Source organism: Oryctolagus cuniculus, chromosome 12 (assembly GCF_964237555.1).
Source record: "Oryctolagus cuniculus chromosome 12, mOryCun1.1, whole genome shotgun sequence".
NCBI lineage: Eukaryota > Metazoa > Chordata > Mammalia > Lagomorpha > Leporidae > Oryctolagus > Oryctolagus cuniculus.
In genome coordinates, this window is record NC_091443.1 from 50,712,649 (window position 1) to 50,850,531 (window position 137,883).

Here is a 137,883-nt window from a genome sequence, read left to right on the forward strand (position 1 = left end):
AATGTTTTAAAGACTAAATTACACTGTCTAGAGGTGCATAAATAGGCAGTAAAAATACAGCTATTTCTCTTTTCAAAAGTCAGGAACCAGATGGATTCAGAAAAGTAAGGGAAGGATCATCACAAAAGTCAGGTTAGGGGTTACTTTCTGTGAGGGTTCAAGGATGTGACCACAAAGCACACTGGCTTCTGAGTCCTGCCTATAGTGTATCTCTTTTTGTTGTTTTTTTTAAGGATGTATTTATTTATTATTTAAAGATTGATTTATTTTTATTTGAAATGCAGTTACAGAATGGGGGGGGGGGGGTGGAGAGGTCTTCCAACCAATGGTTCACTCCCCAGGTGGCCTCAATGGATAGAGCCACACCAGTCCGAAGCCAGGAGCCAAGAGTTTCTTCCTGGTCTCCCACGTGGGTGCAGGGGCCCAAGGACTTGGGCCATCTTCTACTGCTTTCCCAGGCCATAGCAGAGAACTGGATCAAAAGGAAGGCAGCTGGGACTTGAACCGGCACCATATGGGATGCTGGCACTGCAGGCAGCAGCTTTGCCCACTATACCACAGTGCTGGCCCCTCTTTTTGTTTTTTAAGATTTATTTTATTTATTCAAAAGGCAAAGTGATAGGGGTGGGGGAAGAGAGAGGGAAAGATAGAGAGAGGTCGTCCATCTGCAAGTTCACTCCCCAAATGGCAGAAACAGTGATGCGCCAGGCCGAAGCAAGAAGCCAGGAACTTCATTCAGGTTTCTGTCGCTCCCTTGCCCGCAAAGGAACGACACTGCTCCCAGCTGATCGGTCTTCAGTAGACTTTTATTTAAACAGGATAGAAAGAGAAACCCTCGAGTAAGGGGAGCTCCGAAAGAAAGGGGAAGCTCCCGTTACTATTTCACGAACGGCTTATATAGTATATCATTGCAGAAGCATGTAATGCAAGCTTAGTCCATGCTACAGTCCATGCGGCGGCGCTCCAATCGGGTGCCTGATCACGCACAGTCCATGCGCTCCTTGTCCAACCATAAAGGTGATCACGTGTCTTCATCCAATCAAGCTCCTGGTCACGTAGCAGGCAACTTGGGTGCTAACAACAAGCTTCCACCTGGTGTTTTCTCAGCCTTGGTCAGTGGGAAAAGAGGTACGGGAAGCCCCAAGGCCATAGTTGTTTTGACTCTAGCCTGGGGTTATGAAACGGCCCGATATCACAGCTCAACAGAAACCATAAACATCCACACAGCAGTAACTATTGCCAATGGTCAGCAAGCTAAGCCTTAGCATGTGGGCCCATGGCCGGCTCATGGGTCCCCACAGTTTCCTACATGGTGGCAGGGCCCATGCACTTGGCCATTTTCTGCTGCTTTCCCAGGTCATCATCAGTGAGCTGGGTTAAAAGTAGAGCAGCTGGGACTCAAACCAGCAGCCCAATATGAGATGCCAGCATTGCCGGTGGGGAAGGTGCTTAAACCACTGTGTCATAGCACCAGCCCATATTTTTTGTTTCTTGTCCTCAGTGATAATACTCAAGCAAATGCTCCAAAGTCATTCATCACCCTATACATGTAAGCTATAAATTCTCCCAACTATGAAATCTATTCCACAATTTAAAAAACAAAAATCAAGCCAAGAGGTAGACATAACATCTAATTCCATAGGTGAATGAATGGATAGAGAAAACATGGTATATACATGTAATGGAATATTATCTGGCCTTGAAAAGAAGGAAATCCTATTGTGCACTATAACATGGATGAACCTTGATGAAATATGCTAGGCTAAATGAGTAAATCATCCAAAAATTACTGCATAATTCCACTTGTATGAGGTATCTAAAGTTGTCAACACCTCAGAAACAGAAAACAGAATGGTGGTGCAAGAGGCTAGGGGAAGAGGAAAAAAATAAGTACTTTTTTTTTATTCAATGGGTGCAGAGTTTCCACTTGCAATATGACAAAGTTCTAGAGATCTGTTGTACCAGATCTTGTATATAGCTAATATCACTGTACACTCAAACATGGTTAAGATGATCAATTTTTCAGGGGACCAGAGCCATGGCTCACTTGGTTAACCCTCTGCCTGCCGTGCTGGCATCCCATATGGGCACCGAGTTCTAGTCCTGTTTGCTCCTCTTCCAGTCCAGCTCTCTGCTGTGGCCCGGGAGGGCAGTTAAGGATGGCGCAAGTGCTTGGCCCCTGCACCTGCATGGGAGACCAGGAGGAAGCACCTGGCTCCTGGCTTCGGAACGACATAGCACCGGCCGTAGCGGCCATTTGGGGGGTGAACCAATGGAAGAAAGACCTTTCTCTCTGTCTCTCTGTCAAATAAATAAAAATAAATAAAAAATAAAAAAATTAAATGATCAATTTTATGTTATGAGTTTTCATCTACAAATGAAAAAAAAAATTAACCTGTAACCAAAACTGCCCTCTCTTATGACAGACAAATGGAAAGAGAAGAAAATATGCCATAAGGCTGGTCTCCTGACCCCTGGGCTCAGGGGCTGGCTGACTCCTTTCCCGGCAAATGCAGATCAAATGAGCTTCATGCAGGCATGTGAAAAGGACAGTTGCTGCCAATACAGACTTCCTCCCACTGCCCACCAGATAGGAGAAGATTGCCATTGATAGACTTGATTAGAAGATGCACAGAACTGTCTGTTGCTGGCCTTGTTGATACTGGTAGCTGATACGGGGACTGGTAGACTCACAAGGTTTGGAGAGAAGCATTTTACATGGAAGAGGCTTTACTCAAACCTATGGGAAAATATGGGTAAGGACCACCAAGCATGAGTCTTAACACAGTGAACGGAGGTGGGCCAGAGCAGGGAATATCACACAGCCAGCTGTTCTCTGGTCTCTGGTCTGCACTGAGCCTGCCACAGACGTGAAAACACAAAACAAGGTGCTTCTCCTCACCTCAAGGGGCTTCTCCCTTTTTCTAGGAGATAAAGGAATCTACCTCTCTTTCATCTTTTACTTCCCTGACTGCTTTGTTCACAGAACCTTGTAATACCAGCACAATTCTAAAAAGAGGCAGACTATTTCAGGCATAAAGAAGACAGCCTAGAAGTTATAGGACTAAAGACTAAACAACAATGGACAGAAGAAACAAAGAAAAACTTCGTAGTAAAGCTGGAAAAGAGAACTACAAATGGTCTCCAGCTAAAGTACAGAAGAGACAAATTATCCAGTCCCTATCCTTGGAAATACAAATCTCCTTGGGGCAGTCAAGTTTACACATGAAACAAGAATAGGAGTCTGGTATTCAGCTTAAGTTTCAAAATAAATTATATAGACACAATCTAGGATTTCTGGAAAGGAAATTCTTGTTGCATCCTGTAAGAGTTTAAGATGTACAATCATGGGGGAACCAGCATTGTGGCATAGAGTTAAATTGCCGCCTGCAACACCAGCACCCCATATGGGCACTGGTTCGAGTCCTGGCCTCTCCACTTCCAGTCCAGCTCCCTTCTAATGCATGTGAGAAAGCAGTGGAAGATAGCCCAAGTCCGTGGGCCCCTGCACCTATGTAGGAGACCCAGATGAAATTTCTGGCTCCTGACTCCACTGGTTCACTCCCCACATGGCTGCAACAGCCACAGCTGGCCAGGCTGAAGCCAGAAGCTTGGAGCTCCATCCAGGTTTCCCACATAGGTGGCAGGGGTCCAAGCAATTGAGCCATCTTTGCTTGCCTTCCTAGGCTCATTAGCAGCAAACTGGATCAGAAGTGGAGCAGCCAAGACTCTAACCAGAATTCATATGAGAGGCCGGTGCTGCAGCTCACTTGGCTAACCCTCCATCCGCAGCGCCGGCAGCCCCGGTTCTAGTCCTGGTTGGGGCACTGGATTCTGTCCCGGTTGCTCCTCTACCAGTCCAGCTCTCTGCTGTGGCCCGGGAAGGCAGTGGAGGATGGCCCAGGGGCCCAGGTCCTTGGGCCCTGCACCCACAAGGGAGACCAGGAGGAAGCACCTGGCTCCTGGCTTCGGATCAGCACAGCGCGCCGGCCGTAGCAGCCACTTGGGGAGTGAACCAATGGAAGGAAGACCTTTCTCTCTGTCTCTCTCTCACTGTCTAACTCTGCCTGTCAAAAAAAAAAAAAAAAAAAAAAAAAAAAAAAAGAATTCATATGGGATGCCACAATCATGTCACCTGCCCTGAGAGTCTTCTTAACATGATAATTATTGCCTAATTTATTATACTTTATACAACCTATTTACAAGGAGGTAGATGATTGTTATTTGTCATCATGTTGATCAAAATCATTTCCCTATATTTTCTTTTTTTTTAAGATTTATCTTATTTATTTGAAAGGCAGAGTTACAGAGAGGCAGAGGCAGAGAGATAGAGACAGAGAGGGAGAAAGGTCTTCTATCTGCTGGTTCACTCCCCAGGTGGAGAGCCAAAGCTGAGCTGATCTGAAGCCAGGAGCTTCCCCCAGGTCTCCCATGTGGGTGCAGGGGCCCAAGGCCTGGGCCATCTTCTACTGCTTTCCCAGGCCACAGCAGAGAGCTGAATCAGAAGTGGAGCAGCCAGGACTTAAACCGGTGCCCATATGCAATGTCAGCACAACAGGTGGTGGCTTTACCCACTATGCCACAGCACTGACCCCTCCCTGTGTTTTCTACCCCTGGGTTTGCCTTCTGGACCCTAAGGGACAAGACTGCTTCCCCTCATGAAATTTGAGTCTCCTCACCTGGTTTTTCTTCTTATTCTCCAGTTTATCCAGTGCCTCTCACTCTGCAGAAGCCCTGTGCAGAACGTACTATACACAGCCAGCATCCCTCCAAAGGGTGAGAATTCTGGGAATTTTAGAGGTGAGATCACAGTGTGGTGTAGACAAGCTTCAGACCCATACAGATTGCAGCCCCAGTTCTTCATCGACTGTGGATCTGGTATGCACCTCTCCCTAGGCCTACAGACAGGATGTCAGCTCACTTCTCCCCGTGCAAAGAAGCAAGATAAAAAGAGAGACAGAGAAAGAGGCAGACAAGTAACTGCAAATAGAAGCCACATTTTTCTTGCAATACAATATTGAAAGTGGCATCCTATCACTTTCTACATGTCCTATCAATTAGAAGAGAGTTAGTAAAGGTAGCCATACTCAGTGAGGGAGAATACATAAGATTGGAAACACTAGCAGATTGGCATCATAGAGGACCAAGTTAGGGGCTGCCCGTCACAATATTAGATGCAAAAATAGCTAAAGTTTTAGAAAATAAATTTAACAACATCATGGGTTAACAAACATGATTAAGTAATGGATATCATAGACAGCCATTTGTGCACCACTATAGTCCTCCTCAATCAAATGTCATCCAAAAGGACCACTTGGGGGCTTTATCTCTTTTATAGGGATAGGAGGAACCAGATGGAGCAACTTGTCCATGACTTAAGAAGGAATATCTGGCATGCCCCACAATCACTGAATCCTTAGGTATTTTATCTAATAGTGTTTCTTATTCTTTGAGAAGAATGAGTCACAAAATTTTGTGGGATTTATTTCTCATTGTCTGGTATGCACACATCTTATAAAAGTGTCTAGGACCTCCTGCATCCCAGATCCAATAAACATATCATCACTGTAAGGTACCAGTACGGTGTCTTGTGAAGTGAACAGACGATCAGGTCCCCTGCCAGAATTGTTGATAGAATCCCAAGTGAAGGCATAATCCTGCTTCCCCAGATCAATGGCTGCAGGAAGATAGACTCATTTGCTCCGGCAAGAAAACTACACCACCAAGAGCAGTTTCAATGAGAGTCCCCATCAGGGGAAATTTACAATAATCCACAATAATTCTCCAAGAGTCAGCTATCTTCTGCACAGACCAAATAGGTGAGCCGAGTGTGAATGTGGTGGGAATCGTCACTCTTGGACCATTCAGTAATTTGTCAGGCATACTCATTTCTCAATCTCTCCATGAATATAACATTGCTCTGGATTTACTGTCATGGTGAATAAAGGGGGTTATGGTGGTTTCCACATGGCCTTCAACGCCATATAGCTTTCAGTCTGCAAATCAGTCAACCACCTTGGAGATTATGCTCATTGCTGAACATTTCTCTTCTACCTCTTCTGAATCTAGAGAGATATGGACCCACCAGGCCCTTTATGCATTAGGCAAAACTGTGTTGATCATCTCCATTAGCCCCTCCTCAGACTGGTGATACAGAGATATTTTGGGTCTTCAGGGATTACTATCCATTGAGAACCAGAAAACAAACCTTGAATACTTCTCATTTTTTTCTCTAATTCATAGTTACTCTTGAAGATAGTCACATGTGACTTTGGACATGCAAGGAGGAAGATAAACAGGTCACATTTTTGGCAAGAGCACTCAGTCCCAAGGAGCTCTGGGTCAGTGATGTGGTTTGAGTCTAAGAACTAGTTGAGATGCCTTGTAATATGCAAGATTTGTATTAGAACACTTGTGCTTATACGAATAAACTAAAATATGATAGGCTTCCCTATGAAGACACTGTGATCAACTGCCAAAATCAGAGACCTCTATTTGTCAAATTATTTTAATTCTTCCCTCAACTCTTATACCCATTATTGTAACCAAGCCTACCTGTCTCTGGCATGCTGGCCTTCTCTACCCTGGAATCCCATAATCACCTTGGAATCCAGGGACCCCAGTTCTATGGCAGCAGTTCCCATAGCCATTCTGGGCCTGCAGTGAATACCCACCAGAGAATTTGCAGCTGCCAGTGCTTCTTCCCTAATGCAATTCTTTTTTTTTTTTTTTTTTTTTTTTTTTTTTTTTTTTTTACAGGCAGAGTGGACAGTGAGAGAGAGAGACAGAGAGAAAGGTCTTCCTTTGCCGTTGGTTCACCCTCCAATGGCCGCCGCGGCCGGCGCGCTGCGGCCGGCGCACCGCACTGATCCGATGGCAGGAGCCAGGAGCCAGGTGCTTTTCCTGGTCTCCCATGGGGTGCAGGGCCCAAGCACCTGGGCCATCCTCCACTGCACTCCCTGGCCACAGCAGAGAGCTGGCCTGGAAGAGGGGCAACCGGGACAGAATCCGGCGCCCCGACCGGGACTAGAACCCGGTGTGCCGGCGCCGCTAGGCGGAGGATTAGCCTAGTGAGCTGCGGCGCCGGCCCCCTAATGCAATTCTCACAGCTGTCCTTGTACCTCCTAGCACACACCTGTGGATGAGTAAGCCAATCTCATGTAATAAATTCATCTTTTGCTAGAGTATACAAGAGAAGATCTGGCATCTCAACCTCATAGACTATCGGCCACTGTTGGGTCCATATTTCAATCTAAGCAAGCAGTCAATTAGAGCCACTTCAGTCTGCTTGAGCTAACGGACTGACATTAGACTCTCTACTTGGTGCATTCCATCAACAAAGTCAGCCTGGCCAACATTATCTTCCCTCTACCTACCTCATCACCCTAAAGATCCATTCCCAACTGCATTGCTCTTGATATAACTTAGCAAACATCCATCATTTGAGTGTGTGTTGCAATTCTGTACGTGTCACATGTATGTATGTGTCACACTTACATCTGGGGTCTGCTGAAATTTGCACCTATAGATCTATAAGTGATAAAAGACAGCTGAGGGACAGGATTAGGACCTGTGGAGAGGCAACTACTTTAGGGATTCCTATCACAGGTTCTTCAGGCAAGGAGTACATAAGCTCTTCCGACAAGAGAATATGAGCTGCTTTTACTGGCAAAGAAGGATTTGATGATCTTAGATCCCAGTTGCATCGGAATCTGCCCAAATAAATTTCCATCCCCACTTTCAGAGTCCTATTCTTTCCCAATCAATGCTTTGAATTCATGTAAGAGACCCTGCTAAGTGGAAAATTAAAAATGGATTGAAAGCCACCCTTAGGATGAGAGCTTCATTTGTTTGTCAGAAATCTCAGAACGGAACTTATAGGAATTTCTTTTATGGCAGTGATAGAAGATTCAGATCATAAATTTGGAATTGAATACTCCAAAGTTCTTCATTTTCTTTCCCTAAGTTTCTTAGTGTGCATAGAAGCTATCAACCAACCTGGTTATGCTACTTATTTCCACTAATATGTTCTATGGCAGCAAATATTCAAACACCCAAAGCCTGTATTTGATTACAGATTATACAGTGATCATTTAAGCAACTGCTTAGCTTTTGCATACTGTAAATGATTATTTACAGTGTAAAACTGATACCCTTTACATTAAAAACAGAGCCACTGATGGTTTTAAATACATTCAGATTAGAAAACCAAGAGGGGGGGCCGGCACTGTGGCGCAGTGGGTTAAAGCCCTGGCCTGAAGCGCCGGCTTCCCATATGGGCACAGGTTCTAGTCCCAGCTGCTCCTCTTCCGATCCGGCTCTCTGCTATGGCCTGGGAAAGCAGTAGAGGATGGCCCAAGTCCTTGGGCCCCTGCACCCACGTGGGAGACCTGGAAGAAGTTTCTGGCTCCTGGCTTTGGATAGGCTCAGCTCCAGCCATTGCAGCCATCTGGGGAGTGAACCAGCGGATGGAAGACCACACTCTCTGTCTCTACATCTCTCTGTAACTCTTTCAAATAAAAATAAATCTTAAAAAAAAAAAGAAAGAAAACCAAGAGCGATAATCCAGGCCAATCTAGAGAATTAAGATTAGATTTCCCTGGTCCCAATCCCAGAACTAGTATTTCTGCTATTTAAGATTAAACTGGGAAGCATAATTAGAATGAATAATGTAAAGTAAATGAATAACTTGGTAGATGCTTTGGTACAACAGCTATAATCACCACTTGAGATACTCACATCCCATATCAGAGTGCCTGAGACTGAGTCTCGCCTCTGCTTCCAGTCCAGGTTCCTGCTAATGCACCTCAGAGGCAGCACATGATAGCCCAAGTACTTGAGTTCCTGCCACCATGTGGGACACCTGGATAGAGCTCCAGAATCCTGGCTTTGATCTGGCCTAGCACCGGCTGTTGCAGGCATTTGGGGAATGAACCAGTAGATGGAAGATCTCTCCTAACATACCTTCATTTTTCAAATAAACAAATATTTTCTTAAAAAATAAAAGAATTATTATAAGTACCGTATCTTATAAAAATGTGGCAACTAATGCAGAAATCCTCTCTAGATCTGTGTTGTTGTTGTTGTTGTTGATGATGATGATGATTTGTTTTACAGTCCAGAAAAGCAGAGTGATATAAGGAAACATCTTGTGTTGTAGTCCATGGTTCCATCCCTAGTTCTCATGGTTAAAGGCTATGGTACATTGTCAAGTGATACAAATTCTCCCAGCCTCAGTTTCCTCATCTACAAAATGTAAGCAATAATAATTCTCAGCGTTGATGTGAGGATGAATGAGAAAAAACACAAACCTGAAATATATCATATGTTATTTTTATCTGATGTAACTTTATTACCCTTTAGCATCCAGTGTTTCAATTTTTGTATTTTTTTAATATAAACAACAGATTTTCGTGCATTTCATAGGCACAATTCTAAGGAGATACCAAATGTCATTTTTTAAAAAGATTTCTTTATTTGAAAGTCAGAGTTTACACAGAGAGAGAAGGAGAGGCAGAGAGAGAGGGAGAAGTCTTCTATCTGCTGGTTCACTCCTCAGTTGGCCACAATGGCTGGAGTTGCACTGATCCGAAGCCAGGAGCCAGGAGTTTCTTCCGGGTCTCCTACGTGGATACAGGGGCCCAAGGACTTGGGCCATCTTCTACTGCTTTCCCAGGCCATAGCAGAGAGCTGGATGGGAAGTGGAGCAGCCAGGACTCGAACCGGCGCCCATATGGGATGATGGCACTACAGGCGGCGGTTTTGCCTGCTACACTACAGCACTGGCCCCCAGATGCACAATACTTGATATTTAGCTTCTTTACAAGAGGGATGAATCTTATAATCAATAGCAAGTTATTGTTTAATTGAGGGTACTTTTTTCTTCCTTGGTGGCACATAAAATGAAGAACCTAAAGTAATACTTGAATAATGACAGTGCAAGTATCATTTCGTTCTCAAACTAAAAGTGACTTTCAATACACAAGTGAAAAAACCCAACCTCCCTAGAAAACACAAATGTTATCCTTTATAAATTACATTTCTTCCTTCATTTGTTGGACCAAATCATTATGCCCCTCCCTTTTTACTCAGATTAAATGAATAAAAAAAAAAAAACTACAAGTTTCAGAGTCTGACAACATTAACTTTGGATTTTGCTGCTATGTGACATTCTCAGTGTCCATAGAGTGCTCCATGATTGCATACAACAATATTTACCCAAAAGGACTGTTAACAAAGATCAATGAGAGGATGTATGTGAAGTCTTATTAGTGTAAAAGATATTGTAAATACTCAATAAATTCTTGCTTTTTCCTTCCTTCTGTCAATTCTACATTCTATTCATTATCTGGATTGAAGAAAAGGCTGATCTAGTTTGCCAACACCAACTACAGTCTGCAGGCTAAATTACCTGCCATCTGTTTTGAAAACACTGTTGTCTTGAAACGCAGCCACATCCATTTGTTTTCATAACCTCTATGACTACCTTTGTGCTAAAACAGCAAAGTTGAGTGATTTCCCAACAACAGTATGGTCCTTAAAGCCAGGAATGCTACCAGAGATCATCAATATAAAAGTTTGCTGATCCCTGTTTGAGATTCCCACAGCACCTAAAACTCTCCTCTCCATTTGTGTAATTATTCAGCCTCTACATCTAGAGCTGTTTTGGGTGAGAAAGGTGCATGCCTCATCCTAGGAACCAGGTCTCTTGAGATCTGACCACAGCTTCAACACCAGCAGAGTCATAAGAACTTCTGGGGGCCGGCTCTGTGGTGCAGTAAGTTAATCCTTCACCTTTGATGCCTTCACCTTTGATCCTATATGGGTGCCCATTCTAGTCTCGGCTGTTCCTCTTCCAGTTCAGCTCTCTGCTATGGCCTGGGGAAGCAGTGGAAGATGGCCCAAGCACTTGGGCCCCTGCACCTGTATGGGAGACCCAGAAGAGGCTCCTGGCTCCTGGCTCCTGGCTCCTGGCTCCTGGCTTCAGATCAGCCCAGCTCCATCTACTGCAGCCATTTGGGGAGTGAACCAACCAATGGAAGACCTTTCTCTCTGTCTCTCCCTTTCACTGTCTATGACTGTACCTCTCAAATAAATAAAATCTTCAAAAAAAAAAAAAAGAATTTCTGATAGGAAGATAGCCAATCCAGTGCAAAAGACAAAAACATAACTTGGTATACTCTGTGGTTTCCAGCCCTCCCCCACTCCTCTGCCTCTGGGGTTATAAAGCAGGGGCAGGGAGAGAGTGATCAAAGCAGTTTGCCATGGGCAGCATCGCTGGGAAAATGCAGGCTGTGCTCCTTTTGTTGGTCTTTCTCGTGCCTCCTGAAGCTGCAGCTGGTGAGTCTATGGGATAACTCCCTCTCCTATGGTCCTCAGCCACTCTTCCAAACGCACCAACCTAAGTCAAAGACAGGGCCTCCTTGCAAGTGTTCCAGGGGAAATCTGTGCCTGGAAGAGTTAGGCTCTCTCCTGCAGCTAACAACAGTTTCCCTGGGACAAAAAGTCGTGGGTGGAGAAAGAACCAGAAAGCTGGCTTTGGAAGTTCTGTTTAACCTGCTTTCTTCAATATACTCACAATCCCTATTCAAGGCCCTTCTCTGGTCTTATTGTTGTTTGGAGGCAGTTAGCATGAGGATGTTAAAGCAGTCTTAGTGAGGTAACAGCTCAGAATTAGGATGGTTGTTGTGTTCTGAGAAGATACAGATTGGCAGGATGAATTATAATAGGGAAAGTCCAAAAATAAGGATGAGGCTCAAATGGAGACCCTCAGCTTTCGTCCCCCTATTCCCTTGTCCAGTGCTATGTTGTTATAAGACTCTGTTTGAAGACCCAGCATTCTCTCTTCCAGAGGAGATTATCGGTGGCACTGAATCCAAGCCACACTCCCGCCCCTACATGGCCCATCTGAAAATCATCACCAAGCAGGGCACTTTTGCCTACTGTGGTGGGTTTCTCATAAGCAGAGAATTTGTGATGACAGCTGCTCATTGTAAAGGAAGGTAAGAAACCTTTGATATACCTCCTTTTCATGGAGGGAACTTGTTATAACCAGAATTACACCCAACTCTGATGTCTCTGATGCGATCTGCCCACCTCTAGCAATGTATACTGGGATGACCTGGGACATTTTGTTTGTCGTCTCCATCCCCAGAGGACAGAACTTTATGCAGGGCAGCTCAGGTCAAGGCAGGCCACTTCTGTCTTGGGCAACAAGAGTTCTCTCCGTCCCATGTGTCTGCCAGGGCCTTTCCCTTTCTGAAACAGCTGTGATGGGGAGAGGGTGTGAGGAGGCCTCTGTCCTGAGTAAGGTCCTCACATGATCCTGTCTCAGGAATGGGAGGGGGTGTGCCTGGTGTCCCTTCTCCAGATGAGTCCTTCTGAGATCCGTACCTTTTCCTGTCTCTCTCCCCTGTCAATAGGCACATTACTGTCACTCTTGGAGCTCATGACGTGGTGAAGAAAGAATCCACATGGCAGAAGATAGATGTTGTCAAACAATTCGTTCACCCCAATTACAACTCTTACACCAAACTCAACGACATCATGTTACTGAAGGTGTCACTGTCTATCTTGCACTTTTCAGTTCTCCCTTCCTTAGCCCCTCAACTGCCCGTACCTTTCTTTTTCTCTTCCAACCCATTTTTTCAGCCCTCCAAACCTGCCATCCCACTAGGGAGAAACTGCTGGCCCTGCCCACAACACCTCAATCAGACAACACCCCACACTCACCGCCCACCCTGGAACTGGTCATCAATACTCACTCTCTCTCTCTCTCTGCTCACAGTTACGATGGCCCGCCATGCTGACCTTCGCTGTGGGGACAGTTCCCCTGCCTTCCCGGAGAACCTTTAGCCTGCCTGGAACAATATGCCAGGCAGCTGGCTGGGGACAAACAGGAGTGACAGATCCACTGTCCAATACCCTAAGGGAGGTGAATCTGAGACTCATGGATGACGAGGTCTGCAACCACTTCCTATTTTATGACCATGGACTCCAAATGTGTGTGGGAGATCCCAGGATGGCAGGATCTGCATTCAAGGTGACCGCATATCCCCACATAGGGGGACGGCATCCTTGGGAAGGGTTGGGGTCAAAAAGTTCCCTAACACAGGGACTGGTGTCTGTGTGGGTTCCTAGGACTATGGAAACTGGAGTCTTCCTAGATTCTGTCATCCCCACACCCCCAAGTCCTGCCTCTAACTTTCCCACCTAGTCCGCCATACAGGGCTCCAGGAGAAAAAGGAAGAAGGGGAAGAGAGGCAGGATGTAGAGCTGTGGGCCCAGGTGAGAGAAGGACAGGGAGAGAAGTAAACCCCTACCTTAGAACTTCATGAAGAGCCAGGAGTTCTGACCTGCCTCTAACTTTCTTGGGGCTAACCAGGGCCAGACAGATCAAGGATGGGGTGACAGTAGGGAGGGCACAATCTCTGTTCACAATTTGCTTTCTCTGATCCACAGGGGGATTCTGGAGGCCCACTTCTGTGTGCGGGGGTAGCCCAAGGTATTGTGTCTTATACAAATCAAAATGCACAGCCTACTGTCATCTTCACCCAAATCTTCTCATATATGCCCTGGATTAAAAAAGTGCTAAAGGGGCAAGTAGCTACAGAAGCCTGGCCAGCCTGAGGGAGATTCCCCGAGCCAGGGCTCACTGTGCATATTCTCTGGATGGCATGGTGCAGCCCGAGCCCAGGGAGGTTCTCAGAGGCACACAATCCTCAGCTGATTGCTCCCCAGTGACCCTCAATAAAGATGCAGCCTCCAGCCTTTGTGTGACTCCCCTCTGTGCTCACTTCCCCTGAGCTGCTCCACTCCCCTCATCCTTATCCTACCCTCTGCCTCGAACAAAGATTGTACTGGGCTCCTTTCTTGACAGATTGATAATCTGGTCACTGGCCGGCACCGCAGCTCACTTGACTAATCCTCCACCTTGCGGTGCCGGCACACCGGGTTCTAGTCCTGGTTGGGGCGCTGGATTCTGTCCCGGTTGCTCCTCTTCCAGTCCAGCTCTCTGCTGTGGCCTGGGAGTGCAGTGGAGGATGGCCCAAGTGCTTGGGCCCTGCACCCGCATGGGAGACCAGGAGGAGGCACCTGGCTCCTGGCTTCGGATCGGCACAGCGTGCCAGCCGTAGCGGCCATTTGGGGGGTGAACCAATGGAGGGAAGACCTTTCTCTCTGTCTCTCTCTCTCACTGTCTAACTCTGCCTGTCAAAAAAAAATAATAATAATCTGGTCACTAGTTTGCCTGTGTACTGTTTGATGTTATAGATTATTAAAGAAAATATTTAGAATTTAATACTCAGCCTAGGAGCCAGCTTTGTGGCATGGTGGGTTAAGCCTCACTACAATGCCAGCATTCCATATGAATGCCAGTTTGAGTCCCAGCTGCTCCACTTCTGATCCAGCTCCCTGCTGACGCACCTGGAAAAGCAGCTGAATATGGCCCAAGAACTTGAGGCCCTGAAACCCACATGGGAGATCCAGATGGCGTTTCAGGTTTCTGGCCCAGCCCTGGCCACTGCAGCCATTTAGGGAATGAACCAGTGAATGAAAGATTGTGCTCTCTCTCCCCACCACCCTCCTAACTCTGCCTTACAAATAAACAAAATAATTAAAAAAAAAAAAAAAAACAGAGTAGGGGCTGGCACTGTGGCATAGCAGGTAAAGCTACCACCTGTTGCTGCTAAGGCCCTGTCACCTCTTCACCCCAGACTCTAAGGACAATGTGCACATGGGGCAGCCCCTCTTCCCAAGACGTTGGGCAACTGGGCATGTGGAGAGGGTCATCAGCCCCCCTGACTTGCCAGCATCGCATATGGGCACTGGTTCAAGACCCGGCTGCTGCACTTCTGATCCAGCTCTCTGCTATGGCCTGGGAAAGCAGTAGAAGATGGCCCAAAGTACTTGGGAACCTGCACCCGGCTAGGGGACCTGGAAGAAGCTCCTGGCTCCTGGCTTCAGATCAGCCCAGCTCCAGCCACTGTGGCCATTTGGGAAGTGAACCAGTGGATGGAAGATCTCTTTCTCTCTGCCTCCGCCTCTCTGTAACTCTGCCTTTCAAATAAATAAATAAATCTTTTAAAAAATCCAGAGTAATATTGGCATGGATTTACTTTGCCCTTCCTCCTTCTGCTTCTTTTCCCAGTCTCCCAAACCCGAACCTCAGTCCCTGTGATCTGTCTGTGCACCATAGCAAACTTCCACAACTGTTTTCACAAGGGTCCCAGGAGAGAGATCCCCACCTCAGTGTAAGCCTAGCCCAGAACCACATCAGAGCCACCCAAATCCAACTGTCATCTTCCTCAGAGATGCCGCACTGTCTCCCAGTCCTCCCAGTCCAGGAATTCCTGACTCAAGGCAAGCTCTGCAAAATTTGCTTCTCTGCACGTACAGCAGCACCCTGAGTCCCCACAGCCACCAGCACCTGAGCAGGCTCGGCACCCTCACAGCTCTACGTCCTGGTACCAGGGAAGTGGGGCACAAACTCCGGGTGATTTTCTGGAGACTGCAGCTAAGGCAACCCACATAGGTGCCACGGGGGTCACTAGGAGGCCCAAAAACACAGACACGGCCCTGTGTCCACTCTACTGTGAGAAACTGCTGCTCCTCCTGGCCCCAGGACAGGACCCGGCACCTCCACCTTCCCCACTGCCTGTCAAGCCCACAGATCGGGGCTCCTGGCTTTGACACGGAACAAAACAGATATAAACTAAAGTACGTACAATATACAAGACCTGTTAAAAAAAAAAGTATTAGAACAAAAGCACATGCCCAGAAAAACAAAGCCTACAACTAACTCAAAAATAGAAAAACTTACATCAGGCAGGATTTAAAAGCATTTTTTTCTTAACTCCAGTTTTAAATTTGTGTAATGAAATAAAGTTTGTAAAATTTGAAACAATGAGCACAGACACTGAGCGTGTTTCCTTAGGGGACCTGAACACACACAGAGTTGCTGCCCTGTCACCTCTTCACCCCAGACTCTAAGGACAATGTGCACACGGGGCAGCCCCTCTTCCCAAGACGCTGGGCAACTGGGCATGTGGAGAGGGTCATCAGCCCCCCTGACTTGCCTGGCCCACAGAAAGTAGCAGATGGTGGAGATACCTGGGAGCTGGGCTGAGCCTACAGGCTGAGTAGGAATCCAAGGGCTTCCAGTGTGGCTACCACTGCAGACCAAACAGCCTCACATGGGTCCCTGGTCAAGAAAGAGCAGCTGGTGGTGGCCAGGCCACCCCAACAAAGATAAGAACTTCAGGGTAGATGTGAGACTTGGCAGTTAAGGTGTCACTTTGGACACCCCCATCCCAAATGGGAGTGCCTCGGTTTGAGTTCTGACCCTACTCTTGATTCTGGCTTCACGGTAATGTACATCCTGGGAGACACGGAGATGGCTCAAGTAGTTGGGTCCCTGCCACCCATGGGGAAGACCTGAGTTGAGTTCCTGGCTCTGTTTCAGCCTGGGTGGGGTATCTGGGGAGTGAATCAGCAAATGAGATCTCTCTCACGTGCTCTATCTCTCAGATAATTTTTTTCAAATGAGAGCATCATCAGCACTACAGTGTTAGCTCTGAGATGTGGTGGCAGACAGCAAGAATGATAAGAGCATCACCGCATCACGAGCTCAGCGGAAGAAATGGTGCAGATAAGAGAAATCTGTCCAGCTGCACGAAGGCTCTCGATGCACTGAGCCCTGGGGCCACCCTCCCTGCCACCAAGATGCCCACAAGGAAGATGCCAAGAGGACTCGGTGGAAGGGGCAGTAAAAGAACCCATGTAGAGATCGGAGAGGTTGTCCGCTAAACCTGTTCTCACAAAACTGCAAATAAGGCCAATAAAGGCAGCAGGAAAGGATAAATTTTCAGGGGAAAAAATGTAAACCAAAGGGAAAAGAGGCCAAAGTAGTGACCAAGAAACTAAAGAAGTTTTAGCTGCAGAAAATGGAGAAACTAAGAACAAGAGCCCAGCTTCTGGCAAAGCAGAAGGGAAGGCAAGTCTGACCCACACCACACTCCACATCTCATCAACACTCCCTGTATCCCTTCTTGTACAACCCACAGGAATAGTTTTACCAAGTACTTTGCAAATGAAAGTTTTTTAGTGGCTCCAGCAACATTTTTAAGAGGGAAAGATTCCCACCTCATGCCATTTTTTTAATGTATAAATGATTTTTTTAAGATTTATTTGAAAGGCAGAGTTACAGAGAGGCAGAGGCAGAGGCAGAGAGAGAGAGAGAGATCCTCCATGCACTGGTTCACTCTCCAGATGGCCGCAACGGCCGAAGCTGCACCAATCCAAAGCCAGGAGCCAGGAGCCTTTTCCGGGTCTCCCACACGGGTGCAGTGGCCCAAAGCCTTCAGCCATCTTATACTGTTTTCCCAGGCCACAGCAGAGAGCTGAATCAGAAGTGGAACAGTCAGGACTCAAACTGGTGCCCATATGGGATGCTGGCACTGCAGGCAGCGACTTTACCCACTAGGCCACAGCGCTGGCCTCTAGTCTGTATTTTTTAACTGGAGAGTTGAGGCCATTTATATTCAAAATGACTATTGATAAAAAAGGACTTTGCCCTGCCATTTTTCCATAAAAATATTCCTATTTTTTACTTTGGATTTCCTTTGTACTTTTACTCTTCCTTTACCTTATTTCATAGTGATGACCACGTTTCTGTTTCTGTGTGCAGCACATCCTTAGGCATCTTTTTTTTTTTTAAGATTTATTTATTTATTTATTTATTTGAAAGTCAGAGCTATACAGAGAGAGAAGGAGCAGGAGAGAGAGAGAGAGAGAGAGATCTTCCATCCGCTGATTCACTCCCCAGTTGGCTGTAAAGGCCAGAGCTGGGCCAATCCAGAGCCAGGAGCTTCTTCCAGGTCTCCCATGTGACTTGGGCCATCTTCTTCTGCTTTCCCGGTCCACAGTAGAGAGCTGGATGGGAAGAAGAGCAGCTGGGACTCGAACCAGCACCTTTATGGGATGCCAGCACTGCAGGCGGCAGCTTTACCCACTATGCCACAGCGCCAGCTCCCCAAAACATCTTTTTGCAAAGCTGGACAGTGGTGGCAAATTCTTTCAATTTTTGTTTGCTGTGGAAGGTCTTTATTTCACCTTCATTCATAAATGAGAGCTTTGCAGGGTATAGTATTCTGGGTTGACGGTTCTTTTCTCTTAAGGCATGGAGTATATCTCACCATTCTCTCCTAGCCTATAGGGTTTCTGATGAGAAGTCCACTGTGAGTCTAACTGGAGATCCTCTGAGAGTAATCTGGTGTTCCTCTGTGCACATTTCAGAATCCTTTCTTATATTTTACTGTGGAAACTTTGATTACAATGTGTCGTGGCAAAGATCTTTCTGGTCATGTCTATTAGGAGTCCTATGTGCTTCTTGTATTTGGATATCCCTTTCTTTCTCCAAATTAGGGAAATTCTCTGTTTTAGTTCACTAAAAAGGCCTTCTAATCCTTTCTCTCTTTCCACGCCTTCAGGAACTCCTAGTACCCATATGGTGGGTCATCTGATAGTATCCTGCAGATTCCCAACAGTGTTTCTCAGTTTTCTCATTTCTTCTTGTTTTTTGTCTGATTGTATAATTTCCTGTGATCGCTCTTCTAAGTTGGATATTCTTTCCTCTGCTTCACCGATTCTGTTGTTGGGGCTTTCCAGTGCATTCTTTATTTGCTCTATTGAATTCTTCATTTCCAAGATTTCATTTTGCTTTCTCTTTAAGATCTCATTTTTGTGGGAGAAATTTTGTTTCATGTCATGCATGGATTTCAATAGTTCATGCATTTGCTTTTGATTACTTTTTTTTTTTTTTGACAGGCAGAGTTAGACAGTGAGAGAGAGAGACAGAGAGAAAGAGAGAAAGGTCTTCCTTCCGTTGGTTCACCCCTCAACTGGCCACTACGGCCAGCTCACTGCGCCAATCCGAAGCCAGGAGCCAGGTGCTTCCTCCTGGTCTCCCATGTGGGTGCAGGGCCCAAACACTTGGGCCATCCTCAACTGCACTCCCGGGCCACAGCAGAGAGCTGGACTGGAAGAGGGGCAACCAGGACAGAACCCAGTGCCCTGACCGGGACTAGAACCCGGGGTGCAGGTGCCGCAGGCGGAGGATTAGCCTAGTGAGCCGTGGCGCTGGCCTCTGATTACTTCTAAGTAATCCTATGATCAATTTTTTGAATTCCATTTCTGGCATTTCTTCAATCTTATCATCTTCACAATCTAGTACTGAAGTGTTGTATTTTTGGGGGGGCATCATGTTATCTTCCCTATTCTTGTTTCTTGAATTGGTATGTTTGTTATTCAGCATTTGTGGAGATATTTGTTGGTTTCTTCTTTAGTTTTGTTTTTTTTGTTTTGTTTTGTTTTGTTTTGTTTTGTTTTTGCTGTGGTGGCTTTTATCTTTGGACTATGTATGGATCAGTGAAGTGTCAACTTTCAGGTAATACCTAGAGCCATGTGGTGGATGTGGCCAGGGAGCTCCATTCAGTGCTCTAGGGTGAAGGGAGTGCTAAGGTGATACCCAGCTTAGATGTGGTAAGTCTCTTTTTTTTTAATCAGAGGGGAGATTTTTCTGCTCTGTTGGTGCAGACTCGGCTCATTTCCTCTCCTCAAGGAGACTACTGCCTGGGCGCTAGTCCCAGTGTGTTTAATATTCACCCACACTTCCACAAGGACCATACAAAGGATCTGTCAGTCCTCAGTGTAAGCAGATTCCCCAGCAGTATCCCTCACCATGGAATCCGGGAGCCCAGAGTGTGGAGAGCCTTCCACAGCGACTGCCCGAAGTCCCAGCCAAGCCTGAGTCTTCCCACACAGCCTCGGTGTTTTCATAGTCCTGGCACTCAAGCCTCCCATAGTCACGAGCACCCAGCCCCCCGTCAGTTCTCCCCACCAGACTCAGGAGTCCACTGGGCTTGTTGCTAGGCATGGACACAAGCTGGCAAAGCTGTTACATATGTCCAAAATGGCACTCAGTCTCTACCGGCCATCACAGGACACCACCGCAGGATGATCGGGGAGAGTGAAGCGTGCCCCCCCTTTGTTCCCCTCCAATTTGGCAGGTCCACCATCCCCCACAGGGCTCCAAGCCAGACTCCCTGCAGCCTTTCCTGCAGCTCCATTGCCAGTGGCGTGGGCCTCTGCAGTCTGGTCCCACCTCTCTCCAAAGCTGGTGAAGAGGCTCTCCGCTGCCGGAGTCCCAATTTGTGCGTGTCCACACCCTCCATGTAGGTCCTCTGTGTTTCTCTAATTTGCATGGAGTTTCCTCTGCCATTTTCTCCCTAACCCTCCCCTGAGACTGCCCATAGTTTTAGAAACTATTATAAATTATTAAAAATTCTTCCTTATACATAATGAACAACAGCTTGTCAAAACAGTATATAATTATTCCTGGAGGCAATCTAGTCATAAACAACATCCAAACTACACCATGGGACTGTCCAACAAAAACACCACTGCCCCTTTTTTGGCCTAGACATTGTAGGCAGCATCAGACATCAACACCCCTCTACCACTCATCCTCACTGGAACGATTCTACATGATGCACATATGCTATTCAAGTCCTTCTCTTCTAAATCAAATTGTACACTCACCCATCTCACTAGGTGTCTAGGTTACAGGACTGTACCCTAAATGCAAGAGAAGTTGGAAAAGTTCTATGTTAGGAAATCAAGAACCACAATTGGGAATTCCTCTAACACAGGAAGAGTGTGTAAGAGAGACTGAAGAGCCATGTACACGACAAATGTCCATTATCATTCAGCACTTAGCTGCCCAACATCAACATGTACTCTTTTTCCAAACTTAAATTTCCTAAAAACAAATATTCTGCCACTGGACATAACTCTATCATTTATACACAGGAAACTGGGACTTGACTAACCAGAATTGAAATAACCCAGCCTTTGCTAGTGTTGTGGCATAGGAGGTAAAGCCCTGCCTGCAATGCCAGCATCCCAAATGGGAACTGATTCAGGTCCCAGCTGTTCCACTTCCCATCCAGCTCCCTGCGAATAGCTGGGAAAAGCAACAGAAGATGGTCCAAATGCTTGGGCCCCTGCTACCGACATGGGATACCCAGGTGGAACTCTTGGCTTTAGCCTGGCCCAGCCCTGGCCATTGTAGCCATTTGGGGAATGAATCAGCAGATGGAAAATTCTCTCTGTTTCTCCACCCCCTTCCATCTCTAACTTTCAAATACATATTTCAAAAAAATGAAATAATCCAGTCTCATCCATGACTGCCTGTGGGGAGCAACCCAGACTAGACTGAGTTACTGGAATTAAGACTTATTCTATGCATCTGCTCTCCCACAATATGGCGCTGGGAGAGAAGTAAACAGCTTCCGCACAGCTGCCTCCAGTTCAACTAATAAACTGTAGGACTTGCTCCTGATTGGAGGAGAGCAGCGTACTCGGCGTGTGGGCAGCCGAGTTGGGATTGGTGGAAGAGGACTATAAAGGAGGAGAGAGACGGCATGCACCAGGAACATCTATGGGGAACATCTAAGGGGAACATCTAGCTGAAGGAACACCCGTGCAGCCCCCCAGAAAGCCGGCCGGCGGTGTGCCGCTCCCCTGCGGAAGTGGGGAATGTGGCCAGGGGGAACTGCCCTTCCACGGAGGTGGAAGGGATAGTAGCCAACCCGGGAAGAACCAGCAGCAAACCCGGGGAGGGCCGAGCAGACGAAAGAACAGCACAGGGTCCTGTGTCGTTCCTCCACGAAGAGGGGGAGCGACAACTGCCTGCAGCTCTAAATACAGCATCTCTAAGTGATGTCCATTTTACAACTAACTCAGTCACACTCTTACCTTGATAGTCTCTGAACTGTAGACTAAACCATAAAGTTTACCACCAATGCACTGCATGTCAGATAGCAGAAGGAGGGGACACGTGAGAGAGAAGAAGGGAATCTGTTAAAATACACAAATACACACAGGACCCAACAAGGAAGGAAATGTGTGCAGATGGTAAGGTCCTCATTTCTGTAATTGGTTCCCTAATGGGACCTATGCCCTTCCCTCACCTCAGCCAGGCAGGTGAGACAAAACCTGAGTCTTGGTGGATTGAACCTTGGTGCTGTGATGCGATCACTCCCTCTCTCTCCAATTCTCATGAGTGAAAAACAGAAACCCTGAATTAGTTTAAGCCTCTGCTATTTTGTTTTGGCTGATGCAGGACCATAGGACAAGACCTCCAGCTAGAGATGGAGATACATTCTGGGTTGGCAAAATGCTCCAGGAAAGGTTGCTATTTTGAAAATATAATTGCCAATGAAAAATCTCAATTTCAGATAAACAACATTTTTTCAGTATAATAACACCTCATTCAATATTTAGGGCATACACTAAAAATTATTTATTGTTCATTTGATATACAAAATACTGGGCATTCTGCTTTTTACCTGGCAATCCTAGAGAATGCATAAAGTCATTTTGGACTTCCTATGATGTCCAGGTGTGAGAAGGCATTAGGGGACGGAATGTGCATAAGTGTTATTCTAGAAAGGCTCAGAGATGTGACAGGGCTTAGGATGTTAAGCCACGCGACACCAAGGACCCAGCCAATATATGCTAAGGAATCAACCACCCCTGTCACAAGCCCAAGCTGAGAGCAAGGGTGTGGTGCAATGTGTATGTCCCCTGAGCGTCCTCATCTCTGAATGAAATGACTTGTAAATCCTCAAGGGAATGACATGCCACCACATGTCACGCTCTGCCCTGGGCTCTCCACTTCGTGCTTGAAATCCAGCACTGATGGCTAAGAGCTGTGTGACTGTGGTCACATTGATGTGTCTGAGTCTCAAGTCTGCATGTGCAGCCTGACGGGAACGATACTGCGCAAGGTCTTTGTGAAAAACAGACTAAAAATCAAACCCTGAGGCTGGGAGTATTACATTTCAGCAAACTCAAGCTTGATTCCTAACATGAATGGGAGACACCAGCCCACCCACTAGAAAAATCCTCCTTCTCCCTCTGTACTTCCTCTCCCTGTCGGTCATTGATATTCCTCTAATGCTCTTTGGTGGAAGAGCACAAAGGGTCCTTACTTGGAATCACAAAAAAAAAAAATCTAATTCTGAACCATAAGCCTTGACAGTTGGATCTATCTGATAAAAATACCTACTTGTGGGATTACTATGAAGATAATGCTATCAAACATCTGTGACAACAAACGATATCCACAGCTGTTAGAAAATGCCATCTGCCTTTGTGTTGATGTGTGTAAAGCCCTGCCCTGAGGTCTGATCCCTTTGGCACCAACTTTCCTTGGGTTTCTCTCTTCTGCCAATGAGCAATCTGGTTCAGAGGAAGAAGGAGATCCAGACCAGTGTTCTGCAAAATTGCAGATAGACATCTTTAACTGGGTGCTGGTCAGGTTTTAACAGGTAGTGGAATAGAAGGAAAACTAACAGAAAGCATTGTACATGATTAGGATAAGTACTGTCTCCTGAAACTTTTTATTCATCTACATGTGCATGTTTTGTGCTCATGTATGCATATGTGTGTGTGCACATTGGGTTTTTTTTTTAATTCTTCATGTTCTGATTTTTTTTCCTCAAAGAAACCTTTTATGTAATGAGTGCAAATTTCATAAGTACAACTTGAGGAATATAGTGATTCTTCCCATCATATCCGCCCTTCCACCCCACCTCCTCCTCCCACTCCCATTCCCAGTCCCATTCTCCATTAAGATTCATTTTCAATTAACTTTGTACACAGAAGACCAACTCTATACTAAGTAAAGATTTCAACAGTTTGCACACACACACAAAAAAAAACTGTTTGAGAACAAGTTTTACAATTAATTCTCATAGTACAACTCATTGAGAATAGAAGTCCTGCATGGGAAGTAAGTGCACAGTGACGCCTGTTGTTAATTTAACAATTAACACTCTTATGTATGATGTCAGTAATCATTTGAGGCTCTTGACATGAGCTGCCAAGGCTACAGAAGCCTTTTGAATCCACAAAGTCCTTCAATATTTAGACAAGGCCATAAGCAAAGTGGAGGTTCTCTCCTCCCTTCAGAGAAAAGTATCTCCTTCTTTGACGCCCACTTCTTTCCACTGGGGTCTCTCTCACAGAGATCCTCATGTAGGACATTTTTCTGCCACAGTGTCTTGGCTTTCCATGCCTGAAAGTGCATTGGGTCTTTATCTCATACTGTGAGCCACAACCTTAGAAGTACATGGGGCCAGTATCATGACATAGCCAGTAAAGTTGCCACCTGCAATGCTGGCATCCAATACAGGTGTTGATTCATGTCCTGGCTGCTCTACTTCCAATCCAGCTCCCTGCTAATGGCCTAGGAAAAGCAGCGGAAGATGGCCCAAGTGCTTGAAACCTTGCTATCCACATGGGGGCCCAGATGAAGTTACTGGCTCCTGGCTTCGGCCTGGCCATTGCAGTCATGTGGGGAGTGAACCAGCGGATGGAAGAGCTCGCGCTCTCTCTCTCTCTCCATAACTCTTTCAAATAAATAAATAAATCTTCAGGGGAAAAAAAGTACACGTGCTTCTGAATGCTCACTGTAAAGACCCCCAATGGGCTTTTAAATCAGCTCCCCCCTAGGAAAGACAGGATCCCTCCATTTCCTGCTCTCCACTCCAAATAAGGCACCAGGGTGTAGAGGCTTCATCCTAGGAATCAGGACACTGGAGTTAGGGCCTCAGTTTCACCTCTAGCAAGACAGAGGGTAATTCTCGGGGAACTTCTAGCCAGAACATAGAGTAGAATGAGAGAAGGCAACCTAGCTGAGTAGTCTGTAGTTACCAGTCTGCTCCGCCCCTGTCTGCTGGGGCAATAAAACCCCAAACTGGAAAACACAGCCAGTGCCTGCCGGGCAGCCTCCCTGAGAAGATGTCCTTTCTCTCCCTGTGTCTGCTGCTCTTGCTCCTGGGCTCCAGAACCGAAGCTGGTGAGTATCGGGTCCTCCCCCTGCAACCTGCAGGAGCCGCTAATGAAACCAAGCTGTTCTGTGCGAGTAGAGCTGGCTCTGACACAGGGCCCCGGGAGCTGTCTTCAGGTATCCCAGAGTGACGTTTCCATTGGGATATACTCACCTCCTAATCTGTAGCCTAGGTGAATTCCCAGAAATAAAGCGTTCCACATGGACTGCAGGAAATCCCGGAGCCAGTGGGAGGAAAAAGGGTATCCTTGGGGAAACAGGAAGGGGCCCCTCAGCTTCTGAGCTTCAGGCATTCACGCTCCGCTGTGATTTGGCCATTCTGTGTCACCGCGCCTGGGCTGTGGGACTCGAACAGCTTGTCCTGCACAGAGAGGAGGGTTGTGGGGGAGAGGGCATCTGAGAGGGAAATATCTGAAAAGCACCAAAAGCAGAGTCAGCTGTTGCCGCCAGAGGAAAGAATGAGAATGTGCGTGGGAGGTTGTGGGTGGTGAACACAGATCCAGGAGACCTAAGGGGACGCGGGGCAGAAGAGAGGGCAAGGATGTGCTGCAAGGGATGCCTGGCACAACTTCAGGGTAAACAGTGCCCCCTCTGGAGAGAGTGGTGATGTCTACGATCAGGCCTTGGGGTTCTCTGTTCTAGGGGAGATCATCAGAGGCACAGAGAGCAAGCCACACTCCTGCCCCTACATGGCCCTCCTGGAAATCACCACTTCCCAGAACCCTGTGCGGTGGCTTCCTGATAAGACGGAACTTCGTGCTGACAGCCACTCACTGCGCAGGAAGGTGAGACAACAGAGTCCTGTTTTCCTCTCTGTCATAAACAACCAGGGTATCAACGTGGCACGCGCCTGAGGAGGGGGCCTGAAGAGGGGCTCCTGGACCCGCAGCAACTTTCCTGGGAGAGAAGACCCCTGGGCTTAGATAAGTTGGCCTCCCAATTGGAGAGGCACCCTGAGCCTCAATCATGGTGCTCAGCTCCCCTCCAGGGGAACAAGAGGTCTCCCCCAGGGTCCCACCTGGAAAACTAGCTCCCCTCCCCCCACCCCAACACATAAGACATGAGGCTCACTTTCCAGGACCCCGGCAACTCTGAGCTGCACCATCCATGCCCTTTCCAGCAACACTAGCCTGGCATACTCGGGATCTACAACCCATCCTTTCTGTGGGAGACAGAGGACAGGGTCCCCAGGGACACCACCACATCCCCTCTCCTCTGATATCTCTGGCTCCAGAGAGCTGGCCCCCACACAGGGCTCCCTGAATTAGGAAACCTCAGCCTTGGCCCCTCCGGGGCCTGGTCATCCTCGTTGCAACCCCCAGGGGTCCTGGAAATTGTGTCTCCTCCCTGAGTCCCCAGACAGCATGGGTGGTCCTGGAGGGGGAATGGGTGGAGTCCAGTGATGGACTCCAGCTCCCTTTACTCGGAAGCGGCACATTCCCAGATGACATCCCAAGCTGTCACCCTGTCCTTCCTTCTTCCTCACAACAGCTCTATAAAAGTCACCCTGGAAGCCCATAACCAGAGAGAGAAAGAAGGCACGTGGCAGAAGCTGGAGGTTGTAAAGCAATTTCCTCATCCAAAATACGCTGACTTTTTTATTCGCCATGACGTCATGTTGCTGAAGGTGACATCTTCTCCTGTCTGCTTCCTGTCCTCTTAGGCTTCTCCTCCAGGTCCCCACTGCCTGCCTCTCAACTGTTACCTCTCCCCTGAAGCCCTGCGCCCTGGCCCTCCCTGCTTGCCTCCAGCTGCCGCGGTGCCCAATTCTGGCACCGACAGCCCCTCATTCCCCTCACAGTTGAAGGAGAAAGCCAACCTGACCCTGACCGTGGGGACGCTCCCCCTCCTGCCCCAGTCCAACTTTATCCCACCAGGGAGGATGTGCCGGGCAGCTGGCTGGGGAAAAACAAGTGTGAAAGAGTCACACTCAAATGTTCTACAAGAGGTGAAGCTGAGACTCCTGGATCCGCCGGCCTGCCAGCACTTCCCAGATTTTAACCACAATCTCCAGCTCTGCATGGGCAAACAATGTGTTCAAGGTGATCGTCTGCCTAGGGTTCTTCTCCATGATCCCCTTGACAGGGACCAGAGTTCTCGCGGAAGGAGATGGCATCAGAAGAGCGTTAGCCAGGGACAGGTCTGGGCTCACAGGAATTGTCCACTTTCCTCTGGCCCAGGCCAGGGTGCCCATCCATCCCTGTCTGCTGCACAGGGCACATGGAGTAATACAAGGAAGGGATATGAGAACTAGATATACAACCCCAGGAGCAGCCCAGACCCCTGATTCCAGGCCTTACGGGGTCCAAGCCGGGACCTACAGGCAGGAGTGGTAGACTTCCCTGGCTCACCTGTGTTCATATTCTCTCTCTCTCTCTCCTCAACCCCAACAGGGAGACTCTGGGGCCCTCTTCTGTGTGCTGGGGTGGCCCAGGGCATTGCATCCTATGCACACAAGAATGCAATGCCCCCATCTGTCTTCACCCGAATTTCCTACTACTGGCCCTGGATCAACAAGGTCCTGAAGGAGAATTAACTCTGGAGCCTGGGTCAGCCTGAGTGGGAATCTGGAACTGCGCCCGTGCTGGTTCTCTGTGCTCCTCACCTCCGCTCTCCTCTGGTTCCTGCTAGAGTCCTGCAACACCCCTGAGCCTCCAGAAGGCTTCTGCAGGTCACAGAACTCTCAGTAAAGCTCAGTGAAGACTCAGCTTCCAGGCCTGAGTATGTGTCTCCTCTCTTCTTCTAAGCATGGTGACCTGACACCCAGCCCAAGCAACTAGAAGATTTGGAAGAGGAGTGGGTAAACGTGGGTGTGGGTATGTATGAGACTCAGAAAGAGACATAACAGAGACTACGACAAAGATAGAGTCAGAGCGGAAGCAATGAAAGAAAACCAGGGGTGGGGTGGGCATTAGGCCACAGGATGAGATGCTCGCATCCCATATTGGCGTGCCTGGGTTTGATACTCAGCTTCAGTTCCTGATCCAACTTCCTGCTAATGCGAAACCCGGGAGGTGGCAGACAACAGCTCCAAAAATTAGGTTCCTATCACCCATGTGGGACACCTGAATTGAGTTTCCAGTTCCTGGCTTCAGCGTGACCCCACCCTGGCCATTGTGGGCATTGGAGAAGTAAAGCAGCAGATGGGTGCACTTTGTGTGCTTCTCTGTGTCTCTATCACTCTGTCTCTCTGCCTCTTGAGTAAGTGAGTGAGTGAGTGAGTAAATAAATAAATAAATAAATAGGTTTTTTTTTTTTTTGACAGGCAGAGTGGACAGTGAGAGAGAGAGACAGAGAGAAAGGTCTTCCTTTGCCTTTGGTTCACCCTCCAATGGCCACCGCTGCAGCCGGCGCACCGCACTGATCCGATGGCAGGAGCCAGGATCCAGGTGCTTTTCCTGGTCTCCCATGCAGGTGCAGGGCCCAAGCACCTGGGCCATCCTCCACTGCACTCCCTGGCCATAGCAGAGAGCTGGCCTGGAAGAGGGGCAACCGGGACAGAATCCGGCCTATTGAGCCACGGCGCCGGCTTAATAAATAGGTTTTTTAAAACTAAAGAAGGCCGGTGCCGCGGCTCACTAGGCTAATCCTCCGCCTAGCGGCGCCGGCACACCAGGTTCTAGTCCCGGTTGGGGCGCCGGATTCTGTCCCGGTTGCCCCTCTTCCAGGCCAGCTCTCTGCTGTGGCCAGGGAGTGCAGTGGAGGATGGCCCAGGTGCTTGGGCCCTGCACCCCATGGGAGACCAGGAAAAGCACCTGGCTCCTGGCTCCTGCCATCGGATCAGCGCGGTGTGCTGGCCGCAGCGCGCCGGCCGCAGCGGCCATTGGAGGGTGAACCAACGGCAAAGGAAGACCTTTCTCTCTGTCTCTCTCTCTCACCGTCCACTCTGCCTGTTAAAAAAAAAAAGAAAAACTAAAGGAGCAGAGGGCCAGCATTGTGGTATAGCAGGTTGGGACACCACCTATGATGCCAGCAGCCCATAGGGGCACCAGTTCATGTCTTGGCTGCTCCACTTCCAATCCAGTTCCACGTTAATGTGCCTGGGAAGGCAGCAGAAGGTGACCCAAGTCCTTGGAGCCTTGTTACCCATGTGAGAAACCCAGATGGAGTTCCAGCCTCCTGGTTTCAGCCTGGCTAGACTTGGCTAGCCATTTGGGGAGTGAACCAGCAGACAAAAGATCTCTTTCTGTTTCTCCCTGTCTCTGTAACTCTGCCTTTCAAATAAAATAAATAAATCTTTAAAAACAAAATTACAGGGGCAGACTTTGACATGGTGATAAGATGCCACTTGGGCTGTCCACATCCCACGTTGGAAGGCCTGGAGTCCCATCCTGCTTCAAATCCAGCTTCCTATTCATGTGCACCCTGGGAGCTTACTGCTAATGTGCGCGCTGGGAGGCAGCAAGAGACAGCCCAAGTACTTAGGTCCCTACCACCCACAGGAGAGATCCAGATTAGGCTCTTGGCTCCTGATATCAGCCTGCCCCCGCTCCACCTCTTGCAGGTACTGAGAAGTGAATGTAAGGATGGAAGATCTCAATCTCTTTCTCTCTCTCTCCCGCCCACCTCCTTCAAATGAAATAAAAAGTAAAAAATTTTAATTTTTTTTTTAATTTTTTTTTTGACAGGCAGAGTGGACAGTGAGAGAGAGAGACAGAGAGAAAGGTCTTCCTTTGCCGTTGGTTCACCCTCCAATGGCCGCCGCGGCTGGCGCGCTGCGGCAGGCGCACCACGCTGATCCGATGGCAGGAGCCAGGTACTTATCCTGGTCTCCCATGCAGGTGCAGGGCCCAAGCACTTGGGCCATCCTCCACTGCACTCCCTGGCCACAGCAGAGAGCTGGCCTGGAAGAGGGGCAACCGGGACAGAATCCGGCGCCCCAACCGGAACTAGAACTCAGTGTGCCGGCGCCGCAAGGCAGAAGATTAACCTACTGAGCCAAGGCGCCGGCCAAAAGTAAATAATTTTAAATTAGAAAAGAAAGTCCAAAGAAAAAAAGAAAAGAAAGGATTTCCCTGGAGACTGAAGATCCATACTTGCATTTTAAACAAGAAATGACACCAGACCCTTCCTTACCTTAATCATCAGCCCTGCATCAGTTCAGACTTACCTTTAGTAATATCAAGAATAACTAAGGACATTTTGAATTGCAAATCAGATATAGGATATTTAGAGATCCCTGCCTCTCCTCTCCTAGAAGCTGGAGTCCACACACCTCTTCCCACAATGTGACAAGCTGTGGTTGCTGAAATGTCTCCAGGAATTACTAAACATCCCTGAGGGCTGGGGAAGGAGGGAATCACCCTTATTTGAAGACCAGTGGTAAAGTATATCGCATGAAGAAGGCAGGTGGTGCCACACAAGGCCCTCCACATAGCCAACCTTGACAAGAGGAGATAAACCATCTGTGAGGCTTCAATCTGAGATGCAAAAGAGACATGACCCAGCGATGGCTGTCGCAGGCATTTGGGGAAGGTACCAGTGGATGGAAGATCTCCCTTCTCCACCCATCTTCCAAATAAATAAATTTTTTTAAAAAAAAGGAAGCTTCTACATAACCAAAGAAGCAATCAACAGAATGAAGAAACAACCTCTATCCCATAAAGATTTTATATGCAAAATGCATAAGGAACTCAAACTCGACAGCAAGAAGAACCTGATTTTAATCATAGGCAAAGGGCCACTGGCATTGAGCATGGAGAGGGTTCCCTCCAACTAGACTGCAGCCTTTGTTTACCTGCTCCAAAGTAAGTATCCATGAGGCCCCTGGGAAGCAAAAGTAAGGCAGTGCAAGAGCCAGCAACCTACGGTGACCCAAAGGGACATGGAGGGGCTGCTCTCCAAGGATAGGGCCTCAGGGGTCGCCCCTCAACCTCACCCCAGCAGCCAACAGAGGCCTCTCCCTAGACCCTCTACCAGGCAAAGAGGAAGTGGAGTTGAGGAGAGGAGAAACCTAGTCCAAGGGCTTACATTATGCTTCTGTTTCTTTTTCCTTTCCTTCCCCACGGGATGAAGCCCCAGGGCCCTCTTGTTTTCTCCCGGGTCCCCACTTCCCAGCAGAGCCACTTCATGCAGTGTTGGGATCAGAGCTCTGCGCCTTCTCATCCCCACCTAGCTCGCCCACCACCAGCCCCACGACAGGCATGGAGGTCTTACACATCCCTGCAGAGCCAGGCCTGTCTTCCATGGCTCTTCGGAAGCAAGGGCTCCCCTGGAATCCCTGGATCTCCTATCCACCCTACCGTTGCAAATGACACAGGGACAGCTGGCGTGCCCTCTTAAAGTCATGGCTTGGCGTTCCTTCTGAATCCTGCCCCATACCACTCCCAAGTCCCAGAATCTGGCCATGCTCCATCCGTAGCCACCTGCCTAGCCCTTCTCGTCACCACCCTGCTTTGCCCTGGTATCAACCCAGAACCCAGCTCAGCTGCAAGACGCCAGCATGTCCTCCTCCAACCTGCTTGTCCCCTCTGCCAACTCTTGTCCCTCCCCTTCTAAACCCTCCTGGACTTGAGCAGGTTCTTCCTCCACTCGGGGCTCCCAGAGCCCGCAGGGATTGCACTAGGACCTCTCTCCTGTCCCAGGCCCTGGCTGAACAGGGACCAGACCTCTAAGGCAGGAAGGGCCTCTGCTGGAAAACGACTCAACCTTTCACATCTGCCCAGCGCCACGTGGAACGAGAACCGCCTGACAAGGGAATCAGTGGCAGCAGCTCTTAACCTGACTTGGGGACAAGGCTCCCTCTGCTGGCCACCTGGAGTATGGCACCTTGTGAATAAAAAGGTTCCTGGTGTCTGCGCTGGCAGTGTCCCAACCACAGGGACACAAAAGCCAACATCACAAGCTCAGGATTTGTCCTGTCACAGCTCATGGTCTTTGAGAGTTCTGCATGATGTTAATATCCCAGAAGGAGCACAGCCTATCTAAAAATCTGTCTGAAAAAGAAAACTGTATCAACCTTGTTCTGAGGAAACTGTAGGATGAGGTCTATCCCTGATGTGGAAATAGTGCAAAGGTCACATATTTTATCTCATTTAATCCTAGAATCACAGGATGATTCATGCTAAAATTTATCCTGAAAATTAGTATTGCATGGTGGTTAAGCTCATCACCTCTGGACGATCCACCCAGCGTTATAATATAATATCTACGTGACCTTGGGGAAAATACTTGCTTCTTTGTGCCTTCATTTCTCCATGTCTCACTCAGCTGTTTTCAGCGCTTTATAAATACTTGCTTAAAATGCATAAGGGCCCCAGATAGTTAGCTATCCTTGCCATCACCTAGTCCAAAACCCTAACTACGAGTAGGACATGAAGAGGTAAAAGGGATCCTATGGTCACACAAAGTTTCTGGCACTTAAACAAGAACCCTTCCTCTATGTCTAATTCTCTTAGGAACTGGAAAACTCATTTAAGGGAGCTTAGTTAACACCTGCCACCCTAACCAAATGCTTAGATTCTCCCATTGCATCCTCACTAAGTGATCACCAAGCCTAGATGACTCCTCCACTCTCAGACTACTCAGATGATGAGAAAGTTCTTGAGAGGCTGATGTCATGGTGCAAGGGGTAAAGCCACTGCCTGCAACCCCTGCATCCCATTTGGGCGCCGGTTCAAGTTCAGGCTGCTCCACTTCCAATCCAGCTCCCTGCTAATGTGCCTGGGAAAGCAGAAGATGGCCCAAGTGCTTGGGCTCCTGCCCCAACATTGTAGACCTGGAAGAAGTTCCCGGCTCCTGGTTTTAGATCAGCCCAGCTCTGGCCATTGTGGTCATTTAAGGAATAAGCCAGTGGATGGAAGATCTCTCTGTGCCTCTCCCTCTCTCTCTCTATTACTCTGCCTTTCAAATAAATAAATCTAAGAAAGAAAGAGTTCTTGAACAAAAATCTGCATCCAGGTCTTTTCTGATGAGAGTCTACATCTGCCTGCTTTGTTCATACAGAATTAAGTTTAACTCCAAGGCCAAGACTACCCTCCAAATGTTTAAAGACAGCTAAGGGTCCTCTCTGTCTCTGCCTGGTAGCTATCATTCCTCCAACCACCCCACTTAACTAGACATGCCCCTAAAGTTCAGGGCTGATGCCTTCCTGAGAAAGATTCCCTGCCTGTCCCACTGGGATGAGACACCATGTACATGAATGGGAGGAAGAGCCCCACCCTGACCCCCAGAAAGGAGGCTTTGGTGAGGCTACTGGAGGTCTGGGGAAATCCAAGGACACAGCTTAGGACAGGGTCACTCCCCTGTGAGATCCAGGATTTAGGCGTAGCTGATAAGAGGGTTTGGTGATGTCTGAGATTTGCTTTAAAATAATTAGCAGATTGAGGGGGAGCAATAGCTGGCATGAGGAAGGGAATGTTGTGTAAATAAAGCTAAACTGACCATGTATTGATTAAGGTTGAAGCCAGGTAATACATACATTGAGTTTACTAGACAATCATCTCTACTTTGCATATGTTTGAAAATGTTTGTAATAAAACCCTTTTAAACATTTCTGATGGACTATCTACTAAAAGATGACCCCTTCCTCTCTCCTGGAAATAAGACTCTTCCCTTGTGTAAGACAGGATGAGGAGAAGCTTCTGAAACCCCTTCCTCTCCTACATGGAGCCACTGCCCTGCCTCAGCTCCAAGCATAGCATAACGCTGAGGCTAAAAAATATGGGTGTGGACCATACTTCAACCACGTGACAATGAGTGCACCTGTTTAGGAGACTGCAGGTGATGGGGTATCTTAAAATTAACTTAAAACAACTACACTGAATTTTTTTTATAACAGACATGATCGAACATCAAACACAAAGGAACAAGGGGTTCTTCCTGGGGAAACTTCTGGGGTTCTGGAATATAAATGGAGAGATGGCACACATGCCAGATAAACCTTCTCAAAAGATTGCAGAACCAGGTCCCCAGGACAAAGAGCAGGAGAGACCGTGACTCCCCAGACCCAGTGTTGAGGGAAGTTCTCTGGGAGCTACCGTAAGGCGGCCTGGAAGCTGACACTACCAAGTCCTGCTATTCAGGGCCCAATGCCCGGATTCAGCCTGTGGCAGCGGCCCCCACACAAGACAGACAGAGCCTCCAGCTGTAGAGATTTGATTCTGAGATGCTGGGGTTGCTCCCGCTGCTCCGCCTCTGGCTGGTGCTGAGACCCAAATGTGGGGAATTATGTGCGCTCCACCCTTCAGCTCAAGAGGTTAAACACAGGGTCAGCATTGTGGCATAGCGGGTTAAGCCACCATCTGTGATGTCACCAGCCTATATGGGCACCAGTTTGATTCTCTGCTGCTCCATTTCTGATCCACCTCCCTGCTTATGTGCCTGGGAAAGCAGTGGAAGATGGCTCAAGTGCTTGGGCCCCTGCACCCACATGGGAGAACCAGAAGAAGCTCATGGCTCCTGGCTTGGACCTGGCCCAGCCCTGGCCAATGTGGCTATTTGGGGGTGAACCAGCAGATGGAAAATTCTCTCTCTCTCTCTCTCTCCTACTTTGAATTTCTAATAAATAAATCTTAGAGAAAGAGAGAGAGTTAACGCAACCCAAAGGGAGAGGATGTCCCAGGCCTGTCCTGCACAGCACTGACCAAGGCACAGCAGTGCACATAATAAAAGGAATTCATGAGAAGATGAGGTTCTAAGCAGGCTTGTGTATTCCTCTTCCCCCTGTAAACTATCCCATGACTGACTTCCCTCACACAAACCGTCGGAGGCTGCCCTTCCACGCAGCAGCTCTCTGTCTGCCAGGCTGCAGGGAGGCAGAGAGAAAGCTCGCAGACATCCGTCCAGGTTCTGTGATCCGTGGCTGGAGCCATTATTTACTGGGTCTCTGGTTTTGATTAAATCACGCGAGGCTTCTGTCCTTACTCAACCTTTCAGTGTTTTCAACTGATTTGGGTAGTTTATGTGTTTGGGGTTTGGGCTTGGGCTTTTGTTTCCAGGCTTTAAGATGATCAAATGCAGCTGCTCCTCTGAAGAGGCGTTGGCTGCATTGCTTTGGGCCCACTTCCTTATCAATGAGCGCATCATCAGGCGTGGGTAGGCAGGAAGCTCCGAGCACTCGTTTCCATGATGATTTTCCTGGTGAGACTCTCCTCTGAGCCTCATCCAGCACATGACCTTATCATCTTTGCTGAGCCTCCTGGCTTGGAAATGTGCGTGGAGACTGACACATGCTTTCCATTACAGCTCCACCTCGGGACCATGAGACAATCACATTGCCTTGCTCTTTGGCCTTTATCCCCAAAGGGCCTTTCTGTCGGGTCCCAGCAAACCACCATGCAAGATACCTTAGGAAAGTCCAATGGAGGGACTCTTGGCAAAGGGGGCAGGGGTAGATGGTGCACCCCAGAGCTTGCAAGAGTGAGAAGCCATCTCTGCCAATTCAGCACGAAGGGGTCCGGGAAGGGGCAGTCACTGGAACTGGGAAGGAAGAGGTACAGCTCTGCCTCCGCTAGCTCAGCTGTCGCTACCCGACAGGAGCCGAGGGCCGTGGTAGAGAAAGGAGCACAAGCAATGGCTGACAAGAGTGTGTGAAGAAATTCCACCACCTTGCTCTTCTCCTGCCAGCGCTCCTACTGGCAACTCTCCCTGCAAGCCACAGGACAGGGTGGCTGCTGAAGCAGCTCACAAAAGGTGGGGCCCAGAGCAGGGTGGAGAGCTGATGTGAAGTCCAGTCTTAGTTCATATTTTGAGACTATAACAGAATGCTTGATGCTAGGTAATTTATAAAGGAAAGAGGTTTATTTGGCTCACGATCTCTGGTGGCTGAAAAAATTTTTTTTAAGATTTATTTATTTACTTGAAATGTAGAGTTATAGAGAGGCAGAGGCAGAGGCAGAGGCAGAGGGAGAGGTCTTCCATCTGCTGGTTCACTCCCCAGATGGCCACAACAGCCAGAGCTGAACTGATCCAAAGCCAGGAGCCCAAAGCCTCTTCTGGGTCTCCCAAGTGAGTGCAGGGGCCCAAGGACCTGGGCCATGCTCCAATGCTTTCCAAAGCCACAGCAGAGAGCTGGACTGGAAGTAGAGCAGCCGGGACTTGAACCGGCACCCTCACGGGATGCCAGCACTGCAGGCAGCGGCCCTACCTGCTTCACCACAATGCCAACCTCGGCTGAAAATTCTAAAAGCCTTACATGACCATCTGCCTGTCTCAATATGGCCCCAGAAGCAAAAAGAGAACTGGCCAGGTGCAGAAGGGCCAAGAACACACAGTGGCCTCACTTTACAGCAACTCACTCATAAGAACTAAGCCAGCTCCTGGCTTTAGCGACATCTTTTTGGAGACCTCCATGCCATGAGAGCCAAGTGGAAGAAGATGTGAATGTGCAGACTGAAGAGCAAAAGAAAAAAGATGAGACAGAGGTCCAAGTAAACTGCTGGCTGTGTACTTGTGATGGCCTAAGGAGCAGAAGAAAGAAGTGCTGGACACCAGGACGCTGGTACAAGGTGCTGGACTGCTTGCTACTATCTCCAATTTGTCTCAAAAGACCTGAAATGTCCATCACCAGTGGAACGTTGAAACCACCTATGAGACCCACTTTGCTGACACCAAAACAGTCCCTGACGGCCCTCTGTGCTGGGCCTGTGGCATTCTGGACTAGTTCCGTTCTCAACTGTGGCCAAGTGTAACACATGTACAATAAATCATCTCTTCTGCTGTCTTAGCCAAAGAATCAAAAAAAGAAAAAACCTAATCCAGTCACATGAGACCTACCCCACTCCCAAGAGATGCGTACTAATCCCTTCCAAGGTTGGTGCCCTTCTACACCCAGTGACAGTTATAACATGCAAAGGCTGCAACACTACCATAACCAAGACACAGAGAGAAGGTCCAGGTTACTCCTCTGAATAACATAAACCAACAGGAGTGTTTGCCAAGGAGTTGGGATGGGGGTGGGAGTAAAAAAGGATGCCAGAGGAGGAAGGTAATGATGGTTAATAATGGCCTTGGGGCCAGCATCATGGCATAGAGGGTTAAGCCACTGCCTGCAGAGCTGGCATCCCATATGGGCATGAGTTCAAGTCCCAACTGTTTCACTTCCAATCCAGCTCCCTGCTGATGCACCAGGGAAAGCAGAGGAAGAGGCCCCAAGTGGTGGGAGACACAGAAGAAGCTCCTGGCTTCAGCCTGGCCCAGCCCCAGCCATTGCAGTCATCTGGGGAGCAAACCAGAGGATGGAACACATCTCTTTCTCTCTCTCTCTCTCTCTTTTTTTTAAGATTTATTATTGACTTGAAATTCATAGTTGCACAGAGAGAGAAGGAGAGGCAGAGAGAGAGAGAGGTCTTCCATCCACTGGTTCACTCCCCAGATGGCCACAACAGCCAGAACTGCACTGATCTGAAGCTAGGAGCCAGGAGCTTCTTTTGGGTCTTCCATACGGGTACAGGGGCCCAAGGACTTGGGCTATCCTCTACTGCTTTCCCAGGCCATAGCAAGAACTGGATCGAAAGTGGAGCAGCTGGGATTCGAACCAGTGCCCATTTAGGATGCCGGCACTGCATCCTAAATGCATGGATTTACCTGCTATGCCACAGCACCAGCCCCTCCCCCTGTAACTCTTTAAACTCTTTAAAACAAAAATAAATAAATCTTTAAAAACATTAATAACGACCTAGGACCAACCACACCATCCCTATAAAGGTATGTTTTCAGTTAAGTTCTACAATGGGCGGGGGCAAGGGGCGGGAGAACTTTACCCAATCAGTTAAAGACCTTGAAAACAAACACTGAGGTTTCCTGAAATAGAAATCTCTTCAAGCCTGCAACCCAGAAATGCTGTGTGAGTCGCCAGCCTGCTGCCCTGAGGAATTCAGGCTCAAAATTGCAACATCAACCTGAATTTCCAAATTTCCAACCTATCAGCTTACCCTACAGATTTCAGACTTGCTAGTTTCTACAACAGTGTGAACCAACTCCTTAAGATACCTCTCCCCCTCCCCCATGCAACAGAAAAGAAGAGAAGAGAAGAGAAGAGAAGAGAAGAGAAGAGAAGAGAAGAGAAAAGAAAAGAAAAGAAAAGAAAAGAAAAGAAAAGAAAAGAAAAGAAAAGAAAAAGAAAAGAGAGAGAATGAGGGAAGCAAGGAAGGATGGATGGATGGAAGGGAGAGAGAATTGATAGATAAACAACCCAGTTTCAGACCTCTTTGGGTGGGACAGTGCCAAGGTGTATTCCATACTATATCCCAAAAATCCAGGTGAGATACATCCCCAATTGCCCATGGAAGTAATCTGCTCAGTAACACACTATGTATTTTCTCTCCTTCTTGTTTTACTTCTTCACTCCTCTGTTAACATTTCCAGGAATCACATCACAATTAAACAACCTTCACCCAGATCCTTGTATTAGGATCTGTTTCTGGGGAAACCCAATCTAAAATACTCCAGAACATCAAGATTTGTTTTAAAATACTGTCATTAGTACAGGTGGTGTTGAGGCAAAGGCAATCAACTAGAGCAATGGGACAAACAGTCTAGAAACATTTGGTTTATGGCAAAGGAGGAACTGCAGAGGATTGGAAAAAGAGAGTCACTGATATCGAGTATTGAATATTGCTGGGCCAAGTCAATATTCATGAGGGAAAGTGAAAAATTTGACCCCTATTTCACAGACACACAAACATCAATTTCAAGTGATCTACACATGAAAGGTGAAACTGCAAAACTTCTAAACTATGTGCTAGGAAAAGATCTTTATCATCTTGGAGCTTAGAAAAAAAATTTTCAAGCACATAACAAGCACTAACCTTAAAGAAAGTTTCTCAACTTTTTTTTTCCACAGGCAGAGTGGATAGTGAGAGAGAGAGACAGAGAGAAAGGTCTTCCTTTTGCCGTTGGTTCACCCTCCAATGGCTGCCGCGGCCAGCGCACTGTGGCGGGCGCACCATGCTGATCCGAAGACAGGAGCCAGGTGCTTCTCCTGGTCTCCCATGGGGTGCAGGGCCCAAGCACTTGGGCCAGCCTCCACTGCCTTCCCGGGCCACAGCAGAGAGCTGGCCTGGAAGAGGGGCAACCGGGACAGAATCCGGCGCCCCGACCGGGACTAGAACCCGGTGTGCCGGCGCCGCTAGGTGGAGGATTAGCCTAGTGAGCCACGGCGCCGGCCCTCAACTTCTATTTATATTTTGAATCAAATAATTTTATTTGTGGGGAGCTGTCCTAGGCACTGTAGGATATTCAGCAGCCCCCTGGCCTCTTTCCCACCAGAGAGTCCGCTGCTCCCCATCCCCAGTTTTGGCAACCAAAAAATGTCTCCAAGCTATTGTCAAATGTCCCCTAGGGTCATGGTTGCCAGATTTAGGGGGAGGAAGAAAAAATAGGATTCCCAGTTAAATCAGAAAATTAGATAAACAACTACAAGAAAAAATACATCAATAGAGGTAGAGACACAGAATAATATGTCCCAAATGTTGGCTGAAAAATCCTTATATTAGCTTTTTTCACTATTTATCTGTATTTATATTTAACTCTGTGTTCTATATTTTATATGATAAAATCACCCCATCATTTAGATCCATTGCCATGGAGAAAAATTGACTTAATAAATTGAAATATCACAAGGACTTCTAATCATCAAAACATGTCTTTGAGAGGATGAAAACATAGCGATAAAAGGAGAAAGGAACAACAAAGGGCTTACATGTATAACCCACAAAATTATACCTATCAATCAATAAGAAAAATCAGACAACTCAATAGCAACACAAATAAGATGTGAACAAAAGTTAATAAAATAAGATAGCGAAATGGCCAATAAACACAGAAAAATTACCCAATGTCATCGGCACTACAAACTGCTCTAAAGTTTGGAATATAGTATCTGTTCACGATTCTGTGATTTAGGGATTCAGAAAGGACACAGAAGGGACACCTGGTCTCTGCTGCAGTCTGGTGCCTTACGTTGGAGGACTCAAAGGCTGGGGCGACTCACCAAGGGCATCTTCATTCAAACACCTGGCAGTTGTTGCTGACCATTGACGAGGACCTCACCTGGGCGACCAGCAGGAACACCAGTGCATGTCCTCTCCATGACCTTTCTTCGTGGTTGGTTCTGACTTCCTCCTAGCATGGTGGAAGGGTGCTAAGAGTGAGCATCCCAAAATAATAAGGTGAATCTGTGTGACATTTTTATGACCAATCCCAGAGGCCATACCGCTTGAGGCAATCATAAATACCCATTCGGGATCAGGAAAGGGACATACATCCATCACTTGATGGGGAGTAGGAAGGCTCCAGAGTAGCATGTGAAACTGAGACACTGGTGCAGCCATCTTGGGAAAATGCAATCTGTCCAAAAAGCTGTGAATCCCTCCTCACATTCTGCATCCTCTCCTTTCTTCCCGATTTCCAGAGTTCTGCCTCTTCTTACAGTTCTAACGTCCCAGCTATTAATTTCAGGTGATGATGGTGATGGTGATGAGGATGCCTGGCATTTATCAAATTTATGTACTATGAACTGCTCTCAGAAAGTTAAATGTTTTAACCTATTAGTCTTCATAGCAACCCTCTGAGGCACTGTTACTACTGTTATCCTCATTTTACAGATAAGAAAACTAAGGTACAGAGAGGCTAACAAATGTTCCTAAAAATCATACAACTGTTGGGGCCGGCACTGTGGTGCAGTAAGTTAATCCTCCACCTGCAGCACCGGCATCCCATGTGGGTGCACTCTTACCACCTTTCTTCCATTTAGTCAGTAAATACCAATTAAGCATCTACAAAATGAAGGCACTCTTCAAAATTCAGGGCTAAAGCAGCAAACAAGGCAAATCAAACCCCTGCCACTGTGGAGAATACATTCTGGTGAGGGGAGACAGGCAGCAAACAAGTACATGTGTATGCTCAAGCTGACTTACCTCAAACGGTAGAGTTAGAAACATACCAGGGGATTCCAATTCAATCCCATCAAGGTGGCATGTACCAATGCCATCTCACTAGTCCCAGTGATCAATTTCTGTTCACAATTGATCATAATGATAGGACTAAGAACCAAAGGGATAACATAAACAAGAATAGTGTCTGCAAATACTAGCTGATAGAATAAAAAAGGGAGAGAATGATCCAACATGGGAAGTGAGATACACAGCAGACTCGTGGAATGGCAGATGTCCTAAAAAACACTCTGGCCTCAGAATCAGCCCTTAAGGCATGCGGATCCAGCTGAAATGCCCATGAGAGTATTTCAGGCATGGAAAGCCAAGACACTCTGGGGAAAAAAAAAAAAAAAAAAAAAAAAAAAAAAACCTAAATGAAAGATCTCCGCGAGTGAGATCCCAGTGGAAAGAATGGGTCATCAAAGAAGGAGGTACCTTTCTCTGAAGGGAGGAGAGAACTTCTACTTTGACCATGGCCTTGTCTAAATATGATCAGAGTCAGGGCCGGCGCCGCGGCTCACTAGGCTAATCCTCCGCCTAGCAGCGCCGGCACACAGGGTTCTAGTCCCGGTCGGGGCGCCGGATTCTGTCCCAGTTGCCCCTCTTCCAGGCCAGCTCTCTGCTGTGGCCAGGGAGTACAGTGGAGGATGACCCAAGTGCTTGGGCCCTGCACCCCATGGGAGACAAGGAAAAGCACCTGGCTCCTGGCTCCTGCCATCGGATCAGCACGGTGCGCCGGCCGCAGCGCGCCAGCCACGGCGGCCATTGGAGGGTGAACCAACGGCAAAGGAAGACCTTTCTCTCTGTCTCTCTCTCTCACTGTCCACTCTGCCTGTCAAAAAAATAAATAAATAAATATGATCAGAGTCAATGAACTCAGGGGGCTTCCATAGCCTTGGCAGCTCATGACAAGAGCCTAGGGTGTCGCTCCCCGTCTTCGTGGGGGAACGACACTGAATCCTGCCTAGGCTTCATATCCGAGTCACAGCACCATTATGTCGCTCCCCCTCTTCGTGGAGGAGCAACACAGGACCCTGTGCTGTTCTTTCGTCTGCTCGGCCCTCCCCGGGTTTGCTGCTGGTTCTTCCCGGGTTGGCTACTATCCCTTCCACCTCCGTGGAAGGGCAGTTCCCCCTGGCCACATTCCCCACTTCCGCAGGGGAGCGGCACACTGCCGGCCGGCTCTCTCGGGGGCTGCACAGGTGTTCCCTCAGATAGATGTTCCCCTTAGATGTTCCCCATAGATGTTCCTGGTGCATGCCGTCTCTCTCCTCCTTTATAGTCCTCTTCCACCAATCCCAACTTGGCTGCCCACACGCCGAGTACGCTGCTCTCCTCCAATCAGGAGCAAGTCCTACAGTTTATTGGTTGAACTGGAGGCAGCTGTGTAGAAGCTGTTTTCTTCTCTCCCAGCGCCATATTGTGGGAGAGCAGGTGCATAGAATAAGTCTCAATTCCAGTAACAGTCTAGTCCGAGCTGCTCCCCACAGATCCCCCTTTCTTTTTATTTTTTGGCATTGATACGCACCTGTCTTCGGTGCCCCGTGGCACTCACTCTGCTCTGCTTGCTAGAGTTGCCACAGGTTCTTACAAGTCCTATCAATCAGGCAAACCGAATCCGGGTCCTCTCTTCGCCATATTGTGAGGAGGTTTTTAGGCGCTGATGCGTGCCTGTGTTCGGTGCCCCGCAGCGCATGCTCTGCTCTGCCTGCAGGGGCTTACAAGCCCTAACAATCAGGCAAACCGAATCCAAGCCTTCTCATTGCCATATTGTGGGGGAGACTTATTAGTGTTGGTTCGTGCCTATCTTCGGTGACCTGCAGCTCGTAAATTGCTAGCCGCCCGCAGGTGCTCATCGCCTCACTTAATCAGGCAGACCGAATCCAAGCTTTCTAATTGCAGTATTGTGGGGAGGCCTTTCTGATGTTAATTCGTGCCTGTCTTCGGTGACCTGCGGCGCATAAGCTGCTAGCCGCCGCAGGTGCTCATCACCTCACTAATCGGGCAGACCGAATCCAAGCTTTCTCATTGCCATGTTGAGGGGAGGCCTTTCTATTTCTCTATTTCTCTATCTCCGGGCATTCCTATTTCTCCCATTTTACTTCTATCTTCCAGCATTCCTATTTCTCTCATTTTACTTCTAAACTTCTGTTTCTCTTATCCCTGCGGCTTTCCGGCGGCGCTCGCCCCGAGGCTGCTTCTCGGCACCTCGCCCCAAGGCAGCTTCACGGCTCTGCGCGGCTTCCCGGCGCCTCGCCCCGCCGGCGGGTTCCCGGCTCTGCGCGCACGCTCCGCGGTCTCCACGCACTTCGTGCCCGCACCACGGCCTCGCGCCAGCCCCGCGTTCCCTATCTATTCACGCCCCGTGCTCTCTCTGCACGCGGCGGCTTCCGCGAATGTTTCCGCCACCACCGGCATTCAGTCCAAGTTCCCCGGACTAACCTGGCGACTTTCAACCTGGCGGCCCACGTCTCTGCCTCTGGTTCCAGATCTTCGCCTCTTGCTCCCCGGGGTGACTTGAAGAATTCCAAGGTGGCTTATATCTCCGCCTCGGCCTGCACTCGCGGCTTCATCCTCCCTAACATTTTTCTCTACCCGGTATGTTTCCTTAAGTTTTCTTCCAACAATATTCCTCCCTCATTTCTCCTGGCCTCTCCCCACAGTCCGTATCCAAGTCTAAGTTTCTTATAGGTTTCACTTTCACTTTCAACCTGCAGTCCGTATGAGTCTAAGTTTCTTCTTGCTTTCACTTTAAATCCTAACTTCTTTCCCACAGTCCGTATCCGAGTCTCTGCCTAGGCTTTCAATAGCTTCTTCCGGCACCTAGGCTCTTTGCTAGTCTCTCTCTCCGGTATTTTCCTGCTTCTTCCCTTTTCTTCCCTCTTAGGTTTCCTATCCGTCCTAGGTTTCCTATCCGAGTCACGGCACCACTATGTCGCTCCCCGTCTTCGTGGGGGAACGACACTGAATCCTGCCTAGGCTTCATATCCGAGTCACAGCACCATTATGTCGCTCCCCCTCTTCGTGGAGGAGCAACACAGGACCCTGTGCTGTTCTTTCGTCTGCTCGGCCCTCCCCGGGTTTGCTGCTGGTTCTTCCCGGGTTGGCTACTATCCCTTCCACCTCCGTGGAAGGGCAGTTCCCCCTGGCCACATTCCCCACTTCCGCAGGGGAGCGGCACACCGCCGGCCGGCTCTCTCGGGGGCTGCACAGGTGTTCCCTCAGATAGATGTTCCCCTTAGATGTTCCCCATAGATGTTCCTGGTGCATGCCGTCTCTCTCCTCCTTTATAGTCCTCTTCCACCAATCCCAACTTGGCTGCCCACACGCCGAGTACGCTGCTCTCCTCCAATCAGGAGCAAGTCCTACAGTTTATTGGTTGAACTGGAGGCAGCTGTGTAGAAGCTGTTTTCTTCTCTCCCAGCGCCATATTGTGGGAGAGCAGGTGCATAGAATAAGTCTCAATTCCAGTAACAGTCTAGTCCGAGCTGCTCCCCACATAGGGTGATTACTGATGCCATAAACAAGAGTGTCAATTTGTTAAGTCAACAACAGGAGTCACTGTGCACTTACTCCTCATGTAGGATCTCTGTCTTTAATGTGCTGTACATTGTGATTTAATGCTATAACTAGTACTCAAACAGTATTTTATACTTTGTGTTTCTGTGTGGGAGCAAACTGTTGAAATCTTTACTTAATGGATGCTAAACTGATCTTCTGTATATAAAGAGAATCGAAAATGAATCTTGATGTGAATGGAAGGGGAGAGGGAGTGGGAAAGGGGAGGGTTGTGGGTGGGAGGGACGTTATGGGGGGGAAGCCATTGTAATCCATAAGCTGTACTTTGGAAATTTATATTCATTAAATAAAAGTTAAAAAATAAAAAAAAAACAAGTACATGTGTAACACATTAGATAATAATAAGTGGTATGAATCATAAAGCAGGATGTAGGACAAAAGTGATAGGAAGATCTAGAGGTGAAGAAAAAATCGGTTTTAAATATGCTTGTAAAATAACACTGAAGAAGACAGACATTTCATTAGAGACCTGAAGGAAGTGCAATCTGGGAGACACATCATTTGGAGGCATGGCATTTCATTTTTTATTTTTTTAAGATTTGTTTATTTTATTTGAAAGTCAGAGTTACAGAGGGAGAGGCAGAAAGAGAGAGAGAGACAGAGAGAGAAAGATCTTCCATCTGCTGGTTCACTCTCTAGATGGCTACAATGGCCAGGACTGAGCCAGGCTGAACCCAGGAGCCAGGAGCTTCACCCAGGTGGGTGCAGGGTACCAAGTACTTGGGCCATCCTCTGCTGCTCTTCCCAGGCCATTATCAGGGAGCCAGATCAGAAGTGGAGCAGCCTGGACAAGAACTGGCACCCATACGGGATGCTGGTGTCATAGGAGGCAGGTTTACCTTCTGCACCACAACACCAGCCCCAGGAATGGTATTTCAAGTAGGGGAAAAGCATTCAGGTTTTGTGGGGCTCAACTTAGGCCCGTGTGGCTTCAACAGGATGGGCTGCAGGGAGAGTGATAGGCGGTGAGGTTATAGAGGCAGATGAGGACCAGATCACCAAGGGTCTGGAAAGTCATGGTAAGGTCTTTGGCTTTTACTCTGAAACCAGAACCTGTTGGAAGACTTTAAGCAGAAAAGAGACCTGATATAAATTTTATAACACCAATTCTGTTGTCTCTATTCTCTCAAATAGAGAATGAATTGTAACAGAGCAAGAAGTAAAGCAGGAAAACTAGTAGGGAGCCTCCTGGGATAATCCTGGCAAAGGATGACATTAGCTTAAGTTAAGTGGTCACTGTGGTAGAGGTGGTGAGAAGTCTTATTATGGATTTATTGCATTTACTGACTTATATCTTAAAGATATAGCCAACAGCACCTGCAGTGGATCACCTCTGTATCAGGTCTCCCTTGGTCCCTTCCCCAGGGCCTAGCCTTCCTCTACCCACCTTCCACTCATACGGGGCTGAGAAGACCACAGAACAGGGCCACTGCCATCAGCAAGGCCAGGGTGTGTGTGTGTGTGTGTGTGTGTGTGTGTGTGTGTTTGGGGGGAGAGGGGAGTTGGTTCTTCATAAATAATTTCAGAATTCTAGGACCAGGGGAAACCAGACCCAGGAAAAGTTTCCAGATGGTCATTTACAGCCCAGAAACAGAACAACCAGAACAGGGTCAAGAGTGTGCAACCTACAGTCCTTCCACTGAGTGGGCAGTAAATGAAACTGATGGGCTAGTGAGGCCCCTGGTGGGGCATGAAACGTTGCTGTGTTCAACATTTAGTTGCCCTCAGGTCCAACCTATACAAAACAATCTCTCTCACTCACACTCACACTCTCTCTCTCACACACACACACACACACTCTTCCAGTGCTGACAAAGCACATAGGAGGGCAATTCTTGGGTCATTTCTCATTCGCTGACTCAGAAACTAAAAGCAGAAACATCCCAAGGGCATTTGGTCCCCACAGCAGGTCCCAGCCAAGAGCAGCAGAAAGAGATGCTGTAGGCTCAGAAGATGCCAGCTCCTGAGTTAGGCCCCACAGGGAAGAGGTAAGGGCAGATAGTGGAGGGTGGCATCTGGAAGTCTTCATGGAGGGAGAGAAGTGAGAACAGGTGCAGCCCTGGAGAACAGACAGCATCTCCACAGAGGGCAAGGCGCAGGGGATGCAGCTTTTATTGCCACAGTCCCTGAAGTCAAAACAATCTCTTTTGAACAAAAAAAAAAAAAAAAGATTTATTTTGGGGCCAGCATTGTGGCATAGTAGGTTAAGCCTCTGCCCACAATACCAGCATCCCATATGGGCACCGGTTCGAGTCCCAGCTGCTCCACTTCCAATCCAGCTCCCTGTTAATGAGCCTGGGAAAGCAGCAGAAGACAGTCCAAGTCCTTGGACGCCTGCACCCACATGGGAGACCTGGATGGAGTTCCTGGCTCCTAGCTCTGGCCTGGCCCAGCCCCAATCATTGTGGCCATTCAGGTAGTGGATGGGAGAGCTCTATCTCTTCCTCTATTAATTCTGCCCTTCAAATAAATAAATAAATCTTTACCCACAAAACCTGGATTTTATAAGGAAGTGCAAAGATGGGCCTAGGAAAAGGCTCAGAAACCTAACTACAGTTTGGCCAAGCAGAGAATCTTTGTCATAGCAACAATTCTAAGGCGCACTTTAGTTTTTGGTCTCTGGAGACTTCCTTTAGTTGTCTGGCTAACTCCACAATGCATTTAAATGGAAATGTGTTCATGTATATCCAGCTTATCCAGGAATTTTGCACTGGGCATTTTAGGATATAATATACTACTGCAGTGTTCCTCCCATGTGTTTTTGTAAGATAACTGAGGTTCAACATGTAGAACAGTTTAGAGAGGAAAAACACAAAAAATTAAGGAGATTCTACTATTACAGGAACTTCAGAACATCTGAATGAGGATGAGGATGCTGAGAAAAAAATAAATAGGTGGATCTGAGAGATATTTAATAAGTAAAATAAACAGGATTTCAGACCCCCCAAAAATGATAAATAGTAGGACGTTTTTACAGGAGTTAGGAGCTCGGAGAATTCTGAGTTGCCGCGTAGATTTGGGAAATCTTCTGTAAAACACTGTTAACTAAATTCAAAACACAGATAACTGGGGCAAAGTGCAGTGTGGGAAGAAAAGAAGCTCTCAGAAATACCAGCATTTTAAAAACCTAGAGGTAAAGGTGTACGGTCAGCAGTTAAGACGCTGCTTGGGGCACCTGCACCCCACAGAAGAGTGTCTGGTTCAAGTCTTCCTGCTAATGCACACCCTGGGAAGCAGCAGGTGATGACTCAAGCACTTGGGTCCCTGCCACCCACAGGGGGAAACCTGACATTGAGTTCCTGCCTCCTGGCTTTGGCCTGGCCCAGTCCAGCCCTGGCTGCTGCAGGCATCCAGGGAGTGAACCATGGAATGGGGCATCTCTTTACATAGATCTCTAACAAAATAAAATAAATAAATAAATAAAAATTTCTTGAAAAGAACTTAGAGGCCCAACAAGCAACAGACTGAGAAAAAGCTAAGAGGAAGACCCGGAAGAGTATGAGACTTTCACTGAAACCAAGAGATGAGCATTTCCAACCCGAGTCAACAGGCAGCAAGTACCTGGTGATATGAGAAGTCAAGAAAAACGACTTAAAACTAGGCATCAGATATGATGTTTGCTCTTGGCGGGAGGGGGTATCAGAAATTGGGGGTGGGGGCCGGCGCCGCGGCTCACTAAGCTAATCCTCCGCCTAGCGGCGCCGGCACACCAGGTTCTAGTCCCGGTCGGGGCGCCGGATTCTGTCCCGGTTGCCCCTCTTCCAGGCCAGCCCTCTGCTGTGGCCAGGGAGTGCAGTGGAGGATGGCCCAGGTGCTTGGGCCCTGCACCCCATGGGAGACCAGGGAAAGCACCTGGCTCCTGGCTCCTGCCATCGGATCAGCGCGGTGCGCCGGCCGCAGCGCGCCGGCCGCGCCGGCCATTGGAGGGTGAACCAATGGCAAAGGAAGACCTTTCTCTCTGTCTCTCTCTCTCACTGTCCACTCTGCCTGTCAAAAAAAAAAAAAAAAAAAAAAAAGAAATTGGGGGTGGGGAGAATGGGGTGGAGGTGGTAAGGGGGTGAACCAGTAAGTAGAAAATAGAAACTTAATTTTTTTAATGACATTTACCTGACGTCAGCACTGTGGCACAGAAAGTTAAGCCTCTGCCTGCAGTGTTGTCGAAGTCCTGGCTGCTCCACTTCCTATCCAGCTCTCCGCTATGGCCTGGGAAAGCAGCAGAAGATGGCCCAAGTCCTTGGGCCCCTGCACCCTCGTAGATAGACCTGGAAGAAGCTTCCGGCTCCTGGCTCCCGGCTCCCGCCCCAGCCTTTGGCCATTTGAGGAGTGAACTCGTGGATGGAAATTTCCTGTCTCTCCCTCTCCCCTTCTCTCTGTACCTTTGCCTTTCAAAAATAAATAAGACATGTAGCTATGAAAGTAAAGAGAAAGAGAACATTAGCTGGAGCTCGGAGGACTGGAGGAGTTATTTCAAGGTTAGAACAACTCTGGCCTCTAAATGCCGACAGGAAGGACCGGAGCTAAAGAGCAGATAAAACAGGCTCCCTAGAAGGAAATTCACAGTATCGGAGAACTGAGTTGCTGGGGTTACTGACCCATTAAACAGAAAGGTCTTCCAGAATCCTGCAGTATAGAAAGCGGCGGGTTTTAAGGCAAGGATTGTGTTGGAGCTTTTTGGTTTGTGGTTTCATGTGTGGTTTTTGTTTTTCTTTCCCCGCCTTGCACCAGAATCTTCCCTCTTCAGCAGCTTTCCCCTATCCCCGTCCACGGTCTAATTATCCCGCCGCGTCCGCCACAGTGCCACCCTCACCTTCCAATGACAGACACAACTTATCTTTAGAAGTTCTTCCGGGTCACCGGGAAGAGCCACGCCCAATCTCGAGAGGTCCGCTTAAATGGACCGCGCTCCCCGAAATACGCATGCGCAAAGCTGTCTTGGCCGCCGTCAGAGAGACAAACCCCGTACGCTTTAAACCTTGCGCAGGCGCACTAGGTCGAGGTCGCTATGCGAGTGCTCGTGGGTGAGGGAGAGCTGAGGGGGGCGGGCAGCAAGTTTAGCCAGAGATCGGGGGCTCGGGGTCGTTGCCGACAGAGCAATGTCTCGCGCTCTGGCAATCCGACCTTTGCCCCCTGGCCCGAGGAGCCGAATCTCCCCTCGGCCCCATGACCTCTGCCAGCCGGGCCCCGCGGGGAGGGCGAGGGGAGGAAGGGAACGGTCCAGTTGGCTGGCGCCCGAGGTCGGGGCCACCAGCGGGGCGGAGAGTACACTGTTCGCATTTTCCGATCAGGTGGCGGGACGGGCTTCATCGGGACAGCCCTATTCCAGCTGCTAAGAGCCCGGGGCCACGAAGTGACGCTGGTCTCCCGACAGCGGGGTCCCGGCCGGATCACCTGGGTATGTCGGTGCCCTGGGAGCCGGGGCGGCGGGCCGAGGTCGGCGGGGCGGGGCCGGGGGCACTGTGTGCTTTCCCCGACAGGATGCGCTCGCCCAGTCGGGGCTGCCCAGCTGCGACGCCGTGGTCAACCTGGCCGGAGCGAACATCCTCAACCCTCTCCGAAGGTCAGCGCAGGCGCTGAAGCAGATGTCCTTCAGAGCAAAGGGGGAGAAGGGGCCGACTCTGAGAAGAACCCGTGAGCTGTGGATGTAGCCAGATCCCTCACCCCCACGCCCCCACGCCCCCCTGCACCTGCTCCCAACGGGCCGGTTGACTTGGGTCCCCACATGTAACCCAGCGTGCCCAGCACAGATAGGCCTACATGTAACCCAGCGTGCCCAGCACAGATAGGCCTTTTCCTCTACGGGACGCAGACCCTTGCTCTTAAGCCACAGCGCAGGCTTTCACTAGTAATGGGTCTGCGGCGGCCCGAGGAAGACGGGTTGGGCTCTGTGCATGTACTGGTATTCAGTAGCTTTTCATCTCCCTTGTTTCTCCTGCAGGTGGAACGAAGCCTTCCAGGAAGAGGTTCTCAGCAGCCGCCTGGAGACCACGAAGATACTGGCTAAAGCCATCAGCGAGGCCCCACAGCGCCCCCAGGCCTGGGTCTTAGTCACAGGTGTAGGTATGCCCCCAAACACCACCCCCTTATGTTGGCAGGAAGGGGCCTGCAGACTGAGAGGCAGCTCCGGCCCTTCGCCAGCTGTCTGCAGGCACAGAAACTTGCTCCACCTTTGATGCGTATCATGTGTACTTGCAATGCGAAATGGAGACCGTCAGAGGAAGGAGTGGTGGCACCGCTCCCAGTGCCAGGGAAAAGCCCCCCGAATCTCACATCCCTTGCTTCTCACACCAGTATTTTTAGAAACAGTTCTTGATTGTTGTGTGTCACATTTGGGACCAAACCATTGCAAACAATTGTAACTTACATACCAGCCACTATTCTTAGTGTGTTATATGTATTGCATCTTTTATTCCTCACAACATCCCTATGAGGTAGTTACTATTATTCCCATTTTTAAAATGCCAAAAAAAAAAAAAAATTCCATACAGAGAGATTAAGTATCTTGCTTAAAGTCACAGTTACTAAATGGTGGAGCTGAGACTAAACCGAGGCAGTACCGCATCCCCAAGGTTCTAACTCTTACACCCTAGCAGCTTTCAGCTTAGCTCTGCAACCAAAAGCAAGTAAGAATCCCCCCAGGACAGAAACAGGTCAGGTCATGGGGAAGCGCAGGGGGACATGGCCACGGCTCTGTCCTCCCATGGGGAGATCTAAGGGCCAAAGAGGGCGAGACCAAGGGGAGCCAGGGCACCCAGGACAAACTAGTGCTATTCCACCAACAGCTTACTACCGGCCCAGCCAGACTGCAGAGTATGACGAGGACAGCCCAGGAGGGGATTTTGACTTTTTCTCCAAGCTCGTAGCCAAGTGGGAAGCTGCAGCCAGGCTTCCTGGAAACTCTACACGCCAGGTGGTGGTGCGCTCTGGTGAGAAGCAGGGGTCTGGGTATCAGACGAGGCTGGGATTGCTCCTCTGGGGGAACGGTGGAGCCAGGGGGTTGAAGTTACAGAGAAAACGCCAGCACTTCTGGCCAGCCTGCAGATGGGGGGGGGGGGGGAGTCCCAAAGAGCTACACCCTTCAACTGTTAGAGCTGAATCCACCCGGGGAGTGAGGACAGGGAAACAGACTCAGGGGGAAGCAGTAGCGCTCCTTCGAGGCTGAGGGGCCTCCTCACCATCTCTTGCCTGCTCCAGGAGTTGTGCTGGGCCGTGGTGGTGGCGCCATCGGCCACATGCTGCTGCCCTTCCGCCTGGGCCTGGGGGGCCCCATTGGCTCAGGCCATCAGTTCTTCCCCTGGATACACATTGGGGACCTGGCAGGAATTGTGGCCTATGCCCTGGAAGCAGACCACGTGCAGGGAATCCTGAATGGAGTAGCCCCAGCCTCTACCACGACCAATGCGGAGTTTGCCCAGGCCTTGGGCACTGCCCTGGGCCGCCCAGCCTTCATCCCTCTCCCCAGTATTGTGGTGCAAGCTATCTTTGGGCGAGAACGTGCCATTATGCTACTGGAGGGTCAGAAGGTGGTCCCACGGCGGACACTGGCTGCTGGCTACCAGTATTCCTTCCCAGAGCTCGGGGCTGCCTTGAAGGAAGTCGTAGCCTAAGTGGGAGGGCTCATGGCAGGGGCTGGAGGACCTGTCCCTGAACAAAGGTTTCCTGGTTACATAATCCACCTGGGCTCAGTATGCTACAGACCCAGTACTCCTCTACTTGAGATCTGAAACCGTCTGGATTTTAGGGACTCCTGTTCCCCTTCCTTTGCCATTGTTCCATCTTGTGTAACTAAGAGACTGTCCCTTACCCCCTTCAACTCCTAGTAAAATTCCCATGTTTGGTTTGTCCCCATGCCCCACTGCCGGCCCAGTTCTATATGCTAGAATGCTCTGTGGTTTTGGCAATAAAGATAAATGATCTCACCAGCATCGACTCATCTCTGGTCAAGGTCTCTCCTGGAATTTACTTCAAGGAATGTCATCCTAGATGACTCTCCCCTACATGGAATTTTGAAAGTTCCAACAGGTGACACCTCTCACCCTTTCTTTCTTGGTCCCTCTGCTGCCAAAAGAGCTGGTTACAAATTTAGGGCATGAGAGTATGAAAAAGGGAGCAACTCGAAGACAAGAGAAAGGATGACCCATTTCCAGTGAGTTCTATTGTCACCCTGCACACCTGTTCACAGATTCTCATTAGGATGCCAGCAGAGGAAAGGCAAGACCCAGTTGTGTCAGCCTTCAGTCTGTGTCATCAAATGGCAGTGAATTAATAAAGCAGTCACACGTTGGTCCCAGTTTATCAAGCTGCAGCAGAAAAAAAGCAATATCTCTGCATGCAAGAAGCTTAAGGCATGTCGTATCTGGTTGCAGCCACTCAGTCAACCCGGGCCCTTAGCATAAAAGGGAAGATATTTCTGGCCTATTGTATATCCAGTATCATTCAAAGTAAAAAGGGCAAGAAACCAATAATGAACTATAAGCTTAACCTTCTGGGGGGAAAAAAAATCCCAAGTATTCATCTAGGACTCTTTTTATCTACCTATGATTGTGATATCTGCTATAACATAACCAAAAGTACTTGCCCATCCCCGCACCCAGTTCCAGACCATATCAACCAAACTCTTCCTAAGGATCGTGGGTGGTCTGGATAGCTGTTGCCTCCAGCGCACCTGGTCTTGTCTACAGCACACCTGCCCCCACCCCCGGTTAATATGGTCCAGTGTAAATCAACAGGGCAGGGTGAAGACGGTAGGACCCAGGGACCCTCCCCCTCCTCATTCAGCTCCTCCCGCAACATCCAGCTCCCAGTGCCACTCAGAGGAAGGCAGAAGTCAGAACCCGGAAAGGATGTTGTCCAGGGACTCGCTGCAATGCCCAGGTGTAACCCGGGGTCAGGGCACCTGGCCTTCTTTATCTGGCCTTGCACACTAGGAAACTGACCAGCTTGTATCGTTCCTTAGGGGAACAATTGGTCTCAAAAATAGGAGTAATGGAAAAGCATATTTTAGGCTGCATTAAAGGACTACTGGTTAGTACTACCTATACAGGAGACGTGCTACCTTGGGAGGTAGAAAATTCCCCAGCCCGGGATTTCAGGCTGGACTCAGGGCAACCATGGATAGGAATCAGGTGGCAAGAGCCTGTCTTGATTACAAAGGCAGACTTGGTCTGCCGGCTGGTGAGCTACCTTCCAACTCTTAATTCTTTAGTTTCCATATCCCAGGTTGCTGGTCCATCTAGATACAACCTCTGTGAGCCCTCCTATCCCTTACACACAAAGCAGAAGTGTGCCTTGCTTTGTCCGTCTGCTGTAGAGAAAATGTTAGGGCCAGGTGACATTGACATTGTCGTGGCAGAGCCTGGTTTCATCAGTTTGCCAAGTGTTCTCACACTTCAGCAAGTGCATCTAACCAGGGACTCTGACACATCTGTTCATGTGTAAACAAACATTTGAATGCAACAGGAGAGCTGCCATTATAGGAACCCTGAGAGTATTCTGGTAATGCAAACAGTCACCCCTAATTTACCTATTTTGTAAATATGGATTTTGGAGGTTGCCCCAAAGGGACGCAGCCATTGTAGGGCATATTACTGAGGATGCAGTATTAAAATCTAGGGCATAGGCCCTAGCGACAGAGGCCCACGTATCTCTGAAAGTGAGGTTTGGTTAGGGAGCCTGTGCGGCCACAGGCAGACACACCTGAGACTTGGTCCGAGTACTCTCCTCTGAGGAGCTTTCCTCTGTTCCCATGTCTCCTCCCAATGGTCACCTTCCACCTGACTCATAGGCAGAAGTGAAGGCCAAGCAGCTCAGTCACAGTCACAGACATGCACAGCTGAGACCAGAGGCCAGGTCTCCCTCTGCCTTCTTCACCAGCTCCCTGCACCCTAACCCAGGGGACCCCATAGCCCTCCCGAGACCAGCCAACAGCCAGGAGCCCAGCGAGACCTGGAAAGCCTGCCCTCTCTGGCCATGCAGAGCCGCAGCCGGGAGGAAACAAGGTTCTGCTTCCTTGCTACCTCCCGCCCACCACAGTCTCTGCCCTAACAGCCTGGGCTGTGTCTGGAGGACTTACCCTTTCCAGCAGCCCCAGCTCTCTACAGAAACCCTGTGCTAAGGCAAAGCTGAGAAGTTAAGGCTGAGCAGAATTTCTTGAGCGCTGGCTGAGGTGCCGACACAAGGTGAGACCTGGACACTCTATGCACCTGTCCCGGATGTGCCCCAGGCAAGAGCATTCCCTGCACCGAATGCCCAAGCAACCAACTCAGAATGAGTCTTGGTCAGTCTGAGCAGCGGTGGGTCTCTCACGGAAGGAGGTGGAGCTGGGGGTTGGGGGAAGTGAGAGCTGGCGGGGCAGCAGCCACTCGGACAGGGGAGGCTCAGAAGTTGAGACTGAGCAGGGCCTCAGACAGTTGGTTGATGTCCCGGCAGTACGGCTCCCGCTGCAGGATGAAGTCCACCTTGTGGTCCTGACCCAGAAACACCTCCAGCAGCTGGCGTCGGAGCCGCTCCGTCTCCCGGGTCTTCCGAATGCCGCTGCTGCCTTGTTCCTCTTCTTTTCCCTGTTGCTTATTATTGTGTCCTGCGACGCCCTTGGGAGGATGCTGCGCCTTAGAAGACCCCTGTGTCCTGGGAGGAAGCAGAAAAAGAAGAGTTTATGAGCAATCCAGAGGGAACGTCCGCGTTGGCCCATCTGCCCTTCTCACTTGCCCTGCCTATTCCTGGTCTGGGGAGCAAGCCTGAAGTTCCCCAAGAAGACCACTAGGCGGCAGTATCAACCCACTTCTAGAGGGAGACAGAACATTCTTTGGAACCAAGAAGGTGAACTCTGCCTTACTCTCTGGTTCGCCTAAATTGATCACCTTCTCAGTGGTCTAGCAGAGGGCAGGCTGAGTACTTCTGCCTATCCTTACAAGCAACTATCTCCCAAGTAACTCCCACTGGTCAGGGGAAACATGAAGCAGGGGTCTCCCTCCCACCCAGGGTCTCCAGGAAGCCAGCAAAGGCCACTGCCAAGACAAACTACTGCAGAATGAAGCTGGCCCCAACTGAAGTCGTGCCTTCGCCCAACCTCCAGGCCCCCAGAGGGCGGGCCAGGGCTAGAGGCTTCCTGCAGGAAGGCTGGGCATTACCTGGCTGGCTTCTTCAGGAACTCATCCAAGGTGGGCCCGTTTCGCCCCAGCGGGTCATCGGGGACCATGAAGAGGTTCCCCACGAAGGTGAAGGGCAACAGGCTAGGTGGGGGAAAGAGAATGCATTGTCACGGAACGGCTCCAGCCCACTGCCCAGGCAGCTAAGTCCACCACCACCAGAAGCTGCTGGCTACCACTCCTCAAGGCAACTTCCAGAGTTCTCACCCGGTGGCCAGAGCAGAGCTGGCTTTAGAGAAAAGTCTGAGTCCGTGCCCTATCCTCAAAGGAGGGCTCCCTCACCGCTCTCTGATGATTGCCATCCACTTGTCGGACTCCTCCGCCAGGTCCCGGAACTGGTCATTGGACACAATGATGCCGTCGGTCTCCTCAGCCAGCTTCACCATGAACCTGTCTCAAAAGCCACGGCAACCGTTCTGGGACGCCCCAAAGTGCCAACCCAACCAGCCCTTCTGACTCGCAAGACCCACTGTGGGGTGACGGAGACCTGCACCCCTCCTCGCCTTGATCCAGCTACGGGTAACCGGATGCAGATGCCAGGGTTAGAGAGGGAACGAAGAGGGATCTAAGGAGGTCTCCCAGTAGCCCCCATGGGCTCCGGGCAACCCCTTCCCCAGCACTCTGTGCCGCGTTAGTAAGGGACGGTGGACCTGGCTCTGCGTTGCAGCCCACTGCACCCATCGCCCAACTGATCCAGTGTGTTCTCTGGGAAGCCTCCACTCGGCCCCTTTCTTTGGCAGTCCCACCATTACCGCCTTACCGGTTCACATGCTGTGACTGTGATACGTGAAGCCTCCTTCCGTTCACCACCCCCCAGTCTCTCCTGCTTCCCCAAGCAAGCAGGCACTTTCTCTGCCACAACTCTCCCACACTTGCTCTTTATCTACCAAATAAAACCCACATGCCCAAGCCCAGCATCTAAAGCCCCCAAAAAACCCAGATCCAAGCCACCCCTTCTGCCTTCTCTCTCAGTACCACCTAATGCACTCCCAATTCCTGCCCCAGTCAGTGATCAGATGGCACCCTGCTCTCCCAACATGCCCTGTACCAGACTGGCTGCCACTTCTCAAATGATTTCCTCCACGTGGAAGGCGCTTCCCAAACCTTGCTGATGAACAGAATCAGCAGGGAACTTTCCAGAAATAGATGCCTGGGCCCCACTTCAGTAATTCTGATTGCACGGAATCAGGGGGTGGTGAATGGTGGTCTTTTAACTCGTTTAGATACCGAGAGATCAGCCCGTCCCACATCCTTCAGTCAACAGAAAACTCAAAACCTCTCCCGCCCCACAAAACCCCAGCCAGAAGGGGGCTCCCTTTCCTCTGCATTCAGAAGTGTTTGATTTAGTTTCTTTGGCCCTGTGAAGTCAAGAGTCAGATCTTAACACCCAGCACTAAGCAGGCAGCACTATGTGAAAGACAGTGTGGGGGCCAACGCTATGGCGTAGTGGGTAAAGCCACCACCTGTTTTGCCGGCTTCCCATATGGGCGCCAGTTCAAGTCCTGGCTGCTCCTCTTCCAATCCAGCTCTCTCTGCTCTGGCCTGGGAAAGCAGTGGAAGATGGCCCAAGTGCTTGGGCCCCTGCACCTGCGTGGGAGACCCAGAAGAAGCTCCTGGCTCCGGATTGGCACAGCTCCGGAGAGTCATTGCAGCCAATTGGGGTGTGAACCAGCAAATGGAAGACCTCTCTTTCTCTCTCTCCCTCTCTCTCTGCCTCTCCTTCTCTCTCTATGTAACTCTTTCAAATAAATGAATAAATCTTTAAAAAGAAAAAGAAAGACAATGTAGTACACCCAATCCTTAAAACCAGGATTAGGTGTGCCAGGTTCTGGTTTTCAGTTTCTGTCTGGGAAACTGAGTTTGTTTCAGTAGGCCTACACCTGCACTCCAATTTCACTGTCACTAGGCAAACTCCCAACTCATATTGTATCTTCTGCCCACCACATCCTACACAACTGCCCAGACACATGCCTTTAAAAAATTCACTAAAACAATCAAAAAAATTTTTAATTTTAAATAAAATTCGCTAAAACCAACTCCATCTTCTGTTTCATTGCTAGTGTGGAAAGAAGGTTCCACACACTGGATAACCTGTGAAATGTAAGCATTCAGCTGAATGCCACTGTGAAGGACTACAAGGCAAATGTTTGAAAAGTCAAAGCACAAAATCACAATGGCTTGGAAGCCAATGTTTTATTTTCTTTTTTTTATTTTTTATTTTTTTTTTTTTTTTTATTTTTAGACAGGCAGAGTGGACAGTGAGAGAGAGAGACAGAGAGAGAAAGGTCTTCCCTTGCCGTTGGTTCACCCTCCAATGGCCGCCGCGGCCAGCGCGCTGCGGCCGGCACACCGCGCTGATCCGATGGCAGGAGCCAGGAGCCAGGTGCTTTTCCTGGTCTCCCATGGGGTGCAGGGCCCAAGCACCTGGGCCATCCTCCACTGCACTCCCTGGCCACAGCAGAGGGCTGGACTGGAAGAGGGGCAACCGGGACAGAATCCGGCGCCCCGACCGGGACTAGAACCCGGTGTGCCGGCGCCGCTAGGCGGAGGATTAGCCTAGTGAGCCGCGGCGCCGGCCTGGAAGCCAATGTTTTAAAACTAAATAATATCCTAAAGAATAAAGTTGCTATAAAAAATTTTAATTGGCTAATTAGCTTTTCAAATCTGCCCAGGTTCCACAGCATGTATGCACACTGTGTCCAGGGTGTATTTTTTGTTTAAATCATCAAGCAGCCTCAGTGTCTATTTCTCCTTTCTCAGAACAGCTGACCACTCTGTCTTCTGTTTCTGCTTGTACAATAGGAATAACAACCTCCACCACACTTAACTGAGTCCATACAAAGTTAAGAGGAAATGGGGCTAATGCTGTGGCATAACAAGTAAAGCCTCTGCCTTGCAATGCACACAGGCATAGGTTCGAGTCCCAGCTGATTCACTGCCAATCCAGTTCTCTGCTAATGCACCTGGGAAAGCAGTGGAGGATGGCCCAAGTCCTTGGACCCCTGTACCCACATGGGAGACCCAGAAGAAGCTCCTGGCTCCTGGCTTCAGACTGGCCAAGCTCTATGTGTTGCAGCCATTTGGGGAGTGAACCAGCAGGTGAAAGACCTTTCTTTCTCTCTTTCTAGCTCTACCTTTCAAATAAATAATTTTTTTTTTTAATTTTTTTTTTGACAGGCAGAGTGGACAGGAAGAGAGAGAGACAGAGAGAAAGGTCTTCCTTTGCCCTTGGTTCACCCTCCAATGGCCGCCGCGGCCAGCGCGCTGCAGCCGGCGAACCGCGCTGATCCGATGGCAGGAGCCAGGTACTTCTCCTGGTCTCCCATGGGGTGCAGGGCCCAAGCACTTGGGCCATCCTCCACTGCACTCCCGGGCCACAGCAGAGAGCTGGCCTGGAAGAGAGGCAACCGGGACAGAATCCGGCGCCCCGACCAGGACTAGAACCCGGTGTGCCAGCGCCGCAAGGCGGAGGATTAGCCTAGTGAGCCGCGGTGCCGGCCCAAATAATTAAATCTTTAAGAAACAAAAAAGTCCAGAGGGAACATCGCTGTGCTGTTGTCTAGCACCCTGAATGAGGCAATTCCAGGCCTCATTTTCATTTGCTATTCACAGAGGGTGAATGGATGAGGAGGACCTGAGACAAGGAGGCTGGTTAATCCACTAAGAGATAAGACCGTAGTCAAAGCCGGAGTAGTGCAATTTGGGGCTCAAATTCAGATCTTCCCATCCAAGGCAGAGCTCCTTCTGCCTCACCATATACTGCACAGTCCTACTGCATTTCTGCATTGTACTTGTTCCTTTGACTGCATACTCTGGTTTTTGTCAGAATGCTGGGGGAGCTTCCCCTCAGGTTTGGAAATCGGGTTATAAGAAGGCACCTGTCAGCCATTCATGTCACCAGTCTTCCCACCTTTCCATCAAACCAGCATTATCTGGACAGACCACCACCATAAAAGCACGAGGTGTCATTTAGCTTGATGAGAATGAAGAATGAGTGGTGACCAGGAAACCTACCTGTCTACACTCTATGCAGGGCAAGTCCTCCCAGTCAAGAGCACACAGGGCATCTCATCTCACATGGAGGAACAGCTGGCCCCTTCCCCACAACACAGGCTTGGAGGCCCCCCAGTGGGGAGCTGCTCTCCCACCCTCAGTCTCCGGTGGGCTCCCTGAACCCCAGGAGGGGAGCAAGTACCTGTCATCGTAGGAGGAGATCCTCTTGCCATCCATGACTCGCGAAGGGGTGAGCGAGAGCAGGCTGAGGGAGTACAACTTTTGCAGGAAGTGACTCTCTACAGAAAGAGAGGAATACACAGGCAGCTCAAGGCGCGGACAGAGCCCACGCCAGGACGCGGGTGGCCGGGGCCGCACTCACCTCTGACCTTGGAATCCCTACTGAAGCGCCACTGAGGCACAAAGACGGTTATGTCCCGGTGACCACGGTCCCAGAAGTACTGCACGGCAATGGCAATGCCCCGGCTGGAGAAGTGGTGCTGGAGCCCATGCCTGCAGCGGGAAGGGTCAGTGCTCTGGACACCCTCAGCCTGTGTCCCCAAGGCGGGCAGAGAGGCCTGCCTCAATCCCCTCCCCAGGACCCTCGCCCTTCCCCCCATACTCACACCATGGCCACGTTGCTGCCATCGATGACAATGTGGCGGAGGCCTGGCTGGCCAGGCACGTTGGCCAGGCACAGGTTGAAGGGATCCTGCAAGGCCTCCTGGAAACGCTGCGTGCCGGTCACCAAGTTGCCACCTCGGGCACCTCGCTTCCACGGGGAGCCCCGGCCCCGAGCCCCAGCCTGCGGCTTGTCTGCCCGGTCGCCCCGGTCGCCGCGGTCGCCCCGGTCCCCACAGTGCCAGCGGGGCTCAGGGGCGGGTGGAGGGCTAGGCACTCTTGGAGGCGAGGCGCTCCCGTTGTGGAGCCGCTGGAGGAGGGAGGCTCCCCGTTGCGCCGCCCGTTGACAGGGGCCGTGGGCACCAGGAGGCTCACCTTGGACGCTGAGCCCTCCTCTCTCCTGGGGCACTCCCTCCTTCCCCGGGGCCTTGCCTTTCAGGGGTCCCTCCTCCCCGGTCCTTCCACCTGCTGTCTGTGTCCTGAAAGCTACTTCTCTCTCCCAGGCCTCTCCCCCAGGCAGCTCCTTCCACCTCAACTCCATCTCCCTGGGACCACCCAGTCTGCCCACCTCCTTCAGCATAGCATGACCCTCTTCCCTTGCCATCCTGCAATCTCCTTGCCCCATAGACCCCATGTCTAGGGAGCCTCTGGCTTCCCCTGGGGGAGCTCTGAGCTCCCTGGGGTTCCCCTCCCAGGACGGGGGCACCTGCAGCCCACGCCCCCTGGACACCTCCTGCACCAGACTCAACAGCTCCTCCTGGACAGCCAGGGGCAGCTGCAGCAGGGCGGCCCTGTGGTCATCCGGCCAGGACTGCAGCAGGGCGGAGAAGTTGCTTGTCACTCCAGCTCCGGGCGAAAGCCCGGGCCGGAAGTCGCAGCTCAGCCTCTCCACTAGCTCCTCCACCCGGCTCTGAGCCATGACAAAGGCTTCAGTCAGGCCACCGACCACCAGCAAGCCAGGCGCCCGAGGCACTAGGTGGGCACAGGTGCTCCAGGCCAGGCAGTCCAGGAAGAGGCCCCGGGCTCCCAGGAAGATGCAGTGCAGTTGAGGTGGGTAGTGGATTTCCTCCTGCAACTCCGGGCTACACAGCCCCTTCAGGTACTCCTGTGGGAAAGGCCAGACAGAAGAGGCTGCTAGAATCCTCAATGACTTCAGGCCAAGACTCTCCCCTGAGCTCCTGGTGTGAAGCCTGGAGTTATCCAGAGGGACACTGCTATTATCCCCATCTTACAGATCAAGAAACTGAGGCTAAAACTCCAGCCTGACTCCAGAGGAAGCCATGAGGCCACACCTCCACCCCGCAGTGAATTCCCTGGTGGGGGCCCCACTAGGTCAGCTGCGTTCTCTCTACCATCCCAGAGGGCACACAGTGACTCATTCCCAAGTCATGACAGAACCTGGACTGCCCCCGGCAGAAACGAAACCAAAACTACAAACAGAGGCGGGGAGTCCTGCAAAGCCCAGGTGCACCGAGGCTGTAGGCACCTCCCCAGGCCCCTCCTCCACCGGGGAAGGAGCCCGGGGCCCTGGAGCGACCCGCGGAGAGGAGGCGTCACCTTGGCTCGGCTCACGTTCTCCTTGGGGCCCTCAAGCTGCAGCCAGATGTGAGGGTTCTCGGGACAGTCCTTAGGGAGGACGCTCATCCCCACGCCGAAGATGCGTTCCACGCAGAGCTGCTGCTCCCGCACCCGGTCCTCTGCCGCCGCAGACACCGCAAAGCGGTCAGGGGACTGGGCACCAGCCCCCCAGGTGGGCATGGCTGCTGCGCCCGGCCCTGGAAGGGGAGAAGGCGGCTCAGAGTCTCACCGTCCCCTCGCCCGCACCAACCATCAACAGGTCGCGCATTAGTCACGACTTCGGTAAACAGCCCCAGGAGGTAGCAGGAGTCCATCTCCCGGACAGGGAGGCAACGGCAGCGTCCTCTCCTAGGGGACGTCACCCGGACCCAGCTGCCTAAGCGACCCCGAGCAGGGAGGGAGGCGCTCCGGCGGGCCGGGGGCTGGTTCTCCTCCGGGGCCCAAGTGGCTTCTTAAAAATGAAGCCCGCTGCCCTCCGGGCCCCGGGCTGGCCACTTCCAAGGCTTCGGCCACGCCCCCCGCGCCCCGCCACCGCCCCTCCCCCAGCCTCCGCGGCCCCCTCCGTCGCGCCACGCGCCCCGCCGGGGGCCCAGGGGCTGGGCCCGACCCGCCCACAGCCTCTGCGGCCGCGCTCCCCGCCCCGGCCCCCGGCTCCGTGCTCCCGGGCACCTACCTCCTCGGCCGCCTGCTTCGGCCTCGGGTGCCGCTGGCGCCTCTCGGTGCCCTCCGGGCCCCCGGCTGCGCCCGCGCCCCCAGCCCAGGGGACAAGGGCAGGGGGCCGGAATCTGGGCGGGCCTTCCCGGGCTGCTCACCCAACGGGGACCTCTCTCCGCCACATCTCAAAATTGTTTTTTTCAGTCACTTCCTGGCCTGGGGCGGAGTCAGCGCGGCTCCTCCCGGGGCTGGGCCTGCAGCGGGCCTGGCCCGCGGCCGGACTGAGCGCTCCCGCCCCCCGCCCCACCCCCCACGCCCTCGGGGATCCGCCCGCGCCCGCCGACCGGTTCGCTCCCCGGCCTATCGGGGTTCCTGGGGTTCCCGCCACGCTCTGCGCAGTTGTTTCTCGGGAAGAAGGAACCCCTGGTGGAAAGCTGGTCCTTGAGGCTGTGTTAAACCAGAGAGGGAAAGTGACTGATCCAAGGTCACCAGATAGTGACGCTCTTGGCCCAAGTGCTTTGCCACCAAAAACAGCCGTGGTTTTGGAAAAGATAAATGGAAAGATGCCGCCGTGGGGGATGTTGAAGAGAGGAGGGGTGAGGAGGATGGGGGTGGGGGCTGGAGGAGCTTCCACCCTGCTCTCCACCGCCCGGGTCCAGCCTCCTGCTGACCTCTCCAGAGGGGCTGCCTTGGAGCTCCGGGTTGGCTGCAGGCCTCCCGCCCTGGCATCGTCCCTCCTCTCCCTCCCAGGGCCCAACTGCTGTCACTTTATGCTTTGCCAAGGAGGAGGGGACTGCAGTGACAGCAGGAGTAGCAGAGTGGGAGGCAGGACAGCGCGTGGGACATAGAGCAGTATGGGAGGGAGGTACCAAGGCCAGGTGGTGGTGAGACCTGGAGAGAGGGCAGAGTGGGAGCAGAAAGGAGCAGGAAGAGGTAGGAGACAGGGGGCTTAGGGGTGGCAGAACCACTCAGCTATGTCAAGAGGAAAGCGACACCAGCTCCCAGGTGCCCTGCACAGATCCAGGCTGTGCTTGGCCCTAGTGCTTCTGGTCCTGGGGGCCGTGTGGGCCCAGGAGGGTTCTGAGCCTGTTCTGCTGGAGGGGGAATGCCTGGTGGTCTGTGAGCCTGGCCGAGCTGCAGCAGGGGGGCCTGGAGGTGCAGCCCTGGGAGAGGCACCCCCTGGACGAGTGGCATTCGCTGCGGTCCGGAGCCACCACCACGAGCCAGCTGGGGAGACTGGAAATGGCACCACTGGGGCCATCTACTTTGACCAGGTAATCCCCTAACCCTGTCCTGAGGATCTGGAAAGACCCAGCAAAGACCTGGAATCAACTGCCCAAGCCCGCTTTGCTGTGCCTTGAATGCTAACAGCCCCTAGTTCCTCCCTTCCCTGCCTTACACACCCCCTCCTCGCCCCTCGACACTGTTGCTTTGGAATCTGTACCTTCCTCTCACTCCTACTTGTTACCCCTCCTTTGCCTCCCTCACTGTCCCAGAGCCCCACTCAGCAGGGTCTGCTTCCCCCAGGTCCTGGTAAATGAGGGCGGTGGCTTTGACCGGGCCTCGGGCTCCTTTGTGGCCCCTGTCCGAGGAGTCTACAGCTTCCGGTTCCATGTGGTGAAGGTGTACAACCGCCAGACTGTGCAGGTGATCTGAATGCTGGGCCCCACCCCTAGCTCTGGAGGGGAGGGAGAGGGCATCGGTGGTACCCAAGACCTCTGGGCAGACCCCTCCCCTGCCCCCATTGACTCTGGCCTGAAGCCAGGAGCAAAGGGAGAAAGGGCCCGCCTAGAAGAGAGTAGAGGTTGCCTGGTGTCCAGCACTGGCCATCTCTCAGCCCTCCCAGGAGAATCCATCAAGCCCCAACTTCCCGAGAGGAAGCCCTTGGGAGAGTGGGCTTCTGAGCTAAGGCTGGAGTATGGGTGCTAACGGAGCTCCCCTCCCCAGGTGAGCCTGATGCTGAACACATGGCCTGTCATCTCAGCCTTTGCCAACGACCCTGATGTGACCCGGGAGGCAGCTACCAGCTCTGTGCTGCTGCCCCTGGACCCTGGGGACCGGGTGTCCCTGCGCCTGCGTCGGGGGAACCTGCTGGGTGGCTGGAAATACTCAAGCTTCTCTGGCTTCCTCATCTTCCCACTCTGAAAGCCCACTCTTCCAACCCCTGGCCCACTGCCTTCTGCCCTCCCCTGCCCCAGAAACAGCATCTTTGGGGCAGGAGCCTCCCTCAGGCTGCTCCGTATTCCACCTCCCTGCATGGGACTGTGTGCCAAACACCCAAGGTTAAGATGGTGCTGGGGCATCTCCAGACCTGGCACTTGTCACGCACCCACCCAGCCCCCAGTGGCTCTCCCCACCTCCCTCTGCAGCCCTTCCTGCCTGCAGCCCCAGGAGCTGGGCCGTGTTTGGCAAAAAGGGAGACCTGCACTGCTTTGCAGTCTCTGCTCCTCCTGTCCCCGCACCCCAACTTCTTGCTGAGTGCTATTCAGAGACAGGTGGTACAGGTGAGCCTGACAGGCCCCCACAGGGGCCCAGATGGAGCAGCCCTGACTCCTTCCTGTGAGGAGTGCCAGCACTGCGATCTCGGCCAGCACCATCAGAAGCTGAGCCAGAGTATGCGCTAGGGCGGGAGACTCAGAGGCAAGCAGAAGTGGGGGAGACCCACAAAGCAGCCGGAGCCTGTGACTGGTGAGGCACGAAGGGGGCATACATGTAGCATGAACATGGCACACGTTCTGCATGTCTGTTGGGGCAGCCAGTGGGCAGAGATCCCGGCCATCCATCTGTACTAATTCCCAGATGGACTGTCCCTCATCTCTTTGCCTGAGACTTGGGTGTGTGTGTTTGCTCTGGCCAACAGCAGGTGTATGGAGTTAAAGGTGGGGGTAGCAGGTCATCTGTGTGCCATGGAACTTATCAGTGACCCTGCATCCCCTTGCTGGGCCACCTCCTAGAATGTCTCCATCTTTGAAGCCTGAACTTCAGTCACTCCAACTCTGAGTGCCACCTCTTTCCTGCCAGCTCTCTCTCGCCCACCTTCACTGGACCTGTTTCAATCTTTCTCCACGTCTCTTTTCTTTCTCCTCATCCATGCTTATCCTCCCTATAAACTTCCTGGGATCTCGTGATTCAAGAGATCAACCACTTTGCTACCAGCATCAAAATCAATCTCTCTCTCTCCTCTCTCTCTTTATCTCTGTCTCTCTCTCCCACACCCTCTCTTTCTTATCCCACTGGTCCATCATAGATGAATCTATCTCTAAAGTAACAGAGTGGCAGTCAATGAGACAGTATAAGATCACTGGAGAGAGAAGGTGTGATTACAGTTTGAATCAAGGGTTATGGGATACAAGCAGGTATGCTGTGTGGAAAACAAAGGTGAAACTGTATTACAGCCAAATCAAAAAGGTATTTAGTAATATATGAGTTAAATGGGAAACACTAATGTGAATTTGTGATGTTAAAAAGAAATAACTTTTTCTTTCACCATTGGGCCATAGTTTGTGACTAGGAAGAATAGTTTAAGCAAGAGAGGAGGTTATTTCTGTCTCACATACAAGAGTCTGCAGAGAGTCCAGGAATAGATGGCAGTTTTATGATCAACAAAGCCCAGTCTCCCCCTTTGCTGTTCTACCAGCTTTCACATGCCAACTCGTGACCCAAGATGGCTCCTTCAGCTCCAGCTATTACATCAGCCCAACAGGCAACAGAAAGGAGGAAAGAAGAAAGAGCACACCTCTTTCCTTTAAAGCTTTCTCAAAGTTGGACCCAGCATTTCTGATGGCATGATATTGGCTACACTTTAATCACATCTGGCCATACCAATTCAGGAAAAGGCTAGGAAACACCGTCTTTTATGCAGGCAGCCATTGTCTATGCAGCTAAGATGCAAGAGTCTTATAAGGAAGAAAGGGAGATTAGATGTTGGGAATGACAGCTACACATTTTTCAAAATGCAAACAGGACAGATCAGTTTGTAAATAATGATAGGCAAGTTACTCTATTACGTTTCATTTGCTGTGTAGCAAATTCCCACAAATTTGGTGACTTAAAACAACACCTAATTATTATCTCACAGCTTCTAAAGATCAAAAGTCCAGCAGAGCACGACTGGGTTCCCTGTTCAGGGTGTCACAAGGTCAAAAGCAAGGTGTAGGCAGAGTTGGAGGCTAAGAATCCACTTCCAAACTCGTTTAAGTTTAGTTCCTTATGGTTGTAGCACTGAGGTCTCTAGCTCACTCCATCCTGCAGCTGACACCAGTGGGCCAAGTCACTCCAAAGCTACCAGTCTCTCAGGCCTTCCCTCCTGCCCTCTGAAGTCACATTTCTCTGACTTTGGTGAGACATTCTCTGAGTTAAGAATTCATGTGGTTAGATGGGGCCCACCAAGTTAATCCAAGATAATCTCCCCGTTACCTGGATTATGTATAGTTCCTTTGGACATACTAACACTCTCACAAGTTCTAGGAATTAGGACATGTATATGTCTGAGACCTCTGCATATCATAGTCATCAGACTTAGAGATGACATCACATAAAGAAGCACCAGTACAATACACTAAATGCATGGAAAATGTGCAGACTTGAAAAATCCCTATGATACAGAGGATAAATACCAGCTTGGGTTTTCATCACTCTAGAAACGGAACTAATTCCCAGATTCCCAGCCAGGAATTCACTGATTAATAATCCAAAGCTTTATGTGCCCTGAAGTAGTGTTTTCCTTTTGGATATACCAATTCAAAAATTGATCTGCACCGAGATGTGTTCATCTCTTGGGTCTACAAATCCATGTTTATAATGGCCTTAGGTATAGGTGTCATACATTCTATAGTCCTTGCATTAATGCGTGCATTTTACCAAAATGCTTGAAGCTTTTAGAGAAGCTGACATGGGACAGACGATTCTACTGAAGTATTTCGGAAGATTTGATTAAGTTTGCAATCAGTGTTTGCCTTGTAAAATATATAGGTCTTGATTGATTGGTTATATAAATAGTGACTAAATATTTAGACAGTTTTTGCCCAAGTAGGCTTGTAAAGTTGATTAAACAATAAGTAAAACACAGGTGTTAGTGTGTGTTCCTCTGCAGCTACCATAGATCCTCAGACATTAAAGACCTTAAGAATCGAACCCAACTGTGCACCTTCCCTGCGCCCACACCCTGGCAGAGAAAAGTCCTCGGGATGAAGGACCCACTATGGACCTGAAACCAGCCACGCCTGATCCCCAATACTCCAATTCTCCTCTGGTTTCCTTTGCCAGTTTCTTTCCTCCTTCACCCCAGGATCCAGCTGCAGTTCTGTTCTGTCCTTCATGAACCCTGGCCCCACCAACTCGGCCCCCCTGAGCCCCCAGCCAACTCCCACCTGCCCTCATCCCCCACCCCTCCATGAGCAGCACAGAACCTCTCCTACTTCTCTGAAAAACAGAAAAGCCAGGCAGGAACCATTGCCCCATGAACTCACCTTGCCCCCCATGCCTGCTCCTCATCTGGCTTAGCAGAGGGCGAATTCCTTCTTCTATCAGGGTGACTATCTCCAGCAGCTGGCCACGGATCTCCTTCGCTGCGGACATCCTCTCGTCTTTTATTCTCCTTGCCACTCACTCCTTCCCTTCAGAAGTTGGAGTTGAAGAGCCCAAGACTCCCCACTCTGAAAGGGAAAAGGGTGTGGAGGTAGCTACAGATGTAGTTAACTCCATCTGCCTGCATAGCTCCTAAGTGTCCTCTTGCCTCCTTTGTAGAGCCACGTATCTTAATACAAATGGGTTGTGCTCACCAGTTGCTCACACCTGTGAATCACGGGTGAACTCTGGCCTCCACTGCTCCACCTAAGCTGCCCTCAGCTGATCACCTGTGGTGTCACTAGCGTCAACTGCCCTGCCTAGTCTTCCTGCCACCTCAGGGCTCCCTGCCATTTGACCCTGTTCCCCACACCCTCCTAGAAGCATTCTCTGCCCCGACTTCCCACAGTGTGCTTCTTGGGCTTTGCTTCCCACTCTCTGCCCGTGTACCCTTTGTAGGACCCCCTTCCTCTGCCCATTTGTAAATGTTGGTTTTCCTCACAGTTCCACCCTGGAATTTCTTCTGTCCCAACACACCTGCAGGAGCACAAATGGCCATCTGTGTGTTGACAGCTTCCACATTTATATCTATCCAGGGTCTCCCTCCCTAACCTCAAACTCACACATTGGCTATTGGCCCTCAAGTCAACAAGCTGAAATCTGAAATGATAGTCCCTCCTCATTCAATCTGTTCTCCCCACTCCTTGTTCTCTATGTCTGTGAGTAGAACTTCCTTGTTACCTAGGCTAAAAACTAAAAACCAGCTGTTATCATCAATTTCTTCTTCTCCCATGACCCCACAGCACAGCAATCGGTTCCATGCCTTGCTCTCTATTCACCCTGGCTCAGACCAGCACTCTCTCAGCCACAGAGCTGTATCAGCATCCTGTCACCCTGGCCTTCAGTTTTCCTCCCCCGTCAAGCCACTGTCCACGTGGCAGTTAACTGAGTGCCACCCTGCACGGGCTCCCCATGGGCTCAGGGTGGAATCCGTATTGTCCTAACATGATGTGTGAGGTCCTTCACACTCTGGCTGCTGCAGTCGTCACTGCTCCATTTTCCACCATCGTCTAGAGTGTGGCGACCTAAGCAGCAGCACACGTGTTAGCCGTGGGGAAAATGGCACTGCTTGGAAAAAAACAGTGTGGCGTTGGAGTCAAACTTAAGAGGACCAAGAGAATTGGGCTTTGGACCAAGGCAGGTGAATCAGGTCTTGTTTTAGTTTGTGAGACCTAACTGAAATAGAGGAATCTTACCTGATACTATGTAATGCATTAATAAAGATGCAGGTGCTGTAGACTGAGGGTGGAGTGAATATATTGCATGAGAGGCAGCAAGCCAGTGACTTTATGCTATGCACAGGAATCAGCATTCAACTCCAGTCTCTCAGTAGCTGCACAAGACAGTCTGAGTTATTTCCTCTCTGTGCCTCGTCTCCTTCATCTATAACATGCAGATACTAATTGTGTCTGTCCTCAGAGAGTTGGGAAGTACTTAGTACCATGAGCACAGAGTGTTCAAGTTAACTGTTACCATGTGAATTAGTAAGTAAATTAAAATCTGTGCAAGTCCCAGGGATTCTTGGACAACCTTTAAAAAGCAAGTAGCATGTTTGTTTTGTGTTATGGTAACCGTTTACCTGTAAGCCTTCTGATTTCCAAGTGCATTCGCTTTTATTGACGAACACGAGAGCTTAGTAAATGGTTGCTAGGAAAGTATGGCATGGCAAGCCATGGCTGGACCCAATGTAAACTCGACATGAAGACAGGAGTACACAGCACGCTCTTCATCCTCACAGTTCGTGTTAGGTCCTGGAACCATGTGCAGGCTGTCTACCTTGTCATTTCTTTGCTAGAAACTGGAGGAAGCCCCTCTGCCAGTGCCAGAGAAGGAAAATCAGCGATGAATGTCAAGGAGAGAAGCAATGTCGAGTAGCCAGCCCACCGTGTCCACAGTATTCACCCCTCCAAAAATAGGAGCATTCCACATCTCTGCTCAAACCTTATAAATCGTTCAGTGGTGAAGAAAAGAATCTCTGCATTGGAGGGGTCAGAAAACAGTGGAGAGGGCAGATGTCTGGCACAGCAGTTAAGCCACCCTCCTTAGGGTGGTCACATCATATATCTGAGTGCCTGGTTTGAGTCCTGGCTCTGCTTCCAAATCCAGCTTTGTGCTAATGCACACCCTGGAAGGCAACAGGTGATGGCTCAAGTACTCGGGGCTCTGCCACTCGCATGGGAGACTGGGACTGAGTTCCAGTGCTTTGGCTTCAGCTTGGTCCAATCCCAGCTGTTGAGGGAATCTGGGAAGTGAACCAATGGATCTCTGTGTGAGTGTGTGTGTCTCTCTCTACCTTTCAAATAAAACAAAATAAAAATTCAAAAATGTTAAGCAACAGTGGGGAAAATCTGACTATTGCTTATATTTATTTAGAGTAGACAATAAAGGGATTTTGCCACGCCACTTTGCTAATAGTGTTCCACTTCTGCTCGCAGGCCTGTACTGAGTGTGTGTGTGTTGCTTTTGGTGAAGGGGCTTGGAGAAGACCTCTCTGAATGGCATGTGCACCAGGACCCCAGGCCCCTGCATCACGGGCTCCTGTGCCATGCTGCTCCCCTCATCTCCCGTCCTGTATTTGTTCAACTGTCTTCCTTTCTCGCCTGACCGAGGGCGCCAGGGCAGCAGCAGTGATGTCACGTGTGGGACCTGTTACCTGCCCACGCCTTGACAGAGCCTGGCATAGTGTGGGGAGCAACTCGGACTAGACTAAGTTACTGGAATTAAGACTTATTCTATGCCTCTGCTCTCCCACAATATGGTGCTGGGAGAGGAGAAAACAGCTTCTACGCAGCTGCCTCTTGCCAACTTGAGTGATGACCTCCAGGAGCTGATCCTGCTCCTGATTGGAGGAGAGCAGCATACTCGGCGTGTGGGTAGCAGAGTTGGGATTGGTGGAAGAGGACTATAAAGGAGGAGAGAGACAACATGCACCAGGAACATCTAAGGGGAACATCTATCTGAGGAAACACCTGGGCAGCCCCCGAGAGAGCCGGCCGGCAGTGTGCCGCTCCCCTGCGGAAGTGGGGAAAGTGGCCAGGGGGAACTGCCCTTCCACGGAGGTGGAAGGGACGGCAGCCAACCCGGGAAGAACCAGCAGCAAACCCGGGGAGGGCCGAGCAGATGAAAGAACAGCGCAGGGTCCTGTGTCGTTCCTCCACGAAGACGGGGAGCAACATAATGGTGCCGTGACTCGGATATGAAGCCTAGGCAGGGTTTAGTGTCATTCCTCCATGAAGAGGGGGAGCGACATAATGGTGCCGTGACTCGGATAGGAAGCCTAGGAGGGAAGAAACGGGAAGAAGTGGGAAAATACCGGAGAGAGAGACTAGCAAACAGCCTAGGGAAAAGCCAGACAAAAAAGGTGCCTGAAGAAGCTATTGAAAGCCTAGGCATAGACTCAGATACGGACTATGGCGGGGAAGCTAGGAGATTGAAAGCGAAAGTGAAACCTGGAGGAGGCTTGGACTCGGATGCGGACTGTGGGGAGAAGCCAGGAGAAATGAGGGAGGAATATTGTTGGAAGAAAACTTAGGGAAACATACCGGGTAGAGAAAAATGTTAGGGAAATTGAAGCTGCGGGGGCAGGCCGAGGCAGAAACGTAAGCCAGCTTGGAATTCTTTAAGTCAGCCCAGGGAGCAAAAGACGGGAAGCCAAACCATAAGGCGGAGACGCGTAAGCTAGGCTGAATTCGCCAGGTTAGCCCAGGGAACTTAGATTGAATACCGGTGGCGGAGACGTAAGCTACGCTGTGTGATTCGCGGAAGCCGCCGCGTGCAGAGAGAGCACGGGGCGTGAATAGATAGGGAACGCGGGGCTGGCGCGAGGCCATGGTGCGGATGCGAAGGGCGTGGAGACCGCAGAGTGTGCGCGCGAAGCCGAGCCGCGCAGAGCCGGGAGCCCGCCGCAGGGCGGGTGCCAGGAAGCCGTGCAGATGAGAGAAGCGCGGGCTGAAGCGGCTCAGAGCCAGTAAGCCACCGAGAAGCAGCCTCGGGGTGGGCGCCGGGAAGCCGCAGGGATAAGAGAAACAGAAGTTTTAGAAGTAAAATGAGAGAAATAGGAATGCTGGTAGATAGAAGTAAAATAGGAGAAATAGGAATGCCCAGAGGTAGAGAAATAGAGAAAAATAAGGCCTCCCCTCAACATGGCAATGAGAGAGCTTGGATTCGGTCTGCCTGATTACGGAGGTGGTGAGCACCTGCGGGCGGCTAGCAGCTTATGCGCCGCAGGTCACCGAAGACAGGCACGAATTAACATCAATAAGTCTCCCCACAACATGGCAATGAGAGCTTGGATTCGGTCTGCCTGATTAGTAAGACGATAAGCACCTGTGGGCGGCTGCAGGTCACTGAAAACAGGCACGTTATCAACACCAATAAGTCTCCCCACAAGACGTCAATGAGAGGGCTTGGATTCGGTTTGCCTGATTGATAGGGCTTGTAAGCACCTGCAGGCAGTTCTAGCAGAGCAGAGCATGCGCTGCAGGGCACCAAACACAGGCACGCATCAGCACCTAAAAACCTCCTCACAACATGGTGAAGAGAGGGCCCGGACTCGGTTTGCCTGATTGGTAGGGCTTGTAAGCACCTGTGGGCAACTCTAGCAAGCAGAGCAGAGTGTGTGCCGCGGGGCACCGAAGACAGGCACGTATCAACGCCAAAAAATAAAAAGAAAGGGGGATCTGTGGGGAGCAACTCGGACTAGACTAAGTTACTGGAATTAAGACTTATTCTATGCATCTGCTCTCCCACAATATGGTGCTGGGAGAGGAGAAAACAGCTTCTACGCAGCTGCCTCTTGCCAACTTGAGTGATGACCTCCAGGAGCTGATCCTGCTCCTGATTGGAGGAGAGCAGCATACTCGGCGTGTGGGTAGCAGAGTTGGGATTGGTGGAAGAGGACTATAAAGGAGGAGAGAGACAACATGCACCAGGAACATCTAAGGGGAACATCTATCTGAGGGAACACCTGGGCAGCCCCCGAGAGAGCCGGCCGGCAGTGTGCCGCTCCCCTGCGGAAGTGGGGAAAGTGGCCAGGGGGAACTGCCCTTCCACGGAGGTGGAAGGGACGGCAGCCAACCCGGGAAGAACCAGCAGCAAACCCGGGGAGGGCCGAGCAGATGAAAGAACAGCGCAGGGTCCTGTGTCGTTCCTCCACGAAGACGGGGAGCAACATAATGGTGCCGTGACTCGGATATGAAGCCTAGGCAGGGTTTAGTGTCGTTCCTCCATGAAGAGGGGGAGCGACAGCATAGGGCAGGAGCACTGTCAACACTGAGTGAATGATGGTGCACCCATGAGGAAGCACAGTGCTCTCCTGCCACTCCACACCCCCACATGCTTTACAGAAGTCTGAGCAGGTGAGGAAGGCAGCCGAAGCCCCACGTTGGGAAGCTTGGCCAGGGTTAAGAGATTCTCTGAGCCTGAGTGGGGAGAATAGCAGGAGCTCCTGGGGCAGGAAGAAGAGTTATGTCAGCTAGCATGCAATGAGTACTTATCCCATTCTCGGCAACCCACCAGCCTGTTCACACGGATTAGTTCATGTGATCCTTGCACTGTCCCATGGTTTAGGAATTGATACTTTGTATTTTACAGACAAGGAAACTGAGACCTCAGCAAATAGACCATAGGGTGGCAAATACAGAGTCAGTATCCAAACCTAGGTCCGTCTGCCTTGTTTCCAAAGGTGTCAGTGGTTCAGAATTAACACCATCCATCCGCATTCCCACTGCACCCACTTTAAAGACATGAACTAGAAAGCTCACCAGTTTGCAAGCCCAGACCGGGGCTCCCCTCCCAGCTCTGCCATGAGCCAGCCGTGGAACCTTCTGGGTATCATCTTCTGCATCTGGTGTCCTCATCTGCACAGTAAGAGTTGGAGCAGATCCATAGAGCCGGCAACGTGGCACAGCAGCACAGTGTGTTAAGCCACCATGTGCAGTGCCGGCATCCCATGTGGGTGCCTGTTCGAGTCCTGGCTGCTCCACTTCCAAACCAGCTCCCAGCTAATGCACCTGGGAAAGCAGCAGAGGATAGTCCAAGCTGCTTGGGCCCCTGCTCTCATTCGGGGGACCCAGAAGAGGCTCCTGGCTCCTGGATGGCCCAGCCCTGGCCATTGTAGCCATTTGTGGAGTGAACCAGTGGATGGAAGATCTTTCTGTCTTTCCTTCTTTCTGTAACTGCCTTTCAAATAAATAAGTAAATCTTTAAAAAAAAAAAAAGGTACTATCCAAACCTTAAAATATCAATCTTAAAAACATATAGCACTTTTTTTTTTTAATGGAGAATGGGACTGGGAATAGGAGAGGGAGGAGGTGGGGTGGGAGTGGGGTTGGGAGGGCAGGTATGGTGGAAAGAATCACTATATTCCTAAAGTTGTACTTATGAAATTTGTGCTCATTAAATGAAATGGGGGGGGGGGGAACACATCTAGAATAGTTTTGACCAAGTTGACACATAAATTGGCCATCATAAGACGCTCAGGGGGAAAACAAACGAAAGCATAGCAGCAGTACCGGGCCGCCCTCCTTTTCCTCACTTCCATAATTGCCTGAAGCTAGAAAGAAAAGAACCGGACACTGGCCCAATTTGATCCGTTTATTGACAAATCAAATGAAAAAAAAATCATTAAAGGAAGGGTATAAGATTATAAACGTGGTAACAGGGGACTGCACACAGCACCGGGATGGGACAGTGAGGTGGACGCACTACAGAGGGCAGAGCGGGGTAGGAGGAAGGACTGCGCTGTCTGCTCAGAATGCCACAGCTCACCTGCACTCTCAGCTGCCACCCAACCACTCTCCCCTGCACAGGGCTCACAGCTGGGAATGGTTTCAGGACAACAGCCACAGAGTTTGCCTACAAGATTTAGAGAATGGGAGTTGGAAGGAAGGTGGGCATAGGACTTAGAAGGGTTCCCTTGCCTTAACTTGCTGCCAGAACCCTTTTCGTGGTGAACTGGGACCAGGAAGCTCAAGCCATGAACAAGCCATGTGACTTCAGGTAAGTCCCTAGGCCTCTCTCGTGTGCTGTGAAAGACTCCAGTTAGGCTCCACAGGAAGTTCTCCTCGACTCCAACACTTCGCAATGCCAAGTGTCCTGGAAACCCCAGCTGGGCCAGGAAACTGACTCACCTTCCAGAGAAATGAAACCACAGAGACCAGGCACTGGCCTGCATCTGCTGCCTACTCGTTCTGTGGCAGCAATTCAGAGGCACGAGTGATCTTTGCTGAGTATGGCTCTGAGGGAGGTTTTGCTCTACACAGAAGGCAGGTCTAGAGGGATTGGGGGGAGGTAGTGATGCAAGAGAAGCAATCATACACTATATAGGGTCTGGGGGTACAGGATATAATGGAGGTGGAAGGAGTAGAGGGCTATGGGCTTTGGGATGGGGTTGGGATTGCTGGGAGGTAGAGCCTTGCCATGTGCCGGACTGCTCATTTCAGATACCGGCCCCCACCCCCACCCCATCAAACAGAGGCCAGGGCCCCTTGGTCTGGTAAAAGCAGCTCTCTAGGTAGAGATGCCACCATGGGCATCAAGATCCTTGATTCCTGTGGGGTCAACACCCTCAGAGCAGGGGTCAGGAGTTGTCTCCATTGCCTGGAGTCAAATGAGGTAGACCAACTCCCCTGCAGCCCTGCCTTTCCCGTGTTCACACGTGGGTGGTCTCCCAGCCTCCCTCCCTGAGCCCTTGTCCTTGAGGCCCAGAAGGACTGCCAGGCCTTCCTGGATAGCAGGCCAGGCTGAGCCCAACCTAGGAAAGCTGGCCATGAGGCAGGCACCTCACCGCAGTCCTCACGGGTGTGTGTCAGTGACAACCCTGACGACAAAGCCAGGACAGCATGGGTTGGGGGCAGGAACCCACACTAGAGGTTTCTAACTGGAAGAGGACAGTGGTTCTGGTTCTCCCTGCCAGAGCTACACTGTGTCATGGTTAAGACAGCCAGGTGTTAAGACTCGGGGGTCGGGGCTGAATATGCACGCACACATGTGTGCAACTGCACGCCTGCACACGTGTGAAAGGGAAAAGATGTGGAGCCTGGCCTACCTTGCAAAGGGGACTTTCCACTCCCCAGTGTAAAACTGCCCAAGGCTCACATCTGAGAGCCTTGTGCAAATTCTCCCAGATACCCCAAACGGGTTGTCTCCACGGGGACACTGGTCCCCAGTTCAAGGCAATTCAGCAAAGCTTGACATAGCAACTTCTCAACAAAAGGCACAATCAAGGGTCCCGAAAGGGCTGAGAGCACTTCTAGGGGCAGGGGGAGGCCTAGCAGCAGAAACCCAGGACCCCTGGGCAGGAGGCCTCCCCACTGCTCCAGCTCACTGCTCCAAGACCTTGAAAGACAAGGGTGTGCCACTCTTGGCAAAGGCCTTCATCAGGCTGCTGGGATAGATGCAGCCCAGCTTCTCTGGGGTCGGAAAGCCCCACACCCTGTAGAGAGACAGGCTCAGCCGGTCCCCGATATAGAAGGGACCCACCCACTTGGCACTGCTGCCGTTCCTGGGGAGGGACAGCAGGAGGACCTGGTCTCCCACGTTCCACTCCTTCTCCTGGCTCTCCCGCTGGAAACGCCTGTTCTCGGACTTGGAGCTGGCCTTGTCCGCCCCCCTCCAGTGCAGCTCCAGCAGCTCCCCGGTCAGCTGCAGTAGGAAGACGTCCATCTTGAGCCCTTCAAGGTTGGCACTGCTCATCTGCCACCACAGGGGCTCACTCAGCCTCATCTCCCCCCCGGTCAGGACCTGGAAGGGCGAGGCGTCAGCCGAGGAGGCCCTGAAGGCCAGGTGCAGCAAGGGCAGGGAGGCCGCCCACTTCCGGCCATGCAGGAAGATGAACTCCTTGAGGGCCCTCTTGAATTCCCAATAGGCCTCCGAGCTGGCCAGGCCGGGGAACTGGAGGTCCCTGCTCAGAGTGGTGACCTGGGCACCCAGGGCCAGCCCGCAGCTCACCAGGACGTGCCGGGCAAACTGGGGGCCCTGGGCTGCCTCCAGCCGCACGGGCACGCCCCACCTGGCAAACACGTGCTGAAGCAGCACCTGGGCCACAGCCATGTGGGTGTAGGGCTTCAGCGGGAACGCCTCCACCCACCTGGTGTTGGGGTCGGCCACGATGAGCACGTGTTTGTGGCCCTCCTCACTTACAGTGATGGGGCCCACCACCTCGATCTGCAGGTTGGACCAGGGGGCAGTGGACCTGAGGGGCCAGGGGGACTCGATAACCTTCAGCTCACTGCCTACGAGGTGTCGGGGGATGCAGAACAAGCAGCTCCTGCAGTAGTCCCTCACGTGCTCCTGCATCCCGGGCCACCAGCCCAGCAGCCGCAGCTTCTTGTAGGTCTCCTCGGGCCGCTGGTGGCCCCCCATGGGGACGTCATGCACCGAGAAAATCAGGTCCCTCCGGAGCTGCCGGGGGACCACCCAGACCCTGGGCTTCTTTTCTCCCTTGAACAGGAGCATGCCAGTCTCCTCGTCGAGGCTGAGAAAGTTAAAGGCGGGACTGAAAGGTGAGCAGCCGGAGAGCTTCTGCCCAGCCTGCAGCTTGGCAATGATCTCAGCCAGGGTGCTGTCAGCCAGCTGCAAAGCCAGCAGGTTGGGCCTCGAGCCCGGGCCATGGGGAGTCACCACAGGGGCTGGCACGTCCTTTGGCAAATTCCAGCACTCCCCACCGCCCTGGGCGCCCTGCTTGGCCAGGTTGTCCACAGTCACGGCAAACAGAGAGCCCCGGTAGGAGGTACGGTAGATAAAGGGAAGGGAGGGGAGGCCAGAGGTGAGGTCTATGATGTAGGAGAGGAGGCTCGGGTGAGGTAGTGGAGCCCCATCAGAGGAGAGGAAGCCCCGAACCTTCCAGAGGGGCAGCAGCTCCCAGAGGAGGTTGAAGATCCAGTGGCAGTGGGTGAGGAAGACCACCGGGAACGGGGAGTGGCCAAAGCGCTCCAGGCCACAGGCCACAGCCGCCAGGTGCGCGTAGGTAGGCGTGTACGGGGAACAGGAGAAGGACAGCGAGACAGGGGGGCTGTTGGGGGACAAAACGTAGAGACCAAAGCCAGCACACCACTCATCATCGCGGTAGAAGCAATAGCCGGCCATGTGGATGCAGACAAAAGTGGACAGGTCGGAAAAGGGAGGCAGGGCCTGGAAGAAACGGGGCATGGAGGACGCAGGTGTCAGCAGGCGGTTCTCCCCGCGCAGGCCCTGGAGAAGGGTCAGCTCCAGGTCCCGCTTGCCTTTGTCCTGTACCAAGAGGGACCATCGGATCAACCAGGCTTTGGACACCCTGCGGCCCTCCCGCGCCTCGGGGTCCACTGTGGGACGGGAGGCGTAGGAAAGGTCCAGGACCACGGGAGTATCTCCGATCCAGCGGGAAAAATGCTTGAGGGCCCAGGCCACGGCATAGGGGCTGTCTCCCCCAGACTGGGGGCCCTCACTGTCCTCGTCGGGGAGGAGGGGCTTGGAGGTATAGGCGACAGGGTGCTTCCTCCCAGAGTGCTCCTGGTGGAGGATGGCCGTCAGGGCCACCTGGCTCACGGTCACCTCCAGGTGGAAGGGCAGCTGGGAATCGGGGGCCGTGAGGCACAGCGCGGACACCAGGGCTCGCTTGAGAGCCAGGAAGGCCTTCTCGTGCTCCCGGTCCCACTGCCAGTCTGGCTTCTGCTTGAGGAGGCTGTGCAGGGGGCCCATGAGGACCTCGTAGTCAGGGATGTCTTCGCGGTGCGAGTCCATGAACCCCACGAAGAAGGAGAGAGCGGTGAAGTTGCTGGGGACTGTCAGCTGTGCCAGGTGGGCAAGCACCTGCTGGCAAGGAGCTTTCCCGTCCCAGGGGATGCCCAGGTGGGGAGAAGCCACCCCTGGCAGGAGGTCGATGTCCAGGGCCCCATCGGGGGGGTCGTGGAGGCTGAGGCACCGGAGGATTTCCTCCGAAAGGGAAGGGCACTCGACTCCGAACACTGAGGCCAGGGAAGAGCCAAGGTCATCCTCCTCAGCGGGCTTCTGCATCCCCTGCCCCTCCTTCTTCACCTGCTCCTCCACCTCCTTCTTCTCCACTTCTTTCTTCTCCTCCTTCTTCTTCTCCTCCTCCTTCTTCTCCTCTTTCTTCTCCTTCTCCTTCTCTCTGACTCCTCCCACTTTCTGTGCACTCTCTGCAGGCTCAGGGTCAAGGTCACCACTCGATTTATGGATACTGGCTGAGCTGGGAGGAAGAGTCTTCCACACCTTCAGAAAGTTGCCAATATCGGCATCCAACCTATACCAAAACAGAGGGACGGGGGCAGCCCCACCCCAGAGGTCATCACCCACCCTACTCCTCAGAGTGTCCCTGAGGCTGGGCTGGGTGCCAGGCTCAGCCAGGCCCCTGCCCACACAGACTTCTTCCTCCTGCGTGCACCCGAACCACAGCCTCAGAGACCTGCCTGGGCTCTGAAGGCTCCTCAAGCCAAAATGCATCAACGAAGTCACGCTGCAATCACTTTTAAGGCCACCAGTTGGAGAAGAAATGACAGAAGGCTTCAACCTGACCCCAGCATGTGCAGCCCAGCGGTGACCACAGCAAGCAGGAGAGCCTACAGGGGACCTGGGAGGATACAGCAGACTTGGGTGACATCACTGGTAGAATGAGACCTGGGGGCCTGGCCAGGGAAGCAGTGGCCTGCTCCCAAGGTCCTGACCAAGGCTCTCTTCTGGCTCTGAGGAACTGGAAAGTGGGCAACAAGAGGCCTCACAGCGGGTGGAGACCAGAGGATTTGAGTTACTGCAAACCAGTTTTGCTGTCACCAGCAAAGTGACCTTGGGAAGGCCACTCAAGTCTCAGATTCCCCATCTATAAAATGAGACAGTGGTCACTCCCTTCTGGCTCGAGCTGTAGCTCAAAGGAGATTATAAACATGCAAAAAGTCCTACTTGGGGGGCCAGCACTGTGGCATAGCAGGTACAGCCACCACCTGCAGTGCCAACATCCCATATGGGCTCCGGTTTGAATCCTGCTGCTCCACTTCTGACCAGCTCTCTGCTGTGGCCTGGGAAAGCAGTAGAAGATGGCCTACATCCTTGGGCCCCTGCACCCACATGGGAGATCCAGAGGAAGCTCCTGGCTCCTGGCTTCGGATTGGTGCAGCTCCGGCCATTGTGGCCATCTGCGGAGTGAACCAGTGGATGGAAGACCTCTCTCTCTCTTTGCCTCTGCCTCTCTGTAACTCTGCTTTTCAAATAAATAAATAAATCTAAAAAAAAAAAGTCCTATTTGGTTTATACTCTAGACATCACAATAAAGGCCATTCACGGCAGCGCTGGTACCATTAGCCTAAATGGAAGTAGCCAAATGGGCCTCAACTTGCTGGGTGGGTGTACGCTCATGCTATGAATACCACACGTGAGCTCCATGAATGAGCACAGCGTGTATCAACAAGAATAAATAAACTGCTGAGTGCAAATGCCAGGTGAGGAAGGCAACATAAGGTGCTGAAGCATGTGTAGAAACGTTAACCATACTGCAAGTGGACGCACCAACACCTGGCAGAAGGATAAAAACGTGAAAGAAGTCAGATCACTCTGCTCACCGATGAGCATTGGACAGATGTCGGCTAGCACCAGGGAGAAGTTTCTGGCCAGTCTCGGGGGGCCTGCTCTGTTACCTGTTGGGCTTCTTCAGAAACTCATCCAAGGTGGGGCCATCACGGCCCAGAGGGTCATCGGGCACCATGAAGAGATTCCCAGCAAAGGTGAAAGGGAGCAGCCTGGATCCGGGAGAGAAGGGGCAAGGTCACAGAGGAGCTCTTGATTCGCCAGTGCCCTGTGGCTGCTTGGTGTCCCCATCTCCCGGCCGGCCCCTCGCCCTGCCCCAACATCCTCCCTCCCCATCAGGCTTCCCGACACCTAAGATGAGAGAAGAGCTCAAGCGCCCAGGCAGCCATCTCACCGATCTTTGACCATCAGTTTCTTGGAACTATTCATCAGGACGTGGATCTGCTCGTTGGTCACAATGATGCCATCTGTCTCTTCCGCCAGCTTCACCATGAACCTGCAGGGAATGGCAGGTAGCACAAAAGACCTGGTAACCAGTCCCTCACTTCCCGAGGCCTCGGAGAAAGTGAATTTGCATCTTCACATTAAGGTGCATCAGACGAAAACATTGCCCTTCACAGCCGTGCCCCTGCGCAGCGAGCTGGGGAGGTGAACTTGGATGCATACACTCCAACCACATATACAAACACATGCCACTATTATACACATAGGCATACATATATACATGCGCAGGACAGAAACCCGTATAACTCGTCCACATTCACACATGTATATTTACTGCTTCTGTTTTCACATCTGTAAAATACCTATCCCATACTGCTGTGAAGATTACATGCCATGAAATGTCTAGGTCAGTGGCTGCCACACAGCATATGCACAGATACTCCAGTGTTACACTTCCCCAATGCACAGTATCCATATGCGTGCCAAGACACACATACGCACTATGCTGACACACCTGAGAACACATATCTGAATCAACAAACCCACTGCCAACAATCACCTCTAAAGAAGCTGTGACCAGGAAAGAAAGCAGAAGTTCCCTACTGCTCAGCATTCGCTGAAGATTTCCATTCCAGCTACCCTAAGCATGCCGTTCCCCAAGTACCCAGCAGGGGGGCCTTCTGCAGAAAAATTGTCTTCCCTCAAACCTGGGGCCAGAACTTAGAGGCATTAAATTTAGAGCCACCAAAAACTCCTGTTAGTGCCCTGGAGAAGGGTACTGGCTGCTCCCAGGACACTCAGCTTCTGACTCCAGCTTCCTGCTAATGCAGACCCTGGGAGGCAGCAAGGATGGTGCAACCGCCTGGGTCCCTGCCACCCACTCAGGAGACCCTCAGGGTTCCTGTGGTCCCAGCACAATCCCAGCTGTTTCGGGCATTGGGGAGTGAACCAAATGGTCTGTGTCATTCTGCCTTCAAACAAGGGAAAGTGTTACAACTTCAGTGACCCCAAAGACCTCACCCAAGCATGTGGCTCTCAGAGGAGGGACGCCTGAGCTGCACTGCCCTACCCTGCCTTTCCCAGGTCTAAAACCTCAGTGGGTGCCAGGTCTTGGGAAAAGTGGAGAGAAACAGAATTTCTCCCTCCCTGGCAAGGGCAGTCCCTAAATGAAGCAAAGACTTCTGTGTGCCCAGGACGAGTGACAACAGCAGACCCCTCCAGCCCGCCCCAGCACGGGCAGGCACACGGCTCTCGCTCCCTGGGTGCACGGGTCCTGTACTTGGGCCTTAGGTAGACCAAACCAATCTAGCTCCACCATCCAGAGCCCTGCCAGGGCCCCATGTACCTACAGCCACACACACGCACCTCCTCCCAGTGCCAGGGTTAGGGAGAGGAAGAGATCAGAAGAGTGCCTTGAGACATGAACTTCAACCCAAATAGGAACCCCAAATCTGGGGTACCTCTGGTGCTCACTCAAAGGCTGCAAGTCCCCTGGGCTGCTGGGGGAAGAAAGCCTGTTAACTCAGGGACGTGGAGCACCCATGTGACAAGATCAGGAGCAACCCCTGGGCTTGGTCAGAGCCGACCTTGAGCCCTCTGCTCCCAATGTCCTGCCCTCTGCCCTCAGACAGCCATGGCCATCCCCATGCCCCTGACGGGTCTGCCTCCATTTCCCTGCAAGCCTGGCCTGCCACAAACAAGGCGTGGGGACTGGCACACCTGTAATCGTAGGTGGTGATCTTCTTGCCGTTCTCAAGCTGAGACGGGGTGATTGAAAGCATCTTGAGTGAGTGTAGCTTGTTCAGAAAGTGGCTCTCTGGGGGAGAAAGGCAGAAGACAGACACGGTCAGGAGAAGGGCGGAGTGGAAAAGGCCAAGGTGGGGTGGGGGCAGAAGAGCAGGGAGGAGAAAAGTGGAGGTAGGGGAGCAGGGCGGAGGGCTGGCAGGGCAGCAGACACCTCACCTCTCACCCTCCTGTTCTTCTTCAGCTGCCAGGTGGGTATGAACACCGTGACCTCTCGGTGGCCCCGGTTCCAGAAATACTGCACCGCCATGGCAATGCCTCGGCAGGAGAAGAAGTGCTGCAGGCCGTGCCTGGGGAGGGTGGGAAGAGCTCAGGGGATGGAGGCCTCCCCCAGAGTCAGGCCTGGGGCAGCAAACAGGCAATGCAGGGGTAGGGGGGTGAAGGGGTGGGGGAGAGGCGGGGACGGGACACAGACACACACACCCCAACAACTTCCCTCTCCCTACTTCAGCCTCAAACATCCCAGGAGCGCCTCCTGGGGGTAAGCCAGCACCAGACACAGGGTGCGTGCGTGCGTGCGTGCGTGTATGAATTTGTCTCTCCCTCTCTCTCTGTCACTCTTTCAAACAAATAAATAAATATTTAAAAAGAGAGAGAGAAGAGGAAGTCAGCCTTTACACTCAAAGCCTGTACATTTAAAGCTTAATGCAAACAAGACTTCCCTGACCACCTACTGTGTACCTGAAGTGCACTCAGCACAAACGCCCTACATGTGGCAAATGAAGCAGTGTTGCATATATTTCTTTGGTTTCTAAAGATTTATTTACTGTGACCGGTACTGTGGCATAGCGGGTAAAGCTATGAGTCCTGGCTGCTCCTCTTCCAACCCAGCTCTCTGCTAAGGCCTGGGAAAGCAGCAGATGGCCCAAGTCCTTGGGCCCTTGCACCCGCGTGGGAGACCTGGAGGAAGCTCCTGGCTCCTGGCTCCAGATCAGCGCAGTTCTGGCCATTTTGGCCATCTGGGGAGTGAACCAGGGGTTGGAAGACGTCTCTGCCTCTGCCTCTGCCTCTGCCTCCTTATGACTCTGCCTTTCAAATAAATAAATAAAACTTAAAAAAGAGATCGATTTACTTATTTATTTAAAAGGCAGAGTAACAGGGAAAGGAAGAGACAAAGGAAGAAAACTTTCATCCTCTGGTTCACAACCCCAAATGACTGCAAGTACTGGGCATGCTCTGGGCCATAGCCAAGAGCCTAGAACTCCATTCAGGTCTCCCACATGGGAGGCAGGGGCCCAAGTACTTGGGCCATCCTCTGCTGCCCTCCTAGGCACCTTAGCAGGGAGCTGGATGGGAAGTGGCACAGACAGGACTTGAACTGGAGCTCTGAAATTGGATGCTGGTGTCACAGCAGCAGCTTAACGCACTGCACCCTAACACCGGCCCCTCTCGTGTGTATATCTGCTAATGCCTCCACAGCAACAACTGTCTGCGAAGGAGATCTCCAAGGGCTGGCCGCTCAGGGGAAGCTTCCCACAGGAGATATGCATTTGGCCTTGAAGTTTGCGCAAAACGTTCAAGAGCCAGCCTGGAGGGAACACGGGCTTCAGCAGATCTGAACCCAAGGCTGCCCACTCTGGGACCCTTGGGCAAGCCTCGGGGACCCTGGGTAAGACTCCTCACCTCTGAGCCTATTTCTGCTCCACAAACGAGGGAAAGCAGAAAACAAACCAGCTTTGCAGGGCTGCCATGTGGGGTCTGTGCACACTGCCTGGTGCACAGAAGCCAACGTGTACTACCTCCCTCCCCTCTTCTTCCCCGAACTTGAACCCCATGTCACCCACGTGGAGGCCAGGGAGGGATGTCACACTCTCTCCCCGACACCCGCGGCTACTCACACCATGGCCACGCTGCTGCCGTCAATGACCACTCTCCTCAAGCTCTGGTTCCCGGGTTCCCCCGACAGGTTCAGCTCGAAGGGCGTATTCAGGGCCTCGTGGTACCGCTGGAAGCTGGTCACAGTGTTCTTGGCCTGCTGGTTGCGAGGCAGCTGCCTCGGGGTCCCCTCCCAAGCCCCCAGGAGCCCCTCCATCTGAAATGGGTGCTTACTGCTGGCGGCCAAAGTGCCACTGGGCTGGCGACCCTGCCTGCCAGCCTCCCCCTGGCTCTTTGGTGAGGCGGTACTACCCCTTGACGAAGGCTGGACCTCCCTCAGAAGTTTGGCCACATCCAAGGCAGGCTTTGCCTCCGTGGGCGCCTTCTGAGTTGCAGGTGTTTTGGGAGCTTTGGGAGCTTTGGAAGCAGCAGGTGCTTTGGGGGTTGTAGGTGCTTTGGGAGTGGTAGACTCTGTTTTCCTGGCAGCCCCCGACGGAGCTTTGGGTGTTTTGGAGCCAGCAGGTGGTGTCTTTGCTGCAGGTGCCTTCTGAGCTGCGCGAGTTTTGGGATTTGCAGCCGCCACTTGAGCTGTTGCCGCTGCCGCTGGCTGCCCAGCTGCATGTGGAGTCGTGGGCATCACTTGAGCCGCTGGCTCTGCTGGAGCCAAAGGCACTTTCGGCGTTGTGGGCTCTGTGGGCACCGCCGGCCTCCCTTGGGCTGTAGGCACCTGGGTGGTGGCTGGCAGCTCCTGAGGGGTGGGTGGGTTTTCAGCTTTGGGGACTGCTGCAACCAGGGGCACTTGGTGAGTTTCAGGCACTGTTTGAACTTCAGGTACTGATTGAGCGGTCTGCCCGCCTTGAGCCGTGGGCACCTCTTGCCCTGCGGGTGGCACTGGAGAGGACCCCTCTCCCAGCCCCTTACAATCCGACTGCGTATTATTGCCCTGATCCCCCGGCTGACCCCCAACTGGGAGGCAGGGTGCAGAGGGCAAAGGCGGCCCTATCTGCGGAAGACCCAGCCTCACCTCGTCCTTTACATTCGAGGCCCCTGGGACCAGCAATACACTCATGATCTTCTGGGGGGTCTCTGGCTTCGGGCAGTTCTGTAGGACCGTCTCTGTCCCCAGCCCCTCATCCGGTCTACAAGCTGGGCTCTCTGCACTGGGCAGAGGAACCAGCTCCTTCTGCTTCCACTCCAGGTTTAAGGGCAAAGGAGCCGGCCCTGGCAACTTCAACTGAATGGCGCCCAGCGGCCTCCCCTGCCAGAAGGGGAAAGTGAAGCACGCCTGGGACAGGAGCCAGGCCAGGTGCAGAGAATGCAGCTCATTGATCCTCCAGAAAGTTGTAGCAATAGCCCCCGGCCACAAGGCGGGCCCTGGGGCCCAGGCCCTCCACGGCGGGCACACACTCAGGGCTGACACAGGAGGCTGCAAGGGGAGTTTATCGTCCAGCCTGTGGGCCTGCCTGGGCTGCAGCAAGGCTGGTGTGCTGATGGCGGAGACTGGGCTGCTGGTGGCTTGTGCTGGCTCCTCCTCGCGAGCTCCGTCCGTACCACTTTGTTTGCTGGAGCCGACCCTGGAAGAAGCCCAAGTTTGTTGTAAAGGTCGGGGGGCCCACTTGGGCCAGGACGACTGCTCTTTACTTGGGGTGGGAGAGCAAGGGCAGGGTGAGGAGAGCCAGACACATCCTGCAGAACTTACCGTACCAGCTGGTTTGCCGTCTCCTGCTGTGTGCTCTGAGCTGAGGTCAGGGACCTGGTGGCTCCCAGACTGGATAATCTCTTGGAATTTTCGGAGCCCCCATTCCGAAGGGCCCCCATCTCCAGGAAGGACCCAGGACTCTCAGCCACGGATACCAGGGCTGAGCCCTCCTTCTGCTGCTGGGGAGGGCAGATCAGGACCTCTGGGTCGGAGTGGGGATTGGAGATGCCAAAGTGGCCAAGCCACTCGATGATGTCCTCCTTGCCAGCGGCATCACGCACCAGGCTCAGTAGCAGTTCCTGGACTGCGGGGGGCAACTGCAGCAGGTCCCCTGCATGCTGGTCCCCACGGATCCAGACCAGGGCCCCAAAGGCCCGGGTCACCTCGGCCTCCCAGACACCTCGGGGGGTCAGCAGAGAGGCAGGGCCCCAGCGCAGCCGCGCCACCAGCTCCTCCAGCCAGTTCTGGGTCATGATGAAGGACTCGGTCAGCCCGCCTACCATCAAGGAGCCAGGGGGGCCAGGCACCAGGTAGGCCAGGGTGCTCCAGCAGAGGCAGTCCAGGAAGAGGCCCCGGGCCCCGAGGAAGGCACAGTGCAGGATCGGTGGGTAGCGGACCTCTTTCCACAGCTCGGGGCTGCACAGGCCCTTCAGATACTCCTGGCAAGATGGGGCAAGCAACAAGAGCCATTAGGGGGCTGCCCCGGGTTCTGTCCCTTCTTCCCAGCCGGCCAGCCCTCTCCAGCCATGTGCCCTCCCCCTGCCCACCATGAGCCAAATGACTCCCCAGGGCCAGTGGCTCTCTCCCTGCTCCTGCTCCCTTGCACATCCTGCTCCCCAGGGAACCGTGACAGAGTGGGCTCACAGTCAAGAGACTCGGTTCCAGTTCCAACTTGATCTCGGTAGATTAGGTGGGAAATGTGTCATCTCAGGGCTAAACTAGACACTCCTGAGGTCCAGCCCTTCAGAATTAAGAGCTCAGGGAAAAGGGATCGCACTGTGAGCCCCCTCCATGGGCCAAGACCATCTGCAACCTGGGGCAAGTTATTTCTACCCTGTCCTACCCCCACCCCCCAACACACGCAGGCTCCAGCTTCTACCTGTGCTTCCTCACCTTGGGGCCAAGAGTGGTTTCTGCCTCATTACTACTGTGATGCCTCCGTGGGCCCATCCACAGCGAACACCTGGGACGGCACACCTACCCCCGTGCCACCAGCTCAGGAGTGCAGCGGAGCTTGCCCAAGGGCACACAGCTAAGGATGACTGGGTCAGGATCGCCACCCAAGTCTGCCTGACTCCGCAACCAGAGCCCTTCCCACCTCTCCCGGCTGACTGCTCAGGGACGACAGGGTAAGCCTAGGGGATTCTGGGTAATCGCCCCTCCAGAAGGTCTCTAGCACGACCTGTACCTGTGACCATGGCAACTCTGTCGCCCAGAGGAGACACAGGAGGAGATAAGGCACTCGGCCAGTGTGCAGGGAAACAGCCGCCCCTCCCCACCGCATGCACACAGTGCCTGGGCCAAAGGCAGGGCTCCAGCATTCACAGGGCTCATGCTCTCAGCCTTCAACAGCAGCAGGGGTGGGAGAGGTTGGGTGCCTCCTCCCTAGGACTGAGCATGGCCCCGTAAGCCCCAAGGGGGCATGAGCTTAATCAACCATGAGGACAGCACTCGTCCTCCGGTACTTCCACACATGTCTAGGACAGGTAGCCCTCTGCTCACTTTCCCCAGACAGTTGCAGATCGAACACTTCATATTGGGTGCCCAACAGCCAGCACCTCTGCTCAGGCCCAGGCCACCCTTCCCTGCTTGGGCCTACACTCATCTCCTCTACCTGGCCCAGGCCGTGGACCTGCAATCCCTTCCTGCAAGGGGAAGCCACGTCTAGCCCCCTTGCAATCAGTCCAAAACCAGCTCAACACCTACTGAGATCCCAAGCCGACCCCTCCCAGGTGAACCTCAGCAGGTCCCACTCTCATAGACCTGAACAAATGCGTACCTCACATTCCAAGGACATGGAAACAGGGTGTGAAAATGAAGAGGTGTGCTGAGAAGACAACCATTGGGGGTTTCTTTCTCTTTTTGCATGTTTATTGTTATACCATCTGTTCAACTTTTTAAATTAAAAAGTACCCAGAAACTTACATTATGTTCAAAATAATAAAATCTGAACTAACATTTATTGAGAATTTACTATGTGTCAGGCACTTTACACACATTATATCTCACTTGTTCCTCTCCCAACCCTGTAAGGAAATCACTATGAGGCTCATTTTGGGTGCATAAGGAGGCCACGTACCCAAGGTCCCACAAGATCGGCTGGGACACTCAGGCTGACTCCACGGCTAAGTCGGGGGTCTTAACCATGATGCTATCTGTACTGTAGTCCAAGGGAAGGGAAGGAAACAACAGGATTCTACAGCAAGCAGTAGCCCAGAAAATACTAGAACAACTCAACCGCCTACAACCCACACAGATCTTTTTCCTCCAAGAGAAGAAAAAGTAGAGGAGGAGGAACACTGAAATAGGTAAAGGATACAGAGGAGCAGAAGAAAGCACAGAAAACATGTTTGTAAAAACATATTTCCTGGGGTCAGGGTTGTGATGTAGAGGGTCAAGCCGCCGCCTGCGGTGCCGGCATCCCATATGGGCAGTGGCTGCTCCGCCTCCTATCCAGCTCTCTGCTGATGGACTAGGAAAGTGGCAGAAAACAGTCCAAGTGTTTGGGTCCCTGCGCCCATTGGGGAAACCCAGAGGAGGCTCCTGGCTCCTGGCTTTAGCCTGGCTCAGCCCCAGCCATTGCAGCCATTTGGGGAGTGAACCAGTAGATGGAAGGTCTCCGTCTCTCCCTCCCTCTCTCTCTGTAACTCTGCATTTTTTTTTTTTTAAGAATTATTCTATTTATTTGAAAGAGTTACACAGAGAAGGAGAGGCGGAGAGAGAGAGATCTTCCATTCCATTGGTTCATTCCCCAAATGACTGCAACAACCAGAGCTGAGCTGAAGCCAGGAGCTTCTTCCAGGTCTCCCACGTGGGTGCAGGAGCCCAAGGACTTGGGCCATCTTCTACTGCTTTCCCAGGCCATAGCAGAGAGCTGGATCAGAAGTGGAGCAGCCGGGACTCGAACCAGCGCCCATATGGGATGCTGGTGCTGCATGTTAGGGCTTTAACCTACTACACCACAGCGCCGGCCCCTGTAACTCTGCATTTCAAATAAATCAACAAAAACTTTTTAGGAAGCCTCAGAAATCTGAATATAGATCTACCATATGATCTAGCCATCCCACTCCCGGGAATTTATCCAAACCAAAAGAAATCAACATACAAAAGAGTTAGCTGTACCACTATGTTCATTGTAGCACAATTCACAATAGCAAAGATATGGAATCAATCCAGATGTCCATCAACTGTTGACTGGATAAAGAAATTAGGGTATAGGCACACTATGGAGTACTATTCAGCTGTAAAAAAAAAAATGAAATCCTGTCTTTTACAACAAAATGGTTGCAACTGGAAACCATTATACTAAGTGAAATTAAGCCAGTCCTAAAAAGACAGATATCAGATGTTTTCCCTGAAATAAGGTAACTAATAGAGCAGCTGAAATGTAATGCATTGGAGTGAAACAGACACTGTGAGATTCGATGGTTGTCTACAGCCCTTTTCTCTTCTGTTGCGAAATAGCGGGTTTTTTTTCTCATTTATTTTTTCTTCATACTATTTGTTGAAGTCTTTTACTTAGTGTAGGGTTAACTATATTATCATTAAGTAAACTGGAAATAGATCTTTGTAAAAATTAAGAGTGGGGAATGTGAGAGGGAGGAGGATGGGTTGAAGCATTGGTAGGGGGGAGGTCACCATGTTCCTAAATCTGTATATATGAAATACATGAAAGTTGCATGACTTAAATAAAATTTAAAAAAATAAAAAAAAATTTAATGAAAAAAAAAAAAATATGTCCCTAGCAGACAGTGTTCTCAAATCTCTGTTAACACCACGCTCCCCCATAGCACCAGCCCCAATCAGCTGTTTGTCCCTCACCCGTATTTATACAAGGGTTACCAGAAATATGAGAAAAACTGCGCCTGCGAAACACAGCGGCCATAACACACTGGGAAAAAAGGTAATGGAAAGAGGAGAAAGTAGGTAGGGGGAAGGAAATGCCAAAATGTTGACTATCATCACTCTCCTCAGCTAGATAACAGCACATGGCACACACTCAGAGAATAGGGTGGGGCCGGTAGAGCCACCGCCTGCAGTGCCGCCATCCCATATCAGTGTCGGCTGCTCCACTTCCGATCCAGCTCCCTGCTAATGTGCCTAGGAAAACAGCAGAAAATGGCCCAATTCCTTGGGCCCCTGCACCCAAGTGAGAGCCTCGGAAGAAGCTCCAGGCTCCTGGCTTCAGATCAACCCAGCTCTAGCCATTGTGGCCATCTGGGGAGTGAAACAACAGATAAAAGACCTCTCCTCTTTCATCTGTAGCTCTGCCTCTGCCTTGACCTCTGCTTCTCAAATAAATAAATCTTTGGGGAAAAGAGAGAGAGAGAGAGAGAGAGAGAGAGAGAGAGAGAGAGATAATACAGTGTTGCTTTTTTCAGAGGAGAGAATGTAAATGACTTCTAGCCATTACAAATATGATGGCATAAATATTTCTTGAAAGATCCGAGAAAAAGGCTGGAAGACAACGTTGAGGAAGCCTTCAACAAGCAGAGCAAAGTTGCCAGCATTGTGTTCCAGCGGGTTAAGCCACTGCCCGTGACGCTGGCATCCCATGTCTGAGTCCTGGCTGCATTCCTTCCAATCTAGCTTCCTGCTAATGTGCTCGGGAAAACAACAGATGATGGCCCAAGTATTTGGGCCGCTGCCACCCACAAGGGAAATGGGGATGGAGTTCCTGGCTCCAAGATTCAGCCTAGACAAGCCCTGGCTGTTACAGGCATTTAGGGAATGAACCAACAGATGGAAGATACCTCTCTCTCTCTATCTCTCTCTCACTTACTCCACCCCCTGCCACCGCCTTTCAAATGAATTAGTCACTCATTAAAAAGAAAAGAAAAATTAAACGTAAAAGCAAAATAGAAGAAAACAAATAGGAAACACTCAGTGTTTGAATAGGAGTTCAAGAAAGAGAAAATGCAGGGCTGGTGCTGTGACATCGTGGGTAAAGCAGCTGCATCCCATATGGGCACTGGTTCGAATCCTGGCTGCTCCACTTCTGATCCAGCTCTCTGCTGTGGCCTGGGAAAGCAGTAGAAGATGGCCCAAGTCCTCAGACCCCTGCACCCACGTGGGAGACCTGGAAGAAGCTCCTGGCTCCTGGCTTCAGATCAGCTCAGCTCTGGCCATTGTGGTCATCTGAGGAGTGAACCAGCTGATGGAAGACCTCTCTCTCTCTCTCTCTCTCTCTGCCTCTCCTTCTCTCTGTGTAACTCTGATTTTCAAATAAATAAATAAATCTTAAGAAAAAAAAGAGAAGACAGAGAAAGCACAGGGGAGAAAATCACCCACAGGCCGGCGCCGCGGCTCACTAGGCTAATCCTCCGCCTTGTGGTGCCGGCATACCAGGTTCTAGTCCCGGTCGGGGCGCCGGATTCTGTCCCAGTTGCCCCTCTTCCAGGCCAGCTCTCTGCTATGGCCTGGAAGTGAAGTGGAGGATGGCCCAAGTGCTTGGGCCCTGCACCCCATGGGAGACCAGGAGAAGCACCTGGCTCCTGGCTCCTGCTTTCGGATCAGCACGGTGCGCCAGCCGCAGCGCGCCGACCGCGGCGGCCATTGGAGGATGAACCAACGGCAAAGGAAGACCTTTCTCTCTGTCTCTCTCTCTCACTGTCCACTCCACCTGTCAAAAAAAGAAAAAATCACCCACAAAACAGTCCCCAGATTCCCTGCAGACCATGAACGGCCCGACAGAAGGGCCGGCTGCGTCCATCAGAGGTGACCAACAGTGGATGCACACAGAGACGCACACAGGAGCTGCACGGGGAGAGCTCAGAACACTCGGGGACACTGCAAACCTCCAGACAGAAGCAGGATCTCTACCACGGGCCAGGGTATAGCTTCAGGCTTCAAGCTCCTGCAGAGCAAGCTGTCCATGTCCTCCCACTTCTGAAAATAATCTCCCATCCATAATTCAACAGCTACACTATCGATCAATCAAGTGACCTTCTCACACACAGCCATTTCTCGCCTACAAAATCTTTCTCGGGAAACATTTGTCTTAGTCTGTTTTCTGCAGCATAACAGCACACCTCAGACTTGTCCTCTACATTGATGAGAGATGTATTTGGCTGGGAAGTCCAAGAGCATGAGAGCAAGGCTTGGGAGGGCACGAGGGCACGTGAGACCAGAGAGCTGGCACGAGGGGCCCACACTTGTAGCCAACCCATTCCCGTGATCTCTACTGGAACCTCATTCTCCAATAACAGCCTCAGTGTACTTAGGAGGGCAAAGCCCTCATGACTTAATCACTTTTGATCACTATTACAAAGGCAATGAGTTTTAGAGGGGACACTCAAACCAGGGCACTGATGGAGAAAAATTTTCCAGCACATCAAGGAAGAAAACTTAGAAAGAAGATTGAGCATAGAACAGAAGCAAAAACAATCTCCAGGCTGACACTGAAGTGAAAGCTCAGAATTCACTCATCCAGTGAACAAATCCTTACTGGCCACTGGCGCCACACCAGGCAGTTTTAGCATGACAACTGTCATCGCAGGACAGGAGGATACAATCCAGACAGCACACTGAAAGCAGGTGTCTGTGCACCCTTTGCTACTGCACCGTTTTTAGCTTGATGACACCACTGATGGATATATTCTACCAACCTGAGAAAGAAAAAGCCATGTGGTCCAGGAAACAAGGTATTTAACAAAGGAAAAGGCAGTGTGATGCCAAGGGTGCCAGCAAACTGAAGTCTCAGGACGACAGGTTGCTGGCCTGGAAAGCAACTGACCAGACAGAAGGAAAGATGTCTCCACGGCAGGGAAAAAAACTGAGACAGAAAGAATATCTTGAGGGGCCAGCCCTGTGGCATAGTGGGTAAAGCTGTGGTCTATAGTACCAGCATCCCATGTGAGTGCCAGTTCTAGTCCCGGCCACTCCATTTCCAGTCCAGCTTTCTGCTGTGGCTTGGGAAAGCAGCAGAAAATGGACCAAGTCCTTGGGCCCCTGCACCCACATGGGAGACCAAGAAGCTCCAGGCTCCTGGCTTTGGATTGGCCCAACTCCAGGAGTTGCAGCCATTTGGGGAGTGAGCAACAGATGGAAAACCTCTCTCTCTGCCTCTGCCTCTTTGTAAGTCTGCCTTTCAAATAAATAAATAAATCTTAAAAAAAAAAAAAAAAAAAAAGAAGGAATCTCTTGAACTGGTAGACTGAGCTTCTAGAAAATTGTACTGAGGGTGCTGTTGTGACATAATGGGTGAAGCCTCCACCTGCAATGCCAGGACCCTAAATGGGCATTGATTCAAGTCCCGGCTGTTCCACTTCTGATCCAGCTCCCAGCTGATGCACCTGGGAAAGCAGCACAGGATGACCCAAGTGCTTGGACCCCTGCACCCACATGGGAGATCCAAAAGAAGCTCCTGGTTCCTGGCTTCAGCCTGGTTTAGCCCTGGCCATTGTGGCCATTTGGGGAGTGCACCAGGATGGTAGGTCTCTCTATCCCTCCTTCTCTTTCTCTCTCTCTCTCTATAACCCTAACTTTCAGATAAATTTTTAAAATAAATAATTTTTTAAAAAAAATGAAAGAAAGAAAAATTCTACTGAGAAACTCCTGGGAGATGTAAGTGTTAGTAATAGGCACAAAGAAAACCAAACAAACTGAAAAACAGGAAGTTCTTTAACCTCAGTGAAAACAAAAAGCAAAAAAGAAATCACAGCATACTTCCTCGCTTACATGTGACCAGTGTGTGCATGGCACAATGAGGCAAGTACCGAATGCTGACTGAACAGACAAGTGAAACAAAACTAAACTGGAAAGCAAGAAGGAGCAGCATTGTAGGGGAGATAAGTCGGAGCCGACGCTGTGGCAAAGTGGATAAAGCCACCGCCTGCGGTGCTGGCATCCCGTATGGGAGCCGGTTCAAGTCCCGGCTGCTCCTCTTCTAATTCAGCTCTCTGATGTGGGAAAGCAGTGGGAGATGGCCCAAATGCTTGGGCCCCTGCACCAGAAGAAGCTCCTGGCTCCTGGCTTTGGACTGGTCCAGCCCCGGCTGTTGCAGCCATTTGGGGAGTGAACCAACAGATGGAGGAGCTTTCTCTCTCTGTCTTTCTCTGTCTGTCACTCCGTCTTTCAAATAAATAAGTAAAATATTTTTTAAAAAGGAAAAGCAGTGTTAGGCATCCCCAGCACCACGAGGAGGGCTGACTGGTCCCTGGCTGGGGGCCGTCCTGATTTGTGGCATCTGCCCATTTCCCATGGCATAAGCACTCCCACCATGACCGATTCCTGCATGGCCTTGCATAGGTAACAGAATTCTAACAGGCAGGAAACACTTTCCTGACCACAGCCAACTTCCGTGGTGCTGCTCTGAGTTACTGTGGCAAAGGGGCAGGTGAACCTCCACCTGAGAGCCAAGGCACACCCTGTCCCAGAGTTCCTGACCCTCCTCTCCAGAAGCCACCGTCTGTGGGCTCCCATCACCTCTCTCCCCATCCCTAGAGAGGAAGAGACAAGCACATGCCCTCTCCTCCCTGCTGCCCAGCCTCGCAGAGCTGCGGAGGAGGGCAGAGGGGCTGAGCGGGGCTTGTCCCTGACCATTATTTATTTATTTATTTTTGACAGGCAGAGTTAGACAGTGAGAGAGAGAGACAGAGAGAAAGGTCTTCCTTCTGTTGGTTCACCCCCCAAATGGCCGGCGTGCTGCGCTGATCCGAAGGCAGGAGCCAGGTGCTTCCTCCTGGTCTCCCATGCGGGTGCAGGGCCCAAGTACTTGGGCCATCCTCCACTGCCTTCCCGGGCCACAGCAGAGAGCTGGCCTGGAAGAGGGGCAACCGGGACAGAATCCAGTGCCCCAACCGGGACTAGAACCCAGGGTGCCGGCGCCACTGGCGAAGGATTAGCCTAGTGAGCCACGGCACTGGCCATCCCTGACCATTATTAAAACCTCCTCTCCAGAGGCTGATTCCACCTCTGAGAGGCCAGGCCTCCCCAGCATCTGTTTGGCTACCCAGGATTGTGATTTACAGCAATGTCTTCGACAAGTTAAAGGTATTGTTGAGCTCCACAGAGATTTTCCTGGAAAACCAACTGCACATAATACAAAAATCACCAGGCCCTTCTCCAGATGAACCTGTATGTGTCCTGACCCCTTCACCTCTTACACCCAAACCAGCCACCGCACCCTCACCCTCCGCCATCCTGCAGCCTGTCGCCTCACAGCGTCCTCTCTGCCACCAGGCTATATATAATAGCCCATTATTATCAGAGCGTGTGATTCCTTGTCCCGACACCCGACAACCAAGATTGGGGTGGGCCACACCATCTCCACGTGGAAACCACTAGGCAGGCAGCCTTACCTTTGGAAATGTTCCTATCAGATTGCAGGACCTCAGAGTATTTAATTCAAGCCACTCACTTTAACCACAAGGAGAGGGGAGACTGTCTCAAAGTTACATAGCCAGTTCATAACACCTGACATCTACACTCCGTAGCTCTGTGCATTTTGTAAAAGTATCTCAGGTGCCTCTCACACCCCTCCTTGAAGTCGGTATTGTTATATTCTGTCTTACCAATGAGGAAATAGGCTCAAGAGAGGGGAAGTTTTTTGATCCAGGGCACTAATTAGAAGGTTGCAAACCCCAGGCTGTAACTCTGCCCACTACACCCCTCTTATCCCCGCTGTAACTTGGTGACATCAAACCCAGACCTCCTAACTCCTGGGACAAAACCCTATTCTCTCCACCTTTCCTGTCCTGCTCCAAACCCCCAACAATCTATACTTTCTGTTCATTCTGTTCAGGAAGGGTGGGAGTTACCCAGCAAGGGAAATGGGGAGATGGAGACGGGGACAGGAGGAGCCACTGGTTACATTAGCAGGGCTTAGGGTGGGAGCTGGCATGTGAGGAGCCCTGGCTCAGAGAAAAAGCCTTGTGGCAGCCACTGGTGGGGCTGCAGCAGAGAGGCCTGGAGAAGCTGATCCAGGATTTGAGCAAGGAGCTAGCCCCTTAAAAGGGTGAGCTGCTGTGTTTTTTAGCAACAAAAAAAAAAATTAAGAACCCAAAGAATCCACAAGGCTTCTCTTGTGAACCCACCGTCTCCTAACTTCTGGACCGTTTTCCTCTCGCAGGCGCCTGCACATCTGTTCCTTGCACAGGCACCTCTCCCCTCCCCCAGCACCTCTGCTGGACTTGGAGAAATTGCTGACGCAGCACCTCAACAGAGGGGCCGAGGGAGGAACTTCCCAAGCTCGCCTGCCAGGCTGCTGGCTACGCTCTGGACCTCCCCCACCCATGGCCTTGACCAACTGGGATACTGGTTTAGACTCAGCTCTGGCGGAAGGTATGTGTGTTGGCAAGAAGGTGGTCGGGCAAAGGGAAGACATAGCATTCCTTCCTACCCAGGAAGAGATAAGATAAGGGGCTCTAAGGGAAGAGGGAGACCCTTGGCCGTGACTGGTGTGGGGGGGTGCATGTACCTGACAATCCCAGGGAGAGGAGCTTGGAGGAGGCGAACTTTGACCTGGCCTGTCCAGCGCCCAGCTCACAGAGCAGGCCCTTTCATGGAAAGGTTCACAGCCTTCCTCCCAGATTCCCACCCATCCCACAGGCCTGGCACCCTCCAAAGCAGCTGCACCCCACCCTGAGGCCCTGCAAGAGATATCCAGAGAGTGTGGTGGGGAGCCCAGAGCCCTGGCTACGGTCCAAGACCTCCCACCCCCCACCTACCTGACCTGGCCCCCTCACTCTCTGTGGTCCCCAACGCCTGACCCGTGAATGCCAGCATCTCTCTAGAAGTGTGGCTCAGGACCCCTCCAGCCCTAGCCCACAGAGGCTGCAAGGGATAGCCCGGGATAGAAGGAGACTTAAAGGGGGCAGAAGGACCCAGGCCTCCCCCCAGGCTTTGGTTGGAGAACAAAGAGAGCGCAGAAGTGCAGGGTCCCAAGTTGCTCGCCACACAGAAAAGCCAGGCTGTGGATGCTGGGGCCTGGCCAGCGAGGGGTGCGGAGCGACACTCACACCGAGGCGGCGCCCTCGAGGGGCAGAAATGACACGCAAGAGAGGGGTGGGGCAGAAGAGAAAGTGGGAGCCAGAGGGGAGGGGGGTGGGGAGGGAGGGACGAAGCCAGGACTGCGGGTCTGGAGAGGCGGGAGGAACTGCCGAAGTCGGGTCGGGACCGCTAGGGACCACGGTCTCCCCGGGGCAGGAGCAGTGGGGGGAGGGGGGGTCTGGCTGGGAGGGAGGGGTGGGGAGAATGAAGCTGTTTACCTTGGCTTTGCCCGTGTTCTCCCGGGGCCCCTCGAGCTGCAGCCAGAAGTAGGGGGTGTCCGGGCGGCTCTGGAAGGCGTTCAGCTTGACCCTGAAGATGCGCTGCACTTGCAGGCGCTGCCGCTGCACCCGAGGCTTGGATTTTGTCTGCACCATGAACCATTCCTGCGCCGGGGGGTCGCCCCCAGACAAGAGCATGGCTGCCTCTGGAAGGAGGGAGACTGAGGGAGACGACAGTGTCACCCAGGTCCCCACGCCGTGGGCCCCCAGCCCCGGGCCCCGCAGCCCAAGCCACGCCCCCTCTTCCCCGCGGCGCGCCCCCAGCCGTGGCCTCCTGCCTGGTGGCTTCTACCCACCCGCCGTGCACAGGCGCCCGCCCTCCCCAGCTCCGTTGCTTTCGGCAGCGGCTGCCGCGACGAACTCTTCCTGTCGGGGGCTGTAACTGGGGGTGGGACCGACCGGGCTCCCGCCGCCCTTCCCTCCGCCCCCAGCCTGCCCCCTCCACCGCTCCGCCAGCCCCTCCTGGACAGACTCGTCCCGCGTCTGCCGGGGGCGCTTGAAGGGGCGGGGGGCGGAGGGGGGGACCAGGAGAAGAGGAGGGAGCGGGAGGGTCCCGGAGACCGCTGCCTTCCACAAGTGTTGGGCCAGGAGCCAGAACCCAGAGGTCAAAGTGAATTTCCTTCCACGTTCCCCTTCCCCTGTTGGAAGGGAGAATTGCTTTGGGGGCGGGGAGACTCTTTTCGGGAGATTTGGGACAGGGCTTTCTCCGCCCCGCCTCGCTCCCCGCCTCCCAGCCGCTGCCGCCCTCGGAGGAAAGGGTTAAGCGCAGGGTGGGAGCCCGCGGAGGCCCGGGCCTCAGGAAGCCCCGGGCTGGAGAGCAGGCAGGAAGGAAAAGGTCAAGGCAGCGGCGCCCCAGCCCCCACCCAAGTCTCGGGACCGCCAGGGGCTGGCGGGCAGCCCAGGCCCTCCTGAAGCCCCCCAGGGCTAGAGAGCGCAGGGGAGAGCTGCCAGAGTTTTCAGCCTGGCGCTGTGGAGGGAAGCCCTTTCTCAGCGAGTGTGTGTGCTATGCGCAGAGAGGAGGGATGGACTTTGAGTGACAGCCAGCCGGCAGCCTGCGGGGTTGGAACTGGACGCGACCTGGGGGGCCACTTTCAAGGCCCCTGCCCTGCCCCGGAGGCACCCTCACCCCCAAGACGCCTTATACAGCCCTGCGGCCTGTGTTAGAGCATAGGAACAAGACCTGGAGGAGACAAGACCAGGAACTCATCAGGCAGAACAGGCTCATCAACTGGAGACAGACCTGAGAAGTTCTGCGAGCCCCCCTCGCCTACACACCGACCAGGGGCTTATATAGCCAGGGCGGCATTCGGGCCCGGGTGGGCCGGCGTGAGGCGGGGCTCCGTTGCTTTGCGCGGGCTCTTTCAAACCTTGGGCGGGGTTGAGCTGGTTTTGAGGAAAAAATGCAGGGGGGAGGGAAGTTTCTCAACGGGGTGGGGAGGTTGGGATCTGCTGGGTCATGTAGGCAAGGAAGCGAAAAGCAGAGCTAAAGCTTTTGTTCTTGCTCCATCAGCCTGAACGGAACCTGGCTCGGGTGGAGGTGGCGTCTGCGTCCCAGGCCTCAGAACCTGGACCACAGTCTGACCCGCACGAGCCTGCCCGCGGGGACGGAGGGCCTCAGATTTTAAGTTGGGCCCGCCCTGGAACATTGGGTACAGGGCCACGGTATGTGTTTGTGTGCAGGCCAGGGGCCAGGAGGGCCCCAGTGCCAGGAAGGGGCCTACTTGGGGGTCTGGGCGGCTGCCAGGAGCTCCAGCCATTCCTAGTCTCTCCTGGACTCAGCCCATCACACCCCACCCCCACTCTTTGGTTGGAATCCAGAAAAGGAAAAAGTTGACCTGTGTTCACTCTGGCTCCAAAGCCTTCTGCTGCACCCTGCCTGGCCCCTGGCCTGCCACTCCAGAGCACCTTGAAGCAGAAGGCTCAGGGGGACCCCTTGTCCCCCCTCTGCCTGCCCCTAAGTGCTCGCCCTTCACCGAAGGCTTCGGCTTCACTGTACTTCTGGCTCTCCTCTCAGGCCAGGTAAGAGCCACCCACAGCCCTGCTCCCCACGCCTCTAATGGATGCTCAGCTCTTGTCCCCCTCTGCCAACTGACTGGGGACTCTGGCTTAACCCTGTGTTGGAAGAGGCCACGAGGAAGATGAGAGGAGGGCCGGTTTAGGAGTCAGGAACTTACACAACCTCCTTCTGTTCCGTAGTGCATAAGCATGTTGATAACAGAGGCAGGCATTTAATGTACGGTTAAGTTGTTTGGAACATCTACATCCCTTATCCAAGTGCCTTGATTCGAGTCCAGACCCTGCTCCCTGATTCCAGCTTCCTGCCTGAAGGCTGCAGGTGAGTCCCCCTACCCCATGTGGAAGACCAAGATTGAGCTTTTCTTTTTTATTTATTTATTTGACAGGCAGAGTGGACAGTGAAAGAGAGACAGAGAGAAAGGTCTTCCTTCTGTTGGTTCACAACCCCCCCCCAAATGGCAAATGGCCGCTATAGCCAGTGCTGCGCCGATCTGAAGCCAGGAGCCGGGTGCTTCTTCTTGGTCTCCATGGGGGTGCAAGCGCCCAAACACTTGGGCCATTCTCCACTGCCTTCTCAGGCTACAGCAGAGAGCTGGACTGGAAGAGGAGCAACCGGGACTAGAACCCGGCGCCCATATGGGATGCCAGTGCCCCAGGCAGAGGATTAACCAAGTGAGCCAGGGCGCCAGCCCCGAGATTGAGCTTTTCAACTCCTGGCTTCAGCCTGACCCAGCCTCAGCTGGTGTGGGCACTTAGAGTGTATACATCGTTTTGTCTGTCTTTCTCTCACTTTTGCTCTCCCTCTCCCTTTGTCTCTCTGCCTTTCAAAGAAAAAAAAATAGGGGTGATAATGGTATTATTATCTACACAAATGTTGGAAATCACATCAGACCCCACAAAGTGAAGCCTTTGACCCAATGCTTCGCCTGGAGTAGACAGCTAGTGCATATCAATTCCCCCTCCCAGATTTTTTTTTTTTTTTTTTTTTTTTTTGACAGGCAGAGTGGACAGTGAGAGAGAGAGACAGAGAGAAAGGTCTTCCTTTGCCATTGGTTCACCCTCCAATGGCCGCCGTGGCCGGCGCGCTGCGGCCGGCGCACAGCGCTGATCCGATGGCAGGAGCCAGGTGCTTCTCTGGTCTCCCATGGGGTGCAGGGCCCAAGCACTTGGGCCATCCTCCACTGCACTTCCAGGCCACAGCAGAGAGCTGGCCTGGAAGAGGGGCAACCAGGACAGAATCCGGCGCCCCGACCGGGACTAGAACCCGGTGTGCCGGCGCCGCTAGGCAGAGGATTAGCCTAGTGAGCCGCGGCGCCGGCCTTTCCCCTCCCAGATTTTGTCTCCTCCTTGTCTCTTGTCTCTGTGGAAGCTTACTTCCCAGAGAGCCCTCCTTCTTTCTTCATATTTTCTGCTGACCATCCCTGACCTCCTGCCTCCAGCCTGGATGTAGTAGATTTGGCCAGAGAGCCCGGTTTTATTGAGTATCCACCAAGAGCCAGGCCCTGGACAGAGAGCATCGAATCAGATGGGTATCCCCCTGCCCTCATGGACTGGGGGAGGAAAGAAGAAAACAGTGTGCTCTCCTGGAAAGACACAAAGGTGGAGAGAGCATGGGTGGGCCTCCAGTGAGGAGCTGTTCCATCTAAAGGGAGATCGAGAACACGGGCACTGGGACCGCCGCCAGGAGAGCTCTCCCCAGCTCCAGCACCTGCAGGGATTCCTCAGAATTAAAACATGTTTGATTGTGTTGGAGGTCTTCTACAGCTGGCCCAGATCTACATCCCCAGCCTTGACCCCCGTTCAAGTGTAAGGAGTGACCCCCGTTCAAGTGTAAGGAGAAGGAGATCTGTCTAGGCGCGTCTGGCAGCAGGGTAGCACACCCTGCCAGGTGTTTGCTGAGAAAGGAGAAGCTTCCAAGAGGAAAGTGCGTTTTGATCGAAGCAGGGCCCTGCATTGTGAGCTCGGGAGAGTAATAGCTCCTTATTCCTCTGAGACTCCAGAGGGAGAGGCAGGCCTGTCACTCAAAGACCCAGCCCAGGGACAGGTGTTATGGCAGAGTGGGTGAAGCCAGTTCTAGTCCTTCCTGGCTGCTCCACTTCCGATCCAGCTCCCTGATAATGAGCCTGGGAAAGCGGTGGAAGATGGCCCAAGTGCTTGGACACCTGCACCCATGTGGGAGATCTGGAAGAAGCTCCTGGCTTCAGATTGACCCACCTCTAGCCATTGCAGCCATTTGGGGAGTAAACCAGTGGATGGAAGATACATCTCTCTCTCTCTCTCTCTCTCTCTCTCTCTCTGCCTCTGCCTCTCTGTAACTCTGCCTTTCAAATAAATAAATAAACCTTAAAAAAAAATACCCAGTGTTAGTAAAATGGCACAGTCTTACCTATGGCACAATCTACACCCTAGACACACCATCCTTGGCTCTAGCCCCAAGAGCCATGGCTGGAAGCCAGGTGACCCCATGGCCCAACCACCAGTGTCGGCTCCACTCCTACCCTAATGGGACTCGCTGCTCCTACTTCCTTGCCCACCCCCACCCCCAGCAAAGTTTTAAGAGGACCTATTCCTGAACACGTGGCTCTCTCTCTGTCTTCTAACTTTTTTTTTTTTTTTTTTTTTTTTTTTTTTTTGGACAGGCAGAGTGGACAGTGAGAGAGAGAGACAGAGAGAAAGGTCTTCGTTTTGCTGTTGGTTCACCCTCCAATGGCCGCCGCGGCTGGCGCGCTGCGGCCGGTGCACCACGCTGATCCGATGGCAGGAGCCAGGTACTTATCCTGGTCTCCCAATGGGGTGCAGGGCCCAAGTACTTGGGCCATCCTCCACTGCCTTCCGGGCCACAGCAGAGAGCTGGACTGGAAGAGGAGCAACCGGGACAGAATCCAGTGCCCCAACCGGGACTAGAACCGGGTGTGCCAGCGCCGCAAGGCGGAGGATTAGCCTAGTGAGACCCGGCGCCAGCCCTCTGTCTTCTAACTCTTGATCTCTCTCTCTCTCTCAATCTCTCTCTCTCTCAATCTCTCTCTTAGGCTCTCCTCCCTTTTCCTTCTTCGCCCTTCCCTCTGGTCTGTCAGGTTTCCCCACCAATAAACCCTTTCCATTACTCTGGTCTTTGGTGAGTTTTGTGGCTGCCTTACACCCACCTAGGACTGGGAAGCCCTGCGACCAAGGGAGTCCTGCTTGGGACCTTTGTGTGGGAGGAACCCTGAGGGGAGACAGGTTTATCCTGACTTTACCACAGTCCCCAAGCAGCCTTCATTTCTAGAGGGCTGTCATCAATTCATAAGTATACTCCTAGGGTTCATAGAATTGTCTGCACACTAAGCAGGTGAGGTCAAAAACCAAGGAATTCAGAGTTACTTCTCTGATTGTCACTGAATACAGGGCTTCCCCAAATTGGTCAGGAGCTGCATAGGAACCATGGTACTCGAAAGAGAGGACTGGAGGCTGGTGCTGTGGCATAACCAGTTAGACCACCACCTACAACAACGGCATCCCATATAGCCATTGGTTCAAGTCATCTGCTCCATTTCTGATCCAGCTCCCTGCTAATGTGCCTGGGAAAGCAACAGATAATGCCAGGTGCTTTGGCCCCTGCCCCCACTGGGGTAGAGCTCCTGGCTCCTGGATTCAGCCTGGCTCAGTCCTGGCCATTGCAGCCATTTGAGGAGTAAACCAGCAGATGGAAGATCTCTGACTCTCTCTCCGTCCCTCAATCTCTCTGTAACTCGGCCTTTCTATTTTTTTTTTAAGGTTTATTTATTTATTTGAAAGTCAGAGTTACACAGAGAGAGGAGAGGCTGAAAGAGAGAGAGGTCTTCCATCCGCTGGTTACCTCCCCAGATGGCTGCAACGGCCGGAGCTGCGCCAATCCAAAGCTAGGAGCCAGGAGCTTCTTCCGGGTCTCCCACGCAGGTACAGGGGCCCAATGACTTGGGCCATCTTCTACTGCTTTCCCAGGCCATAGCAGAGAGCTGGATCAGAAGAGGAGCAGCAGGACTAGAACCAGCACCTATATGGGATGCCAGTGCTTCAGGCCAGGGCGTTAACCTGCTGTGCCACAGCACTGGCCCCAACTCTGCCTTTCATAAATAAAATAAATCTTTAAAAAAAATAAAAGGATGATTGAAGGAAGTTGAAAGAATAGATCTTTGGGGGCCAGAATTGTGGTACAGAGGGTTAAGCCCCTGCCTCTGACAGGAAGAGGTGAAGAGACAAACAGAGAGAGCAAAAGAGATCTTCCCTCTACTGGTTCACACCGCAAATAGCTGAAAAAGCCAGTTCTGGACCAGTCCAAAGCCAGGAGCCTGGAACGCCATCCTGGTCTTTCACATCGGTGGCAGAGGCCCAAGTGCTTGGTCCATCTTCCACTGCTTTCCAAGATGTATTTGCAGGAAACTGGATCAGAAGTGGAACAGCCAGGACTGGAATGAGCACTCTGATATGGATGCCACTATGCCACAATGCTGGCCCCAATCATTTTTTAAAAGATTTATTTATTTATTTGAAAGGCAGAGTTACAGAGAGGCAGAGGCAGAGGCAGATGGCCGCAATGGCCGGAGCTGAGCTGATTCAATGCCAGGAGTCAGGAGATTCTTCCAGGTCTCCCACACAGGTGCAGGAGCCCAGGCATCTGGGCCATCTTCTACTGCTTTCCCAGGCCATAGCAGAGAGCTTGATCAGAAGTGGAGCAGCCAGGACTCGAACAGGCACCCATATGGGATGTCAGCATTGCAGGCGGTGGCTTTACCTGCTATACCACAGCACCGGCCCCCCAATCATTTTTTAAATTATCATGCTATTTTGCTAGATTTTGGGGTGCTTGTGATACTTATCAGTTGTAATGTGCAATTGAGTTTTATCTTTCTGATTTTTTTCCCAAAAACTAAAAGCAAAATGCAGAATACCATGCTAACTTCTGTCTTTAAAAGGAAACAAGCAGGGGCTGGCACTGTGGCATAGCAGGTAAAGCCGCTGCCTGTAGTGCAGGCATCCCATATGGGCACCGATTCGAGTCCCGGCTGCTCCACTTCCAATCCAGATCCCTGCTAATGTGCCTGGAAAAGCAGCAGAGGATGGCCCAAGTCCTTGGGCCCCTGCACCCACGTGGGAGACCTAGAAGAAGCTCCCAGCTCTGGCTGTTACGGCCATTTGGAGAGTGAACCAATGAATAGAAGACCTCTCTCTCTTTGCCTCTGCCTCTGTAACTCCACCTTTCAAATAGATAAATCTTAAAAAAATAAGAAAAGGAAAACAAACAACAGAACTCAAGAACTACTGTCAAGAGTGTCCTTCCTATTGGCTTAAGCTTCAGTAGTCCAGTTTACAGGACAGACTGGTACTACCCTCTTCGTACCACACGAAGAGGAAATTTTGGGGGCCAGTATTGTGGTGCAGCAGGTTAAGCCACTTGAGAAAGTGGCAGAGGATGGCCTAGGTCCTTTGGCCCCTGCACCCACATAGGGGACCCAGAGGAAGCTCCTGGCTCCTGGCTTCGGATTGGCCAAACTCCAGCTGTTGCGGCCATTTGGGGAGTGAACCAGCAGATGGAAGATCTCTGTCTCTGTCTCTCTCTCTGTAACCTCTCTGTAACTCTGCCTTTCAAATGAACAAAAATAATAAAATCTTAAAAAATTCTCTTAGACTGTAAAACCAAGCTTATAAGAAAAGTGTTTCTTATAAAGAAAACGCACAGCCGCCTTTTTTAAAGATGTATTTATTTATTTATTTGAGAATTACAGAGAGAGGGAGAGATAGAGAGAGAAATCTTCCATCTGTTGGTTCACTCTGCAAATGGCCACAACAGCCGGAGCTGGGGCAATCTGAAGCCAGGAGCCAGGAGCTTCTTCCAGGTCTCCCATGAGGGTGCAGGGGCCCAAGGATTTGGGCCTTCGCCTTCTCCTTCTCCTTCTCCTTCTCCTTCTCCTTCTCCTTCTCCTTCTCCTTCTCCTTCTCCTTCTCCTTCTCCTTCTCCTTCTCCTTCTTCTTCTTCCTCCTCCTCCTCTTCCTCCTCCTCTTCCTCCTCCTCTTCTTCTTCCTCCTCCTCTTCCTCCTCCTCTTCCTCCTCCTCTTCCTCTTCCTCTTCCATTTACTTGACAGGTAGAGTTATAGACAGTGAGAGAGAGAGAGAGAGACAGAGAGAAAGGTCTTCCTTCCATTGGTTCACCCCCCAAATGGCCACCACAGCCAATGCTGCACCGATTGGGAGCCAGGAGCCAGGTGCTTCTCCTGATCTCCCATGCAGGTGGAGGAGCCCAAGCACTTGGGCCATCCTCCACTGCCCCCGCCTCCTGGGCCACTGCAGAGAGCTGGACTGGAAGAGGAGCGACCGGGACTAGAATCCAGCACCTCAGGCAGAGGATTAACCAAGTGGACTAGGTCCATCTTCCACTGCTTTCCCAGGCAATAGCAGAGCTGGACTGTAAGTGGAGTAGCCAGCATCCCATATGGGATGCCGGCACTGCAGGCAGAGGCTTAACCCGCTATGCCACAGCACCAGCCCCACGCACAGCCACTTTATGTTAACTGCCTTTTGTCTCCCCCAGCAAGTCCTCAAAGCCAGAACATCTTAAAATTAAGTGCTAGGCCCCTGTCTCTCTTCAGTCATACCACAAGTTAACAGATGGTCTCCAATGCCCCACTATTGGCCAACAATCCTATAATGAACATTCAGTGTTCCACACTAGCGCAAGTGTTCTCTAGACCAGATTCCTAGAAGCAGCATTGCAGGGCTGAGGACTACGCTTAGATCGTTCTCCAGAGTTGCGGTGCACTCTCCTGTGGAAGACCCTGTGGCTGATAAAAGCACCGAGGCGATACTGCTTGGATTCCTAGAGGGGGTGAGGTGCACAGGGCCACAACAGGCTGAAAAACAAGACAAAGGGCAGGATTTCAAAAACCGGAGTGGGCGGGGAATACGAGTGGGCGCTTCTACTTCCTGCTCCAGAGTCCTTGCCATGTTTTCAGTTTTGTTTTATTTTTTAAAATAGAATAGCTATAGCCCTTATAAATGTTCAGTATTAACAGCAGAAAGTGCACATGCTATTAACAAATGCCCCGGTGCCCACAGAGGACACTTTTGTCCTATTATTAAGAAGGCTGTATGGCTCCCACCTCGGCCCTGCACTGGTCTCCGACATGCGCCATCCCCGGGACTCAGAATGACTGTTTATCTTGGCTGGAGCTGGCAAAGAGCGCCTCTGTCCCAGACATGACACCAGATGCGGTGGTATCTGCCTTGCCTCAGTCCTGGCATATTTCCAGCACGTCTTAGAACCAGCCCAGGGTTGGGCTCCTGTGGATCTGCTCACTGGCTTCCCAGGGACACCAGAGCACCCACATTCACTCCTCATTTACTGCCATGAGATCTTGATGCACTTGGAGCAATGGGTGCAAAAAACCCAACAGCATCAGCGTATCAGAGCTCTGTGGCTGCTGGGCCTGGCCAGAGGCTGGAGGTCTGAAGGGATGAGGGGGTCACAGTAGTACAGTGGATGCAGGGCACGTGCGAAGATTGACCTAGAAGCCACTGAGGGTAGGATAGGGTAGGGGGCTAAGCTGGCCACATGGGGGCTCCAGATCGAAGGTCACCACAGGTAGGCAGAGGGGCACTTTTAGGAATCTCTAGCAAAGGTGTGATGAACCAAAGCTACTCTGATGCTAAGGCCCCCCCCTCCCCCATCCACTAGATCATCAAGTCCTATAGACTGGTAACTCTTTCCTGCAACCGATGGGTTCTGAGCACCCTCTGTGTGCCAAGCTCAGTTCTAGGTGCTGGGGCTACATCAGCGATCACCCTCCTTGCCCCAATGCTATCTTTGCCTAGAGTAGAAAGAGTAATTGCATAACTTCTTCACCATAATTGTACCAGGCATGATGGAGAAAATGGACTGCTGTAAGTCCTAAGTTAAAAAAAAAAAAAATCAACCTTACCTGAGTATCCTAAACTTACCTTGAAAGCCATCTTCAAAGGGAAGGCCCCAAGCGCCTTTTTTGGTATATATAGACCTTATTTTTAGGGTGGCTTTAGATTCACAAGAAAGTTGAATGGAAAATAGAGTATTGGAGATCCTCCTGCCCACACAAGTGCACAGCCTCCCCCAGGCTCAACAGCCTGCACAAGGTGATACTTTTGTTCCAACAGAGGAACCAACATGGGCACATTAACAATCTAAGTGGGCAGCTTATATCAGAGCCCTCTCAACAAGAATCACACTGAGACTCCCACGGAGAGGCAGTGGGCAGCCTACAAAGCTTCTAAGCAGACTGGATAGGTGGATGCGCTTCACTCCCTGCTTCTCCCTGTCTGGCCCAGGAGTGTGTCTGTATCTTCTGTGGTTGTGTCAGTTCAGATACCAACGACACTGGCTACCAAAATGAGCTTTAAGTTGGTTGACCAGCTTCCAGATCATCCACCCTCCCCTGTCCCTATTCAATCCTGAACCAAGTCTCTGGTTAGTTGAAGAACCCCACTTTCCCTGTGGCCTGAGCTTATACAACCATTGTCAGTCATTCCCCTGCAAGGGTTTTCCAATGTAACCATCCATAGAGCCCATCTGGTGGTAGCAGTTGAATATGGTGTTTAAAAGCATAAGCTCTGGGGATGGAATTTTAATGCAGTGGGTTGAGCCACTGTGCAATGCCAGTATCTGATATCCACTGCCAATCCAGCTCCCTGCTAATGCACCTGGGAGAGCAGCGGAAGATGGCCCAAGTACCTGGGCCCCTGCTACCCTGCTCTCTCACTACCCCTCACTCTTTCAAATAAATAAATAAGTTTTTAATTTAGACAAAGCATAAACTCTGATATCTGCAGCCCAGAGAGGACATCCTAGCTCTCAGAATCCCAATTTCTCTATCTTTAAAGAGAGGCAGGGACTATGATGAGCCAGAGATAGACTGTTCCCTCTATATGAACCAACAGTTACTTAACTCCAGCAGCTGGTTGCCAAGTCTCCTTATTTTTAAGGGGGAAAGATAGCAAACTTGATGTGCATGTGAAATCTAATTTTCTGTAGTAGACGGAGAAAAATGGCCACAGATTCTCCCATGGCTATATTTGTACTCTCACAATGTGACATTGCTGCTGCCCCACCAGAGGTGGCATCTCATCTCTCCCAGCCTCCATAGCAGAGAGCTGGATTGGAAGTGGAGCAGCTGGGACTCAAAAGTGGCAGTTTTACCCACTATGCCACAGTGCTGGGCCCCAGAAAATGTTTTAAACCCCCTAAGTTGGGGTGGGGGAGGTGGTATGCACATATCAGTAGATAGCAAACACCTTGCCAACCATAGGTCTCAAGGCTCTAGGTACTTGAACCAGCACCCATATGGGATGACAGCACTGCAGGTGGTGGCTTTGTCTACTATGCCACATGCCAGCCTCCCTACATTTTTAATCCTAACAGACAATAACACTTTTTCCTGCACTTTATATAATCCTGTAAGACACAGAACTGGGGAGAGCATTGTGGTACAGTGCATTAAGCCACCACATGACAGGCCCCCATCCCAAATCAGAGTGCCTGACATCAACTCTCACCTCCACTTCTGACCCAGCTTCCTGCTAATGCACACCGAGAAGGCAGTAGATGATGGTTCAGGTGCTTGGGCCCCTACCACCCATGTGGGAGACCTGGATGAAGTTCTGGGCCCCTGACCTTGGCCTGGCCCAGCCCCAGCTACTTAGGGCATTGAGGGAGTGAACCAGTGGATGGAAAATCTCTCTCTCACTCAATTACTCTCTCTTTTCCTCTCCCTTTCTCACTGGACATTTTCTAAAAAAGAAACTTTGCTCAATGATGAATTAATAGTGACAACTGGGGCCAGTACTGTGGCATAGCAGATAAAGCTGATGCCTGAAGTACTAGCATCCCATATGGGCGCCAGTTCGAGTCCCGGCTGCTCCACTTCCAATCCAGCTCTCTGTTCTGCTCCACTTCCAATCCAGCTCTCTGTTATGGCCTGGGATAGCAGTAGAAGATGGCCTAGGTCCTTGGGCCCCTGTACCCGAGTGGGAGACCCAGAAGATGCTCCTGGCTCTTGGCTTCAGATCAGCTCAGCTCTTGCCATTGCGGCCATCTGGAAGATGGAAGACCTTTCTCTCTGTCTCAGCCTCTCTGTAACTCTGCCTTTCAAATAAATGTGAAAGAAAGAAAGAAAGAAAGAAAGAAAGAAAGAAAGAAAGAAAGAAAGAAGGAAGGAAGGAAGGAAGGAAGGAAGGAAGGAAGGAAGGAAGGAAGGAAGGAAGGAAGGAAAAGACAAAACCATTTTGACCAAACACCTCAAAGAAAAAATGGGAGAGGGAGTGGGCAGCACTATGGTTAAGCAGGTTAAGCTGCTGCCTGTGATACTGACACATGCCCTACATCCTGGCTGGTCCACTTCCGATCCAGCTCCCTGCTAATGTGCCTGGGATAGCAATAGAGGATGGCCCAAATTCTTGGGCCCCTGCACCCATGTGGGAGACCTGGAAAAAGTTCCTGGCTCTTGGCTTCAGCATGGCCCAGCCCAGGCCATTGCGGCCATTTGGGGAGTGAATCAGCAGATGGAAGATTGATATCTCTCTCTCTCTCTCTCTTTCTCTTTATCTCCCTCTCTATCTATGTGACTCTGATTTCAAATAAAATAAATTAAATCTTTTTTAAAAAGAAAAGAAAAAAACGGGGAGTCTTGATGGAAACAGGAAGTGAAGTATAGCTACATGCACCTGAAAATGGAAAACCCCACACCCAGCAAAGCATGGACAGTTAGCCAATAGGGGTCTAAGTTAAGAAATGTTAGAATGTCAGGATAGAGGAAATAAGGTCAAACCATCCAAAATGAACTGAAGCTTATCTCTCTGCACTTACGAAGTGAGAGTGTAAGTGTCCCAACACCTGACTGAATCTGAATACTATGGCTCCCTCTCCTCAGCCGGGGCCCAGGGCAGGCCAAGACCTTGGCCCCCTATCTTCCCCTTCCTGCCGCCATCAGAGGCAACAAGGGGCAAAGAAGGCTCTCTGAGGCTAAGCGGCATCCTTAGAGTAGAGTAAGGAAGGGGAGACAAACTCTGCCCCTAATTCTGTGCACACTAGGCCCACATTCCGCGTCCCCACTCTGCCCTCCCAGGGCAGAGCGCGGACACCTGTGTTATGTCTGGCCCCTCTGAGAGGGGGGTCTCCTTTGGTGATAGAAGCTTCTGGAGAGGTAGCATTGGAAGAGAGCTTAGGCACTGTGAGGACAGTCTGAGCCCTTCATTCTGCTCCTGAAAAAGTAAAGAGTGGATGGGCATTATGAGGCAGTAGGTCAGCTGCTTAGGATGCTTGGTTCAAATTCCAGCTCCTTTGCACTTCCAATCCAGTTTCTTACTAATGCACCTGGATGTCAGCAGATGATGGCCCAAGTGCTTAGGTTCCTGCCACCATGTGGGAGGTCTGGATGGTACTTCTGCCTCCTGGCTTTGAAACCATTTTGCTTATCAATATTTCTGAAATTAGTAAGTGGTGTGGGTTCTTGCCACAAACTCAGGGAAGCATTCTGCATACTGGCTCAAATAGACCAGGTAAACATGGTGATTTCTTAAAAAAAAAAAAAAAGATTTATTTTACTTATTTGAAAGACAGAGTTATAGAGAGAGGTAGAGCCAGAAAGAGAGAAAGAGGGCTTCCATCCAATGGTTCACTCCCCAAATGGCCACAACGGCCAGAGCTGATCTGAAGCCAGGAGCCAAGAGCTTCTTCTGGGTCTCCCATGTGGATGCAGGGACCCAAGCACTTGGGCCATCTTCTACTGCCTTCCCAGGCCATAGCAGGGACCTGGATCGGAAGTGGAGCAGCTGGGACTTGAACCAGAGCCCAGATGGGATGCCAGTGCCACAGGCCGGGACTTTAACCCACTGCACCACAGCACTGGCCCCACATGGTAAGTTTTAAGGATTTTATTTAGTGAGAGAAATATATAGGAGAGTGAGGGCTCTATCTAAGTCTGAAAGAAAAGTCTAGAAACAAAGTTGGGGCCGTACCAAGCAGAGAGCAGGCCAGGAGCCACAAGAAGCAAGCATTTAGTTATGAACAGCCACAGCAGCTTATCAAGGTATCCAAGCAGGCGCAGCCCAAAGGCCACACGCCCTGGAAGGCCTGGAGCAAAGAAGGGAGGGGCCCACTGTCTCTAGGCCTTTTATCCACTTCCAAAGGGGAGTGGTAACAGAGCCTGATTGGCAGATAGGCATACCGATAGGGTCAGGTATTGGCATGAGATCACACAGGGGGCGTGTTGAAAGTGTGGTCTCCCAGCTCACAAATCTAATCAATTTTATCCTATCTGCCTGCCTACATCAGCTTCAGCCTGGCCCAGCCCCATGAGCTGTTGCAGTCATGTGGGCAGTGAACCAGCTGCTGAAAGATTGATATGTCTCTCTTCTATTCACTGATTCACTCCCCAAATGGCCACAATGAATGGGACTTGGCCAGGCTGAAGCCTGGAACCAGGAACTCCATCTGAGTCTCCCACATGGGTGTCAGGGGCCCAAACACTTGGGCCATCCTCTGCTGCTTTCTCAGGCCACCAGCAGGGAGCTGGAGCTGGATCTGAAGTGGAGCAGCCAGGACACGAACCAGCACTCATATGGGATGCTGACATCGCAGGCTGTGCCATGCCAGCCTCTAGCAAATAAATCCTTTAAAAAGTGAGTAGTATCTAAACAGGAGCAGAAATCCCAGGACCTTTAGTTGAAAGTCTAAAGTTCAATCTCTGGGCTGTGGAGCTGCCTCATTGGAAGGCTGCCCTGAATGTTTACTTCCCGTCTGCACTCTTGCCTGTGAAAAGGAATGGGCTGTAATGTTGTGGGAAAGATTGCTGGCCCTTGGCCGGCGCCGCGGCTCACTAGGCTGATCCTCCGCCTTGCGGCGCCGGCACACGCGGTTCTAGTCCCGGTCAGGGTGCTGATTCTGTCTGGCACCAGCCGTGGCAGCCATTGGAGTCAAATGATGGGTGATTCTGGGAAGGAGGGAGTAGTCTTCTGGGGGTGGTCTGAGAAACTGCAGGAGAGGGCATTTTCTGGGGCGCTCACTCAGGGTCGGGGGTAGGGGGCATTTCTCTTTCTAACCTTGCCCCAATGTTCTCACGGCCTCAGCGCAGCCTCCGCCTCCTCCTGCCTGTGGCTGCTGCCGCCTGGCGTCAGGCCCCCTTCCTAGCACTCCCGGTCCATAACGTGTGCGACAGTCCCAGAGAAGGGGCTGAGCCCGTGCCTCTGGGAAGAAAGGGAGTGTCTCTTCTGCAGATTCTCCAGCCTGGACAAGCAACCGCCCCGACGGAGGAAAAGAAAAAACCAGGGAGAGTGACTGCCGTGCAACCTACACCCAGAGCGCAAGGCATGGGACATGTCCGGACGGAGGCAGAGTTACCAGTGCCCTGGCCCCAGGTCTGTGTGGAGAACACAGCCCTCAAAGCTTCAGGAGGGGCTGCCCTCCGGCCAACAGCTGCAGCTCCTCCCCTTGGCTGCCTACTTCCCGTCATCTTGAGGGTCTGCTCCCAGTTTTTCCACATCACAAAAATTGAAATTGCAATTTTAAGACTCGGGGCTTTGTGTTTTGCAGAAAGTCCGCAGATGTGCGTTTGAGGTTGGGGATTTGGAGAGAGCTATAGGGTATCAATAGAATGTTCGCCTGAGAGTGTGAATGCAGACTCCTCGGATAAGGGGGTGCTTGTGAGCTTTCTCTGGTGTAAAGTCCATCTTTCTCCCTCTCTATCATCTATTTGTTAGAAGCAGGTTGCTGGGCACAGGGCACACGCAAGGCAAGAGGAATTAAGCCTCACCTCCTGGAGGAAGGGGTGTCAAAAATGTGTGATAGTGGGGCCGGCGCTGTGGTGCAGTGGGTTAAAGTCCTGGCCTGAAGTGCCAGCATCCTATATAGGCGTCGGTTCTAGTCCCAGCTGTTCCTCTTCCGATCCAGCTCTCTCTGCTGTGGCCTGGGAAAGCAGTAGAGGATGGCCCAAGTCCTTTGGCCCCTGCACCTGCACGGGAGACCTGGGGGAAGCTCCTGGCTCCCGCCATTGTGGCCATCTGGGGAGTCAACTAGCCAATTGAAGACCTCTCTCACTGCTTTACCTCCCTCTGTAACTCTCTTTGAAATAAAATAAAATAAATCTTTTAAAAAAAATGTGTGATAGTGTGCTAAAGCCACCCTCGCAGTTGGTTTTTGGAGGGCAGGTGCTTGAAGGCTTTGCAAGTCTGCTGTCTTGCCTTAGAGTTGCATCTATTGATTTGCACACCCATCAGTGGATCTTGCCTGTAGCGTTCTTACTGAGAATGCTCTGACAGTGATTTTCCATGTCCCTCATTTCTACAGTTATTAACTAGAATTCTTCTGCAAGGAAGATAGCACCTCCTTCCCCATTTGGTTATTTATTCTATCATTTATTTATATCATTATAGATTTATAAATATATGTTTTATCTTCGGAGTTTGATTCCATTATTATCAATATTCATTACATTGCTCAAATGGTTTCTGCTTTGGTCACTGGAAATTCTTTTGGGTTGTCTTTTGTGTCCTTTTAGTATGGCCCCTCCTTCTAAAATGATTTATTTAGGGGCCGGCGTTTGTGGTGCAGCAGGTTAAGCCTCCGCCTGCAATGCTGGCATCCCATGTGGGTGCCAGTTTGAGACTGAGCTGCTCCACTTCTGATCCAGTTCCCTATTAATGTGCCTGGGGAAGCAGCAGCAGATGGCCCAAATGTCTGGGCCCCTGCACCCATAAGGGAAACCTGGAAGAAGCTCCTGGCTCCTGGCTCCTGGCTTCAGCCTGGCCCAGCCCGGGTCATTGTGGCCATTTGAGGAGTGAACCAGTGGATGGAAGATCCTTCACTCTCTCTAATCCTCTCACCGTCTTTAATCCTCTCTCTGTAACTCTGCCTTTCAAATACATTTTAATGTATTTTTATTTATTTATTTGCTAGGCAGTGAACTGAGCCAGAAACTCAACAAAGGCCCTCACAGAGGGGCAGGAGCCTTGAGCTAACACCACTGCATCCCAGGGTCTGCATTAGCAGGGAGCTGGAGTCAGGAGCCACAGTCAGGTCTTGGAGACAGGTTCTCCAATACGGGCAGTAGATGGGTGTTTTGACTGACATCCTAACCACTAAGCCAAATGCTTCTCTTGACACCCCTTCTCCTCCTTTTAAGCGTATCCTTACTTTCTGGCTCTTCAAGTTACTCCAGGCTCATCTTGTAGGCTCCCTGCCCAGCTCAAGAATTAGCCATTTTTCTAAGGAAGCCTTGTCTCCTTTTACTGAAGAATGATATTTAAAAACCAAGATCTAGACACTAAGTGTGTTTGTTGCTAATGAAGTGTCCCCTTCCTTTGGGCACTGTTGGCAGACAAGGCTAGCAAATATGTTCATATACAAACCTATATATGCACTGCCCATCTGGGTTAAGGTCTAACTCTCTGTGTGGGCATACAAACATATCACATAGATACCAGGACTGTACAGCGGCATGTAGATGTCTACAGATCTCTGCATAGGTATTAGAGATATCTACATGTGTGCTATATTATACGCATACACCTGTGTGTAAAGTGAACTGGAGTCCATACGACATCTCCATCTAGCCTCCCTACCACTACCCAATCATGCCTCCTATGAGCTACAATTTGTTTACATATTTATTCAACACAGGTATAGTGTAGTTTCAGAATCATTCATCTATAATCTGTAACAAATGTAGCAACTATACTACCTGTATACTTCTTTTTATCTCCAGCTCACAGCTTCAGTTACAGCAGTGTCTTCCAAAGTTACAGGCTTCATCTTTTTCTCCACTGCCACCTTTTCATATATATTTGTGATATGGTGAGATTCGTGTGCTAAATTCATGTGTTAATGATATCCTGGCATTGAATGATTTTTTAAAAATCTCTATACAGTTAAATTCAGTTCTGTGGCTTTTGACAGCTGCATAGAGGCTTGATGTCTTACAGAAGAGTCCCATCGCCCTAAAAATTCCCATTTGCTAACTCTACATGCCCCTTTTTCCAGAAAGCCCTCCTCTGACCATTCCCCAAGCATAGATCAGAAGCCCAGGCTCCCACAGTATTGTGAATTTCCCCATCTTTGCATTTGTCATTCTGTGTTCAAAATCCTCACTCCTCATCTGAACCTCTGTGAAGCAGCACTTCCCAAAGTGTCGCAAGCCAATATTGAGTGAGGAGTCACTAGGATGTGGGCTCCCTAAGGTCAGGGACATTTCTGTTGTGTTTATCATCATGTCCTCAGTGTCTGGCAGCGAGTAAGCACTTGTTAATTATATTTTAAAAGATTTTATTCATTTAAAAGGCAGAGTTACAGAGAGAGAGAGAGGGAGGGACAGAGACAAAGGTCTTCCATCTGCTGGTTCACTCCCCAAATGGCTGTGACAGTCATCAGTCAGAGCTGGCCAGAGAGAAGCCAGGAGTCTGTAACTCCATCTGGGCCTCCCAGGTAGGTAGCAAGGGCCCCAAGCACTTGGGCTATCTTTCACTGCTTTCCCAGGTGCATTAGCAGGGAACTGGGTTGGAAGTGGAACAGCTGGGACTCGAACCAGCGCTATATGGGATGCCAGCACCATAACAGCAGCTTAACCCACTGTGCCACAACCCCTGACTCTAATGTTTTCTGGATGAATGAATTTTCATGTCGGTGGCACCTGGCCTCTAAGTTGGCCCCGTGTGACATTCTAACCTGGTTAGATGTCACCTCCTGGTGTTCACACATTGAATCAGGGCTGCCTGGTGCAGCCAGCAAGGTATGGTGGAGGTGACAGAGTGTGACTTCCAAGGCTGGGGGATCGAGTCTCCACCTTGGCTTCTTAGACTACTCAGGCTGGGGAAGGCCAACTGCCACGTCACGAGGACACCCAAGCAGCTCTGTGGAGAGGCCCAAGAAATGAGGACCTGAGCCCTCCAACCACTAGTCAGTGCCCGCCTGCCAGCCACAGGCGTGAGCCACCGAGAAGCTGAAGGCTCCAGTTCCAGCAGAGCCACTGGACGACTGCAGCTTCGTGAAAGTCGCTGAAATGCTCACTAAAGCACCGCAGAAACTGTGGGAAGAGAATTCTTTTTTGTTGTTTTGAGCCACTAGTTGTGTGTGTGTTTGTTTGTTTGTTTGTTTTTAATAATATGCACCCAGGAATAGATGAGTGGTAGAGTCCTAACAGAAGTGAGGATGCGAGTTTGGGAAACACTGGGTTAAACAGCGGAAGGGATTTAGTCATGGAGGGCTCTCCAGAGCTTGCACCGGGAATCCCCACTCTCTGACACTTTCTCCTTTTTCGTCAAGTTAACTTTTCCAGTTTGAAAATTCAGTTGAATGTGAACCTACCATTAGGCAGTATCTCCAGTGAAATGACACCAGGATTGCTCAGGGCCAGCAAGAGAGGGAGAATCTCCTAAGGAGTTGGTCTTCAAATCCCTACTCTAACGCCTTTCCAAAGTCACCTTTCCCTCAACTCCCACAAGTCCTGGCTGCATCCACCCGGCTAGGGGGACCACGCCCTTGCCTTCACCTCAGGGGCCAAATATGATCACCTTTATGTAACTTTCCACAGCGTAACTGAGATCAAAATGATTGCTTTGCAAGAAACTCAGCGTAATGTGTTGAATTGGGACCCCAAAATAGATATGATCAAGTCCTCACCCCAGTAGCTGTAAATGTAACCTTACTGGAAAATGAAATCTATGCAAATGTCTTCAGGTTAAGAGGAGGTCCTACTGGATTAGTGTGGGCCCTAAATCCAACTGCTGGTGTCTTTAGAAGAGAAAGAAGTATAATTGGACACAGAGGAAGCACAGAGAAGAATGCCATGGGACATCAGAGGCGGAAGCACCAAGGATCGCCAACGATCGTCAGAAGCAAGGAGAGAGGCGGGGAACGGATTCTCCCCCAGAGCCTGCCAAAGCAGCCTGCCCTGCCATCACCTGGAGTCAGACTTCTCACCTCCTGGATTTTAAGGCACTAAATCTGTTGCTTTAAGCATCTAGCGGTGGTTTGTTAGGTCAGCCCTAGGAAAAGAAGACACTTAAGAAGGACTAAAAGGAATTACTCAAAGGAACATAGAAAGAGGCACACCACCCAGCCATGCAGCTGCTACACTGGCCAACCTTGGTCTCCAGCATCCACACCCCCCCACCCCCCCACCCCGGTCAGGATCCTGCCTCGCTGCGGCAGAGGCACTTGGACACACTCGGGCCTAACCAGGTTCCTCTAGTGCAGGCCTCACAGGCAGAAGCACACAGAGGTGCTCCTGCTACTCAACCCAGGGCCTGAGTAACAAATCCACTCCCCCACCCTGACCCTGGATCTGCTTTCTCCCAGAATAACTGACACTGGGATACCTGTTCCGTTCAGAGCAAGTCTTGCTTCTGCCTATAAGGGATGTGCCCATGAGTTTATCTCAAAACATAACTTGTCTACCGCTACTACAAGAGACGGACTGGGCTCTCGGCTCTTTCCTGGGATGCCTGCCTGGCCTGTCAGTTGTATTCTCTTCTTCACTACCTCGCTTCCTGCTGCTCTGTCTCATGTCTGAAATTCTTTTCTTGTGTAAAGATAAGGAGCCCTGATCCAGCCATTTCTGGTTGCACTAAGCATGGGCCCTAGGCTGAGTCGGTTTCATCCTAATTTAAAGAGACAATGGAATCTCCTAACACAATACTTTATCTGTTTCAGTCTCAGCCAAATAATGCTTTGTAGCTACTTAGGTATCCTGCTATGACCTCCGACCTCCTCATGATAAAGCCAAGCCATCAGGCAAGTTTCCCAAGGCACTGCACTGACTTCCGAGACACTGCGTTATCAGAACCCAAGTGGCTTCAGCGGCTGGCTCAGCAGCCCACCCTCCATAAACATCGCCGTACCACCCCTACTGAGCAGGACAGCGATTCTTGAGACCCAAAAGTCCACTACCTTCTCATCTGTGGATAAACTTTATCTTTCTTTCACCCAAGAGAGAGATAGAGAGAGATATAGAGAAAAGATCAGTTAAATGTCCATTCTCTGAGCTCCTAAACCCCAGGACTTCTCCACCATTACACGTGGTCATTTTTTTTTTCTTTAAGATTTATTCATTTATTTGAAGAGCAGAGTTACAGACAGAGAAGGAGAGACAGAGAGAATCTTCCATCCACTGGTTTACTCCCCAAATGGCCGCAACCACCAGAGCTAGGCCAGGCCAAAGCCAGGAGCCAGGCGCTTTTTCTGGGTCTTCCACGTGGGTGCACGGGCCCAGTGACTTTGGACATCTTCCGCTACTTTCCCAGACACATTATCAGGGAGCTGGATAGGAAGTGGAGCAGCCAGGACTCAAATCAGTGCACACATGGGATGTTGGTGCTGCAGGTTGCAGCTTAACCCACTATGCCACAGTGCTGGCCCACACACGGTCTTATAAGTGCCTGCTACTGTGTTTGGCTCCTCCACCTCTCTCTCTCTCTCTCTCTCTCTCTCTCTCTCTCTCGACAAACCTAGAGGCTTGCACATGGTAGGAGCTGGACAGTTGCTGGCTGAGCTAGGACTCCATTGCAGAGCCTTTGCTATTCTCTGAGCCTCACCTTTAGCTAAGCAATGGGTAGAGCCCAGACTTCTCTGGCTTGAACTCCTGCAAAACCCTGTTTTGTGGTCTCCCTAATACCTCTTCATATGACTTCTAAATCTCCAATCTCTCTCTCTCTCTCTCTCTCTCTCTCTCTCACACACACACACACACACACACACACACAAACCACCCCTATATCTATCCTAACGAATGAGTGAATGACTCATACTTCTTAGCATAGCCTATTGGAGCACCCAAAGTCTGGTTCCTCCCCACCTGTCTGGCCTTGACTTCATACACTTAACCTGCAGGCACAACGCAGTCTCTCATCTTTATGCTTTTTTCATCCAGAAACCACTCAGTCCTCCTTTAGGACCTGTGCACAAAGCACCTGCCCCAGTGACATGTTCTTGGACCCCTCCCCCTTGAGCTCAGTTCCCAGTACTTCCACAGCAACATGCCACTTCCATTTGTCTGATTAAAACACTCTGCTCCAATGTGCAGGCAGGAAGCTCTCCCCCACTACTGATGGCATTGTCCACTCCTCCAGATCAAGGCCCCATGTGGTGTCCATGTCCCTCCTCCTCCCCCCAACACGGGGCTTGGCACAGAGCAGAGGCCCTGGAGGACTTTGTGGGGAGTTGGCTAAGTGGTCAGACCCAAGGCCACCAAAACTGGCTCCCAGAAAAGCAGTTGAAACCCCAGGTACCCTTTGCATCTGGAATCTCTGGAGTGTGTGTGATGTCACTTCTGCACAACCTTCTTCTTCATACAACATAGAAAGTCCAGCGGTGAGCTCCAAGGCATCACAGAACTTCCTCCGAGTAGAGCCCAAAACCCAGCTGCAAGATTTCTCCACAAACATCTGGGAGGCCAGAGAAGGAGCCTTGATGAGTTCTGACAGCAGCTGCCCCTGCACCTGGGCTCAAGCTGTGCCCGAGACCATGCTCTCTCGCTCTCGCTCAGATTATCTAAATAGCAGAAAAGGTCCGGAGAAGAGAGGTGTGTTGCAATGTGAGGAGAGTTTGCACCTTTGCCTCCCCTCCCCCCCCACCCCCCCGCATACTTTTCCCAGTGAGCTGCCTCCTCCCGCCAGCACAGCCCACACAGGGTTCGGGGAAGGGGGCAGGAGAGCTATTCTGGAGTCTACACTGGACAGCAGTGAGACTTACTCGGCAGATGATTCCAGTTCTGAAACTTGCCTGTGCTGAAGAATCTTTAAAATGCAGATAAGGGAGCAGGTGTTTGATGCAGTGGTTAAGCTGCTGCTTGGGGAGCCCATATCCCGTATCAGAGTCCCCGGGTCCCAGGGTCTAGTCCAGGCTCCACTGGAATCAGCTTGATTCCAGCTTCCTGCTAATGTGCACCCTGGGAGGCAGCAGGTGATGGTTCATTATTCAGTCCCTGCCACCTACATGGGAGACCTAGGGCTTCAGTGTGGTCAGCCCCAGCTGCTGTGGGCATTTGGGGGAGTGGACCAGCAGATGAAAGATCTCTCTTTCTCTTTCTCTTTCTCTTTCCCTGTCTTTCAAATAAATTTAATTTTTTTTAAATCAGATAAGAAGAAAGTGCAGATACTTGAGCCCTGCTTCCAAGAATGTAACTGATTAGGTCAGGGTTGCCTAGGAATCTGCATTTAAAGCAAAAGCATAAAAGGCTCACTAGTGATGTAAATGCTTGGAATCCTCAGGCCACCCCTTGAGAAACCTTGGCCAAGAAAGCCTCCCCCCACCCCCCCACCCCCACCAGCTGGAGACCATCCTCTTTCTTCTTTCTCACAGCCTCAGGGAGCTACAAGTCTCTGGGGATTCTGGGAAGCGACAAAGACCCTGGAGTCCCAGAAAGACAGCATGCAAAGGCCCCCAGGAGGCCAACTCACATCAGAAGAGAGGCCTGTATCTGTGGACCCAGAGGGCAAAACATGCCCCTTGCAGAGCAGTCGCAAGGAAGGAGATGTGAACTCAGTGAGAGGAAGAACTTTCTGGCAAACTTACCGTATCACTCCCAGCTTCAGCAGTCTGGTGGGAGGGTTCTTGCCTTCCTTGACTAAGTAGTCCCTGGCAGGTGACAGGGCCCTTCAGAATGCCCTCCCCAAGGTCTGACCAACTGTCTGTTCAAGAACTATTTACTGAGTTGAACTATAATGAGCTGTTTACTGACTGCTGCCCCATGATGCTTGGAAGTAGGCTGCACCTACTAACTACTCAATAAATGCCTGACAGCGAATGAAGAGCAGTGCCCTGGCAGAAAATGAGGAACATCCACCCTGTGGCGCAGCAGGTAAAGCCACCCGCTGTGATGCCAGCATCCCATGTGGGCACTGGTTCGAGTCCCGCTGCTTACTTCCGATTCAGCTCCCTGCTCATGCACCTGGGAAAGCAGTGTAAGATGGCCCAAGTGTTTGGACCCCTGCACCCACATGGGAGACCTGGATGAAGCTCTTGGCACCTGGCTTTGGCCTGGCCCAGCCCTGGCCGCTGCAGCCACCTGGGGAGTGAACTAGTGAAGATCTGTGTGTGTATGTGTGTGTGTGTGTGTGTGTGTCCCTCTCTCTGTGTAACTCTGCCTTTCAAATAAGTAGAATCCTTAAAAACAGAAGTCCACCCTGAGAGGCAGTTGAGTCCCCCTCACCACAGTTTTCATTCACACGTAGGCTGACCCACTCCCACTCCGTGGGAGACTTTGGGGGTGGAGCTGAATGAGACCGGATGTGACAGGGAGATTATGAGATAAGGACTGTGGGATGGGGGATTGAGGGGTCTTTGAGAAAAGCAGCCAAGACCCTGTGAGCTGATCACTTGGTTCACAGAAGTGTTCATGGTGAGCGGCCACAGGCAGGGATCACCCTGGTTCTCTCGTCCTCTGATCCACAGCCAGCTTCTGTCACACTAGCGTCTGCACTCCTGGGTGCCTGCCAGGGCTCGGTGGTGGATCGCTGAGCACAGGGAAGTCCCCACCAGCCTGGGCGGAGGCGTCTTCCTGAGTGCTGACTCGCTCGATGTCTTTTGGGTATGGCCAACTCAAGATAGTGGTACTCAATGCCGGTGAGTGTGCAGGCTCCAGGGGAGCGGGGAGGGACAAATCCCTCCCCGGAAGGCCAGCACAGAGCACGTGCAGGACAGAACAGGAACGCACACAGTGCCCTGAGCCCCAGGGCAGGTGGCATTCGGAGTTGCTGGAGACGCTGCCTGGCTTTCCACTGTCTCCCCCTGAAGCACAGATCTTTCCAGAACATCTTCATCATTCCCAAGGGTGAGAGACTCCCAAGTGGAGACAGATCCATTTCAGCTCCCACCCTCACTCCAGGGCCCAAGGTCTCAGAGGCCTGGGCCTCCTGGGTCAGGATGTCTGAGTGTGGGTTGGAGACAGGAACCCAGGAATGTGGCTCTAACCTGTTGTTGATTAGCCATGGGACCTTGGCCAAGCCCCTTTCCCTTGCTGTATCTCACATCCTGCCTGGGAATGACCAGACAGACAGGGGCTTTCTCACCTTGGCTAGGAATCAGACTCACCTGAGCGGCAGGGATAAGGAACTGGAGGCGACAGTGCTGGGCCCCCATTCCAAAGCCCCACAAGGAGTCTGGATCCCCAGGGAGGATGGGCCTACTGGAGCCCTAGCCCTCAACCTCGGCCCCAATCAGGGGGCCCTCCCCACCCACTCCCCAGTCCCTGCACTCGGAGGCTCTGTGGGAGGCATCTTTCCCGGCCACACACCATCTCCTTCCAGCCTCTCAGCCCCTTTGGGCCACGATACAGTAAGCCGCCCACCCCTCCCTCCAAAGAGCTCTAGAGCCCGAAGCAGCGGTCAGGGAGTACTTTATTACCCATCGCCCTGCCCCTGCCTCCCAGCACCGTAGCCTGCACGGCCTGCACCCTGTCTTCACGCCAGTCAGTTCTGGCACCTGGTCCTGGCTGGTCCTCCACCCTCCTCCGCCCCCAGGCCTCCACGGCAGCACCAGGCCTGGGACCATATCTCAGCTGGGGGGAGGGGAAGGGAGCCAGGGGCCGGGCAGAAGCTGGGGAAAGAGGAACCAGAGTGGGTCCCTGGTCCAAGCCTCTGGAGCCACCACCCCAGGAGGGAGGGACAGGGGGCAGGGCTGAGTCGGGGCGGGGGTTGCTGAGCGATGTTTCAGGCAGGAGGTTCTTCTCCAGGAGGTGCAGGGAAGCCACTCAGGTCTCGGCCAATGATCTCACTCACTGTAAAGGAGGCGCAGGTGAGAGAGCGGGCTAGGGGTGGCTCCCCTCCTTTTCCAGAGACCCCCAATCCCTCCCAGGCAGGCCTCAGGCTACAAAGCTCTCTGACTTCTCTTTGACACTTGGTCCTAATCAGATCTTGCCCACTTCCATCCTCGGGGGTTCCCATGCCCCTGGCCCAGCCCACTGCTGCTGGCTTGGCCTGAGAGGTCAAGGCAACCTGTGTCACCCAGAGGTGGGTGTGGCCAGTGGGCGGAAGGAGAAGCAACACAAGGAGGCTCCCTGTCGGCACTCCTGACCACAGTGACCATCTTCAGGGGCAAGCCAGGGCGAGGGAAATCACACAGCCCCAGGACCTCGGCCTGCCATCTCCCCTCTCTGCAACTCTAGGCCTGAGTCTGCAAACCGAGGGGGCCATATGGGATGACCTTGAGAGGCCCTCTAGCCCTGGGATTCTGTGACCTGGGGCAGAGGGCAGAGGCAGGAGAAAGGTACCCTCTGGAATCAAGTGAACTGGACTCAGGAGGTGATGCACCCAAGAACTCACTTCCTAGAACCCTGCAGCTGGCCCCGAGAGCCTGAGGCCACGCAATCTCCGGGAGGCCAAGCTCCAGCCCTCAGCAAACATGCAGAGCCACCTCTCGCACACACGCACACCCACAGTCCCTGGTCCCACACCCACCTTCCTCCAGCGTGATACCCTGGACAGGGGCACTGTCTCGGAAGCCGCTGCTGTAGCCACCCCTGGATTTCTCCTGCTCCGGAGCCCCCTCCCCAGGGCCATAGCCTGGCCCTACCTCATCATAGCCCTCAGCAGGTAGGGCAGGAACACTGCTCTGGGGGGGGAAGGGGCCTTCAAGTGGTGGGGATGAAGGGAGTGGAGGCCGAAAGGGGGCTGGAGGAGGAGGCGGGAATGGAACCCCCAGGGGGAAAGAGGAGCCACGGCCTCCATATGGGTCACTAGGGAAGGGCCGGGGAAGGAAGGAGACAGGAGGGGGGCGGGCACAGCCTGTGGTGCCCCCAGTCTCAGGGAACATGCGCAGGCCCGGTCTGTAGGATGGTGGGGGCCCCGTTTGGGGGTAGAGAGGGGGTGTGCCATAGCCGAAGCCTTCCGACAGGTAAGGAGTTTCATAAGCGGGGTCTTCCTGGGGATAGGAGGGGTAGGGGGGCCTGGGTGGTGAGAAGTCCATGTCAGTGCCAAAGGGGGGGCCCGGTGCGGAGGGGAATCCCCGGAGAGATGAGTCCGGCAAGGGCTCCTCCTTGAAGATCACTGGGGGAGAAGGGGGAAGGGCGGGAGGACACGCTAGTGAGAGGCCTGGCAGTCTCTTCGTGGGCACCTTCCAATCACCCTCGCCCCACCCCCACCCCCCGCAGCCAGGGTCTCCTGCATCCCTCTGCCCTTGCTCAGCGCCCCACATGGGCTGTCCTGGAGCGCACCAGGCAGGAACTTGAAACTCTGGGTAGGACTGCGCTTCCTCCGCCCATTGGAGACGTAGAAGTAGACCTGGACTGGCCGGGACACCCGCTTGTTGCTGTACGCTGGGACGGTCAGGGTCAGCGTCACCTGCGGGAGAGCAGAGGGTGAGGCAGAGGATCCCCTGGGCATCCAGCCCCAGTCCAGCCTTGCCAAGGACTGAAACCTTACATCCTGCCTCTTCCCATTTGCTAAGGAGCAAAGTTCATTCCCTAGTGATGCACCTGCTTCCACGGTGGCCACACCACCTCCTCCAGAGACAAGTAGGTCGCTGCAGAGCCCACTCCCATGGGCAAGGGGAGCCAGCTGAGACCTCCCTGAGTTCCCCCACCTCCTCTCCCGCCTCCCAGGGTGCGCACCCGAGTGACACCCCTACCTCATTGCTCTGCAGTCGGTTCACCGTGGCCTCCTCCTCCCATTGCAGCTTTCCATCTGGCGAGGGGAACAGGGGGCTCCAGCTCAACACCACGGGCCCTGCCCTCTGCCCCTGTCCTTCCCCCTCCTGCTGGAGCCCAGGCCAAATCCGCTATTCAGAGGAGCCCACAGCCTGTTTACACAATAGGCCGGAAGAGGCAGGCTTTCAGCTGTGCCCAAGGTACAGGCAAGCAAACTGAGACCGAGGGACATGCCGGGGCCAGCCCAGGCACCAGAGGGAGTCGGTGACAGAGCATCTCTTAAACCCTCTACCCAACTCCAAACATCCTTTCCCTTGATCATCCCGGGAGAAGGGGGGAGGGATGGAAAAGGTCCCAGCTTGAAGGAAGACAAGGAAACCCCTGGGGATGCTCTGACATGGTCCCAACTGAGAAATCTGGGTATAGGGGTCGGGGCTTTCCAATGACCTCTGGTTGTTGGCTGCCCTTGGAGCCTGTGGCCTCCCTTTCTCCACCTCTGAAATTCCACCGTGGGGTATCTCATGGGCTCTTGTAACCACAACTCAAGAGGGGCCCCGAGGGAACTCCCTTCGTACCCTATCCACACAGGGGTAAATGCACTCAAAGCTGACTCCTCTTTAATAAGCGGGATGGGCATTTCACACATCTGTCGAACCCCTGCAGTGCAGACTGCTGTCACATATCCCCCCCACTGGAAGGGCCAAGAGAGGGAAACCAGGGCTCAACTGGCAGGGCTAGCGGCAGTGCCAGAGATCTTCCTCGTGCTCATTCCAAGCCCTTCTGTCTTCCCTCCATCCCCAGTTGGGTCCTTACCTGGGCCCCTCTCAATGAACACCACCTTGGAGTCCGGCAGGAAGTTGGAGCCAGTCAGCACTAGTTCCTCGCCTCCTCTCACCGAGCAGGCGCTGGGGCTGTAGGCCTCCACCTGGGGCAGCTCCTGGGCCGAGCGCTGGGCTGCAGAGCAGTACAAGAAGAGGCTTGGCTGGGCTGGGCATGGGGGGAACAGCCTCTCCCCTCCTCTCCTTCGCCCTCTGGACTAACTGCCACAGGGCCCCGGGGGAGCCTTCCTTCAGGGGGCAGACACATGGGTAAATCAGCGGGATCCATGGGGTCACACAGACCACATACGGAACCACTCCTGGAGCAGAGAGGGAGGTAACTATGGCAGGCCAGGAAGTTTCCCAAGCAAGCTCACGGGCCACCCCAGAGGCAGGTAGGGTTCAGGGTCACTCTGGGCCCACGCCAAGACAGAGTCAAGCCAGAGGCAAGCACCATTGGAACACCTCTCCTCCACCCCTGGTGGAAATCAGGGCTGATCCCTCTGTGGGCTACCTGGACGGACACACAGGGCATGGAACACCACGCAGGGGAGACAGACAGACAGACAAAACACACAGACAAGAGTCCCAAGGGACAAGGGGATGGCCCAAGGCCTCTGCTCACAGCACTCGATGGGCACCGACGCCGCCTGCACGGAGACGACCTTCCCACCGCCCTGGGGCACGTGTACCCGGAACACCAGCCGCACTCGGGTGTTTTTGCGCCCAATGTCCGTCTCGCCCTTCCGCAGCTCAATGTCAGAATTCCGAAGCTTCAGGATCCCGGCACAGTCAATGCTGAAAGCAAAGGCAGATGGCACACCCTCCCAGCTGAAGCCAGAGCGAGACTCCTGCTCTCCATCCAAAGCCTCAAATGATTTATGGATGCCTAGGGGGCTGTTTTCTAATCAGAGACTGCCCCCAACCAGAGCCCTCTTCTAGAAGGTGAGAAGGCCTGAAAGCCGGCTCCTAGCAATGATGTCTAACCAACTCTAGCAAGAAGAGGGAGAAGCGCACCCAGCCTAGGCCCGGTGGAGAAGCCTGCCGACAGGGGAAGCTCAGTGGGGACTCACTTGGCCGCCATGTTGTTCTCGGGGAGCAGAGTCATCTCCAGCACCTTGGTGCCACTGACGACAGCTTCATAGCTGGCCGTGGCCACCATCTTGCCTGTGATACGGTGCACCTGATAGAAGGCATGAGGCCGCAGATTCCTCTCGTCTGCAGTACCGATGAACATCTGTAGGGTCAGTGGCTTCTCACTGTAGCCCAGGAGCTGTCAGATGGAGAGAGAGAGCCCACCTAATCAAAATTTCCACTGTCTCCCACTCCTTTATCCATCCCTGGATTTTTAGTCCACCACAGGGTGGGGATGGTGAAAGATAAAGGATATCCTGCAAGGGATTCTCTGGGGGAATTGGGCACCAGTTGTGGAGAAAATGTGGCCTGGAGCTCGCTGTTATTCTTGGACTAAGGCCCAAACTGGGCTGGGCAAAGGAGAAAGGGCTTCCAAGGGAGACTGACCCAACTCAACACAGAGACAGCCTAACTCCCAGTGACCTTCGGCCCCAGCTAAATCCCTCCCCCACATCTGGCAGACATGAGGCTGGAGTCCCATGGGATGAGTTGAGTGGGGGTGGAAGAACGGAGGAGCAGAAAGTATATCCGGGTCCTGGAAGTGCACCCTCCTCCCCCCAGGCTGCCTGCAGGGGTCAGAGCCGAGAGGGAGTGTGGGAAAGGGCAGTGCCACGGGGCTGCATGGCTGGAGTCTACCCACAGGGATCTGAGTGGGAGAAAGAAGATCGGGCCTGCCCCTGGGCCCTTACCTTGACCACGGGGTGACCGCCAGGGGCTGCTTTGACGGCTCCACGACTGCCCTCTGTCTCGTAGTGGGCCCGGTGGTGGGCTCTAGGCTGTACCTCGATCCTCAGCTCCAGCTGCTCATACTGGCTGGGCAGAGGCCAATCCAGAGGGGGCAGGGCAGAAGTCCTGGGTGGGAGAGAAGAGCACTGACCATCCCCAGCCTCGGACCCCAGTCAGGATGGACTGGGTCTGTGAGGAAGCAGAGGGCGTGGTGTGAGAGAAAGAGGATAGAAATCATGGTGGAAATCAAGTCCCGGAGCCCAGGAGCAAGAGCAGACGGGGCAGAGCCCCTTGAGATGAGGTATGGGAGGTGACAGCAGGCCTGGGACTCCCTTCTCCCCGGCTCTGAGCACAGGGTTTGGGGTGGGGAGGCTTTGCCTGGATGCAGAGGAACCTCAAGCCCATTCTAATCCCCAGATGTGGATCAAAGCCATCAAGAAGTGTCATTCAGACCAGAAAAGGCCTCAGACATAAACTCCTTTGTTCTACAAATACAGAAACCGAGGCCAGCAGCCATCGACCATACCTAGGACAGAGTACGGAGTACATTCCGCTCCCTGGCCAGCTCCCCTTCCATTGCTTGGAGTTGGATAGGTAGAGTTCCAGGGAGCTAAGGAGTCTGGAGTGGGTGACTGCTCCTGTATTATGCTTCCAGGTACCCTAAGCCAGTGGACCCCTACTGGTAATGACCCCGCAGGTGATATGTGGCATGGGGGCATGTCCGGTTGTCACAGCTAGGGGGAGTGTTGCCACTCGCATCTAATGTGTAGAGGCCAGGGCAGGGGGCCTGCTTAACAATCCTACAGTGCCCATACAGGGCTGCTGGGCCTGAGAAACCCCAGCGCAACTTGTGTGACACAGTTTCTTTCCTCTAGACCTTTCTCAGGATGGAGCCGGCTCAATCTGACATCTCAAGGTTTGAGTGTGGACTGGTAGAAGAATTGCCAAGTTTTAATACAAATTCTTTGACCTGCAGGTATGTGCTAGTTTATTCATATTAGCAGCTAGACCCTTAAGCCACTGGGTCAGGCTCTAGAGATGAAATATAAGAAAAGAGGGACTTCCTGGAACAGAGTGTAGGGCAGGCACCAGTGTGAAGAGGCGGAGCGGAAGGTCCACACAAAGCCCACGCTCCCAACCCAGCCCCATGTGGGCTCACAGCCGGGCTGGGGCACCCCCAAGGACTGCTCCTTGCTTGACTAGGCCTCCTAGAGCAGCATGAGGTGGGCTGGATTTTCTCTAATTGGCCCTTAGCAAGAGGGGTACATTTATTCTAAATCTCCTTAAAACTAGGCCGGCGCAGTTGCTGTGCTGGCTGTGGATGCTCTTTGGAAATGCTTAGATCTTTGAAGAAACCTGGTCTCTTGATCCTCCCATTCCCCAGTAGGACCACGGGGAGAGCAGTGGTGGCAGGCGCACTCCTCACCTGAAGACGGGGCTGTGTCCCCCAATGCGGGCCTTGGACCAAGCCAGTGGGGAGGGCACCGCCAGGTAGTCCATGCCAGCCACCTCCTTCCGGGCACCCCCAGCGGGAGTGGGGGCCTCCTCCGCCCCAGAGGGCAGCTTCCCATTGCACGGGGCGGACTCCTCCGGCCGAGGCAGGGCCACCGCCTGCTCGCTTGAGGTTCGCCGCGTCTTCTGCGGGATGCTCTCAGCTGGCGGGGCCCCCATGTAGTCAAAGGGGCCGGGTGAGCCAGGGTCTCGGGCCAGAGGCAGGGGTGGTGGTGGAGGTGGCTCAGGGCCCTCTTCCCCCAAGCTGCCCCGGCGGGACAGCGCCGGGGAGGCCGAAGATGGGGTGCCCGAGCTGGAGTAGCGCCGCTTGCCGCACGGGGATGAAGGCCTGGGCGAGGCCGGCGTGGGCCCAGGAGCGCTGAGGAGGAGCCAGCTGTCCTCCGGCCCCCGGCCTCCAGGACTTGGCCCGTACAGGCTCCAGGGATCCTCGGGGGTCCACGGCCTAGGGGAGGCCCGGGGCGAAGGCAGCGGCGAGCCCAGGCCGAAGCGGGAAGCTGCCTCGTTAAGCTCCGACTCCACCTCGTCGCAGGCGGCGTACAGGGCCGCCTCGTCCGAGGCGTCCGAGAAGAAGCTCCACGAGGACAAGCTGCTGCTGCCCGGGCTCGGACTGAAGAAGGCACTCCCGCCCTGGCCGCCTGCTTCTCGGTAGCCCCCAAAGCCTTCTGGTGGGGGGTAATCGCGGGGAGAGCCGTCCCCCCAAGCGTCGGGGTTGTCGTCCAGGGAGGCGGGCGGGTCGGGCGTGGGAGAGATGGAGGTGATGCGGATGCTGGGACACTCGAGGACGCGGCCGCCCCCGGGACCCCCGGCACCCCCTCCTGGCCCCCCAAGCCTCACCGACCGGGCGGGCTGGCTCTCCCAGGTGCCAGGTGAGGGGGCCGGGCGTGGCGGCGGGGAGTGCATGCCGGGCCGAGGGGGCGGAGGCCGGGGGATGCCAATAGGGGCAGCGCCATAGGGAGGGGGCTCCCCCAGGGCCAAACGACAGCATGGTGGGGCATCTTCCGAGTCCGGTTCTGTGGAAATGGGGAGGGGGGGCGGGAGAAAGAAGCTGGTGAGATTTCAGGGGTTCCCGGAGTGTCTGGCCCCCCAAGTTCTACTCTGCGCCCCCCTCTGCAGCAAGGAGAGGTCTTGGAGCCCCAAGATCAAAGCAGAGGTGACGGATGTCGGGATGTGGGGCCCTGGCCCTCTGGCGGAACTTCACGGTGTGGGCCGGTGGCCCTTAGCCCCCAGCATAGGACTCGCTCTGGTCGGGTCCCGAGGTGAGGGAGGTGGTGGGGAGGGGCTAGCGCTGGGCCTGGAGGCGTGTTTAGCAAGGCGCTGGGCTGGGCTGGGGGCGACTCACACATGAACCCAATTAGCAGCGGTTCCCAAACCCCCAAACGGTGCTGGCAGGAGCCCCAGTTGCCATCGCAACCGTGACCAAGGGAGGCGGGGGGCGCCAGCGCTGCGGTGACGCGGGAAGGCGGCTCCTCCCTCGCTCCCCCCCAGTCTGGGGCCGAGGGGCTGATGCGTGCCGGGCCCAGCCGGGGTGGAAGGGGGGTGCAAGCGGGCAGCGCGGATTCCGTGCGAGCGGCGGCCGCCGCCCCCGGCTCCGTCCCCGCCATCTGCCTCTCATTGCGGCCAGACGGGGAGGGGGAGGGGCGCCCCGGCGCGGCCTGCCGGTGCCCCAGACCCCCGGCGTCCGCTCTGCCCGACCAGGGCTTGGCCCGCACGAGCCAAACTCCGGGGCCGAACCTCTCCTTCCCCGGGCTAAGCCCCCGACTCTCGGATCCGCCGTGCTCACCCGCCCCCAGTCGCAGTGACAGTCGGCCCCGCCGGGAGGCGGCGCGCAGCCAACGGCACCCCCACCCCCACCCCAGCCACGACCTAAAAAGGAGAAAGTGCAGCCCGGGCCCCCAGCCTCACTTCCGCAGACCGGGGCGCCCCCTGACCCCCCTCAACCTCTGACGCCCTCATCCCCCCCGCCCGGGCTCAGTGCCCTAACTTCCCCAGACTCGGGTCCCCGGCCCTCCTCTCACTGACCCAAGAAACCACCCTCCCCAGCCCCGCACTAACCTTCCCCCGACCCCCCCGCGCCCAGCGGGGGGGCCTCCTTCTCCTCCCCGAACACCAGCTTAAATTCCAGCTCCTCATCCTCGCAGCTCGCTGCCCCCATGGATCCGACCAGAGCCCCCGGGTCCCGGCCTGGGTGGGAGGGGGCAGCTCGGGAGGCTGCTGTCTCTTCACCCGGGTGGCTCCCTCCCTCCCTTTCTCTGAGACGCCCCCTCCTCCGCCGCTGTCGCCTCCCTCCGGACGCCCCCTCGTTATTATAGAAACTTTTCCAAACTTTTTTCCCCCAAACTTCTTCAAAGCGGGGCCCCCCCCAGCCCGTCCCTGATTGGCTGCCTGGGATGCTCCAGCCCCTCCTCCGGGGATGAGATGGGAAAACCACGCGCCCCTCGTCCTCCCCCACCCTCCCTCCTTCGGTCCGCTCTCCAGTCCCTCCCCCTCAAAGAAAAAAAAAAACTGAATTGGAAAACGGTCCCTGCAGCGTGATACGACCCTAATGATGCCTATTGGCCCGGAGTCGTGACAATCATTGCCCGCAGCGATCCCGGGCCCGCCTCCTCCCTTGGTCTCTGTTAAGGGCTCTGGGTCCGAGCGCCTTAAAGGGGCCACATTTTGGGCCCCCGGTATAGACGGCCCATGGGAGATCCTAAAGTTCTAAAGACTTCCGCAGCCAGCATCTAGCAACCTCTCCTCTCCTCTCCTTTTCCCCCAGGCCTGAGGCCTGCGGGCTCTCGGGTGCACGGTACTCCTGGCAGCTCTGAGAAGGAATAGGCCATTCCTCTCAATCCTGCCCCGTCTGGGCCTTCTGGAAAGCTTTGCCCTGCGGAATGAGAACCTACCCCCTCCATCCCTCCTCGTCCTCCAAAGGTGAAGAGGATTTAGTTGGCCTGGATCACTCTCAGAGCGGCCAGAACCTGGGAGGAACTGGTCAAAGTCCCCCAGTCCCTGATGGGCGTAGATCCAGGCCAGGCTTTGCCACTGCTCCTGTCCCAGCCACCCAGAGGGGCCATTAATTAGCCTTCACGGGAAGTCAGCTCCCTCCTCCCAGAAACTATAGTCTGGAATGAATCTAAGGTCCGATGGCATCCCGATCCGGCCCTCCAGAGAAATCCTGGCCGGGTTTACCAGGAGCCCGAGCCCCGCGACCTGGTGGGCCCTAGGGCTGGACACCTGTCACCTGGGCAGTGGGAGGAAGGAAGACCCGGTCTGGAATTTCCAGGAAGGGCAGGCGCGGAGGGGCCCAGGTGGTGTGAAAGGTAGTTAGACGGCAGGTTTGTGATTCGGAGGGAAGCTGCTGCTGGGCGCGGGGTGCAAGACCCACTCTGCCCCTTACATGCACCCCGTATGCTTCAACCCCTCTCTAAGAGGCCCCAGCGACCTCCAATCTCGAAATCCTTCCAGTTCGCGCCCCTAATGGCGCCCAGCCCTGCCCTCGAAGGGTTAAACGCCGGCCCTCGGGTCAGACGTTTACAAACACTCGGGAGTCGGGCGGGGACCGCGCCCATTACTCTAATGAGAAACAGGCTCCGCGGGGCTGGGGGAACGGGGCAGGGGGGCTAGCCCGGCAGAGGCGGCTACTCTCCCTCCCCTCAGTCCTCCCTCGGGCCCGCCCAGGAGACCCCCTCCAGCCCCCGGGGACCCCGGTGACGTGCGGAGCTGCCCCGGCTCCGAGCCCAGCGCGGCGGCGCGGGAGGGGCGGGCGGAGAGAGGAGAATGTTCCGAAGCGAGCGGGGAGGCGGCTGGGTTTGCTTTTCCTTTCTGCCCCCCCCCAACACCTCCCACCTCTCCGGTTGGTCTCCTCAGGTTACATTTCCCTTCCAGTTTCATCTCGGAAATGCTGGAAGGAAAAGACGCCCGAGGAGCGAGAGCGAGGAACACCTCGAGGCCACGACCGACCCGGGGTCCCCGCCAAGAGCAGCGCGCCCGAAGGGGGACGCAGAGACCCCGAGCCCCAGCCCCGCGCCCCTGCGCGCCGCCCCCGCGCGGCCCCTCCCGGCGCAGCACGAGCAGACGCGCACATTCTTTTCAAATGTCATATTTCCTTTGATCCTGGGCAGTGTTTCTCCATGTGTCTGGCCCCGCTCCTGCCCAGCCAGCCGCCTCCCCCTCACCTCCCTTTGTTTTCCAGGAGCGCCCGCCCCTCCTCCTAGCATCTGGAAAGGCCCCGCGGGCTGGCGTAGGCCCCCACTCCCCTGGTGACTCTGGCCTCTCCTCCCAGTGACTCAATTTCCCCTCTGCGGGTATGGGGCGGGGGCTGGGAGCAGCGCAAAGTGCGGTAGGAAAGAGCCGGAGACGGCTAAGCGTGCCAAGCCGCCCCTCTCGCGGTGGGGAGGGCAGCCCCCCAGCCCGGAGAACCCTCTAATCCGTCTGGGCTGCGGCAGAGGGATGGAACGTATGACTTCGGAAAACTCCTGCCAGGCATAGTCGGAGACCGGGAAGCGCGCGGAGGTGCAGGCTTAGGCTGCCCCCACTTCTGCCCCCTGGCGCCCGCAGAGAGGCAGCCGCTCTGCTTCCGGGTTCGCGGGTTCTCGCGCTGCCGGGCCTTGGACTTAGCTCGGCTGCCCCCTAGCGTGCGCACCTGAGCACAGCTCGGCTCCCTTGCCCGGGTCTGGAGAGCGAGCGCCCTGGCTTCTGCCCTACAGATTTCTAACAAGCATGACTCCACGGCCTTGGAGGCGTCCGTTATTTTTAAAATTACACCAGGTGCGATCTCTTGTAGACGCACACAATATATGTAGTAAGCCATGGCAGTTCACTGTTTTGGGTGCTTTTACCATCCTGTATTAAGCATTTTCCTTGACTTGCTTTTTTGCCTCAGTTAACAAATGGCTTGTGGATCCCCTGTAAGGACATGTGCATATGAGAAACAGTGATCAAAGCTTCCAACTCTGCTGCTGACAAAGTGACTTTTGCTAAGATCTATTTATCTATTTGAAAGAGTGACAGAGAGAGAAGGAGAGACAGAGAAATCTTCCATCCACTGGTTCACTCCCCAACCGCCGCAACAACTGGGGCTGGGCCAGGCCGAAGCCAGGAGCCAGGAGCTTCTTCCAGGTCCCCCACATGGGTGCAGGGGCCCATACACTCAGGCTACCTTCTGCTGCTTTCTCCAGGCCCATTAGCAGGGACCTGGATTGGAAGAGGAGCAGCCGGGACTAGAACCGGCGCCCATATGGGATGCCTGCACCCCACAGCGCCAGCCCCATAATGTGACTTTCTAAAACCAAGTTAGTAGCAGAGGTCCAAACCCAGGTTTCCAGGGTGGAGTCCAGTGCTAATTTGCTGTATCACATTTTGCATCAGACTTAGACTTGGTTCCCCAAAAAGGCAGAGCCTGAGACAAGAATAAGAGGCAGGTAGTTTACAGGGGAAAGCAACCCCAAGGGCTCAAGAGGGAAAGAGGAATGAAGGAAGAGGGAAAGTCTATCGGAGGCTGTGATATTGAGCCGCTGCTCATCAGTTGTAGCAACCGGAACATCGCCCCACGGGACACTTTCTGAAGAGTCACATGGACTGGGATGGAAGACAGAAGAGAGGAATATTGATCCTCCTGCTCCTGTGCCCAGGTCAAAGTCATCCCATGACTGTGAATGTTCTCATTCTTCCAGTTTATACAAGGGCCAGTCGGCGTGGTGGTGTCCCACAACGCTGTAGCAAAGCAGCCCCTGGACCAAAGGCAACAAGAAAAAAAATATATATATATAATATATATATATATATCCATAAAGGCTGTGTGTGTGTAAATAGGAGCTTTGCATAGGACCAGGTTCTGTTGAGTGACTGATCTCTGGAAAAATGATGGATGGAGATTATGTGAAGCAGGAGAGATCTACAAGATCATGCATGTGGGGCCAGCATGGTGGTGTAGCAGGTGAAGCCAACGCCTGCAGTGCCGGCATCCCATATGGGTGCCAGTTTGAATCCTGGCTGCTCCATTTCTGATCCAGCTCTCTGCTATGGCCTGGGAAAGCAGTGGAAGATGGCCCAAGTCCTTGGGCCCCTGCACCCGTGTGGGAGACCCGGAAGAAGCTCCTGGCTCCTGGCTCCTGGCTTCGGATCGGCCCAGCTCCAGCCATTGCGGTCATCTAGGGAGTAAACCAGTGGATGGAAGATCAACATCTCTCTCTCTCTCTCTCTCTTTCTCTCTCTCTGCCTCTCCTTCTCTCTCTGTGTAACTCTTTCAGCTAAATAAATCTTAAAAAAAAAAAAAAATCCTACACGCAAATGAAAAACACATAGTATTAGGGAACCTGTATATCCAGAGGCAGTTTTAGGCAATGAGCACATGTGTGTATAAGCCAAGCCCCCAAGAATTGCCACTTTTATTAATCTGGAGTACATCTCAGCTTTGACATCTCCCTTTTCCGCCCCTCCATCTCTGTAGCATTTCCCTTCATTGCTCCCAACACAGACTCTGAGTTTTCCTGGCTTAGACTTTCAATAAAAATATCTAATATCAGTGGCATACCTAACATATTGACAACTGGAGCATATTTTTAAAATTCTTCTTCTCTATACAAATATATTTTAAATATTAATGATAGAGAACGTAATAATGACTAGAAAATAAACAGTAAAAGCTTTCTTTAATTGGCTACTCATAATTTAAAATATATAAAAGACTGGTAACACATACACACATGTGGGCACTTCAAAAGTTCACGGAAGGCCGGCGCCATGGCGCAATAGGCTAATCCTCCGCCTTGCGGTGCCGGCACCCCGGGGTTCTAGTCCCAGTCGGGGTGCCAGATTCTGTCCGGGTTGCCTCTCTTCCAGGCCAGCTCTCTGCTGTGGCCCAGGAGTGCAGTGGAGGATGGCCCAAGTGCTTGGGCCCTGCACCCCATGGGAGACCAGGAGAAGCACCTGGCTCCTGCCTTTGGATCAGCGTGGTGCGCCGGCCGCAGCGGCCATTGGAGGGTGAACCAACGGTAAAGGAAGACCTTTCTCTCTGTCTCTCTCTCTCACTGTCCACTCTGCCTGTCAAAAAAAAAAGTTTTTTTTTTTATTTAAAGACTTATTTTATTTATTTGAAAGAGTTACAAAGAGGTAGAGACAGAGAGAGGTCTTCCATCTGCTGGTTCATTCCCCAGATGGCCACAATGGCTGGAGCTGTGCCAATCTGAAGCCAGGAGCCAGGAGCCAGGAGCTTCTTCCGGGTCTCCCACACAGGTGCAGGGGCCCAAGGACTTGGGCCATCTTCCACTGCTTTCCCAGGCCATAGCAGAGGGCTAGATAGGAAGTGGAGCAGCCAGGATTCAAACTGGCACCCATATGGGATGCCAGCACTGCAGGCATTGGCTTTACCTGCTCCAGCCTCAGGTAATTAAGTTAAAAAAAAAAAAGTGAAATGAACTTCAAGATGCAATGACTTTCAACAGCCCTTTTCTCGACTGTTGAGGAACAGTTTTTTGTTGTTGTTTTTTCGTGCAAATTGTTGAACTGTTTACTTAGTATAGAGTTGGTCTTCTGTGTATAAAATTAATTGAATATGGATCTTAGTGAAGAATGGGACTGGGAATGGGAGAGAGACGAGAAGGATGGGTGGGAGTGTGGGCGGGAGGGTGGGTATGGTGGGAAGAATCACTATATTCCCAAAGTTGTACTTATGAAATGCATGAAGTTTGTATTCCTTAAATAAAAGGTTTCTTTGGAGGAAAAATTTAAAAATTTTTTGAAAGTTTAAAAAAAGTTTATCTTGGGGGCTGGTGCTGTGGTGTAGCAGGTAAAGCCGCACCGCCTGCAGTGCTGGCATCCCATATGAGAGCCAGTTCAATTCCTGGCTGCTCCACTTCCAATCCAGCTCTCTGCTATGGCCTGGGAAAGCAGCGGAAGATGGCCCAACTCTTTGGGCCCATGCACCTGCATGGGAGACCCAGAAGAAGCTCCTGTCTCCTGGCTTCAGATAGGCACAGCTCTGGCCATTGTGGCCATCTAGAGAGTAAACCAGCAGATGGAAGACCAATCTCTCTCTTTCTCTCTATCTCTCTCTACCTCTGCCTCTCTGTAGCTCTGCCATTCAAATAGATAAGTAAATCTTTTTTTTTTTTTTTTTTTTTTTTTGACAGGCAGAGTGGACAGTGAGAGAGAGAGACAGAGACAAAGGTCTTCCTTTACCGTTGGTTCACCCTCCAATGGCTGCTGCGGCCGGCGCACCACGCTGATCCAAAGGCAGGAGCCAGGTGCTTCTCCTGGTCTCCCATGGGGTGCAGGGCCCAAGGACTTGGGCCATCCTCCACTGCACTCCTGGGCCACAGCAGAGAGCTGGCCTGGAA

The 137,883-nt window shown here is 52.3% G+C and overlaps 7 protein-coding genes and 1 long non-coding RNA gene across 14 annotated transcripts; 5 read left to right on the plus strand and 3 right to left on the minus strand.

The window, feature by feature from the left end:
• Positions 1-11,196: 11,196 nt before the first annotated feature.
• On the plus strand, positions 11,197-15,099 carry LOC100352190 (chymase-like). Of its 2 annotated transcripts, XM_051822130.2 has the most exons (6): positions 11,197-11,340; positions 11,852-12,002; positions 12,423-12,558; positions 12,788-13,042; positions 13,462-13,504; positions 14,715-15,099. In XM_051822130.2, the coding sequence occupies exons 1-6, from the start codon at positions 11,265-11,267 to the stop codon at positions 14,888-14,890; spliced, it is 837 nt and encodes a 278-aa protein (XP_051678090.1). In that variant the 5' UTR covers positions 11,197-11,264; the 3' UTR covers positions 14,891-15,099. The 2 variants fall into 2 exon arrangements, with proteins under 2 accessions (XP_051678090.1, XP_002717971.2); XM_002717925.5 differs by lacking the exon at positions 14,715-15,099 and having other exon boundaries at positions 13,462-14,708.
• An 11,383-nt stretch (positions 15,100-26,482) lies between these two features.
• LOC100008644 (chymase-like) lies at positions 26,483-27,940 on the plus strand. Its single transcript, XM_070053812.1, has 3 exons — positions 26,483-26,543; positions 26,718-26,958; positions 27,310-27,940. The coding sequence occupies exons 1-3, from the start codon at positions 26,532-26,534 to the stop codon at positions 27,450-27,452; spliced, it is 396 nt and encodes a 131-aa protein (XP_069909913.1). The 5' UTR covers positions 26,483-26,531; the 3' UTR covers positions 27,453-27,940.
• Positions 27,941-49,252: 21,312 nt separating this feature from the next.
• Positions 49,253-52,289, plus strand: SDR39U1 (short chain dehydrogenase/reductase family 39U member 1). 2 transcript variants are annotated; one of them, XM_070053814.1, is made up of 6 exons: positions 49,253-49,329; positions 49,656-49,762; positions 49,845-49,927; positions 50,306-50,427; positions 51,150-51,293; positions 51,562-52,289. In XM_070053814.1, the coding sequence occupies exons 1-6, from the start codon at positions 49,263-49,265 to the stop codon at positions 51,972-51,974; spliced, it is 936 nt and encodes a 311-aa protein (XP_069909915.1). In that variant the 5' UTR covers positions 49,253-49,262; the 3' UTR covers positions 51,975-52,289. The 2 variants fall into 2 exon arrangements, with proteins under 2 accessions (XP_069909915.1, XP_002718155.1); XM_002718109.5 differs by having other exon boundaries at positions 49,272-49,388.
• Positions 50,752-62,514, minus strand: KHNYN (KH and NYN domain containing). Its single transcript, XM_070053813.1, has 8 exons — positions 62,380-62,514; positions 61,686-61,903; positions 60,134-61,233; positions 59,890-60,020; positions 59,710-59,806; positions 55,797-55,904; positions 55,497-55,598; positions 50,752-54,993 (listed from the first exon to the last, which is right to left on the minus strand). The coding sequence occupies exons 2-8, from the start codon at positions 61,884-61,886 to the stop codon at positions 54,744-54,746; spliced, it is 1,989 nt and encodes a 662-aa protein (XP_069909914.1). The 5' UTR covers positions 61,887-61,903; positions 62,380-62,514; the 3' UTR covers positions 50,752-54,743.
• Positions 62,515-63,324: 810 nt separating this feature from the next.
• On the plus strand, positions 63,325-64,639 carry CBLN3 (cerebellin 3 precursor). Its single transcript, XM_002717922.5, has 3 exons — positions 63,325-63,634; positions 63,888-64,007; positions 64,308-64,639. The coding sequence occupies exons 1-3, from the start codon at positions 63,335-63,337 to the stop codon at positions 64,503-64,505; spliced, it is 618 nt and encodes a 205-aa protein (XP_002717968.1). The 5' UTR covers positions 63,325-63,334; the 3' UTR covers positions 64,506-64,639.
• A 9,926-nt stretch (positions 64,640-74,565) lies between these two features.
• NYNRIN (NYN domain and retroviral integrase containing) lies at positions 74,566-98,176 on the minus strand. Its single transcript, XM_051822129.2, has 9 exons — positions 98,045-98,176; positions 97,689-97,909; positions 86,260-86,918; positions 84,584-86,134; positions 82,905-83,035; positions 82,662-82,758; positions 80,893-80,994; positions 80,609-80,710; positions 74,566-79,224 (listed from the first exon to the last, which is right to left on the minus strand). Exons 2-9 carry the CDS (start codon positions 97,884-97,886, stop codon positions 76,308-76,310), a joined length of 5,757 nt encoding a protein of 1,918 aa, XP_051678089.2. The 5' UTR covers positions 97,887-97,909; positions 98,045-98,176; the 3' UTR covers positions 74,566-76,307.
• On the plus strand, positions 96,302-113,846 carry LOC138844641 (uncharacterized). Of its 3 annotated transcripts, none has more exons than XR_011380787.1 (5): positions 96,302-96,436; positions 96,551-96,762; positions 97,803-100,083; positions 113,020-113,160; positions 113,693-113,846. It is a non-coding gene; the product is annotated as an uncharacterized lncRNA (long non-coding RNA). The 3 variants fall into 3 exon arrangements; XR_011380788.1 differs by having other exon boundaries at positions 97,803-99,767; positions 99,945-100,083; positions 113,020-113,846; XR_011380786.1 differs by having other exon boundaries at positions 113,020-113,846.
• A 9,265-nt stretch (positions 113,847-123,111) lies between these two features.
• On the minus strand, positions 123,112-133,517 carry NFATC4 (nuclear factor of activated T cells 4). 3 transcript variants are annotated; one of them, XM_070053340.1, is made up of 10 exons: positions 133,394-133,517; positions 129,480-130,575; positions 128,017-128,179; positions 127,267-127,466; positions 126,819-126,991; positions 126,189-126,329; positions 125,357-125,412; positions 124,944-125,070; positions 124,189-124,776; positions 123,112-123,509 (listed from the first exon to the last, which is right to left on the minus strand). In XM_070053340.1, the coding sequence occupies exons 2-10, from the start codon at positions 130,463-130,465 to the stop codon at positions 123,442-123,444; spliced, it is 2,502 nt and encodes an 833-aa protein (XP_069909441.1). In that variant the 5' UTR covers positions 130,466-130,575; positions 133,394-133,517; the 3' UTR covers positions 123,112-123,441. The 3 variants fall into 3 exon arrangements, with proteins under 3 accessions (XP_069909441.1, XP_002718153.1, XP_017203716.1); XM_002718107.5 differs by lacking the exon at positions 133,394-133,517 and adding an exon at positions 131,618-131,861; XM_017348227.3 differs by lacking the exon at positions 133,394-133,517 and adding an exon at positions 130,905-131,340.
• Between the last annotated feature and the right edge of the window lie 4,366 nt (positions 133,518-137,883).

What these genes read in the sequence shown, in the direction of transcription:
- SDR39U1 (XM_070053814.1), top strand. Translation starts at nt 49,263, where the DNA reads ATGGACCGCGCTCCCCGAAATACGCATGCGCAAAGCTGTCTTGGCCGC. An exon ending in GTCCCGGCCGGATCACCTGG is followed by an intron (nt 49,763 to 49,844) that starts GTATGTCGGTGC and finishes TTTCCCCGACAG; the next exon opens with GATGCGCTCGCCCAGTCGGG. An exon ending in GGTCTTAGTCACAGGTGTAG is followed by an intron (nt 50,428 to 51,149) that starts GTATGCCCCCAA and finishes TTCCACCAACAG; the next exon opens with CTTACTACCGGCCCAGCCAG.
- CBLN3 (XM_002717922.5), top strand. Translation starts at nt 63,335, where the DNA reads ATGTCAAGAGGAAAGCGACACCAGCTCCCAGGTGCCCTGCACAGATCC. An exon ending in GGGCCATCTACTTTGACCAG is followed by an intron (nt 63,635 to 63,887) that starts GTAATCCCCTAA and finishes TGCTTCCCCCAG; the next exon opens with GTCCTGGTAAATGAGGGCGG. An exon ending in ACAACCGCCAGACTGTGCAG is followed by an intron (nt 64,008 to 64,307) that starts GTGATCTGAATG and finishes TCCCCTCCCCAG; the next exon opens with GTGAGCCTGATGCTGAACAC.
- NFATC4 (XM_002718107.5), bottom strand. Translation starts at nt 131,717, where the DNA reads ATGGGGGCAGCGAGCTGCGAGGATGAGGAGCTGGAATTTAAGCTGGTG. An exon ending in GAGAACAACATGGCGGCCAA is followed by an intron (nt 126,992 to 127,266) that starts GTGAGTCCCCAC and finishes CTTTGCTTTCAG; the next exon opens with CATTGACTGTGCCGGGATCC. An exon ending in GAGTTTCAAGTTCCTGCCTG is followed by an intron (nt 124,777 to 124,943) that starts GTGCGCTCCAGG and finishes CTTCTCCCCCAG; the next exon opens with TGATCTTCAAGGAGGAGCCC.
- LOC100008644 (XM_070053812.1), top strand. An exon ending in GGGCAAACAATGTGTTCAAG is followed by an intron (nt 26,959 to 27,309) that starts GTGATCGTCTGC and finishes CAACCCCAACAG; the next exon opens with GGAGACTCTGGGGCCCTCTT.
- KHNYN (XM_070053813.1), bottom strand. Translation starts at nt 61,886, where the DNA reads ATGCCCACCTGGGGGGCTGGTGCCCAGTCCCCTGACCGCTTTGCGGTG. An exon ending in AGAACGTGAGCCGAGCCAAG is followed by an intron (nt 61,234 to 61,685) that starts GTGACGCCTCCT and finishes CCTTTCCCACAG; the next exon opens with GAGTACCTGAAGGGGCTGTG. An exon ending in TTCCTGAAGAAGCCAGCCAG is followed by an intron (nt 54,994 to 55,496) that starts GTAATGCCCAGC and finishes GCTTCCTCCCAG; the next exon opens with GACACAGGGGTCTTCTAAGG.
- LOC100352190 (XM_051822130.2), top strand. Translation starts at nt 11,265, where the DNA reads ATGGGCAGCATCGCTGGGAAAATGCAGGCTGTGCTCCTTTTGTTGGTC. An exon ending in ACGACATCATGTTACTGAAG is followed by an intron (nt 12,559 to 12,787) that starts GTGTCACTGTCT and finishes CTCTGCTCACAG; the next exon opens with TTACGATGGCCCGCCATGCT. An exon ending in GTGTGCGGGGGTAGCCCAAG is followed by an intron (nt 13,505 to 14,714) that starts GTATTGTGTCTT and finishes TCTTCACCCCAG; the next exon opens with ACTCTAAGGACAATGTGCAC.
- NYNRIN (XM_051822129.2), bottom strand. Translation starts at nt 97,886, where the DNA reads ATGCTCTTGTCTGGGGGCGACCCCCCGGCGCAGGAATGGTTCATGGTG. An exon ending in ATCACCACCTACGATTACAG is followed by an intron (nt 80,995 to 82,661) that starts GTGTGCCAGTCC and finishes CATTCCCTGCAG; the next exon opens with GTTCATGGTGAAGCTGGCGG. An exon ending in TTTCTGAAGAAGCCCAACAG is followed by an intron (nt 79,225 to 80,608) that starts GTAACAGAGCAG and finishes GTTTTGGTATAG; the next exon opens with GTTGGATGCCGATATTGGCA.